Consider the following 121,896-nt stretch of genomic DNA (forward strand, 5'->3'; position numbering starts at 1 on the left):
GTAAACTGTTTAATTATTATTTGCTGGTATATAATTTTACCGTTTAACATTATATTCTAATGGGTTATTGAATATTGCTCTATTTGATATAAGTTGTTAACTTTAAAATTATTGTGACTTTTTTGTATTGGATAAGATGGTTGCGAGTGTGATCTTCTTGTTTCTTCAGCTTGCAGACCGCCTTGTGCATAGTGATATAGAAAGGCGTATACAGATTAAAAGTGAAATGAAATGAAATCTTTCACCAAAAAAGAAAAGGGGGGGGGAAGGGCACTGATTAGGTCCCTGTAAAATGGAGAATATAAGAAATTATTTTTCCCCATACTGGCTTTTTGTTGCTTCTATCTTTGAAAGCAGTATTCCTCATGCCTATCCTGTTTCTGGGTAACAATCAAGTAGACAGCAAGATTGTCCACTGAATACACTAGAAGAAGAAGAAGAAGAGTTTGGATTTGATATCCCGCCTTTCACTCCCCTTCAGGAGTCTCAAAGCGGCTAACATTCTCCTTTCCCTTCCTCCCCCACAACAAACACTCTGTGAGGTGAGTGAGGCTGAGAGACTTCAAAGAAGTGTGACTGGCCCAAGGTCACCCAGCAGTTGCATGTGGAGGAGTGGGAAGCGAACCCGGTTCACCAGATTAAGAGACTACCGCTCTTAACCACTACATCACACTGGCTAGAGGGTTGATGGTGCAAGGATTACTCAACCTTGCAACTGACACTGCATAAAACATGTAGTTGACATGTGCAGAGGACCTTGGGACGCAACTCGGAAAGAAGCTTATCCCAATCCCAAACACTGGAAATAATAAAAGCCCATTCCCACAATAAAATAAAAAGAGTATATAGAACTTGCAAAACTAAGAAGCTCATGACAACACATAAGAGCAAGGCAGAACTATATCTATCACTGCTGAATAAATGGTTTCAGTGATAGGAGATTCTATGAATTTCAAGCAGGCTAACCAGTTCTGGAAGACGAGCTGAGAAGAACACGCTCCATCCATCAAAACCTCAATTACATCCAGACATCCAACAAGGGCTGCATTTTTTATGTACTGGCTGGAGTTTGCCGCTTGTCAGTTTTATGCCTCATGTGTCAGAGGGTTTGTTTGTTTGTTTGTTTTCCAGTAGGCTTGTCAGATTTTATAACAGCTGGATAGTGAAAACATATATATTTTCAAAGCTGTCACAGAGAGCCACATTCTGCGGCTAGAGGCCATGCTCATTATCCACACAGTATTCCTTGAGAGAATGAAAAGGAGACATGGATGACTGAAGTAGAGAGCATCAGGTCCAAGATGGGATTTTGGTGTTCAGGAAAGCTGCTCATTTAAGTACAATATTTGCCAGCCACTGAAGCAAATGCTTAGCCAGTTTTTTTTATTTGAAAAAAATCAGAAATGTTCAGAAGGTGAAACAGTTGAGCTGGTAGTTGTGGCAAATGTGCCTTACGCCAAGTCCAACCATTTATCCAGTTAACTGAGTATTATCTACTCTGAATGGTGGAAGCAGTTCTCTGGGGTCTCAGGCAAAGAAAGGTTTTCCCTATCATTTCAACAAGAGATGCCAGAAATTGAACTAGGAAACTTCTGCAAGTTAAACATGAGCTAAACCGCCAAGCTAGAGTGGTTTCTATTGGGAAATTGCCTGCAAGATAGGCCTGAGCATTGTGTACTGGCTTCCGTTAGTGGTTTATTCAACTGTGCTGTCCAGAAACAGATGTTCTAGGAAATCCTTGGTCACATTCACAGTGCACATTTAAATAACTCTTACAGCCCTTTAATAGTCATGACTTCCCTCAAATAATCTTGGAAACTATAATTTGTAACAGAGCTACAATTTCCAGTTCCCTTAGCAAACTACTGTTCCCTGGTTTTTCTGTGACTGCTAAAGTAGGATAAAAAAGGTAAAGGACCTCTGGACGGTTAAGTCTAGCCAAAGGCGACTCTGGGGTGCAGTGCTCATCTCACTTTCAGGCCGAGGGAGCCGGTGTTTGTCCACAGACAGCTTTCTGGGTCATGTGGCCAGCATGACTAAACTGCTTCTGGTGCAATGGGACACCGTGACAGAGGCCAGAGTGCACGAAAACGCCATTTACCTTCCCAACTCAGTGGTACCTATTTATCTACTTGCACTGGCATGCTTTCAAACTGCTGGGTTGGCAGGAGCCGGGACAGAGCAATGGGAGCTCACTCCATCGTGGGGATTTGAACCGCCAAGCTTCCAATTGGCAAGCCCAAGAGGCTCAGTGGTTTAGACCACTCCATATGTGTGTGTGTGTGTGTGTGTGTGTGTGTGTGTAGGATAAGGGATAAGGGTGCCTTAAATGCAGGGTGGGTGGGTGTGACCTTTGTATAATGCAAAATTGCACATTTGGAGAAGTGTGAATTTTGAATGATGGGCTACATTTCAGTTTTTGTACTGTTTCAGAAAGTGTGAATCCGAGGGGAGTTGCATTAAAACCGCAACCAAATGAAATTTCTCCTGTGTTCGTACTTGCTGGATGCTACTTAGCACACTCTGCATTTGAGTCAGTGGGGTATGGAAGCTGGAGCATTGGACTATGATTGAAAGACCTGAGCAGTGTGACTGCCCTCACACCTCCTTTCCAAGGCCCGACATTGCACGAGCACTGGGTGTGTATGTGCGCCAAATTTTGGCCTAGCTCAGGGCGCCATAGTACCAATGTCGGCCCCTGCCACTGGGTAACCTCAAGCCCATTGCCAAGTCTCATCCTAACCAACTTCATGTGATGATGAAAAGGTGATCCATGTGCACCAGCCTCAGGTCCTTGGAGGAAGTGTGGATAAAACTGTAATACACACAGTTGCTGTTGTCAACACCCATAGCAACTCCCAGTGGGTCAAAGACAGCGAGGGGAGTGTTTCTGAAACCGTATTTCCAGGCTTTGCAATCTCACAGGTTCATGCATTTATCATTATAAAAGTTAACTTTTTTGTACAGCCACTTTCCCATTTGACAACTGATAAATAAGAGTTATAAATCAAATTTTATGCAGCTGTGCTGTCGCCGAGTTTTGAATCATGAGACACTGCCATATATTTTGATGAACCGCAGGCAGTGCCATGATCCATGGAGTTTTAAAACCTAATTAAAGACTGGGGTGAGAGATGGCATTTGTTTAGCATGCTGCTCATTCAGTTTGAAAGCGGCAGAGTGATTAAGACTCTCCCTGGGGTCCTCAGGTGGAACACCACCAAAGGTCAGTGTTTATTTAAAACCAGCTGATGGGGCAAATGTTTAGGAGTTATATCCTGTAGTCGTCATTAAAACCTTTTTGCCAAATGCATCATATAGTTTAAACATGAAAAATGTGCATATTTATTAGCCTGCCGCGCAAAACTCAAGGTCACTTTGCGAAGTGTCATCAAAATCATAAGATACAGGTCCTCAAAGATCTGCATTGGCTCCCAGTAAGTTTCTGAGCACGATTCAAATTGTTTGCATTGACTTTTAAAGTCCTAAACAGCTTTGGCCCTGTATAACTGAAGGAGCATCCCCAGCTCCGTCATTCAGTCTGGACACTGAGGTCCAGCTCCAAGGGCCTTCTGGTAGTTTCCTCCCTGAGAGAAGTGAAACTATATTTCTGTTCTCATCCTGAAGCAAAGTTCTTAACCCGAGGTACTATTTCTGGGTTAGCAGGGTCTGTAACCTGAAGCGTATGTAACCTGAAGCGTATGTAACCTGAGGTGCCACTGTACTCTGACTGCTCATTGTCATCTCAGCACCAGTCTCCTGGCTCTGAGACTTCTTCCCTTGGGGACTCCCTAACTTGTTCCTCCCACCATTCCTCTGCATCTAAACCAATCTGTGACATTTACTACCCTGGAATGTTGCAGCTTCCTAAAAAAGCATAGTCCCAGATACAGGGGACGCGGGTGGCACTGTGGGTTAAACCACAGAGCCTAGGACTTGCCAATCAGAAGGTCGACGGTTCGAATCCCCGCAACGGGGTGAGCTCCCGTTGCTTGGTCCCTGCTCCTGCCAACCTAGCAGTTTGAAAGCATGTCAAAGTGCATGTAGATAAAGAGGTACCACTCTGGCGGGAAGGTAAATGGCGTTTCCGTGTGCTGCTGTGGTTCGCTGCTCATGCTGGCCACATGACCTGGAAGCTGTACGCTGGCTCCCTCAGCCAATAAAGCGAGATGAGCACTGCAACCCCAGAGTCGGCCATGACTGGACCTATGGGCAGGGGTCCCTTTACCTTTACCCAGATACAGTGGTACCTCGGGTTACAAATGCTTTGGGTTACAAACGCTTTGGATTACAAACTCCACTAACCTGGAAGTAGTTACCTCGGGTTGCGAACTTTGCCCCAGGATGAGAATGGAAATTGCATGGCGGTGGCAGAGCGGCAGTGGGAGGCCCCATTAGCGGAAAGTGCACCTCAGGTCAAGAACGGTTTCGGGTTAAGAACAGACTTCTGGAACAAATTAAGTTTGTAACACGAGGTACCATTGTATTTGATATCCAAGTCCCAGATCTCATTAATTCTATTCAAAATGTACTCCCACGGGACTTATTTCCACTCTTACTTACTTCTAGGTAAATAGGTTTAAAATTGTGGCCTTCCGTCTATGAATAAAACCAGACTTCCCAGAAATGCTAATGTAAGTTACATTGTATAATGTAACTTATATTATATTATTGTATAATAACTTAGGGTCATTGTCTTTTTATAACTTTTGAACCTGCTGCTAAGACATAATCACATTTTCTTTATCTAAAAATAATAAAAATGCACAATTAACCATTCTATCTGGAAAGTGTTATAATCTAGGTGAAATCATGTGGCCCCGAAATTTCAAAAATGTATTATTTATTGCTCTCCTATACAGCACTTTCTTTTCCTCTTGAACCTATATTTAAAATAGGAGGCATCTCACTAGATTAAAACTCAAAAACCTAAAACAGCTTTTAGCAGGTTTTAGGCAATTATTGATTTTGCTATTGAAGTAGAAAGGATTGTTACCATAGCAACTAGCTCAGGACTCGGTATGTACAGCACTGCTTGCTCTAAAAGGCTTAGTCCTCATTTTTGAAGAAATATGCAGTCACTCTCAAAGCAAGTCCATGAAGAAATGAAAGGATGTGAGTTCCTTTCACTGCCCACTGACTGCAGCCCAGTTCAGAGATGTACACGGCACACACATCTAATACAAAGTTGTGCCCTTATTAAAAAGCATTTCAAGTTCACTCTGTGCATATAGAACCTATCCATAAGGGAAATGGCTACACAGCATCAGATTCCTGGTTCGGATTATATGTTATTTCTAATTTTTCAGCTTTTCATATAGCAAATGCTGTCACTATCAGAGAACAAAAGGTTAAGTCACTAGCAAGCTGCCAAGATGGGACGAGGAAGACATCTGAGAACTCCTTTCACAATTCAAGGAGGCTCCCGGCTCACCCATAGAGGTTTTCTATTCTGGTTCAGTAATTCTTATATAACCCTGCCACGAAAAGATTAATCTCAGCTGGTGCAGCAGAACTCTTCTGAGAGTCAAACCCAGATCAGATCTGGCCGCCAGAGCTACAGTACTAAATGTAATTGGTTTTAAATGCATCACAGATACTCCCGTGGAAGCTGGAATACATTTTTTAAATTGCAAAACACATGGAAATATTAAAGGGGACAACAAAATACAGTTTTCTACCATCTCTCTTGTACACAAATGTTTATACCGTATCCACATTTCCACCAGTTACTCAGTAAATAATGTTCTAAGCTACAGCATCACATATTCCATCCCAAACCTGATGTGGTATATTAGTAGGCTCCAACTATTTCAAATTTCTCTAGATTTACTTTGATTGTTTAACATCACAATTAATTTAATGAATCCTAAATATTCCTATATTTTCCTAACACTAACCCCACTTACTAACCCTATTTACCTCGGAATAAGTCCTGCTGAATTCAATAGGACTTAATTGGGCAGGATCACAGAGTAATTCTATTTTACTAGGCTTTTCATCATATTACATCTGTTTCTGGGCAAACACTGAAATATAATATAGTTAGTAAACCTAAATCTGTCGAAACCCTACCTCTTTGCTCAGTCATTTCTACCTTTTTGCTAAATCATTGTTAATATTGGGTTCCATAGCCTATTTTTTCTAATATTTTGATACCTGTTTTCTTTTGATGTATGCCTGATTATCATCTTCCAAAGCAACTACTCTATTCCAAACTTAAAAATGGAAAGCGTAATGCTGGTGGTCAACAAAAGAAGTTTAAAGACTCTCTCAAGGAAAATCTTTAAAAATGTAGTATAAACACCAACAACTGGGAAACACCGGCCTGCGAGTGCTCCAACTGGAGAACAGCCTTTACCAAAGGTGTCATGGAATTTGAAGACGCTCAAACTCAGGACGAAAGGAAGAAACGTGCTAAGAGGAAGGCATGCTTGGCAAACCCTCACCGTGATCAACTCCCACCCAGAAACCAATGTGCTCACTGTGGAAGGACGTGTGGATCCAGAATTGGCCTCCACAGTCACTTACGGACTCACTGTTAAAACCATGTTTATGGAAGACAATCTTACTCAGCTACGAGTGATCGCTGAAGAAGAATTTTGAATACTATACTTTTTTTCCTATAAACCACTACTTCCAGGGTTCCTTGGTGGCAAAAACATTAGAAACATGTGTCTCTTTTCTACACCTTTTCGACACCTTGCTGCAATACAATTGCAGTCATGTTGAAAAGTGGCAGTTTCTCTTACACCAAGTACAGAAGATATCTTTACCACGCCCTTGATTCCCTAGATTCCACTGGTCAGCCAATACTGTTATTGAAGGATTTGCTGTTCTTGGATTGTGGAAAACACCTTTGGAGAGGTGACAGAGAGAAAGTATTTTGAGACAGTTGTAGTTCTTGTTGTTCTCTTTCTTTCCCCATTCTTACTCTATAGATACATATTTGGGGAGTCAATGTTTTTCAGCTCCATGTTCTTTTCACTATTCTGATGCCACATTTTTAAGGAACTCCCAGGGCGGAGATTAAAACAAATGCTTATTAGCATGGAGAATACCAGATGCACCTAGGGTACGTATGTTCAACTCTCAAAGGCACAACACATTTGGTTTGCCGGCGTTTGTGAAGGAATGCCACAACCCACATCACAGCTGACACACTACATTTGAGATACAGCTTTATCTCCACCCAGAGGCCTGTGACGTTCCAAAAATGATATGCTACAGGCCACACAGAACAGTGTGGTGATATGTGCACATGCTGATAAGCAGCATCAGCAGCCTTCTGATAATGCCGTAGGAGGATCAAAGATCCAGCAGAACAAATGACAAGTGAACATATTTTCATAGTCAAATAAGAAGGATAAAAACCAGTCTTGCCAAAATGAGCTTAACTTTGGCCCCGAAACAAACACAGATATTTTCAACATAAGATGTATTTGTGAGAGAATTTAATATAGCAACAATTCTTGGCAGTTAAACATGAGAAGGAAAGCTAAGAGTTGGTGAGCTTATTCAATGCTTTTAGGGAAAAGAGCTTCAAAGCATTTGATTCCAGTTACTATTATGCAGTTCCCTAAAATCTATCAATACTAATGAACTGATGGATACTTACAAAATTTTCTGTTTATTTTGGTCCCTTAATAAGAACTAGATGTCTTTGGAAAACCCTCACCAAATTCTAAATAAAGGCAAGTTACCAGAATCTCACCAATTTTCAGATAAAGAGAAGTTACAAATAATGTCATCATAGTGATAGTTTCTAGAGCAGGGATGACCAGCAGGTCTATGAAGCAATTTTATCTTGCTATCTTGTGGCTCTGTCTAATTTTATCTAAACTATGGCTAAAAAGTGTCACCCATCAGTTCACTTATGATGAAAATAATATTGCTTTCACAAGTTGCACATCTGAAAAAGAATCCAAACATTAATGTTTGTTCTCTGCTTGGGTTTTTGATATAATGCCCTGGCTATATGTATACTTTAAAACTTAATGCAATGAAGTACCACCTTTCTTATAAATCCTGATCACATATGAACAGTGATGTGGTATGCAATAAAACACACTTCTGGCTTCTGGAATGTTGTCTGTTCAAGAAAGTTTTCCCCTCCCAAACTGCTGAAGTGGACCCTCTCTCTGCTACATGGGCAGAAGGTTTCTAAGTGCACAATATACAGGTATATAGAAGACAAAGCAATTTATAGACAAACCCAGATCAGAAACTGAGAAGTCAGTGGAGGTAACAGAGTCATAAATTCAATAATGAGAGCCAAGGCAAATGTTCTAACAGATGAAATCTGAGCTAACAGCAAATAGCAAAGCTATTGCTGGGTAGAAGCCAAAACAAGAAACCTAAAAGGCGAAAGAAAAGATTGATACTAAGAAAGGTGGAACAGCAGACAAACCAAGATCCAAAAACCCCAATTGTATATCCTTACTATTGCTTGTTCACCCCATGGAACTTTTTGTAGAGGCAGCTCTGGTTAAATCAAGAATTGTGTTGGGTGGGGTGCTATAGTTTTCGCTTACTTTTTCAGCACTGTGGACAGCTCCCTGGTTACATAATAGTCATTAGCTCTTGGTACTTCTAAAAGTGTTTTAAAAAGTAGCGTGGGCTTGGCTTGTTTACCATCCATAGAACAGGTTTGGGAGTGATCCTCAAGTTTGCCTGCCCTGCTTCACTGTTCTTAAAGCCTTTGCTATGAACTAAACCCTATGAATTATGCCTCACTCATCTTTGTTCACTCAATTTTTTAAAAAATGCAGTGCACAGGTTGTTCCAGCAGGGCTGACTCGCGCAGCATTTACATGTGAGCTCTTGTTCATTTTAAAGGTTTCCTCTACATTGGGCAGAATGCATGAATCCAGGGCTTATTCTTGGGTGTACACATGCCACACACCAGGGCTGTGTGTGAGCCAGCTGTCATTTCAGTAATTTTGAAGCCCTGCAAAACCCACAGGCATGCAATTCCACCCCATGTAAAAGCAGTCTATGAGCTGTAATCTGGCGTGTTTTACATGGAATATATCCATCAGGTTCCAGAGAGTCGCGTGTGGTTTTCACATGTGCACATGGACTTTTCCAGTTTCCTTATTCCCATGGCAACCCTGCCTCCCAAAGCTGTTCCGAAAGGCTGGAGGGGTGACATTCAACACAGCTGGAGGCGGGGGAATAGAAGCTCCTCCTTACAGACTTTTTTGCTTTTGCAAGGAATTCCTTGGGTCCTGTCTTCTGAGAATAAATTCTGCATTTCCCTAAGACAATATTTAGTGGCAGGAGAGCCTACCTGATTATAAAGGAGAAGAAGTCATATTCCTGGTTTCTCTGAACCCCCTGCTAAGTCTTCAAGCACCGCCTATTTCATTGAAATTGGGATGGATGTACAATTAATATAGTTCTCTAGGAATGCATTCGTAGAGTAAGAATGCTTGAGTCAATGGGGATGGGGAACCTGTTTAGGATCTTAATCAGAACACAGCCTTCTGCTGGCTAGTGTCATGGAAACAAAGCTGTGCAAGACATCCACTTGCTAGAATGTTGTCATAATTTTGATACAGGAACTTTCATGTGGCTAATACAAATTCTCTGCCTTGGAATATGATTGCTGTATTGTTTACAGAAGAACAGCTTCAGAGGAGAGCTTTATTTTTAACTTCATCAATGAATAAAAGTCAAATGCAATAAAAGCAATGGCCCGATGGGCAAGCACGTACAAGGCAATATCATCTATGGCAACTCTCTTGCTTGGAGAGCCCATCAGTTTGCTCCTTCTTCCTCAGTGGAGGAGCAAGAAACATTTTTAACTTATTCATCCATCTTGCGCTACTGTAAAACCCCCACAATGATGGGTGGGAGAAATTAACTAGAAGTTGCTGGAGGTTGTTATAAAAAAATAAATAAAGGCAGAGGGAGACAAAATGCCCATTTAGCTAACATGTTATTTATTTGTGGGCTTATTTAATTGATGACCCTGGGGTCATAGCACATAGCTCGACAAAGATGTCAACCTGGTGTGCAGCAGCTGTGAAAAAGGTGAATTCCATGCTAGGGACAATTAGGAAAAGAAGTGAAAATAAAACTGCTGGTATCCTAATGCTATTACAATGGTACCTCGGGTTAAGAACATAATTTGTTCTGGAGGTCTGTTCTTAACCTGAAACTGTTCTTAACCTGAAGCACCACTTTAGCTAATGGGGCCTCCCGCTGCTGCTGTACAGCCAGCGCACAATTTCTGTTCTCATCCTGAATCAAAGTTCTTAACCTGAAGCACTATTTCTGGGTTAGCGGAGTCTGAAACCTGAAGCAGAAGAGTTTGGATTTGATATCCCGTTTTATCACTCCCTTTAAGGAGTCTCAAAGCGGCTAACATTCTCCTTTCCCTTCCTCCCCCACAACAAACACTCTGTGAGATGAGTGGGGCTGAGAGACTTCAGAGAAGTGTGACTAGCCCAAGGTCACCTAGCAGCTGCATGTGGAGGAACGGAGATGTGAACCCGGTTCCCCAGATTACGAGTCCACCACTCTTAACCACTACACCACGCTGGCTCTCCAGCGTGTTGAAAACCAGCTCTCCAGCGTGTTTGAAACCGCAGGAAGGGACTGTGCTGTTGTGCTCAGGTCCCGCTTACGAGTTTCCCGCAGGTGTCTGGGTGTGAAAACAGGGTGCTGAATAAATTTACAGCCTGTAATGCTTTGAAAGATAATATGACGAAAATAATGTATAGATGGTATATTACACCAGTGAAATTAGCTAAAATGTATAAGACAAATAATAAATGTTGGAAATGTAAAGAAAAAGAAGGAACATTTTATCATATGTGGTGGGAATGTAAGAAAGTAAAGAACTTCTGGGAAATGATATATAATGAGATGAAAAAGGTATTGAAATATATATATATTCTTTAAATATATATATATTCTTTAAAAAAAACAGAAGCATTTTTACTTGGTATTATAGGCCAAGACATTAATTGGCAATATGTTAAATGGTTCTTATATGCAACAACAGCGGCAAGAGTACTGTTAGCCCAGAAATGGAAGCAAGAAGAAATTCCGACGAAAGAAGAATGGCAGACAAAATTAATGGACTATGCAGAATTGGACAAAATGACAGGAAGGATTCAAAACCTGCGGAACCAGAGATTTACAGAAGATTGGAAGAAGTATATGAATTATTTGAAGAGCAACTGTAATCAACAAATTACGCTAGTAGGACTACAAGAAGTTTTGTAAGGAGAAATATACGAAGTGTTAGAAAGTAGCAAAAGATAGAGATATTGGTTATGAGTTTGAAATGTAATAGGGAAGAGAAGAAATGCAGACTGAGAGATTAGATTGGAAAATTTTCAGACAGGATTGATGGAAGTCAAAAAAATTGAATAAGATGTAAAAGTATGTTTAATTACTGTTGAAAATGGTATGTTAAAAAACTAATACATTATATATATATATATATATATATATATATATATATATATATATATATATATATGAAAGAAAACAGGGTGCTGATCCAGCAGGCTCTTCTTATGTTCTTACTTTCCTAATAACTTTAGACATTTCTATACCACGGCTGATTTCTATACCACTCTTCAGCCAATGGATGAAGTTAAAAACAATGTTGTTGCTTGTTAATATGCTCTTATGTCACCCACATAATTGCAGACAAGTCCTTAAAAATGGATTCGATTCCAGCACTTCTACTATGGCCGTTTGAGGCCCTGGAAGGCCAAGACTGTCACTCGCATCTTTGGATTGGGATGGGAGAAGTGGAGACGGGTTGCTTTGGGCATTGTATTCCAATAGGAATTCTCCCTCTGCTTCCCAATGCCTCCCATTGAGCTGCCCATTTCTTTCGCCAGTCCATCTATTTAAATACACAGCCTACCCTTTCCCTATCGCTAACACACATAATTCACTCTCTATGGCAGCCAGCTGCCCTCCCTTCTTGTGGTATGGACCTGTCTGGGGTCTGCTTTCCTGAAGAACATCAATGCACAATCTCAAAGAGTATGTGCATTTCCTTTCTAGTGTATCTCCTTTGCTTCCTGCGTCTGAAAGCTGTTGATTTTTTAAATCAAAATTGGCAACAGTACAACTGGAAGGTGGGGGAGGAGAAAAAGTTAAAAACTGGAATGGTTATCTGCTCTCGGAATATGAAGTATGTTATGTGAAAAAGTAATTGGACTTGCTGCCACCTAATGGCCTTGACTCAGCAGTGCTGATGCATGCAGGGACTTGCCAGTCGATGCTCTAAACTCATAGCGGAGAATCCCTTTGCGCCCTCAAGACCTCTCCTTTCCAAGAATGTCTTTCCACAAGGGCCAACATTGATGCTGAAATTCAGCATCGCCTGAGCTCTGCAAGTGCTGCTTTCTCCCAATTGAAGTGCAGAGGGTTTGAGGACCAGGAATTCGCAGGGAAACCAAAATGCTTGTTTACAAAGCTCTTGTACGACCAACCTTACTGTATACTTCTGAAACATGGACCACTTATAAATGCCATCTCCAACTCCTCAAAAGATTCCATCAATGGTGTCTCCGAAAAATTTTACACATCACTTGGGAAGACAGGCGAACTAATACCAGTGTACTGGAAGAAGCAAAGATCGCCAATGTTGAATCAACTTCATTGGACTGGTCATGTTGTGCGGATGCCTGATGATCGTCTTCCAAAGCAACTCTATTCCAAACTTAAAAAGGGAAAGTATAATGCTGGTGGTCAACAAAAGAGGTTTAAAGACTCTCTCTAGGCAAATCTTTAAAAATGTAGTATAAACGCCAACAATTGGGAAACACTTGCCTGCAAGCACTCCAATTGGAGAACAGCCTTTACCAAAGGTGTCATGGGCTTTGAAGACACTCGAACTCAGGACGCAAGGGAGAAACGTGCTAAGAGGAAGGCATGCTTGGCAAATCCACACCGTGATCAACTCCCACCCGGAAACCAATGTGGAAGGATCCAGAAATGGCCTCCACAGTCACTTACGGACTCATTGTTAAAACCATGTTTATGGAAGACAATCTTACTCAGCTACAAGTGATCGACAAAGAAGAGAAAGCAGAAGAAGAAGCTCTTTGGATAAGGCAACTGTTAGAATCACAGCTGTTGTAAATGCATGAATTGGCCACTTTGCTTCTGTGTAAGGCCTCTGCATAATTTTCAGGATAAGCAGTTTTTATATATTTACCCTGGCTTGATGAATGAAAATACTTCAATTTTGGACTACAGTGCTTGCAGTTATAACCTTCTTGGTTGCTTTTACGTGCACAGGGGCATGCAATAGGACAGAACAGGGCTCACAGCAATGATGTTAACTTGGGGGGGGGGGAATCAAAATCCAGAAAGAAAGAAAAATTGAGTCATTAAGGGATTAATAGCTGCCACCCATGCATATTCTCTTTTTGCTGAAGAAGTACAAAATGAGTTCCAGTCCTGGAGATCTCATCCTGTATTTTTTGGAGGTTTCTAAAAAAATTAATTTTATTTTGTATAAATGTGCTATATTGGTTGTGAAGTTGCAGTTTTGTTCATACAGTGAGTGAGCATAACCAAGTTGCCAGTCCCTGTGTGCAGGTCAAGTACAAATCAGAGTTTGTGAATTTGGACTAAACAACAAACTTTTGTGTGCCACAAATCAGGAAATGATGAGGAATTGTGGTGCACAAGAGAAGAAGTCTGTGCCTGAGAGTCTTTCAAGGTTTATTTAAAAGGTAAAGGTACCCCTGCCCGTACGGGCCAGTCTTGACAGACTCTGGGGTTGTGCGCCCATCTCACTTAAGAGGTCGAGGGCCAGCGCTGTCCGGAGACACTTCCGGGTCACGTGGCCAGCGTGACATCACTGCTCTGGCGAGCCAGAGCCGCACACGGAAATGCCGTTTACCTTCCCGCTAGTAAGCGGTCCCTATTTATCTACTTGCACCCGGGGGTGCTTTCGAACTGCTAGGTTGGCAGGCGCTGGGACCGAACAACGGGAGCGCACCCCGCCGCAGGGATTCGAACCGCCGACCTTTCGATCGGCAAGCCCTAGGCGCTGAGGCTTTTACCCACAGTGCCACCCGCGTCCCTAAGGTTTATTTGCAAACCTTGCCAATACATCTAAACCACCACACACATTTATCAAGATGATGGGGTAACATAAAAGCAAATTTCTTTGGTAACAGAGAGAGATGAAATATATGTCAATAGAATAAAAGAACTATCCTTATTTTTTTTAATTATTCCCCCCGCCCCAGTGCTGTTATTGGGCCTCTGAATGGGCAACAGATAAATTCACTTGCATAGACCTGGTGCTCTTATGCAAGAGTCCAAATTTGAAGTGGAGGGGCAATCCATATGCATAAAAATCAATGAAAGGTTTTATTTACCATTTGACTTCAACAGGATGTAGCTCATTCATCAGAATGACTATGAATGGGAAATGATTACACGGAATAATTCTAAGTATTCTCTAAAGTTTCCTTAGCACAGCTGCTTGCTGCTGCTGCTGTTTCTCAGATGATTGCAGGAACTCTAAATTATATCCTTACAATTGTCCGTAATGAGCCTGTTGCCCTGGTTCATGATAAATACAGAACAGGTTTTTGGGCTGCCTCTTAATGTAAAACTATGAATCAGTAGATAGTCGTTGCCATATCAGTTTCAAAGCGTAGGAGATGCAAAGCAGTTGGAAATGTATATCACATTCATTAACCCAAGGATATGCCAGCTTTCAAGTGTGGTGCTATTTCCTGATGTCTGGAAGATGCTTTATTCCTTATTTACTCCCTTGCTACACTGAGCTAAGCCAAGGTCTCCTTTACCTGACTCAGAGCTTGTAATATCCTGAAAGAGGACTTGGCTGGCTGGAATCCTGAACAGGAGCATTCCTTTTGGAGAATGAGGGTGCACTGCAACACTGGTTTTCCTCCCCAAGTTCTACATTTCAAAATACTATTTTTTGTTGGGTAGAAATGCAAAATTTCCCTGGTGCTGTTTGTTCAGATACGTCGTTTAATACGTTTTTAAGAAGGCAGTTTCTAATGTCAGGGTAAAGATAAAAATAGGCCAAAGCTGCGGTCTACAAAAGGGATAAACGGGGACTGTGAAGCCGATAAGCAATTCCTTTCGGCATTCCATTGTGTATAAGCAGACGCTGAAATGCCTATTTTTGCACATGAAATACTGAAAGTCCCCTCCTAGTACAGCTTGGCAGAGTATCAAATTTGATTTCTTTGTCTGATGATTGACTGGAATCTGATTGCTAACATGTCATTTTGTTTTTTGTCTGCGGAAAAAAGCCTTTTCCTCTTGGTTTCCTTTTTCAGTCTGCATCTTTTAATTCAGTGTCACCCCCATTTCCACAAGTTCTGAATGGGTGCAAGGAAGGCTGTGATTACTGGGGGTAGGGTTCACTTTTATTTATGCATTGGAGTCTGTACTCCTCCAAACACAAAATCTGGTCAGACTGGTGACGCAAAGATGCCCTTTGGTTAACCCAAGTCTTCTCCTGTCTCTCTAATAACCTGATATCAGATGGTGACAAAGCAGTCCTTATTGATGGGCACAGGTATCTGCTCCAAGCTTTGGGGATTTATATTACTCCTCATCCGCCTAAGTGGAGGCTGGATCATGGCCATGGATTTTAAATGTAATGCAGATTTTGATATGCAAAACACATGTCTCCTGATATAGATACAAAAATGGGCTATAGTTAGAAGGTTCATGGGTAGCCTGATTACGAAATCTTCCTTGTGATGAGAATGTTCTATGGCGTCTTTTATCTTTTTGATATTTTTCCAACATATCATTTTCAACATTGTAAAACATACTTTTATATCTTATACCATTTTTTTTTTACTTCCATCAGTCACATCTGAAAATTTTCTTATTTTTCCACTTAATTTACATTTCTTACTTCACTATTACTTTTAAATATCATAACTAATGTCTCTCTTCTTTATCTCCTTTGCAATATTTCATATATTCCTCCTTACAAAACTTCTTGTTGTCCTACTAGCGTAATTTGTTGATTACAATTGTTCTTCAAATAGTTCGCATATTTATTCCAATCTTCTGTGAATCTCTGGTACCGCAGGTTTCGAATCCTTCCTATCATCTTATCCAATTCTGCATCTTTATCTTTTTGTTCACACACACACACACACACACAATGTATGATTTTGGAAGCAAGCAGACTCCTAAAGAAAACAGCATAACCACTAATCATCATTAGATTGCTGGGGCAACTGTGTCAGGTGGATGGGGTACAAATTATTATTATTATTATTATTATTATTATTATTATTATTATTATTATTTCCCCCTAATGCTTCATTCAATTAAGCCAAGCCCAACCAGACTTCCCTATCTGGAGAATAGAGAGCCAGTGTGGTGTAGTGGTTAAGAGCGGTGGACTCGTAATCTGGGGAACCGGGTTCGCGTCTCCGCTCCTCCACAAGCAGCTGCTGGGTGACCTTGGGCTAGTCACACTTCTCTGAAGTCTCTCAGCCCCACTCACCTCACAGAGTGTTTGTTGTGGGGGAGGAAGGGAAAGGAGAATGTTAGCCGCTTTGAGACTCCTTCGGGTAGTGAGAAAGCGGGATATCAAATCCAAACTCCTCCTCCTCCTCCTCTTTCTTCTAGACTCCGTCTGCAGTCAAATTTCAAGTGCCATTTTCCTGCCCCGCCCAGTAGCTGAAGACTGAGAAAAGATTTCCAGTCAATAAAAAAATAAAGCCCCTTTGTTAAGCCCCTGATCACCCATCCGTTGCCAGATGGTACGCAATTATAACAGTTAGTCAAAATTAAATACATATATATGCCTCCTAAATACATATATATGCCTCCTACTGAATGCATTTAGAAAACAGAGAATGTTTCCTTATTCAGGGACAATAATCTATCTTTATATTTGTTTGTTTCTCCGTATACAATACATAGTGATCTAATAACTTTTTTTTTTACTAGATCATTGACAGTTGAATCCTTGATTATTCCATCAGTTCTTTTGTCACTCTCCACAGGAACCTGTGGGTAATTTGCTTAGTAAATTCTTCTCTACCCAGGAGGCCTAGTAAATCTTCCTCTGTATATGATTTTGAAGTTTCTACACAAAAAGTGTTAATCCCAAGGTATTATTAATAACATTGTAGTGTTCTGATTATATATATATGAAGAAGGAGTGAAGGGCAATGAGCACATTTTAAGATAATTCTGGGTTTTGTATGTGGAGAACAGGGGAGGATTTTGATAATCCAGTCACATCGGCGATACTCTGCAGGCCATGCAAAAACGCATACTGCTTATATCACAACATCTCCACAGGCATTTCTGGCTCATATATTCACAGAATGAAAAGTCTTCTTTAAAAAAAAAAAAAACCCAAACGGGAGTATGCTTTACTTGGTAAGAAACGCTTTCTCATCCTGTCATTTCATACATATTTGATTGGCTGGTAAAAAGAATGCAACATTTCCCTCAGTGAATTGGATTAACTACAGAGGGGAAGAGATTCTGATGCTTCACTCAATGAGATTAGCAATAAGAGCACTCAGTTGGGCTGGTCAGTTTGAGAACTGCGTAACTCAATAAAGCAATACATAAATGGCAGAGGGAGAATGAAATGCAAGAACAGAAACATTCCCAGGCATAAGTGCTTTGGAGGAAATGAACCCTGGGTAGAACTCCATGACAAAACATTTCAACCAGTCTCATTGCAACTTTTCATAATATCAGAGTTATTTTTGTTTATCGAGATTCAACTTAATTACAGATTTAGGGTTTAATTTGTGTCTACCTCTTGAGTCATATGGGACAAAGGTGGCGCTGTGGGTTAAACCACAGAACCTAGGGCTTGCTGATCAGAAGGTCGGCAGTTCGAATCCCCATGACGGGGTGAGTTCCCGTTGCTCGGTCCCAGCTCCTGCCAACCTAGCAGTTCGAAAGCACGTCAAAGTGCAAGTAGATAAATAGGTACCGCTCCGGCGGAAAGGTAAACGGTGTTTCTGTGCGCTGCTCTGGTTTGCCAGAAGCGGCTTAGTCATGCTGGCCACATGACCCAGAAGCTGTACACCGGCTCCCTCAGCCAGTAAAGAGAGATGAGCGCCGCAACCCCAGAGTCGGCCATGACTGGACCTAATGGTCAGGGGTCCCTTTACCTTTACCTTTACCTTGAGTCACATATCCAAGAATTGACTTCTATATACAATAGGCAATTTCCCCTTCTAATGAAGGGATGTGGTTCAGTAATACACCACATGCTTTGCCACAAAGTGGTCCCCAGTAAGCATCTCCAGCATTCCCAGTTGGAAAGACCAGGTGGTAAGTGATGTGAGAGCTCTTTACTTGAGATTTTGGTGGACGTGCCCCAGGATTAAGGCTTTCTGGGAAATGATATATAACAAATTGAAAAAGGTATTTAAATATACCTTCTTGAAGAAGCCAGAGGCCTTTCTCTTGGGCATGGCCGGCCAAGTGGTGCCAAAGAAGGACAGAACTTTTTTCATGTATGCTACAACAGCAGCAAGAATACCCATCGCAAAGTATTGGAAGACGCAAGATCTACCCACTCTGGAAGAATGGCAGATGAAACTGATTGACTGTATGGGATTGGCAGAAATGATGAGCAGAATCCGTGACCAGGGAGAAGAGTCGGCAGAAGAAGATTGGAAAAAATTTAAGGACTATTTACAGAAATATTGTAAAATTAAGGAATGTTGAATGGTGTTGGATCGAAATTGAGTGGTTTCTAGCTGTAAGGATATAAAGGAATATAGATGGGGGAAAAGGGTTTGAAAAATAAGGTAATAATATAAGCTGTAATGCTTTAAATGAAGGATTTGCTGAACAAATAATCTAAATTGGAATACGAGGAGGAGAAGTATGGGGAGGTCTGAGAAATTTGTTATGGAAAAGTACGTTTTATGAACTATATGTCTTTTTTAATGTTTTTGTTTGTTCTGTTTTTGTTTGTTTGTTTAAAAAATTGGAAAATTTAATAAATATTTAAATTTAAAAAAGAGAGATTTTGGGGAGCCATTGCAAGTCAAAGCAGGCAATACTGGGCTTCTACAAGACTCCGTCCTGGAGGCTCTGCACGTTGGCCACCCGGGAATTGTCAAAATGAAGGCGTTGGCTCGGTGTTACATCTGGTGGCCTAACATGGATGATGCCATCACTGCCTGGGTGTCCGCCTGCCAAGAATCGAGGCCTGCACCACCGGCAGCTAAGGGACACACCTGGGAGACACCAAAGACACCCTGGTTGAGGGTGCACATCGATCTGGCTGGCCCCTTTCACGGCCAGACCTTTATATATTTGTGTCTGAGCAAAGATGCTAACTCTGGAGTGGCTAAGAGAAATTGACTAGTGCAGCTTACCTGTGATTAATGTGTAGAGTGGATAGTAAAACTACTGGGTAAAATTACATGACCTTGGACTTAAGCATCACAAAAACATGATCCATGCACAGAATTCAGAATCTAGCTAAGCATCGTATTATGGTCAGGACGACAATATTTTTAGACCTCATAGTATTTGTAGCAGTTATTGGAAGAAAAAACTCTTGTGGGACCCTAAGTTGTGAGGTTTTCTTTATTTGTTATTTGAGATATATAATTTAAAACCTCCAAGTGAGGTTATATTACACACACACACACACACACACACACACACACAAGAATGGGCATTACTACAGATCCATACTTGTGCTTGGAGAAATGAGAGTTTCCGTGTAAAAAAATAAAATTCTCTCTCTCCTTAAGATAGGGAATGGATGCTTGAAGGCACATACTGAATATATGCCCAGGAAGTGACATCTGTCTCAGTCTGTGATCAAAATTCCCAGCTCTTGAAGTTTCTATTTATATTGGGAGAAAAATAAGACAGCTTGCCTAACTCTTCCCTTCAAACACATAATCCAGAATTTTTAAACCCGTTAACTGTAAATTCTGAGACTATAAACAACTGAAAAGTCCCCATCTATTTTCTTCTTTCTCCTCCCCTCCCCCCAGATTCTAACTTCACTTCCATTATGGATTCCCACATCACATATGCTAATTCATAAAATGGGTCCACACTGTGAAAAGGGCAGTGGAGTCAAAGAGTTGGCCATACCTTTAAGGTTACATGGGTCTGGTGTGGATGGTTGAACGGGGGGGACGGGACTGTCTGCACACGGGCTTCCAGTGAGCTGAACCCCTGACTGTACAGGGCCCCAATTCATGGAGACGTCTATGTATGCAGACTTTTCTAGCTCAGACATCAACGCTCGACATGTGGATGTTCGAAACTGAGGCAGGTGAGCTCTGCTTGCAGCTTTCAATGCATGAATAGGGCTTAACTGATTCTCCCAGCGGCTCAAAACACTTTCCCCCCTAGGCTGTCCCGCTGTCAATCACCTAAAGAGCCCCACCAACTTTCTAACACGCCCAGTAGGTGTCCTGATAGGAGAATAACACATTGCTCTGCAAGAAGAGGAACAAATCCAGGATTATCATCGCAGAACACAGGGCTCTTTGCAAGCAGGTCTTTGCTATGTAAATTTGCCATCACAAGAGGGAGCTCTTAATTGCTTTCTTAGTGAAGTCATTCTATTCAGTGCCTGAATCACAGAATCATAGAAGTGTAGAGCTGGAATGGACCACAAGGACCATCTTCCAGTGTTTCTCAACCTTGGGTCCCCAGATGTTGTTGGACTACAACTCCCATCACCCCTGAGCTCTGGCCTTGCTAGCTAGGGATGATGGGAGTTGTAGTTCAACAACATCTGGGGACCCAAGGTTCAGAAAGGCTGATCTAGTCCAATCCCCTGCAATGCAGGGGTTTTTTTGCCCAGTGTGGGTGGTTTAGATCATATGGAAAGTTTTCTAAGGGCCCCAAAAATTCTGGGAACTGTAGTTTAAAGCTGTTGAGTGTTGTTAGGGGACACCCCCTAAAATTCACTTTACAGAAGTGGGCATATTTCAGGGTGTGCCTTCAAGCTTTCCTTCCCTATGTTAAGGAGGGGAAATGTTTTGTTTTTTACATCGAAACTGATACTCTAATGTTCTCTCATTTTTCCAGCTGAACATAAGTATGGATCTATAACAATGTTATAGCCATATTCTGTCTTTCTAGAAAAAAGACACACACCCAAATGCCTTTGTATTTAAGTCAGAAAAAGCTACCTATGAAAATACATGCTATATATCTTTTCTCCAACCTTTCTCCGATGAAAATAGGGACATCCTATTCCATCATCATAGGGACGCGGGTGGCGCTGTGGGTAAAACCTCAGTGCCTAGGACTTGCCGATCGTATGGTCGGCGGTTCGAATCCCCATGGCGGGGTGAGCTCCTGTCATTCGGTCCCAGCTCCTGCCCACCTAGCAGTTCGAAAGCACCCCTAAGTGCAAGTAGATAAATAGGTACCGCTTTATAGCGGGAAGGTAAACGGCGTTTCCATGTGCTGCTCTGGTGCAGGCTCACCAGAGCAGCTTCGTCACGCTGGCCACGTGACCCGGAAGTGTCTCCGGACAGCGCTGGCCCCCGGCCTGTTAAGCGAGATGAGCGCGCAACCCTAGAGTCGGACACGACTGGCCTGTATGGGCAGGGGTACCTTTACCTTATTCCATCATCGTAATATTTTTATTATTTATACACTGGTTATCTGACTGGGTTGCCCCAGCCACTCAGTGGCTACCAACATATATAAAAACATAATAAAACATTAAACATTTTTTTTTAAAAAAAAGCTTCCCTACACAGGGCTGCTTTCAGCTGTCTTCTAAAGGTTGTATAGCTATTTATTTCCTTGACTCAGGGGTGGCAAAACTCCATACCCTCTGATGAAAATAGGGATGTCCTTAGGGAAAGCGGGACATTCAGGGATCAACTCAGAAACCGGGACGGCTTCTTTAAATCCAGGACTGTCCCTGGAAAATAGGGGCGCTTGGAGGGACTGCTAGTAAACATGTGGTTTGGACCTTGATGACATTTTTTTCCCCAATCAAGAGAAAATTCAATTTAACACATTTATATGGGAGTTCCAAGCACTTATATTAAAGCCGTTAGGTAGCTTATAAAAATGATTAGGTAAATTAATGGTCTCTAGGTCTGTCGCTGGCTATAGTCCATGATAGTATCTCCAGATGCCTGTGAGCTCCCAAATGCATCTGGTTGGCCATAACTGTAAAAAGAATATTGAACCAGATGGATCAAGTCTGATCAGATGGAGCAGCACTTTTCATCTTAAGTTCTCAAAACAAGTCTCAGAATGGAGACACCACTGACAGCAGCATCACACTTGTTTATAGGCCTCACTCTGTGTGCATGAACATAGCCAGAATCTAATAAATTTGTCCCATGGTTTTCATGAGACAAATTTAGGAATTGTTCTCTATGTGCGAGGCTTCGTGGGAGCTATACAGAAGGTGGCTGAGGCAAGGCTGAAAGAGGAGAAATAATATGGAGGAACTTTGAGAACAGGAAAAGTGCCTTTACCAGAACTAGCCCTTTGTCCACGAACATACGTATGACAGCAGGGCTTCCAAGATAGGGAACGAGTTTGTGGGGCCTCCTTGATCTACGGCACTTTGGTTTTAAAACCAATTAAGCACATACAGATGGCGCTGCACTGGAAAATTTGACTGGTTCCAAACTAGTCTTCGTTTTCTTCCTAGCAAAGTATTTAATTGATCACTCAATTTAAAAATTTATGTACAGTCAGGCAACGCTTCCAGGATGATCAATCAAAGCAAGGGGTGTGTGTATACATGTGTGTGTGTGTGTGTGTGTGTGTGTAATATTTATTGAAAAGGTAGCAATGGTGGTGCCACAAAGGTGCCTCTAGGGAGGAAATTCAAAAATGAGGTGCCACCACTGAGAAGGCTCTCTGTCTCAATTTACCTCAGGGACCTAGAGGACAACCTCCCACTCTAACCTCTGGTACATAGCTCTTAAGCCTTGTAGGGCTTTCAAGGCAAATGCCTGCACTTCAGACTGCGTACTTGGAACATATAACTACCATCAGCCACTGAAAGTCTAATGAGCAAAAGGGGAAAAAAGGAGCTGCATATTTCTTTGAATATGCAGGAATCAAGTATTAGCACTGGGAAACCTGCTCAGCTAGGGATTATTTATAGACAAGCTGAATGTTGAATAAACGTAACCCAAGGATTAATTAGCTAAAGCCTTATGTTAACCAAAAACGAAGAAAGAAAGGCAACACTATCTGGTTAAATATTAAGGAGTCTGTTGTGTGTGCTTTCAGGATCCAGTTGCAGTTTCTCTGCTAACACAACGTAAAGGGGAGGGGGTACAAAGTTGTCAGAAAACCCTTATGTCTGAAGTTTATTAAAAATCATAAGGTAACTTGGAAAGTGCTGGTGTCCACTAAAAAAGAGAGGTGGTTTCTTGCCACCCTCCAATCCACCCACTGTGTAATCCAGTCCAGTCTTCCCCAATGCCTTGCTACAGCCCTGCAAATTGTTCATGCTCTGCGCACTAGTCTGACATTTACATAAGTAATTGTTTAGGTTCGCAGTTGCACATTACTAATTTATATCTTGCACAGAGCAAGCTCTGGAGGCAAAAAAAGCAATCTGTTAAGTTATCAGCCCATAACTCTGAGGAAGAAAGAAAGGCAGCAAGACATTTTATCCTCTTAGGAAAACTAATCCCATATGCTGAGTGGAAAAAACAGAAGATGTAAATGCTCGCCGCTTAACAAACGGGTGAGTAAAATTATGAGCCGCACTGAAGGCATAAATCTGTACCAACTATCTGTGGAAGGTTTCAGGGCAGGGTCTCTTTTTGAGCAGGGGAATAAAAGGGGAACCATTTCACAAAGCCACATTCAGCTTTGGACCGTGTGTGAGGCAATAAAAACGAAGGTGAGGGACCATATGGACACCTGTGGTTTAGGAGATCAATCCTCTAGATCTCCTTTGACAAACAACCACTAGCCCTTACTACTGCAGACATGGCCTCTTCTCTGTCATGTGGGTCTACAAAGACCCCAAGGTCTGTACTTGATGAGAGGGAGAAAAAATAGGAAAGAAATTATCTTATTTTGAATTGTTCATTGAATTCTAATTAAGCAATCCCTAGCGTGTATGTCTTCTAATGCAGATTCTCTGTCTTGCCTGTGGTTATTTTTTGCTTCAGTGGCCCCTGGCTAAATCATGCCGCTTTCTTTCTCCTGCTCTCACGCAGCATCATGTCTTCTATCTTGCCTGGACAGATTCTACAGAATATTTACATTTCCATCTATCTGTGCCTTGGAGGAAGGACTACCATACAAAGGCTGCATCATTTAAAGCATGCGTAGGCAACCCAAGGCCCGGGGGCGCGATCCGGCCCAATCGCCTTCTCAATCCGGCCCGCGGATGCTCCGGGAATCAGCATGTTTTTTACATGAGTAGAATGTGTGCTTTTATTTAAAATGCATCTCTGGGTTATGTGTGGGGCGTAGGAATTCATTCATTATTTTTCTTCAAAATATAGTCCGGCTCCCCACAAGGTCTGAGGGACAGTGGACCGGCCCCCTGCTGAAAAAGTTTGCTGACCCCTGATTTAGAATCACAGAATCATAGAGTTGGAATAGACCACAAGGGCCATCGAGTCCAACCCCCTGCCAAGCAGGAAACACCATCAGAGCACTCCTGACATATGGTTGTCAAGCTTCTGCTTAAAGACCTCCAAAGAAGGAGACTCCAACACACTCCTTGGCAGCAAATTCCACTGTCGAACAGCTTTTACTGTCAGGAAGTTCTTCCTAATGTTTAGGTGGAATCTTCTTTCTTGTAGTTTGGAACCATTGCTCCGTGTCCGCTTCTCTGGAGCAGCAGAAAACAACCTTTCTCCCTCCTCTATATGACATCCTTTTATATATTTGAACATGGCTATCATATCACCCCTTAACCTCCTCTTCTCCAGGCTAAACATGCCCAGCTCCCTTAGCCGTTCCTCATAAGGCATCGTTTCCAGGCCTTTGACCATTTTGGTTGCCCTCCTCTGGACACGTTCCAGTTTGTCAGTGTCCTTCTTGAACTGTGGTGCCCAGAACTGGACACAGTACTCCAGGTGAGGTCTGACCAGAGCAGAATACAGTGGCACTATTACTTCCCTTGATCTAGATGCTATACTCCTATTGATGCAGCCCAGAATTGCATTGGCTTTTTTAGCTGCCGCGTCACACTGTTGGCTCATGTCAAGTTTGTGATCAACCAAGACTCCTAGATCCTTTTCACATGTACTGCTCTCAAGCCAGGTGTCCCCCATCTTGTATTTGTGCCTCTCATATATTTTTTTGCCCAAGTGCAATACTTTACATTTCTCCCTGTTAAAGTTCATCTTGTTTGTTTTGGCCCAGTTCTCTAATCGGTCAAGGTCATTTTGAAGTGTGATCCTGTCCTCTGTGGTGTTAGCCACCCCTCCCAGTTTGGTGTCATCTGCAAATTTGATCAGGATGCCCTTGAGTCCATCATCCAAGTCGTTGATAAAGATGATATAAAGGATATAAGAAGATTCCTGCCTGCTCCATCAGTTCAAAAATCCATCTACCACAGAGCAATATGTTTCCAATAGAGGCCAGCCAGTTGCTTCCAGGAGGCTGCACAAGGATGGTGTAACACAGGGTCGTCTAACCCACAGCCTTTGGGCCGCACGAGGCCTCTTTTTCAGCAGTCCTCAGCAACAACGTAAACTATTAGAAAAAATGTAAGTATGATCATCTTTGGGTACCTTGAGTACGGTATCAGAAGCAATAGCTTTCAGTGCCAACAGATGGCACTGAAACGTGGCATGACTACCAGGGATGCCAACTTCAATAAAATATGGGGAGGAGCAGGTAAGCCCCACCCCACATAATTGATCCCAAGATGTGGTGCACACACACCATTTGAATGGCAATGCCCATCAACTTGGGGGGCAGCCCCCTCAAATATTTTATTGGGGGAACCAAAGGGACCTCAGCAACTAGGAGTTGGCTCCTAAGATGGCTACATATACGTATGACATCACTTGAGTCTTCACCTGCTTTCATATTTTGTAATTAATTATATATATTCAATTAAATATATTGTGTATATTCAATATTAACTATATTGCAAAAACTTTAATTTGTGATACAGAAATTTAATTCAGTGTGTGGGCCAAGGGTTCTGGGCTGAAGTACTCTTGTGGCCCACTAAATTCTTCTTTTAATTTGAATGCCACCCAGATCACCCCAAATCTGTTCATTTGCTCCCAATTCTGCTCCGGAACAATTCCATTACGCTCATCTAATACCCTCCATATGCTCCATTTCTTCATAATTCACCCAGAAATATTGGAGACCCTTAGATAAAAAGATCTGGGGCCTGTGAGTCATGGGCCCGGCCCCTCCAGGAACACCTCAAGTTTCGCAAAGGGTTTGGCAAACATTTCTGCCATGAATGAGAACCTCAAGCCATCGCAGTGCTGTGTACACTAGAATTTGCATTGCTCTCCAAAGACATCGCAGAGCATTCTCCAAAGGGCTTTCCTTCATGTTTAAGTAATGTTGTGCAATGTAATGCCAACAGGTGCTTTCCGTGTCGAAAAAAGATCAGAGCTGAAAGTGGCTGGATAGGATTGGTACCGCGAATCTCCTCTCAGCCGGCAGTCTGTAAGCTGAAGCGGCTGTGTAACAGAAGAACAATGTCTGGGAGAACTAGTAGTGGCAAGTTGACTTGACGGCAGTGCTTTGTGAACAGCAGTAGGTAGCCGAAGAAGGCAGCCTAGCACGCAACTGCATATATATATAACTGGTGGCCACAATATCCTCGAGCAAGAGAGAAAAAGATGCCGAAGAAGAAGAAGAAGGAGAAATGTGAATTAGAGGTCATTATGGAAGACGGTTTGTATAGAATCACCTGTATTTGGTCACCATTTCTTGGACCTTGTGGGAAATAACATGGCTTTAAATTCATACCCAATGCTCAATGAATATGTATTTGAGATTCCTTTGCAAGAAAAAGGAAAATCAGTAATTTGCACACTGTTAAGAATAGCAAAGCAGGAAAAAATAGAATTGTACATGGTTTTAAACTTGATTTGATTTGAACTGATTTTATAATGAAATGATTTTAGAATGTTATATTATTTTACTGTTGTTAGCCGCTCTGAGCCTGGCTTCAGCTGGGGAGGGCGGGGTATAAATAAATTGTTGTTGTTGTTGTTGATGATGTTGTTGTTGTTGTTTTCTCTAGCCCAAAGTTAGGAGATGTTTTCCCCACCCCCTTTTATCTACTGTTCTGCTAAAGTACTAACAATAAACGTGATCATTGCTGTTTTGTAGTCGGGATGGAGATAGATGGCCAACTGGAGAGCGACTCAGAAAGTGAAGGTAAATGATAGATTAATAGCAGCTGCCTTTAATGGTGTTAAAGAATTTATTTACATGAAGAATTACATGCAGTGTGTATAAACTGATGCATACAGGCAGTGACATAAGCAACTGTTCAGTGATTGCCAGCCGTCGGGTGTATGTGTGTGTGCGCTTGCCTTAAAATGGATGGCTAATCCTTTTCAGGCTGACGGTTTGGGCCAAAAGAGAGACCAAAAGGAACTGGGGGTTGCAGTAGGGTGCGTCCAAAAATGCTCTGGTTTCTCTTCAGATCGTATAAATCTTTCGCCTTCCATGAAAATGTTTTGGTGTCACACAATTGCAGCTGGGAACTCGTGGCGTGGTCAGTATAAACATATATATATTATTAGGGGGGAAATAAGAATTGTAAAATACGGACAAATTTGGGAGTTCCTTGGGAGCCCACAAAACAATTTTTTGACATCATGGCATGATAATGGAAGACCCATAAAGTTTTTTTGTTTTTTGTCTAAATGGAAATGGTTTTTAAACTAAAAACTGGGGTGGAAGGCTCTTGGAAGGCTATAAAAACACACACCCTTTTGACATTATGGCATAACAATGCAGGACCATAGGCGTAATCAAAATGACAAACTGGAGGAGCAGAAAAATAAAATTGCAGGTCCAGATGCAGCCCATGGGCTACCTCTGCCTTAATACACAATTTCTGGTTCTTATCGAGAAGTACTTTTGCCTATTAGATCAGTGGGATTCTATTCTATGGGCTGAGTCAAACGTTCTTAGTGTAAATGACAATGTCAGTGGTTTGGAAGGGGTACAGCAGATCATCTACAGTGGAACCTCTACTTATGGACGTAATCAGTTCTGGAGGTCCGTCCGTAAGTTAATCCGGATCGCTAGTAGAAGCACCGTTGTGTGCAGGCACATTCGGTGGCAGCATGCTTCTGCGCATGTGCAGACAACGGCAGCCGCTTCTGCGTGTGCACAAACAGCAGAAGCCGCTTATGCATCTGCACGAATCGCAGCAAACCCAGTATTTACTTTCGGGTTTGCCGCGGTCACAACTTGGATCGGGCCCAAGTAGAGGCGGCCATAAGTAGAGGGTCTACTGTACTTCATTCCAAAAGAAGGATCAAAGTGTGCTGGACCTGAAGCATCCTAACAGACGCATCCCCACCCGTTCACCTGAGAGCAAGGAGATTCCATCACCACTCAAAGGCAACTGATTCCAATGAACTCCACTTACAGTTAGGAAGTTCTTCGTAATGCTGCATCGAAACTTTTGTGCTGTGGCACTGGTGAAATACTAAATCAATACTCGAGGGCTAAGCATGGGAGTGGAGCTGCAATGGAGTATTAAATTCACAAATTTATAGTTTTGGCAAGACTTACGGCAGTGATAAGAGGAGAAACAGACCAAAAACTGATAGAGTGGGATTGTGTAAAGGAGTATATGAAAAAATATGGATGTGAGGGCAATCTGGCTGTGACATCTGTCACCCCATTGATCACCAGGGTTGATTCAGCTGATCTGGCTGGCTAGATCCCCTTCCTCCCTCACCGCTCCATGTGCGTCCCTCCCGAAGCTCCATGCACGGTGGAAGAGGACGACCATCCCAGATAGAAGGAGTGTACCGTTCTTCTGTCAAGGGTATACGATAGGAATATTGTTCTGGTATAAATATATCGATATGCAATGAATGAAGTTTGCAGGGTAAAGATAAGGAGGAATTGGTTATAAGAGGTATAAAGGTAAAATAATATTAATAACACAACAATCAAACGTAAAACGAGAGAAGGAAGTCATATACGGGTGGAGGGAAGTCAAGATTACATGTAATTTTGTTTGGAATTTTATATTATGGATTGATATTTTTCCTTTTTCATTTGTGGCTGTTTTTTTGTTTGTTTGTTTTGTTTTGTTGATGTTGTCTATTCTATTTGTTTTCAGTTATTGTAATTAGCAATTTAAAAAAATAACCCACAAATTTCCTATAAGGGACTCACCCATAGTATTGCCTACCATGTGAATGTCTTAAAAGTCTCTCCTAACATACTTGAAATAATAGTATTATTAACCATTAGGGCACTTGACTGACTGTTACGATAGATGCACAAGTCTGTTATAGTGGTGTGATACAAAAACAAGGCTGATCCAGGGACCACGACAGTCATTGAGGATGTATATTCATGCATCTGGTTACTTGTCTGTACTAGTAGGCTATTCCTTATTAACTGATGGGAGTTTTATTGAAAACAAGCATTTCTCCCTTAGATACAGATGAGGAAGAGGATGAAACGATAGTCAGAAGGCGGAATACAAAGGAAACTGCTAAGGCAACAACAAAAGAAAATGAGAGGGATGCTGATGATGAAAGTGATGAGGATGATGGAGAGAGTTCCAGGAGGAAGAAAACAAATGAAAAGAAAAATCAGAAAGCGGGGGATGATGTTGATGGAGATGAAGAAAGTGAAATGGAGCAAACAGCAAAAGGCAAGAATAAGGGAGGAAAAACTGTTTCCAGCAAAGAGCAAAAAGATGCTGCAAACAAGAAAACAAAAGGGAAGAAGAAGAAAAAGAAAAATGCAGATGAGAGGTAAAGACCACAAAATATGCTTAAGGACTTTGATATTTGGGCATTGGGTACAGATAACTATTTACATAACGTCTATGCTTTTCTATCAGTTCTGAGTGGCACACAAACATTTAAATCACTGCTTTTCTTAGCAAAATAAACATCTGTGGAGTCCATTGCTTTCCCAGCACCACTTCTGTGTATTTCACGAAGATAAATTGAGATTTAATGATGTGTGCCTTTCAGGAGTAATGCAAATACAGTGGTACATTGGTTCTCAAACTTAATCTGTTTTGGAATTCCATTCCAAAACCAAAGCATTTCAAAACGAAGGCGCGCTTTTCCATAGAAAGTAATGCAAAACGGATTAATCTGTTCCAGACTTTTAAAAACAACCCTTAAAACAGCAATTTAACATGAATTTTACTATCTAATGAGACCATTGATCCATAAAATGAAAGCCATAGACAATGTACTGTACTATACAATAAATAAGACAGTATTGTAGATGATTTTAAAAAAAATTAAAAAATTCTTACCTGCACTGATGATAGTCATTGTTTGGATAGGGGCTTTTATCCATTTCCGCAGTCACCCAATCAATCAATCACAAAAACAAATTAATCGGAAAAGCCTCAAAAACTAAAACACAAAATAAATAGCAAAAACAAAAGTCCCAACCTTAATCCGTTCCGGAAGTCTGTTTGACTTCTGAAATGTTCGAAAACCAAGGCGCGGCTTCTGATTGGTGCTGGGGCCCCTGAAACAATAGCAGACAACTGCATTGAACGGTGCCCTTCAGCTCTCTATATTGGACAAACAGGCTAAACCCTACATCAAAGGATAAATGGACATAAATCTGACATCAGGAATCACAAGACAGAGAAACCAGTAGGAGAACACTTCAGTCTCCCAGGACATTCTATACAAGATCTCAAAGTAGCTGTCTTATTACAAAAGAATTTCAGAAATAGACTGGAAAGAGAAGTTGCTGCATTGCAACTTATTATCAAACTTAAATAGAGACATTGGATTCTTATCTCAGTATTGAAACTGAAATACTTTATTGTCACTTGTACAACTTGTATACAGTGAGATTACAGGAGCACCCCCCACTCAGCTCTCTTAGTCTTAATTCCCTTCGTTTACTGATGCACACCCACCAAACCCGAAAGTCAGTTGCCCTGTTGTTATCTTTTCATTCAGCAGTCTAACAGCCCACAGATAGAAGCTGTTCTTTACCCTGTTGGTGCGACTAATCATGCTTCTATATCTTCTGCCTGAGGGCGGGAGATCAAGAAAGTGCTGGCCAGGGTGTGAATCATCTCTGAGAATTTTCCTTACTCTCCTGAGGCAACGTTCTTCCGCTATTTCATCCAGCAGATTCACGGGACAGCCCATAATATCTTGTGCTGTATTCACCACCCTCTGTAGGCACTTCCTATCAGTTGATGTCAAACCAGCATACCACACCGTGATGCAATATGAAAGGACACTTTCTATTGTGGACCGGTAGAAGGAGATCATCAAATATTGATTGACATCTTTCTTTCGCAATACTCTGAGGAGATGGAGTCTCTGTTGGGCTTTCTTAACCACTAAAAAGCTATTTTTAGCCATCTCACCCCTTGCTTTTTCCTGTAAGACCATCTGCAGTCATTAACAGTCGTCAACAGGTTTACCACACCTATCAGCCAATCACCCATTCCCACCACCCTTCTGAGTAATATACCTCACTACCCTCTCACTATATATAAGGGTCTGGTGACTTCTGTTTCAGTGTATCTGAAGAAATGTGCATGCACACAAAAGCTCATACCAATGACAAACTTAGTTGGTCTCTAAGGTGCTACTGGAAGGAATTTTTTTATTTTGTTTCAACTACAGCAGACCAACATGGCTACCTACCTGTAACCGCATTGAACGTTCAGCTTCCGAAAAACATTCAAAAACTGGAACACTTACTTCTGGGTTTTTAGTGTTTGGGAACCAAGGCATTCGAGAACCAAGGCACCACTGTAGTGATTATTGCTATCTAATGAGACCATTGATCCATAAAATAAAAGCAATAATCAATGTAATGTACTATAAAATAAAAAAGACAGTATTGTAGATGATTAAAAAAATTTTTTAAAAATCTTACCTTCACTGATGATAGTCATTGTTTGGATGGGGAGCTTTTATGCATTTCCGCAGACACACAATCAATCAATCAATCAATCAATCAGTAGCTGAACTGGGTTCCACACAGTCACAAAAACAAACCAACCGAAAAAGCCTCAAAAACAAAAACACAAAATAAATAGCAAAAACAAAAGCGCCAAACTTAATCCGTTCCGGAAGTCCGTTTGACTTCCAAAATGTTCGAAAACCAAGGTGCACCTTCTGATTGGTGCAGGCGCCCCGGAAACAATAGCTGAGAGCTGCACTGGATGTTCAGCTTCCGAAAAACGTTCAAAAACCGGAACACTTACTTGTGGATTTTTGGCGTTTTGGAACTAAGGTGTTTGAGAACCAAGGTACCACTGTAGTCTGTTGTGTATTCAGGCATCAGTGTCCACATTTCATCCTTCTTTCCATCCTTTATCAGTAATGGATAATATTGACCAAATCACCCAGTATCTTACATCTACCATCACATCACATGTTTACTGAACACACAATAGCCACAAAGTATGTGACACATGCCAAGCTATCCATGGTCAACACCTGTCATCAAATGCAGAGTGTTTTTGCACGTGTTACTCCTGTTTTTGCAATGGAACACAAAACACTGGACCCTGTGTATAGCAGTGACTGCACATGGTGAGCTGAACGCATTTGATGAGCTGATACATGCAAGGTTTCAAAGCACTCACCACATCAACAAAGGAATGAACTGTCCCTGGTCCTGGTCTTGTCTTTTTGCTCCTAGTTCTTCCTCATCTCCCAACTCCTCAGACGATGAGTCTCTATGCGAAGAGGAACTGGCCAAGCTAAAGGAGCAAGTGGAGGAGAAGAAGAAACTCATTTCGATCATGAGAAACAAACCCTGGCGGATGGCAAAGAAATTAGCTGTGCTGAGGTAACCTGCAACACTCCCCCCAGTGATGTCCATTTTCACAAGGGATAGGTATGTGTTTAGGCTTCTCTTTCAAAACTGCAGAAACTGCCCTGCAGCCACTATATCACTTTGGGAAAGCAACCAATGTTTGCCATATCGGTTGCCTTAACAAGAAGAACACTGAAAGCAGGAATCTGTTATCGGTCTTTGTAACTGAAGGCCAGATGATGAGTAGAAATCTCTTCAACTGATACACAGCTTTGGCTCATTTTATTGCATCAATTAAAACACACAGGCCTAAATGCCTGGCTTTCAGAAACCTTGTTGAAGTAAGCTCTCTGCTCTTCTTTGATTATTTATGCTATTTGCTATATATACGAATCACAGTGATCCTTTCCCAAGAGCTTTCAGGTGTTAGACATTTGGAAGCAGTTAGGAGAAACATAATGCACCAATTACTGATTTGTGGAGTACAGCTGCCAGGCTCTTCCAGCGAATGACGCAATGTGCCCTCAGCTAATAATGTTTGCTGGCCAGCATCAGGGAGTGGCTAAAGCTCAATGGTACAGCATACAGCTTGCTTGCTGAAGGTCTCAAGTTCAGCCCTTGGCATCTCAGCAGGTGAGAGGAGAGCATTCTGCCTGGGACAGCTGTTGCCACTCAGACCAGACAACTGAGCCAATTGTCTGGTTCATGTGTACATTAACTGTTTTAAAACCTAACGGTTCATTATGGCTGTTTAAGAAGGCCCTTGGCTGAATATTTTCTCTTTTTGGCATATTTATGTTTAGTCATTTTGTTTTATTATAGTCTTGATTTTTCTGCTGATATTTTGATTTATGATTCAGTTGAACTGTGAGTTATTTTATATTCACCATCAATTTCAACTGAAAAATGGGCAGCATGTTTTTAATAATAATAATAATAATATACCACAAAATGATGTCCAAATTATTTCATACAAAGACCCACATGTAGAGCTAGAAGAGAAAGCAGGGCAAGTTACTAGCTGCTTAAGTATCAAGGAAACACAACATAAGGAATTAGGGTTGTGGTTAATTATGCCCTACTCAGAGTAAACCAACTGAAATTAGTGAACTCAAGTGAGTCATGTCCAGTAACTTCAATGCCCCCACCAATTCAAGGCACCACAGAGAACCATGTATATTTTTTAAAAGATATTTATTAAAGTTTCAACGTTTTACAAAAATAAGAAAAAAAAGGAAAAAAAGAAAATACAAAGTAAAAACAGTTAAAAACAGATCAGTTTTTCCAAATCTTATCTTTCATTTGCTTGTTTCCCTGACCTCCTCACACCTCCCTTTTTTGTATTCCAGTTCTATTAGTTAATTCAGCAAATCCTTTCCCTCTTTGATTTTATCTTAATCTTTTATCTTAGCATATTATAGTTTTAGATTATCACCTGTTAACAAACCAATTTTACATATTCCTTTATAACATTGCTACTAAAAACCACTTAACTTCAATCCAACATCATTCTAACATTCATTAATTTTGCAGCGTTTCTGTAAATAGTCTTTAAATTTCTTCCAATCTTCTTCCACCGACTCTTCTCCCTGGTCTCAGATTCTGCCGGTCATTTCCACCAGTTCCATATAGTCCATCACCTTCATCTGCCATTCTTCCAGAGTGGGTAAATCTTGTGTCTTCCAATACTTTGCAATAAGTATTCTTGCTGCTGTAGTAGCATACATAAAGAAAATTCTGTCCTTCTTTAGCACCAATTGGCCGACCATACCCAGGAGAAAGGCCTCTGGTTTCTTCAGAAAGATATATTTAAATACCTTTTTCATTTCGTTATAGATCATCTCCCAGAAAGCCTTAATCTTTGGGCATGTCCAACAAAGGTGAAAGAATGTACCGTATTTTCCCCTCTATAACACGCAGATTTTTTCTCCTAAAAAGGAAGGGGAAATGTCTGTGCGTGTTATTGAGCGAATATGTGGTCCCTGGAGCCAAAAAATCAAACCGCACTTCATGGAGAAGGGAAACCTGAAAAGAGGAAGCGGCTGCTTTCCTGCATTCTGCCTCAGGGTCTTACTGCCCACCCTCCTCTGTTTCGTTGCTGTGTTTGATGAAACGGAACAAAGAGCAGGGAAAGCCCCTCCCCTCCAGGCAAGCAGAGGGGAAAGCAGAGTGTCTTCCTTCTAATTCCTCTCTGTGCTCCGGTGCTGCTGGGGGAGAGGGAGAGAGGGGGGGGAGGGAGAGAGAGGGGGGAGGGAGAGAGAGGGGGGAGGGAGGGAGGGAGAGGAGAGAGAGAGAGAGAGAGAGAGAGAGAGAGAGAGAGATGGCTGGCTTGGGTGGGGGGAAACTTTTGCCTTTCTTTCCTCCCTCCCGTTAAATCCCTATCCTGCATTCTTAGCCAGCTGCTTCTCTGCACACCCCTCTCATGTCCCTTCTTTGTTTTTCCTTCGCTCCCCACTTAAAATGTGGTTACAAAGCATAGATCCACAGGGATTCTCAGGATCTTTGCATTGGGTCACCCCAAATTCACCATCAGATCACATAGCATGTCCATGGCTACAGCCTGCACCAAAAAAATCACACACCCACTGTTGCCTGGGGCTGCAATGGTGCAAAAATGTGGTTACAAAGCATGGATCTACAGGGATTCTCAGGATCTTTGCATTGGGTCACCCCAAATTCACCATCAGATCACATAGCATGTCCATGGCTACAGCCTGCACCAGAAAAATCACGCACCCATTGTTGCCTGGGGCTGCAATGGTGCAAAAACGTGGTTACAAAGCATGGATCCACAGGAATTCTCAGGATTTTTGCTTTGGGTCACCCCAAATTCACCATCAGATCACATGTCTGTGGCCACAGCATGAAGCACAAAAATGATACATCCACTGTTTCATTCAGAATGTTTTTTCCCTTGTTTTCCTCCTCTAAAAACGATGTGCGTGTTATGGTCAGGTGCGTGTTATAGAGCGAAAAATAGGTACCTTCAGTCTCTTTAGATTTCCAACATTTATTATCAGGCAAATGATAGATTTTTGCAAGCTTGACTGGTGTCATGTACCACCTGTATATCATTTTCATAATATTCTCTCTCACAGAGAACCATGTAGATCAGTAACCCCTCTCATGAAAAAAAATGTAGCTTTTGTGATGAAGATACATCCTTTAGTCCTAACTGAAAGCTCCAAATCTGAGTAAACTGGTCAGCTGACATTTGGAGTTTGTCATTTGAAGTAAGTAGGGAGACACAGAAAGGACTATCTCAACATTATGTGGCTTGCCATCTTACTAAGAAAGTTGTTCATGGACAATGATGCAACAATGACCAAGTCACTGTGCTGAGAGAGGAGAAACCATGGCAATTAAACCAGTTTACATTTATAGTGTAAATATCATCACGGAGAAGAAATGTTGGATAAGAACCCTTTTGTATAACATGATAGCAGACATAACTTCAGATTCCTTCATGATGAAATTCAGGCCTTGGCACTGCTTTAGAACTCAAGCACTGTGACTTCAATGGTTGTACTGCATTTGTGATCAACACAACGGTAAGTGTTAAAGATTCTGCCAACTTTCCAAGATGCACTATTATTGCTGTTGTTGTTAATATAACCACTTTTTCAAACTTTAAATTAGGGAGGCTCAAGCTTTTGTTGAAAAGTTTGAAGGTGCCTTGGGGAAAGGCAAAGGAAAAAAGTTGTATGCCTACAAAATGATGATGGCAAAGGTAAGCGACATGAGGAACTCTGATGAATGTAAGGTTTTCCCGTAATTTGTATGGTGCATTTTTGCTGCTGCATTTCATGAAAATGTTTTTAGATGGTACTTGACACCATCGAAATTAGCTAAAATTTACAAACTAAAATCCAACCTATGTTGGAAGTGTCAAGAATTGGAAGGGACAATGTACTATGTCTGGCGGGGCTGCAAAAAGGTAAAACGTTGCTGGAATATTATACATGAATAAATTTAAAAAGATGCTTAGGAGCCCCATAGAAAAGAAACCTGAGGCTTACCTACTGGGCCTTTTGGGGAAAGATATTCCACAAGAAAAGAAAGTATTTTTCCTGAATGCTACAGCAGCTGCCGTATTAGCCAGTAAATGGAAAAGTGAAATAATTCCCTCCAAAGAGTATGGAATATGAGTCATTATATACAACTGGCAAAATTTACAGCAGCCATAAAGTTACTGTAATCAAAAGTTAAGATTACAATGGAAATGCTTTGAAGATTATATAGATAAACACTGTTCACAAAACAATATGTTGAAATGTACAGATTAAGACTGTAGAGTTTACAAGAAGAATGATGTTTGAAACGAGATATGAAAGATAATTCAGATAAGGAATGTAATGTAAAGATTCAATATATTTTTTTAAAAGATATTTATTGAGATTTTCCACCTTAATACATTAAAAAATCAAAAAAGAAAAAACAAAAAAATTAAAAACACATAAAGTTTACAATCCGTATTTTCAATAACATATTTCCCTGACTTCCCCACACCTCCCCTTCTTATATTCCAATTCAAATTGTTAGTTCAACAAGTTCTTGTCCCCAATTTTTGACCTTTTTATATTTAATTCATTTTAGAAAAACCAATTTTAACTTATAAACATCAATATTTGTACATCAGTGCTCATTCTTAAAACCTTTTTCTAAAGTCGACCCAAATTCCCTTCCACGAATTCCCCAATTTTCATACTAATAACAAAACAAAATAAAAAAACAGATTATAATTGTGCACCCTTTGGATTCCCAAACCCCACCCCACCCTTTCCCGGTTTCGATCCCCAACAAATGTCCATCAGTCTTAGTCTACTATCAGCCTGGAGACCTCACGTCCGAGGCTCTTAATTCTCTCTCAATTCCTCTCTGCCGGTTTTTTTGGTAGTCCTTAGTATTAAACACCAGATCTCGGAGAAGCTCTGTCCCAATAGGGTCCATGTTTCTTCCAGCCAGACCTCCATACTTAAAAGTGGAGCCCGAATCTTGTTTCTTACTCCTTTTAAGTCCAAATGTCCTGAAAGCTCCAACTTCCACCTTAATCAAATTTGTAATCCATAGGTCTTCAGATCTCCACATAAGGAGATCTCTCCATTCTTCAGTCTCCAATTCAGACCAGATTTTCATCATCCAGTACTTATTTTCCTTTGTAACCATCATGTCAGGCCTCTGGCTCTCCTTTGTCATCTGCAACATTACATCTCCTCCTTCCTTTTCCTCAGAAACAACATATATCTCTTTCTCCACACTCTCAAATCTCTCAAGTTTCTCTTCTTGTCCAGCTGCATGAACTTCCTGAGTCAAATCCTTATCAAATTCAATGAATTTGTTTACTGTTAAGTCCAGAGTTGCAACATTTGTAGCCAAAACATCAATTTGGCCTTGTAACTTTCCCAAGAGAAGAAAAACTCTGTCCAATTTAGCTTGAATTTTTCCTCCTTCAGCCATTCTTGTAATGTCCCAAAACCCCCTCTAGAGGGATTTTGGTTACTTAATCTTCCTTCCAGTTCAAATCCAAAAATCAAGTTAGTTTGTATCAGTTCTTCCTTGTTTTCAACAAAATATAACCAAATTGTAACAAATATATCCAGCAGAGACAGCAGAAACAAAGTTCTCTTTTTCCTTCTTGACAGCTCATAAGACAGCTGTCAAACTCTTCTATATCTCCTCAACAGTCTCTCTAGCGGATCACTCCCGAGTCCGGGGGGGTGGCACTTCAGCTCTCAAAATTAGCTCTTATCCTCCAGTAAAATTACTTATACTGCCAAATCGTGAAATTAATGTCTTTTACCCAATAAAGAAGAAGAAGTTCTCTCGACCTTAGTTAACTAGTCCTTGCTTTAAATTATTTACAAGACGGGGAGACGGACTTCCTGTTTGCGCCTTCCCCGATCGTGCCTAATTCAAAAAAAAATTTTCTTTGCAAATCCAATTTCCGTACTACTCACGGGTTGTTGCTTTTAAAGTCCAATTGTTCACAAGAAGAAGTCAGCGCTCTCCGACCATGGCATGCGGCTTCACTCCGCAGGAGAAGCAGTCGACTCTCAGCACCGCGCCGCTCGCCCCGTCCCCCGTTCCGAAGCCTTTAAAAAGGCTCCTTCGCGGGTCGGGGGGGCGCAAATGGTGCCTGCCGAGTCACCAGGTTCACAGGCTTCAGCGCCTGTGATTTCTGAGGGTCCCTGCGTCGCCGCAGCGGCAAGACCCAAATCCTGCGGAGCCGATTCCCTCCGGAGCTCGGAGGGAATCCGCCATTAGTCGATGGCGCTAACCCGGAAGTCGTAAAGATTCAATAAAATAGATAACAGAAATCGGGATGTGGTGAAGGGGAGTCAAGGGTGGGTGGTGGGTTATATATGTGATTTTATTTATATTATCTTTTTGGTTTTGGTTTTGTTTTGTGCCCCCTTTGTATTATTGTGTATTTTTGTATTGTTTGTATTGTTTTACAAAAAGAAAGAAAGAAAGAAAGAAAGAAAGAGAATGCAAACGCAAGAATTCAAAATGTTGAAGTTGAGTTTTTAAAGCCATACAGTGGTACCTCGGGTTACAGACGCTTCAGGTTACAGACGCTTCAGGTTACAGACTCCGCTAACCCAGAAATAGTACCTCAGGTTAAGAACTTTGCTTCAGGATGAGAACAGAAATCGTGCTCCGGCGGCGCGGTGGCAGCACGAGGCCACATTAGCTAAAGTGGTGCTTCAGGTTAAGAACAGTTTCAGGTTAAGAACAGACCTCTGGAACAAATTAAGTTCTTAACCCGAGGTACCACTGTACTTGAAATACATATTTTAAGCACAGTCAATGTTGAAATAAATGGAAGAACCAAACCGCTGCTAAATAGGGAAGGCAGTATGAACAAGGGTACCTTACAGTATTTAGGTGTCTCCTCACTTTAAACTGGACTTCCCAGCATATTTTGTTGCCAAAGGCAAAGAAGCAAATGGCCTCTTTCAGGTCAAGGTGCAGAGTATCCAAGGCCAGTTAAGTTATTCTGGCACTTTTGACAAAAAAACAACAACCCACATACACCTCTCCTTGGGAGTAATAGTAATAATAATCAATCAATTTGCTGCCCTTTCATGGCACTCAGAAATCAGCTGCCTCACTCTGTCTAATGGTAAAGTATACTGCTGGAAAGAAGAGTCAAAGTAAAGTCCACTTGTTCTCCCTGTCATTGATCAAAAGAGCTCAATGTCACTGTCTAGTTGAAATCCAGCAGTTTTAGATGAGGGGCTCATCTTTAGTTTTTCAGGGCAGCAATAAATAATTTTAACAATTCCACAATTCTGCCTGCAGCGCCAGAGCAACGTTACCTTCTACTGTGTTTATTTCCAGAAATGGGTCAAGTTCAAGAGAGATTTTGACAATTTTAAGACACAATGTATACCATGGGAAATGAAGATAAAAGAAGTGGAAAGTAAGTTAACATTTCTACTTATTTAATAGAATGTTTGTCAATACTGTTCTGGAATCCCTAAAAAGAATCTTCATAGACCAACCTTAACATCACAACCCAAAAATAATGACCTTTCCCTCATTTGAAACATCCCATGCTCGCTGTTTCACAAAACACTTCTTTTGTTTACTAAGTTTAAGCACTGCTTTTCAACTTCTGTTTCCAAAGCAGTGTACAGATAAAAAAGATTTCATTAAAAGAGCAAGCATCAAAGCTACATTGCATGCTTTATTTTGGAGAACTTCAAGATAACAGACGTAATAATTTCGCTCTCAGTGTGGAAGGAGAATGCTACTTATTGACCACTTAAAAACTTGTTGTCTACATCCAATCACTATGCACCAAGGATCTCAACATATGCTGATTTCTTTGCTTGTCCAGTACAAACAGGGGTAATTGAAGATGTGCAGGAAATAACATTTTAATATTAGTCCTAAGGTTTCAATTTTAGTTTTTCATTGTTCTATGGGAATAACTACAGCCCTCTTCAGGTTGATTCCCTGATATTTCTTCAGTTTTTCACATGCTGGCTGCTTATTCCTCATCAATGGTTTCCATTTATTCACTGAAGCCAGCAAGGGCAGTTGTCCCATGTCCTCAAAAACATGAGTATGGTGTGTGCTTGCCTGAGGAGATGCCAAACTTGTGTTTTGAGAAGTTTTGTGGTGCTGATAACACCAAGGTTGCAGGTTTGATTCCTGTATGGGTCAGTTGCAAGTTCCTGCATTTCAGGGGGTTGGCCTAGATCAGGCTTCCTCAACCTCAACCCTCCATATGTTTTGAGACTACAATTCCCATCATCCCTGACCACTGGTCCTGCTAGCTAGGGATCATGGGAGTTGTAGGCCAAAAACATCTGGAGGGCCGAGGTTGAGGAAGCCTGGACTAGATGACCCTCGGGGTCCCTTCCAACTCTACAATTCTATGATTCATTTCTTGCATTATTGTCACCATTGTCTCTTCTCCATCTGAACCATAGGTGCCAACTCCCTGCCTGAGCACCCACAAAATTCCCCATGAAGGGGCTGGGCACCCACAAATTATGGTGCCAGGGCATGACCCCCATGGCCTCTGCCACCCTCAGTCACAGGGCCACGTTGGAACTCCTGATCTGGACTGCATCTGAATGCAGTCACAATGGCCAGTCAGTTTCCCTTGAGGCATCAGTCAGTTTCTCTCATTGATACAGGCAGCAGAAGCAGAAAGTGTGTGGGCACAACCTTTCCCTCTGAAGCAGGTAGAACCATGTGGGCACAGTTTCTTTCTCTCTTTTAGGCACAGCTCTAGGCAGAGAAGCATCAGGCAAGGAGAACGTTAAGTGGCAGGTGCCTCCGTTGTTCTAGGGCTTTACTTACAGAGAAGAGAGCTACCCGGCACCAAAGGCATTTGACAGAATGAAGGTTGACACGGGAGTGTCGATAGTTCACCAGCGATAAGAGGATGGCCACCTGCTCAGTGTGTCAGAGCCAGGCATGGTTTGTGAGATAAACTGGTAAGCTGTTGGCAGGCTGAAGAAAAGGCAGCAAGGAGCAGGACATGGCAGAGGGACACAGTTATGGTGGGGAGCAGAGGCGAGGTTTTGCCTCCAGTGGAAAAGCATCCTGGGCCAGCCCTGTGTGTTCCTGTAGCACAGAAAATTCTGTTTGCACTCAGCACTTTTCTAATGACACCTTCTCATTATTAAAGGTCATTTTGGGTCTTCAGTGGCCTCCTATTTCATATTTCTACGTTGGATGTATGGAGTGAACTTGGTGCTGTTTGGCTTGATATTTGGATTAGTTATAATTCCAGAGGTAAGTATGGAAATAATAATCCTCAGTAAAAAAAAATTGGGTTTGGACCCAGAAGACATTGAGTTGTATCAGCTCATGTTGCAATAAGCCATACCATCTACACAGGCTTTTTTAATACATTGCATATAGACCGCCGGGGCAGACATCTAGAGAAAGGCTGTTGCTCAGGGGCAGAAAGCATCTGCTTTGCATTCAGAGGGTTCTAGGTTCATTCTCCATGTACGTTGAGAGACCCCAGTCTGAAAGCTGGGGCAGCTGCTGCCACACCGTGTAGACAATATTGAAAAAGACTGCCCAGTGGCCTAGAGCCAGCAAGGGGACCCTCAAAAGCAGGTTTTTGGAGTGCCCAGGAAGAGGAGAGGAAAGCAGAAATCTGCTCTCACAGCACTGGATACAAACAGGGGTGGCGCTGTGGTCTAAACCACTGAGCCTCTTGGGCTTGCCAATCAGAAGGTCGTGGTTCAAATACCCATGACAGGGTGAGCTCCCGTTGTTCTGTCCCAGCTGCTGCCAACCTAGCAGTATGAAAGCACACCAGTGCAAGTAGATAAATAGGTACCACAATGATGGGAAGGTAAACAGCGTTTACGTGCACTCTGGTTTCCGGCACGGTTTTCCATTGCGCCAGAAGTGGTTTAGTCATGCTGGCCACATGACCTGGGAAAATGTCTATGGACAAACGCCAGCTCCTTCGTCCTGAAAGCGAAATGAGTGCCGCAACTCCATAGTCGCCTTTGACTGGACTTAACCATCCAGGATTCCCTTACCTTTACCTACAAACCTTAGTCTGGACCCTGGACCCCACCTTACATTGCTTCCTAATTTTAATATGTGCAGGCAGCAACGGCACATTTCTCTGCATGGAGCTATCAAATTCACCCTAGCATCTTGCTGCTATCATCTATCAGCCCCATCATCCTGAATTCTTGCATGCGCGCGCGCGCGCACACACACACAGCACAGCACAAACAAAGATTACTTCACAATCTTTGGGATGTTGTACTACAAAGCCTCTCTCCAGGCATGAACAATGCCCCCAACTTGATCCAGCTTTTTGTAGAGGAATGTGTGCTGCATAGAGAGATAAACATAATCCTTTTACGGCATTCAGGGGAAATATAACCCATGACATCCCCCAAGAATTCTGCCATCAGCCGAAAATGAGCAGAATTCAGATTACTGCTATGTAAAATATGATCTTCACACATTAATTGTGAAAGGAGAATGTTTAAGTGTATGGGTGACTGGGGTTTTATTCTGAATTATCTTAGTTTCACTATTTTATTTTATTTCCAAGCAGGAAGGACAGTACAGATACAAGCCATGCAAAGCAACAGATCAGTGTTAACTATATGAAATGGGAGACCACTGTAAAATCACAATATTTCTTAACTAATAGGAGACATCATTCTCATTCTCTGGTTCCTAGTCTAATATACTGCAAAGAACTCCATGTAAAAATTAGCCTTCAGATTTTTACCCACCCTTATTCTAATAGATTTTGTTAATTTGAACATGGCATCCATATACAACATCAACAATGCCATTCTGGTGTGGATTTGGTTTTAAACGGTGTTGTACAATGTTTTGTTGCTAAAAAATCAGAAGAAATCTGTTCATAAAATAATGGTTACCAGTTCCCTTAATGTATTCAAGTAAAATTCCATATTTATATAGATTGCAGTGCCCAGATATAATTTTGGCACTGTGAATATTTCACCACTAAGCCTGCTTAAAACAGGGGAAGGGTAAGAAGCATAATTTAATTCAGAGAGGCAGCTGTGTTAGTCAGTTGCAGCAGAAACAACAGTCTTGTGACACCAAAGCAGTGGTTCTCAAAGGAGGATGTGGCATGCCATACTGGTGTGGCAAGAGAGGTTGGCAAATGTGGCAGGAAGATTCAAGGACTATCAAAGAAACATTTGAACATTTCTGTGGAGAATGGATATACAACCAGAAACAGTATCCATGCCTCACTCCCAGAGCTTTGTGTATTCTTTGACAGTTCTCCATGAAAAATTGTTGTGAACAGGGATTTTCAACTCTTACAAAAATGAAAGGTCAGAAAAGAGAAAGGCTTCTTTGTGTTGATGAGGAGATGAGAGTTTGTTTGTCTCAAATTAGACTTGATATAAATGAGATTAGCCAACGAAAGCAAGCTCACACCTCTCATTGAGTTATATATATATATATATATATATATATATATATATATATACACACACACACATACACACACACACACACACACACACTCTTGAGGTACATATGCAAGAGGCTCATTATAATTATATTTTGGGAACGGATCGTGTTCTTATGTATTTGCATTGTTTTTTATTTTATGGAGGTCCCACGATCATATTACAAAGTAGTTGAGCTCTGTGTTATAAAGCAAGCACTGCTAGTTGTTTCCTCTTTGTTTTCCAATGTATTTCTTACCAATAGAAAAGTTGGTGTGGCGCAAGCAAATGTTTATTCTGAAAGTGTGGCCCAGAGGGTAAAAAGTTTGAGGACCACTGGACTAACACAATTACTTTGGCATAGGTAGGTCTGGAGAAAAACTGTAAAAAGTGGGGTCTGATGACAACGAAATGCAAAAAAAAGCACAGTCCCTGACAATTCAGTAAAGAGACTATTCACACCAGCAGTAATTGGTGATATCATTGAGGATAACACTGGCTTAGAATGAATCTCTACATTTTGCCTCAAAACTTTCTTTCTAGGAGGGCTAGAGACTTTCTTTTTAAAATATGACTAGGGGCTGCCATCCCAAGTTCACATTGCTTGCCAGCTCCACCTTTAGACCTTCTCAATCTCCCACCTCTTATCACTAGCCCCAAACCCACCTTCCTCATCCACCAGGAGTGCAGACTATTTTCTGGATAGAGGGACAGATATTTCTTTTCATATAAATCAGCCCATTTGTCTCACATTTTAAAAACAACACACCTTCACAACAGGAAAGGCAAGTTTGCTGTGTTGTTATTGATGGGTCAGGAAATGAAAGGACATTTTCAATGCTTCAGAAATTATCTTTTTAAAAAATTATGATTAACTTGTTCCAGATATTAATGGGAGCACCATATGGAAGCATACCAAGAAAAATTGTACCCAGGGCTGAGCAAAAAACTGCCATGGATTTCTCTGTTCTTTGGGATTTTGAGGTAGGTGTCTTCAGATTTGTCTCAATTATTTACCGGTACTTCATTTGTATACCACCCATAGAACTGATTTTCTGGGTGATTCGCAAGCCATTAAATATACAAAATACAATGCAACACTTAAATGATACAAAAACAAACTAAAACCAGCATATAAAACCAGAAAGGTTTTATATAACGTAGTGCAAAAGATCTGAAAGCACTAAAATAAATATGCCTACTATAATTGAAAGTCCAAGGGCAAAAATGTCTTCGCCAAGGTCCAAGAAGACCAAAGTGTTGGGCATCAGCCAAACCTCTCTAGGAGGGCATTTCTCTAGATACTAGGGAGGGTCTAGAGGATCATGGAAGATCTTAAGGTTGGGGCAAGGACTTAAGGGAGAAGGCAGTCCTTCAAGTCTCATGGCCTCAAGCTGTTTAGGCATCACTCCCAAGAAGACCCCTCTGCCTGGTGCCCTGAAACTTCACTCTTCTCAGTGAGGGAACCACCAGAAGACCATTGGAGCTGCATCTCAGTGTCTGGGCTGAACTCAAATCAAGCAATGTAGATGTATGTGTGAACCAGTCCCATGAATCCTCCCTATGTGTATGGGTGGAAAAACATTAGCCTTCCCCTTAACAGGGATCCATACACCATATTGCTGCCTCAAAGGTCCACAGAGCCAATCTGTCTGCAAAGGCACTGAAGCTCAGCACGAGCTGCACCATAAGCATAATATCTGGGAAATGCTGAGATGAGATTTAAGCATGGAAGTAGATGAACAGTCAGCAGCGCTGATCCCAGCAGACCCTGCTTTTGAAAGTGCGTATTGGAGAGAGACTGTAAGACTTTCTCAACAAATGGGTTACATAAAAGAGGACAGAGGAGGAAAAAGAATAGGCTTCATTTGAGCTCAAGACAGCATTTCTGACAGAGTGTTCTGGAGGCTATAATCTTCATTTTATTCTTGCAGTGGGGAAAACCAGCAAAATAAAATGTAAGCACAGAGCGAGACCCCAAGCTGAAAATAAACTTTCTAATGAACACCGAAACAGAACTCGTTTGTGTTTGACTTTCCATTGTGCTTTTTGCCTTTAGCTGTCCCAACAATGTACACAATAGATTTTGACCGTGTATCCGCAGGGCTGCATGGTGCCCCTTATTTGCCTTCTTCCCACGGCCTCAGTCTCAGCAGCGACTCTGCTGAGGCAGAGAAGAACAAAAAGAGCCTTTTGTACACAGCAAGAGTACATTCAGACATCATGCTAGGTCAACAAACTATGGTCCACACAGCTCCTGCTCTGCTCCTCCCTTAGCTGGGGGGGCGGAACAAACCATAGACCAGCTGACTTTCGTATTATGTGAGGTTATCATGGTTCGTTTCCTCTCCAAACAAAGCACAAACTGAAGCCAATGTTTATTTTTTGCTTCCCAGTGATGGTTTGCTTGATTGGGAGAAACCGACCACAAGTGCTGGTTCAGATGTAACACTAAGCCAGCCATTCCATCGTAAAGTGCGAAAGCTCAAGCACACACCAGCAAGCAGCTTATGGTTCAACAAGCAATGCTTTGTAAATCAGTGTTAGGTCTGAATGCAGCCACTGGTAGATATCATACTGAAATGGTTGTATATTCCAAACAATTTACGCAAAAACAAAAGAGGCTTTGGCTGATATATCCTATGCCCTTTTAAAATGTGGCTCTTTTGGGGGGGTATTGGGTTGTTGTTTTTATTTTGACTATATATATATTGTGGTTTTTTATATATAGTCATTATATATTGTGGTTTTATATTTTGATTTTGTTCTGTGAACCGCCCTCAGACCTCTGGGTATAGGGTTGTATACAAATTCAATACATAAATAAAATATATTAAGTTAGGGCTTATCCACACTTTTGCCCCACTTTTTCCAGGCACAGGTCTGTGCTTGGGGGGGTCTTTTATTTGGGTGGGGGAGGGTTTGCCCCTGACCTTTCCCTGTGAAAAACTGCTCTTTAGCAATTGCCAAGATGTGTCCTGAATCCCTGGCCTACCTGGCAGCAAGTCCGGGGGTCAAGTCACATAAGCAAAGTCAGGAAATGCAATCCAGGGTCAATCCAGGTAGCCAAGTTTGAAGTCCAGCAGTCAGGACACAGTCCAGAGTCAAACCCAAAACATAGTCTTGGAGCATCCAAGCCAAGGTTCATCAACATGGGCAGTTGAGCAGACACAAGACCTCAGCTCTACTTCCAGTTTGTTCTTTGCTTGCTGATTGCCTGGGCTTGATGAGGCCTGTGACCTGGGCTTGATGAGGCCTTTGACCCTCACCTGTTGTGAGCCTACTCCAGCTGAGGAATCACACCCATCTTCCCAGAGCTAGCAAGCCCTACCTGGCCAGCTAGGGAGATGGTCTGTGGGCCCTTGTCTGTTCAGCCTCCTAGAGCACCCCTTCCGCTGCTCCCTATTCTTCAGAGCCCATCACATGCATGGTGACATGGGGCCCTCTATTCCATGATGGGTCCTGCTGCTCTGGTTCCTGTGCACTGACCCCCATCCCCTCATCATCCTCTGTCACCCCATGAGTACTTCCTTCCCTGTCCCCTGCTTGCCCCTGTGTGTCCAAGTACGGCAACATCCCTTGCCAGGATCCTCTTCCTCCTCACCGTCATCCTGGCAGTTCATGGGAATTTGGGTTTTCCATGAATTGATGTTTGTTCCAATTGAGCTTTAAAGAGCGGGCTTTGTGGGGAAAGCTCTGTGGCAAAAAAAAAAAAAGGACACCAGGGCCCAGAATTTTTAAAGTGCAGACCATGCCTGGAAAGAACGAAGGAAAGGTAAATGTGGATAAGCCCTTGGACTCAGAGCAGACCCATTGAAATCAGTGAACTTAAGCCCAGTGATTTTAGTGAGTCTACTCTGTGTATCACCCTTTGACTGAGGGTGGAGGGGGGAGATTAGAGTCTCTTCCAATATTGTTTCAGAAGACAGACATGTCACACTCATAGAGATATGAAGGCATAACTTGGGAAAGGAAATCCATCTCGCTGTCTCAGGGACAATGGAGCTGATCTGGTGATTGTACGAGAATTCTGTCTGACATAGTAACGTCTATGAAATAGCAATCTGTGACCTCTCTGCTCGACTTCTATTTTTGCTTCTTTTCTCGCACACAGAGGAGAGGTAGCAGCACACAGATAACTTGCAAAGGGATAATGAAAATTAATTTTAGCAGCCTTTCCTGGATGCTGCTTCACTGGGGCTGTACGCAGGAGTGAAAAATTGATCCCTGCAAGAGGGAGATGCAATGCAATACATTTCATCTCCTAATGCCGAGGAGTTGCTCATCAGACTAGGACTGTTGCCTCCCTAAGCACAACTGAACTCAGTGGGAAGTTTGAATAAGCAATGGGCTGAAAAATTGCTTAGCACAGCCCAAAAGGAAATGCAACTAAAGCTTCTGCTTATATGATCTCTTGTGCCCAATCAAAAGCGCCAGGTAGGCGTCAATCAGCACACCAGCAAGTCAGAAATGGGCATCTCATTCCGCAATGAGGAGTAAACTGAATTCAGGTTGTCGCCCTCACTAGCCTTGCATCCAATACTGATTACGAAGTTATGTTTCGATCTGATATGCATACAAACGAACATCTAATATGCTCAAACTGATTTAGGCTGTTTTGTTCCCCTTCTAGGGCTACATTAAGTATTCTGCTGTTTTCTATGGCTACTACAACAACCAAAGGACAATTGGCTGGCTAAAGTACAGGCTACCAATGGCATATTTCATGGTTGGTGTTGTCGGTGTATATGGATACAGTATAATGGTTGTCATAAGATCGTAAGTCCGGCTCTTTCTTTAGCATGGCTTTTTCTGACAAACTGGTAGTGTTAGCGTATGGTGCATTCTTGCCTTGTGTGCTGAACAGGTTATGCTCAGAAGAGCCTGTCACCCACCTTCCTTGCCCTAGTTGAGTTTTCAAACTCCTCAAGCTCCCAGTTGAGTTTTCTCTGGTAGCTGCTGCCACCGCCCCCCTAATCTTGCAGCCCTGGAGGGAGGGGACCTGGGATGCACCAAAGCAATTATTTTTTACTAATAAAGGCTTTGAGCCAGTGTTCTTTGCACTCCTTAGCCCACAACTCACTAGGGAACACAGGTAGAACTTCCAGCTGCCGTATCGTACACCTAGAGGCGGTTTTAGGGCAGTGCCAGCGGTTCGCCCACATTGGGTACGGAGTCAGAGAGGGCACCTTCTTAAAGCCTATTAAGTGCTTGCCCAGATTCAGGAAGGAGGCATGAGGGCTCTGACAGGGTCCTAGAGCCCTCCTTCCTCCTTCCCAAAGCCTGGCACCTCTTACCTGACTTTGGGAAGGCAGGGCGAGGGATGCAGAGGGTGTCAAATGTTGGCCTCACGCTAGGCTGAATGAATATTATTATTTTGGTCACAGACCAGTTCCAGCCCACATACAATATCAAGGAAGTCATAAAACACGATAGGGATACATTTGAATTTGCAATTGGGTATAACAGGGACACTACAGATATAGGTAAAGGGTAAAGGGACCCCTGACCATTAGGTCCAGTCATGGCTGACTCTGGGGTTGCAGCGCTCACCTCGCTTTATTGGCCGAGGGAGCCTGCGTACAGCTTCTGGGTCATGTGGCCAGCATGACTAAGCCGCTTCTGGCGAAACAGAGCAGCGCACCGTTTACCTTCCCGCCGGAGCAGTACCTATTTATCTACTTGCGCTTTGACGTGCTTTCAAACTGCTAGGTTGGCAGGAGCAGGGACCAAGCAACGGGAGCTCACCCCTTCATGGGGATTCGAACCGCCGACCTTCTGATCAACAAGTCCTAGGTTCTGTGGTTTAACCCACAGGGCCACCCGCGTCCCCAGTACAGATATAGCAACAGTTTAAAAATATATAAGTTAAAACTTAGTCACTAACATATAACCTAAAATTATCATTTAAAACCTTAATCATTATGATAGCACAGCTTGTTCCCTAAGTTTTATGGCAATTGCACAGAATTTGGCTACACTTAACATGATCTCAGGATCCTTGTCCTCTACCAGGGATTTTAGACATTGAAGTTCAGATTCATTTGGAGATTTTTGCATGGCAGGGGTAATAAATACTGAGCGTATATCCCCGTAGAAATGGCAGCATAACAAGGCATGAGAGACAGTTTCTACCTCCATCAAGCTGCAGGGACAGACTCGTTCTGCGTATGATTTACCCTTAAATCTGCCCTGCAATAAGGCAGATGGCAGCACATTGAATCTAGCGAGGGTAAATGACCGTCTGTATTTCGGTATTTGTAATTTTGACAAATAATTTGCTGGGGTACATCCTCTCCCATTATCTTTTATTGCTGGGTGTTTATTCATCTCGCTCATGTGGCATTGCAGTTCCACATCCCAAATTCGTTGGTGGATTATTGCTCTAGCTTTCTCATAACCTACAGCTATCAGGGCCTGTGGGGAAAAACCCAAGTTCTTAACTTTTCATGCAGTGTAGCTTTCCATTGTCTTAGGAAAGCAAACAACATCCTGCAGGATTCATCTCACCCGGGATACAGTCTGTTTGCACTACTGCCTTCTGGCAGGAGATATAGAAACATCAAGTCAAGGACAAATAGACTGAAAAACAGTTTTTACCCGAGAGCTGTGGCCCTTTTGAATGCTGTAACTCGATAGTGTGACCTGGGAGATTGATGGGTGTGGGTGTGGCTGGAATGTGGTTTGTTGGTTGTTGTTGTTTTGCTTTTGTTGTTTTTAAGGGATGGCATCCAATTTCGTTGCACTTGTGCAATGTTGCACGTGTGTAATGACAATAAAGAATCTATCTATCTATCTATCTATCTATCTATCTGGTAGGAATCCAGTAGGGTTAAGGGTGCCAACCCAACAAGGATAAAGATAAGTTTTAACCAATAATGGATCTTCAGAATCCGTATCCAAACGCTAACAGGTGACATAGCAACAAAGTCTGCACCTGCTACTCTGAGATCAAAGCAGTTTCCATGGCAGACCCCCTTCCCTAAACTTCGTAAAACCCAGGAACTCTTAAGGCCAACACACACTGTGTTTCCCAGACAGTCCCCTATAAATTACTCAGAGCAGGGGCAGAACTAGGCTTTATTTCACCCGGTTCAAAGACCAACTTGGCACCCACCCCACCCCATGAATTGTTCATTACACACAAATGCCACGCTTCATTGCACCACTGGGTAACCCATGTTATGAAAATATGCGGTTGCACCTTAGTTAAAAGCAACATCTTCAAATGCATTCAAGGACAGGCCCACATTAAAGCCCCCTAATTACAATTCCCACAAAAGAATCATTCTTTCCAAGCAGTGCTTTCTGTCCTGGCACAAATTGCTTATTGTTATCCGTAATTCTCTCCAATTCTGTCCCCAAGAAGCTTCTTGAAACAGGGCAAGTCGCTGCTCTCATCCATTCAGTTCTTTTCTTGGAGTGCTAACAAAGCAGTTCCATTGTCACTCGATGTAATTATTTTTTTAACGGCATCATTTTAGCAAGCAGGAAAGTGCACTGAAACCCCTGGCAGTTTATAAAGCTGATTTACTTCTATTTTAACTGCACCAGGTACACGGCGTGAAGAAAAGCTCCTAAGAACAAGCTGTTTTAAAAAGTGGATGTAGGGAGGAAAACACAAGCCTGAAGTCTCCCCTCCAGATTTTCCATTTGATTGGGACCTCCTGATAAATCCTACATTAAGGTTGTGAAGGAAGGCCCTGATCACCCCCCCTACTATTTTGATAACCCTGCACAAATGCTGCAAAAAGGGTACTTAAGATGCCTACCTGAAAGAAGACCTGGCCCACTGGCTTTGGTGCACCACTGGTCAGAGGTCACTCTCTCAAAAGGCAGGGGAGAGAGCCTTTCAAACGCTGAGCTGTCTTGCCTCCAGGTCCCTCCTATCACCAGGGTCCAGACTGCAATTGCCGTATCACCAGGAAGCTGATTATCCTTGCTGCCTAACATCTAGAATTATCATATTGTAGCAGCTAGGGTTAGGGCTAGTCCAGTGTTAGAGCCAAAATGCTCTGCTTTATTTTGTATTCTGTTCTGACTTCCTACCTTTCCCCATGATGTTTCATTTCAAATACAGCTTCACAGTTTGACTGCTGAACTGTGTGCAACTGCCAACATCAGGATTCTAGAATCCCCCTGTGTCTAGCTAGGCACTTGGAATTAATACGACTTAAAGTTTAGAATTAGAGTCATAAGAGACCAGCACGTTCTTTGAGTTCCCGTCCAACTCTTCAATTGGATTTTGAGCTCTGAGAGAGATTTGGGGAGTGTGGAGTGCCTTTGCACTCTGAGACAGCACTACCACATATTTTCATAATATGGCTTTGCCTGTGGTGCATTGAAGTGCGGCATTTGCATGTAATGAACGATTCAGACATGTGGGTACATCTCTGGCAAAGCAGTTCAGTTTTTTCTTGCAGTTTTCCCCTCGGCCAGGTACAGGACTGGAATTAAGCAGCAGGGAGGGAAAATGCATTTTAGGAGGGATTATAGGAAAGGGTTAAGCATCTCCTGCCCCGTCCCCCCACGGCCCTCCACAACTGCCTCCTCATCCTTTATAGTTAAACTGCAAACACAAGTTTGAAAACTCCAAGTTTGTCAAGGAAACAGAAAGCGTCACTATGGCGCTCCAAAACATGGTGCATAGATAGTCCCCTCTATGTGCAAATAGCAGCTCCAGAGGGAAAGTTTTTGTGGAAGCCCCAGCAGGAAATCTTTAAAGTTCCCGCTCCCTGACCATTGTGGTCCTGTTAGGGGCTCCAGCAGCTGCTATTAGGCGGGATGAAATGGTAGCCTCAGACAGCAGGTGCTTAGGGATGGGAGCAACAGGAAAGCGTTGGAGGACAGGCCTGGTCGTGTCACACACCCTGCCCTATACCCCCTAAGCTGCCTTCAGGTGTGCTAGCCTAGTACTGGCATTGACATAAAATTCATCGGCCAGTCTGGTTCAAATGGGGAGGTGCCCTCTTGTCATTGCCTCAGGCAGCAAAACATCTTGGACTGACCCTCTTTGAACTTTTGAAAAGATGTGTGCGGAATGAAACCACATGCTTAATGTCCTGTGGGAGTTTAGCCTTGAGTGACTTACGCCCACCCCCTGTGGATTCTTTGTGCAAAGAGGGAACTTAGTCCCAACAAAGTGGAAAATCAAGATGCACATTCATGCTTATCACTGTGGCGAAGGGGCACACATTTTCTCTTTGGCCATCACACTGGAATTCTGAACAAAGCATGCCTGGGTCACCTTACACATCCTTTTTCTTTTTTTAATGCTTCTACATAACATGTGAAGATGCCCTCAGCACACTATGGGAACATTTTTCCTGGCTTGCAAGTACATTGAAGGCTATCAGAAAGCTAAAAATAGGAACATCAAACATTTAAAGTGAGCTTCATGCGCCATAAACAAAGCCAGGAATAGATTCTTTATCTTACAACTCTCATTCCAACCCTTAATCCCACAAACCTAGCATTCGAAACTCCCATTGTTCTAGGCGCGTTTTGTGACAGGGGATTTCATTAGCGTGAGCAGTTTCTGAGTTTAGTGCTGCACCTAAGATTTCAGATTAAAACTGCAGAGTGGAAGGAAAGGAGGGCCTTTTTCTGCCTCCCCACTTCCAGCCACTCTCTGAAGACTGGAGAAGAGACCCTCTTAAGAATATGAAACATAAAATTGTGATTAAAAAGTTTAACCAAAGTTGTTTTACTGGTAGCAGCCTAAATTGGAATCTTCACATTCAGAGGCAAAATTAAATGACAGTTTTGTGGCATTATAAATGCACGCATGTAGGACTCCTGAATCAGCTCAACCTGATGTGTATTCACAATTATATATATTTGCTGCCTGAAATGCCCACCTAGAAGTCTCAAAGAGCTGTGCTGCCCTGGAAAACACAGACCTCTCTGCTCACAGGAGAGAGGCATCTAGTGGCTGAATAGCAGATTGTAAGCAACCGTATATGACTTTGTTGATCTGCAGAATGGCCCGGAATGCCCATGAAGACACGGGCGATGGGGATGATGCGAGCTTCATTTTTAGCTGGAAAATGTTCACTAGTTGGGACTACCTCATAGGCAACCCAGAGACAGCCGACAACAAGTTTGCATCCATTACAACTAGTTTCAAGGTAATCACCACCTTAACTTTCCCCTCTGCAGCAAGATCCCTGTCTCTCAAGATGCTACTGCATTGCACCTTTGGCAGAATTTCAATGAGGGAAGAATACTCATTTTATATAGCTAGGGAGTCACGTTTAGACACACTTTTGTGATTGTATCAAAAGCTTAATGGTGTTTTTTCTTTTCACATCCCAGCTACTGGCATCATCCATCAGTCTCCTCTTTTGCACTTTCTAGTTATCCAATTTCACAAAGGAAAGCTTGACAGTATTGTTGCATTGTACAGTGGAGGCTGATAACCCAAAAGACGCATTAGAAGCATCCTAAATTCTTTGTGGGTTTAAAAAAAAAATCAGTTTATGATTCTTGAACTGAACACAACCCATATAATAATGCAGTTGATTCAGATATTTCCTGCTTTCTCAGGGACAATGCCTAATACTACTAAACTTTAGCTTCTCCTTAACAAGCTTCAGTCTTTCTAAAGCTTAACTTTATTTTAAAATATTTATAGGGCTGCTTTTCAGAGTAAAACTCTCTCAAGGTGGCTTACATACCGTATTTTTCGCTCTATAACACGCACCAGACCATAACACGCACGTAGTTTTTAGAGGAGGAAAACAAGAAAAAAAATATTCTAAACGAAATAGTGGATATATGATTTTTGTGGTTCATGCTGTGGCCACAGACATGTGATCTGACAGTGAGTTTGGAGTAGCCCAATGCAAAAATCCTGAGGATCCATGTGGATCCATGCTTTGTAACCACGGAGGAGGGAAGGAAGGGGAACCATGGATCCTCTGCTCACGACTGCAGCAGATCTCCCCCGCCACCCGCAGGCATTCGCTCCATAACACGCACAGACATTTCCCCTTACTTTCTAGGAGGAAAAAAGTGAGTGTTATGGTGCAAAAAATACGGTAATAAACCGGCAATACTAAAGAAACCCACACAACCTGCCCAGAATATATAATATGATGTTAGCTAAAAGGAACGCCATAACAGGCAGAAAATATCGCTCATGCATGCATTGGTTACCTAAAACAAATAGATCGTCAAAGCCTTCCTGAAAGACCAGAGTGAGGAAGCTTTTTTAAAAAAAGTGATGGAAAATGCACTAAAAAGTGTGGGATTAAAAAAATGTGTTGATGGGACAGCGTATAACCACAGTGCAAGCAAATCGGGATGAGAACGCAAGCTTCACATAGCCTCCTCACAAACAAAGCAGAACAAATCCTCATTAAGGGCCAGTTATTGTCCAGCGTCCACATCAGATTTGTGCAAAAAGATGAATGCTCAATAAAGAGGTTGTCTTGAGGAGCCTCCAAAGCCATTGGGCCACCATGAAACAGCCCCTTTCTCCATTGTGCCCACCAATTTTACCAGTCACTGCAGCGGGCAACCAAGGAGGGCCTCCCCATTGATCTCAAAGTGTGGGTTGGTTGATTTGGATGTAGACAGTCCTTTAAATAACAAAGACTCAAACCATTCCAGACTTTAAAGGTTAAATCCAACACTTCAGTGCATCTTTGGGGCATATGGAATGCTTTGTTTAGAAACCACCAATGCATTTGTTCCACAAGCGGCTCCACAATCCAAAACACACTAATGGGTGGGGATTTATGTCCAAGCAAGCACATATATATGATCGGGCTGCAAAGCATCTCTCCCTGTGGCTTATTGCATTTCTTAAGGAGTCAATTGTGGATGAGCAAGAAAGCAACAAAGATGAGAACATCCATCTGAGAAGATTCCTGAGGGTTCTGGCCAACGTACTTATTATATGTTGCTTATGTGGAAGTGGCTATCTTATTTACTTTGTCGTTAAGCGCTCCCAGGCCTTTTCAAAAATGGAAAACATTGGCTGGTATGAAAGAAATGAGGTAAGAAGAGTGCAAGCATTTTAAAACTGCCTCAGTTGAGTCAAAGTCAATGTTCCGCTGCATTTCCCTGTTGTTGATTCCCACCTCTGGCATTTAGCAATATACTGCCTCTGAATGTGGAGGTTCTATTTAGCTATCATGGCTCACAGACATTGGTAGAATCTGGATCAGGCCAAAGGCCTATCTGGTCCAGCATTCTGTTCTCCCAGTGGCCAACCACAAATGAATTTGCTCAGCCTTTTTTTTTTTTTTTACATTTATAGCAATACACGCAAAGATAAAAACATGCCTCTTGTGTGCCCTTTGTTGCCACGATGGACAACACATGGGCCAACTCACAGCTGATTGCGGTCTATAGGCTTACCTTCTTTCTCCCAGAATTGTTCTTGGATCTGGCAAATCAGTTAGTGAAACCCTCAGATGGACAACCTGCAATGATGCAAAATAATTATGAGGGGTGGGGATTCAAAAGTTGTAGAACCACGTATTTTTCTTTGCTCCTAAAACCTTTCTGCTATAAAGCCCATGGCATCATTCTGAAAGCAAGGTTATCAAACTAAATATGAAGCCTCCTTGATCCCATTCTTCAGAAACACATATTCAGCAGCAGTGCATGGTCACCACAAAGAGAATGGTGGGAGCTTTGACCAATTTGCTCTGTATGCTCGCTATGCCATTAAAAAGCACATTTGAAATACATTTTCCCCCTTCAAATAATTCTGGGCATTGTAGTTTACCCCTCACACAGTTGCAATTCCCAGCAAACCTTAACAAACTACAGTGCCAAGAATTATTTGAGGGTAAAGAATGTGCTTTGAATGTACTTTATAGTGGGCACACAGCCTATGATAAGCAGCCTTCTTCCAACACTGGGCCCATATGTTTGTTGAAGTACAACTCCCATCATTCCCAGCCAACTAAGCCAATCACCAGGGATGATGGGAGCTGTAGTCCCACATCGCCTGAAGACCCAGGGTTGAAGAACTCTGGCCTGTAGTAACCTGACAAATGGAAAAATTCTTCCCTGCTATCATTTATATCCTCTGTCACCTCATGTAATGGGTCAAGTCAATATGAGGCAAACAGTACTGTAATTATTCAGCAACACCCTTTATCCGTTTGAAATCTCCCAGACCCTCACTACAGACACATTCCTCTCATGATTCCCAAGTTTCTGGGAAGCCATTGCCACAATTCAGACATGACACCACACCATGGTCAAGGCACATGATGACTTAAGGTGCCCATTTCAAGAGGAAAAACTAATTTTCTTTAACACAGCTTATGGCTAGGCTTTTGTACTGCAAAACTTATTAGCCTATTGAAAATAAGATCGGCACATCACAAGCCAGACCCAAGATTTAGAGTTCTCTGAATAGAAACCTAGTTTAGCATCTGTTCTTCCTGGTTCTCTGGTCTGTCCTCCAGCTGTATTCTTTTGATAATGATCAGCCTATATCCTGATCTGACCTAGAAGGAAATAAGCACGTTGTGGTTTAGGGTTGCTAGGCAACCCTGGGAAAGCTCTCATCTCACACACACACACACCCTCCTAGTCAAACAATCAAAAATTACTGGGAATTGTCCTGTGTGTATTTAAGCAAAGCCGAAGTACTTTTTTTCCCTTTTCCTGCCGCCACCCGCCAAACTGACCAAGCCACGATAGGAGTTCAGTACACAGGTAGAATTACAGAATTGTAGAGCTGGAAAAGACCACGAGGGTCATCTAGTCCAACCCCCTACAAAGCAGGAATCCTTTTGCTCAACATGGGGCTCGAACCGGTAACCCTGAGATTAAGAGTCTCATGCTCTGCCAACTGAGCTATGCCTTATAAAAGGTATAAAACTTTATTCCCCAAGTCAATAATTTCATTTGAAGATATAGATATTTGTGACGTTTGTGTTCTTACGCTCTCACACAGAAATCCTTACATTCATTTTAAGGAGCGTACATGCTCCTGCGCAATTCAAACATGTGGATTGTCTCCAACTTAGTCCTACTCAGAGTAGACCCACTGAATTTAATAGGACAAGGTTAGTCAGGCCCATTAATTTCGGTGGGTCTGCTTTGAGTAGGACTCACATAGGATAATACTCTGTATTTTTATTTAAGTCATACTACTTGTACTGGTATCCTTTGAGGGCACCAGACCCTCAAACCTGATAATATTCTACTTTGTTGGTTCACTTTTTTGTTGTTACTATTAAATTTACACCTTGCCTTTCTGCAAAAGGATACAGATGCTTTCAGAGCAGCATTGCTACTATTAATATCTCCCACATTCTATTCACGAAAAGCTTAGCCCAAGCACTGAGGCACATTTTGTTTGTTTAGAAAATATATAAACCGCTTGATAAAAAAAGCTCTCCAAGCAGATTACAAATAAAGTAACACAGCAAAATCCACAAACACTGGTGGTTTTCTCCAAGTTAAAAACTCAACACAACTTTAAATGTAGACAAGTAAATCAGGTGCCTGGGCATATGGGAACTGAAACGTTTTCAGCAAGCATCCAAAACAATATAGATATTGGATACTATTCCTAAGATACCATTTTTAAATATATTCAAAAAGTTCTGGTGCAATTTCCCTTTTCCCTATATTCACCTGAGGGAGAGAAAACTGAAGCAGAACAATGCATCCTGTCAATGCCCGGCAGTATGGGAGTGAAACTGCTCCCCTCCTGAATCTCTTGAGAGAAAATATTGGGCCTGGAGACAAGGCCCAAGACATTTTGCTGACTGAGGTGAAGCAGGTTATAGCGCTTCACCAGCACACAAGGCAAGCTGCATACTAGTCACCTCAAGGCCGGCTAAGTTATTTTCTGTACCTGAGGCAGAAAATCTAGCAAGGGTTACTCCTCCTCTCTGGCAGCAAAAATGTAACAATAACAAATTTGCTCTAACTAGTAATTTCTACCCTTCCATAACACTCAAAAACACCAGCCTAAAGTGGCCATCTCGCTATAGCTTTGTTACTGGAATTTTTATAATGGTTTGTTTCCAGTTAAATGGGACACCGCACCCCCCAGACTATCCCCCAAACCAACACCATTCAATTTTGTAAATACAGTGGTACCTCGGTTTAAGAACAGCCCTGTTTATGAACTATTCGGTTCACGAACGCCGCAAAATCGGAAGTAGTGTCCTGGTTTGCGAACTTTACCTCAGTCTGAGAAAGGAAGCCGAACGGTGGAAGGGCACTGGCGGAGGGAGGCCTCATTAGGGAAAGCGCGTTTCGGTTTAAGAACGGTTTCGGTTTAAGAACGGACTAATTAAGTTCGTAAACCGAGGTACCACTGTACCCCCATAAAAAATCACCACAGTTTTGCTGCATTGTATCTTGTTCAAGGTCGCATAGCCTTCACCTGCCCTTGCGCAGCAAAACCTTCAAATATTCATATAAAATCAGTCCTATGTCCGGATCGACACCGTTCCAACTTCATTTTTCTCAGGGAACAAAGGACTACCGAAGCGGGGGGGCTTGGGACATGAGTGAGGGCAGCCATAATCCCTGAAACGTGCGATAACTACACAGCAGCCTCTTGCACAAGAGATAATCACTGGCACCCTGGCAAATGCGTGCCAGACAGGTAGTTATCACATGGACAATAGCAAACCATCCAGGAATGGATTGGGTTCTCAGTCAGGACAAAGAAGTGTGAAACCCAGGAGCTTGTAAATATTTCCTTTGTATCACTTGATGGGTGTGAGGTGGAAGGCAAGGGAGAGATGGGGGCAAACCTGATGAACCAGTTCTTTGTGACATATGTATGATGTATCTATGATGTATGCATGATGCTTCAACAAAGGTCTTTATGGGAAAAGGGAAAACTTATAAAAAAGGAAGCATCCCTTTATTCAGGGCTTCTTCCTGCTTCTTCCATGTGGTGGGTGGAAGTCCTGTTGCAACAGTCTTTGAATAAAGATCAGGCCTACAGGCTGCTGTTTTGCTCCTTATACTCCTGGCTGGTATCTTTGTTTGGCAAACCAAGTGAGCCCAAGGATTTTCCTATAACAGCTTGGTGGTGTGAGAGATCTATCCTGCTTTGCCCACAGGACAAAGGCAGCCTTCGCCCTGCCTCCATCCCCGCAAATCGGAACGACCAAAGGAGATGCACAGGGCCAGCCCTACCATTTGGCAAAGGGAGGCAGCCACCTCAGGCAGGAGATGCTGGAGGCTGGGGACGGGTGTTGAGGGGCAGAACTGGTGCCGAGGATGGGTGTCAGCTCATTAATAACATTGAAAAATAACAAAGCTCTTTTTTTCGGTGTGACAGGTTGAAATTGTTATGTCCTTGCTAGGAATGTTTTGCCCTCCGCTGTTTGAAACCATTGCAAACTTAGAGGAGTATCATCCTCGGATTGGACTGAAATGGCAACTTGGACGCATTTTTGCACTCTTCCTTGGGAACCTTTATACTTTCTTGCTGGCCTTAATGGATGATGTCAAAGAAAAGGTGGGAATCTAAAAAGAATATCCGTACATTAATTCCCAGAGGGGTAGCTGCATTAGTTTGCTGTGGCAAAAACAGAAGAGTCTTGTGGCACCTAAGTAAAGCCAATATTGCCCCTGCTAGTGAGTTTATTACGGTTGTGGTGAGATTCAAACCAGTCTCTTCCCACTATATTATATCGACTCTTACTCTGTGGTTTGGATTCCCTGAGGAGAAAAGATCCAGACAGATCTATCTGCTCTGGAGCAGAAAGTGCAGCCAGGCTCACCGGAGATGAAATCAGTCAGTTAGAAATAAAGAGTCTTTGCTGAATCAGCAATTACAAAAAAATGTAGGCTGGTGTGGAGGTCTAGCTGCAGAGGAGTCAGTGACATCTGTAAGTGGTTGACAGGGCTGAGCCACAGAAAAGACTGAGCGTATTGGAAAATCAGATCTATTCATGAGTCAGAGTCCATCAAGCAAGGCAGGGGGGTATACGAGAGGCAAATAAACCCTCGAGCAAAACCAAGGCCTTGTCAAGACGACTCCTCTGTAGAAATATTAGCCAGTGTGCCCATCAGGCCCAAATGGAAGTGTACTGCATTTGACTAAAAGAATCCCTGGAAGGTCTGTCTGTCCCCGTTCAACATGACATGTCAAAGAAATGGTTGGAGAGAAGGAAGGAGACTTCTTGACAGCTATTCTACATGGCTTAGCTCTTAGGCTTCTTACACAATCTACCCCAAAGAGGGTGAATTATTCAGACCCCCGTGGCTGTGAGTCAGGTTTAGCACCGTTCAAAACTGGTTAATTCTCCATACACCCTTACCAAGATTCAAAATGATGTATGACTTCAGTCACACTTGCTATAGGAGATGAAACAAGGGATTTAAAACAAAACAGACCAGGGCTTTGGAGGGAAGAAGCCCTACAGAGCTGCAATATGTCTGGAATATGAATACTTGTTTGCACATCTTGACCCCCACATTTGACCCCTTTTCTCAGCCACCCTCACAGTCCCAGTGTGCACTGTAATGTAGCTAGCTGATTTTCATTCTCAACCAGTGCCTTTGGACTGCCTTGTCCATTCTGGCATATCTTCAATAGATAAAGTAAATGTTAAGGTACCCTTGCCCGAACAGGCCAGTCTTGCCAGACTCTAGGGTTGTGCGCTCATCTCACTCTATAGGCCGGGAGCCAGCGCTGTCCGCAGACACTTCCGGGTCACATGGCCAGCGTGACAAGCTGCATCTGGCAAGCCAGCGCAGCACATGGAACGCCGTTTACCTTCCCGCTAGTAAGCGGTCCCTATTTATCTACTTGCACCCGGGGGTGCTTTCGAACTGCTAGGTTGGCAGGCACTGGGACCGAGCGACGGGAGCGCACCCCGCCGCGGGGATTCGAACCGCCGACCTTTCGATCGGCAAGTCCTAGGCGCTGAGGCTTTTACCCACAGCGCCACCCGCGTCCCTTACATCTTCAATAGATAGCCCTTGGAAAATGCTTTCCAGGTGCTTATCCTGGATGGTACAGCTTCTCTGTTGTTGTTAACAACTTTTAACTGCTTCCATTTAAAGTTTAAATCATTTATGTCGCCATTATGAGGATGCACGTTTACCCAGCATACATTTAATGAGAATTAAATATGATTATTTTAATATAAATATGTCTTCTGTTGTAGCTGGTTGAAGAAGTCAGCATCAGGAACATAACACATTGGACCCTCCTAAATTATCATAATTCATCTGTGGCGAATGGAAGTGCTGTTTCTCTACCTTCCATGGATCCAGCCGATGTCCCTCGAGGACCTTGCTGGGAAACCACTGTGGGAATAGTAAGTCCTTCCACGAGACTCTTATCTTAGCATGCCTACAGGGCCTGGTAGCGTGAGCCCTGTTTAACTGAGATCAGAGCTACACAATCCGTCAAACTGAATCGTGTTGTACACCCATTTTGTACCATTTTGTAGCCTGAACTCATAGTGCAGGTGTTGGGAGTTGTAGTTCAGCAGCCACTGCAGGGCCAAACGGTTCCCATCATCCCTGGTCACTGGCCATGCTTGTTGGGACTGATGAGAGTTGTAGTTCAGCAACATCTTGAGGACCAAATGTTCTGCCATAGAGCCCTGTGCACTTCCTCAAAAGACGGAGGTTTCCAAATACAGTCAAACCTCGGCTCCCAAATGCCTCCGTTCTGGAACGTTTTGTCTCCCAAACACCAAAACCCCAGAAGTAAATGCTCCAGTTTTCAAACATTTCTCAGAAGCCAAACGCCTGACATGACTTTAGCTAGAGTGCAGGAAACTCCTGCAACCAATAAAAAGCCTCGCCTTGGTTGTCAAACATTTTGGAATTGATTACATTCGACAACCAAGGTTTGACGGTACATAAAAAAAGTGTCAGCAGTAGTATTTTTTCTGCTTTATTTATACGATTCCAAAACAGTAATGCACAAGGAAACATAAGGTTTGTACAACACGGTAAGCCAAACTGTGACTCACTGGAACCACCCAAGAGATCTCCCAGAGGAGATCTCACAGTCGCTTTGCTCCTCTTACTTAATCTTATTTAATCCCATGCCACACAGAGCTAAACCAAGGTTAGCATACCATTTGGACCCAGGCTCATGGTTCAGCTCTCTCCTCACTAACCACAGGATGCAGTTAAGAGCAATAACCAGGCCGCTGTCACCAGCTTCTTAAGTTAGAATACTGTCCGAGCTAAACTGTTCCTTCTCCTGTTCAGAGCTATCTCTTTCAAGGACCTCGTAGTCTCAGCAGTTGCACAAAGGTTCTTTATTTACCGGGTCAAGTGTTCAGTGCGCAAAGGTTATCCTAACCTAAGTCCAACACAATCAATAATTCAAATAGTCTAAGAATCAAAAATCAAACTTCATGACTCACCTTTCACAACAGATGAAATCTATATCACGGTCTTCTGCAGGCGCAAAACAGTAACTTCCTTATTGGTACTCTTTCCTCAGGGTACCTAACATCCAGCCCTTCTTTAATAGGACATTTAGGGCCCATGGTTTTCTAGATAGCAACCCTATGACTACTCTAAAGTAAGAACTCTCCTCCCACAGGACTGGCTCAAGTTGTTTTGGTGCCTGAGGTGAAGTAACAAAACCTTCTCACCCTTCTCAAAGTGCACAGACTAAGGCTGGCCAATTTATTTTGGAAAATACCACAGACAAGGCCTCTCCATAGGAATAAAACACAATAATAACAAATAACCCCTCAAGACAGCCTAAAGTAGCAGCAGCCTCACTTTGTAGACCTATGACTTAGCTATACAGTTGCAAATAAAACATTTTAAATATGTTGTAAAGTGCAATATACAAATGTGGCACTAGACGGCGACAGTGAGCTATGCCAAATTCAATGTCTTTTTAAAAATGTTTTTGAAAAAAGCATTTTCATCCCAACCACAGCTTTTATCCTGTGCAAAGAGCACTAGGAAGCACACAAAAATGGAGATTCTCTTCTTGAACCAACTGACCACTTCGGAACTTTATATCAACAGCAGATCTGGAATGTTCTGGAATCCCATCTCCAATGGTGGAGCTTTTCTTTCAGCGGCCAACCAAATACCTAGGGGAAGCCAGAAAGGAGGACACACACAAAAACTTATAAGGCTGATACCTTTGCATTCTCCTGGTCACATGACTAAAGACATTGGATATAGATGTGCTTTTCCACAGGAATTAACACCACAGAGATGTAGCGGTTTGGGTATGTGTAAGAAAATAACAACATAGCACCCCAGCTATTACCTTTGTGTGTGTGTGTTTTGTTTTCAGCTTGCACCATCTCCCACTGTATTTCAACCACCAATAGGCAGAGTCTGTAGGCTCCATTAGGAACTCCTCCTTTAAATTAAAAGCTTCCCCCCTGTAGCTTCAACCCATTTTATTGCTTCCTTGGAATAGTGCAGGTGGAAGATTAGTGCCAAAGTGCCCCTGATTGGGTCAGTTTTTCTTCCTCATTTGGGGGCCGGAGGGAGGAAGATGTATATAAAATTACTTCCCTTCAATTACATATATTTTTTCTCCATAAGAACAAAGGAGCGGCAGGAGATACAATGCAGCTTTGTGAATCTAAAGTGCAGGAGACATCTAGTGGTCACAGCAGAAATGAGAAGTAGGTTCCTGCAATGGACTCTTTCTTTTCCTGACCAGTAAGAGGGAGCGGTTTGAAGCAGAAGAAGTTAAGAACTTTGGGGATTTGAAAAAGAAAAGAGCACTTGAAAAGACAGTTGGAGAAGCAAGAAGGAGCAGGGCGAAGAAGGCTCCTGTTTGCCTCATGGTGGTCAGAGGAGTCAACTCCTAGGGGCCGAGGTCCCTTTGGCTCTGCCCAGTAAAATATTTGAGGGCCTTCCCCCAAAACAGTTGACGGACATTCAAATGATCAATTATGAGGGGTGGGGCTTACCGACCCCCCAATATTTTATTCAAGTGGTGCCCCCTGCTCATGGGGCTCGTATTTCAGAGAGACGCCAAAAAGACACACACACCACTGTCCTGCTACTTTATAGTCCTGTCACCAGCAGACAGATTCTTTGCTTGAGAAACACAAAATGTGTCCTGACCTAAAGGAAAGACATGGGAGTCTATGAGAGAAGAGGAAGAGATGGAAGCAGTAGACTCAAGGCTCCTTCTGAGGTGACAAGCCTGCATCTGGGCTGCGCCAGTTCAGGCAGCAAGAGGGAGCTTGTCATGGAGAAGTCTCTCATGGCATCGAAAGAAAAACTCTGCACTTGCAGCAGTCAATCAAATGAATCCTCACCTACAGACTGAAGTGCTACAGCATGCACATGGGTTTACTGCCTCAGTTAGAACTAGGCAGATGTTTTGAACAACACAAAAGCTGGCCAGCTCCCTTGGCCAGAAAAACAGGAGGAACATTGGAAAGCCAGCACAGTCTTGGTCCAGCTCTATTTCTTTATGTATTTATATTTATTTATTAGATTTATATAGTGCCCTTCGTCATAAGATCTCAAGGCAAGAGTGGTTCTAATTCCAAATTTTGCTTCTGCTGTAAAACCCTCCAGTGCCATAGTCCTAAAATATCTTTTCAACCCTACCCGAGGAGTGTTGCTAGGCCTTTGGGGACTGAATAACCAGTTGGCTGGGCTGCAACTTGGACAAATGCAATTGAGGCAAAGGAGTTCTGAGGAAGAAGAAGAAGAAGAAGAAGAAGAAGAAGAAGAAGAAGAAGAAGAAGAAGAAGAAGAAGAAGAAGAAGAGTAGTAGTAGTAGTAGTAGTAGTAGTAGTTTGGATTTGATATCCCGCTTTATCACTACCCGGAGGAGTCTCAAAGCGGCTAGCAATCTCCTTTCCCTTCCTCCCCCACAACAAACACTCTGTGAGGTGAGTGGGGCTGAGAGACTTCAGAGAAGTGTGACTAGCCCAAGGTCACCCAGCAGCTGCATGTGGAAGAGTGGGGAAGCGAACCCGGTCCACCAGATTACAAGTCCACCACTCTTAACCACTACACCACACTGGCTCTGGGGATTTTTCTCTTTTTGAAATGAGATATCGGCGATCTCTAAGCCCCTTTTGTATTTATTCAAATAATCCAAAGGTAAAAGTGAGCTTGGTTCAGCACCAGGTATAACCAGACACTTAGACTGGCCTACAAGTCTCAACACAGTCTTTCTAAGGAACATTATACAGGAAATTTGGTGGCTACTGAATTAGTGACTTTTGAAAGACAATTTTCTGTTTTTAATGTTTATTTCTTCTTAATATATATGGCGGGTGGGGGAGTCTTAGAATACAAACTAGAGAACATGCTAGCTAAATACTTATCACTTTTTGTCGCCCCCCCCCCAGGAATTTGTGAGGCTCACTGTGTCTGATATACTTGTGACATTTGTAACCATACTTGTGGGAGATTTCCTCCGAGCTTGCTTTGTCAGATTTGTCAACTATTGCTGGTGCTGGGACCTGGAGGCTGGATTCGTAAGTAAATGAACTGTAGATGAAGCAAAGTTCTTGTCTTATAATAGAGTTTAACCAATGCTTTGAGCCACATTTTAATTCTGGTTTTCCCCCCACTGAAATGTAGATTTAGAATCCCCGCACTGCAGATAAGGCTAGTGTAACTGCTCAGGCAGGCTGGGGCATGTTATGACTTATAAATGTGTCATGACACTCCATTTTGCAACAACTGCAGCATCTGAACTAGCCTTAAGGGCAGTGGCATACAGAACAAATGACGGTAACCTAGCCTTGAGATTGCCAATGCATTGATCGCTATAGCCAGGCTCTTGTCTGTCCAGCAGCAGTTGAAGTTGACAAAAGGCTTTGTCTAGTCTGCAGCAATCTACCCTGCATGGATTTAAAAGCCAGCAAGGTAAAGATATGCTAGAAAAACAAAAATCCCAAAATCTCAGATTATCAATAGTCCAGGACTCACCAGAACATCAGGCTGTGCAGTGCATGGTACCGTCATGTGGAACCATTAATGCACATATATAAGAAAGACAAGATTATTCTCAGTGCTCTACCCCAATTCCGTTCAGAGATGGAACTTGCAGGGATACGGAGGAAGCTGAACTCTACCAACTGCCCGAGTTGATTTGATGTCAAATGCATCACGATAAACCATGCCAACAGTTTTTAAATTTTAATGGCAGAAGTGTGGGGAGGCAATTTTAACTGGGGGTCCAGCCCATGGAGAAGTTTAACCGTTCCCTCCACAATCATGATCTAAAGAGGGGGGGACGACCCTTTTCCTGCTATAAGTCTTATGGGGGACGACTCCCAGTGCTGTCAATGGGAACATTTCCCCTAAGGCTCATAACCACAGCAGGGTAGGGGATTTTCGTTGGGATCACAGTGATTTTGGGCCAGTCATGGAGGCTGACCTACCCTCCCTGGGTTATTATGAAAATAAGTGTGTGTGTGCCACCAAGCTCCCAGATGAAAAAGTGGGATGTAAATGTGACAATAATAATAATATTAAATAATAAAATTTGGCCTTCCAATGTCTGCTGTTTAAAAAACAAAACACTGATGTGGCTTCGAATTACATCTTTCGCATCCCACTAACAACATTTGGGCATTCCCACCCCCAAGGCAAAAACTGGGACAACAACAAATAGAAGCAGCACATATTTACCAGCAACAGCTTTCAAAGAATGAAAGTTGTCCCCTGTAAATAAGTACACAGATGGAAGATATGAGAGCTGATGCTAGTCACATTAGGCTGGAGAGAGAAAACTGAGTCATTATTAGACAGCTCATTATATCTCCCAATTTTTACACAGCATCTGTAATTCTTCTTTCCTGACAACCCCAACATTATGTAATTCTCCATCCATGGGGTCACATTGTTCCTGCTTGTCATTCCAGCGGAAGACAGGCAGTCCTGAGTCACACATTATTGTTTCAGCAATCCTATTATTGTACTCCCAATTTGCTGCTTTCCACCCACCCCCCAGTTTTGGCGCTGCCATCAGTTTCTCTAACAAGGTGGAGGCTTGGTTCAGCAGGAGGATGCATAAAACCCTACCAACAGATGGGAATGGAGGGTTGTGTGTCTTTATGTACTTATTTGCAGAAATACACATAGAATTCATTTTACCTGAGATGCAGAAATAAGGGATCCGACAAACGTAGCATATGCTGCATCCAACCAGCATTTCGCTAGGTCACTATTTGAAGGAATTGTTTTTTTTAATCCACTTTAAAAAACAAATGATCAAAAATGCAGAATCTGGGAGACAAGGGAATGGTCTGGTGCATATCTATACAGACCATAATGTTGGCGATAGAAAATGACTACTGTGTGTTCGTTACCACCCTACAGGTATTACCGTATTTTTCGCCCTATAGGGCACACTTTTTCCCCTCCAAAAATGAAGGGGAAATCTGTGTGCGTCCTATGGGGCGAATACAGGCTTTCGCTGAAGCTTGGAGAGCGAGAGGGGTCAGTGCGCACCGACCCCTCTCGCTCTCCAGGCTTCAGGAAGCTATCAGCAAGCCTGGGGAGCCCATGGGAGTTCCCGCAGGGCTCCCCACGCTGCGGATAGCAGCCTGCCGCCCGGCGCACAAACCGCCCTTAAGCAGAGCGCCCCTTGCGCCGGGCAGACATCCGCAGTGTGGGGAGCCTGCGGGAGTTCCCGCGGGGCTCCCCACGCTGCGGATAGCAGCCTGCCGCCCAGCGTGTGGGCCGCCCTGAGGCAGAGCGCCCCGCACGCCGGGCAGACATCGGCCAGCCCTACAAGCTCGGGGGACAGCTGGGAGGCGCAGCGCCGCCATACCGCTGTTCCCCCACCTGGTTTTGGGGGGGAAATAAAGGGGGGGAATTTCTTTATTTCCCCCCAAAAAAAACTAGGTGTGTCCTATGGGACGGAGCGTCCTATGGGACGAAAAATACAGTAGTTTCAAAAAGGATAAATGTACAGGAAGCTTTTTACAGCCATTCAGTGATAATTTTATATCTAATGCAACAAATAATTTTATATCTAATGCAACAAATTCCCTCTGGGAATTAATAATCAAATAATCCAAAGGGTAAAAGGGAATGGAAACCCAATGTTTTATTTCAGGTGAGAATCCTTTATTTTCCCCTTGATATTTCTGTAGTCCCCCAATACCAAAATTTAGCATCCAGTCATTATTTCCTCTTTTTCATTACAGCCTTCATATGCTGAGTTCGATATTAGTGGCAATGTGCTCGGTTTGATCTTCAACCAAGGAATGATCTGGTGAGATATTCTTGTCTACTGTAGCCCTTTGCTAGAGAAAATGCTAAATTAAAACTTAAGAACTGCATCACACTGAGGTCTGCTGTGCATTTTTGAAGGCCCAAAAGAGACTCCATTTCCTTAGGGTCTTGCGTAAGAGCAATGTCAAAGAAAAACTGATGATCTCCTTCTATCGGGCCACAATAGAAAGTGTCCTTTCATACTGTATAACAATGTGGTAAGCTGGTTTGACAGCCACGGACAGGAAGTCCCTACAGAGGGTGGCAAATACAGCACATGACATCATGGGTTGTCCTCAGAGTTCGCTAGATGACATCGCGAGAGACTGCTACCTCAGGAGAGCGAGGAAAATTCTTAGGGACGACTCACATCCTGGCTAGCACTTCTTTAATCTCCTACCTTTGGGCAGGAGATACAGAAGTATAGTCAGCCACACCAACAGGTTAAAGAACAGTTTTTATCCGTGGGCTGTTGGACTGTTGAATGGAAAAAAAATAGTGATGTAATTGACAAGCACACAGAGCGTAAACAAGACTGAGTATATGGGGGGGGGCTCGTTTAATTTCACTGCACACAGGTGGTGTAGGGACAATAAAGGTTTATTATTATTATTATTATTATTATTATTATTATTATTATTATTATGGCTCTTCTAAGTGCATGCTAGACACATTTTGGTAACTTTTTACTCGGAGCGGTGGTTTTAGAACAAACACCTACCTATTTAAAAGGGTTCTAGGATAATCACACAGGTCCATAGGATGTAGTGTCAACTTATGCAAGCTGAGAATCCGTCAAAGGACAGGGGTGAGGAAGAACAGCCTGTTCAGCTTGTCACTAAAACAGAAATGTGGAGCCCATTATCATGGGGTTCATTTTATATATGAATGATGAACAAGATCCTACATTTTTCCATATTCTGCAGTCCAGGGAAGGTCCATAGCTCATTGATGGAGCATCTGCTTTGCATGCAGAACACCCCAGATTCATTATCCATAACAGGCAGGGCTGGAAGAGACCCCCATCTAAAGCCCACAAGAGCTGCTGCCATTGACTATAGGGCCAAACTGATCAGTGGTCTACAAGGCAGCTTCCCATCATCCCATGTTCCTTGATACTCACTATATACGCCTTCCCTCTTTTCCCCATTCACGTATGCTCCTAACATTTTTTAGCCTGTGCACCTGAAATTGAGCAAGTGATATAGATGCTTCTTTCTCAGTCCAGTGGGAGGAAGAGATCAGGCTGGATCACGTGACACGGCTTGGGTGACTTGAGGAGGCTCTGAGCTGTTTTTTCTCCTGCCTCACCCAAGTGATAGCTCCACTCTCTGTCCTACTTTCTGTTATTTCAAAAATGAAAAAAGAGTTCTCATACCTTGAATTTAGCTCTTCAATCTCCCTCTCTCCCCCTGCTCAGTCATGGGACTGGGGGGGGGGGAGAAGAAGTCAAAAGTCAGGCCTGGCACAAAGGACAAGAAGGCAATGTTTTCTTCTCAAATAAGGAAGAGAGGAGCCTCATAAAGGGCCCCCTATTTTTCTTCATATAGGCCCTTTTTTAGAGACACCGGGGCTTTAGTTTCACAGACCCCCATGTGCCTGCCCCAGATATACCAGTGAAAGTCTGTGGAATCCTACAAGTCCACTAAGCCACATTGCCTCTTGTAAGAGGCCCTATCTTTTCCTTCCAGTGGGCAAGATTTGTGCAGGATCTTTGGGTTTTGAGGACTATTCCATCAAGTTCTTCTTAAAGCCCAGACAAATTCCACAGCTGAAGGACCTCCTGAACCAGTCTGTTTATTCTCAAAACCAAGGGTGGATGCCAGGCAACCCAGTCAGATGGGAGGGGTACAAATAATAAATTATGGTTATTATTAGGCCAGAGGTCCTTCCAGCTCACAGTTATGCCATAAATTGATCCAAAGGCCACTTGCAGCCCACTTTGTCGCTCCAACACCTGGGAGTTAATTTAAAAAACAGACAGGGGTGTGGAGACCTTATCAGGCTTGGTTCCATGCCCACACTTTCTATAAGCTCCTGTTGGTCTTCCAACATGTCCTCCATCCATCCAAAACAAACAGCTACCTTCCTTCATTTCACCCACCAAGGCAATTTTATTGGTGCACATCCCACCTAGATGTTTCTCTCATCCTGGGACATTGAATGGGACATTGGCTACTTACTGTGAAAGTCAGTTCTGGTCCAGCATGAAGGAGACACCCAGTCCCACTGCAGTAGGTGGCTGCTGATGTGATAGAGCTCAAGATGTCTGGTTCTGCCATCTATCTCAGAGGAGGCTATCCGTATGCTGACCTTATTTTCCCTTTGGCATCCAACCTTTCTACAGTCTTATGCACTACAAAGGAACTAAGCTGGAGCCTCTCCTGCCTGCTCAACTCACCCAAGCCATCTCACATTATTATCCTGTCTGATCTGGGTAGTGGGTGGAGACCGCTCATCTGGATGTATCCCTAATGCTGAAACTGTCATAATAAGTAGCTATGGTTCCATTTTGCAAGCCAGGCAGGCAAAAGCTCTATTTTTAAAGAGTTTGCTTTATAGTATGATCCCACTGTAGTCGCTAACTACTTCCTTCCTGGCAGAACTTGCTCTGAGTCCATCCTTAACAGCAGGCTCCCATGCTCTTCTATAGTTTGCTGTTTCTGAAGTGGATGCAGCTAAAGCCTTCCTGAAAAGCTTTCTATATTTCTCTCTTTTCTTCCTTCCTTACAGGATGGGATCCTTTTATGCACCAGGACTAGTCGGCATAAATGTGCTACGTCTATTAACCTCCATGTATTACCAGAGCTGGGCTGTTATGAGTAGCAATGTTCCCCATGAGCGAGTGTTCAAGGCCTCCAAATCCAATAATTTTTACATGGGGCTCTTGCTGTTGATCCTGTTCCTAAGCCTGTTGCCGGTTGCCTACACCATAATGTCCCTGCCTCCCTCCTTCGACTGCGGACCATTCAGGTATTGGGGGATCCTGGTGGAGAACAACTCCTTAGCCTGAGGCCAGACTCCTGCTCATTTGTCCTACCATGCACGCTAGACCCGATCCTATGCACGTTTACTGCTGTGTTTAGTGGGCCTTATTCCCATGGAAAAAACATACATAATAAAGAATTTCTCTTAATCTTCAGGGTGGTGGCCAACAATGCCATGCTGCTTCCACAATGGGGCTTTCCTTGTCCTCCTCTCCCCTGCAGCATGCCTGCCTCCTAAATCTTCTCCAGACCTTTGCAGACCCTCTGGAGCAGACCTTGGGTGTGTGCAGTGGACTACAGGGGGGAGTCCTATCAAATGTGCTGGCACAATGTTAGCTATTGCCCTAGATTTTCTTATCAGCCCCATAATTACATATTTAATAGGTAGAGGAGCGTCAGTTGTTGTGTAACTTTAAACTACCGCTAGCACATTGGACACTTGCTGTCTCCCCTGACTTTCCTCACCAGTGTTTTCTTTCTTTCCTTTCCCTGACTTACCTCTATGAAAAGAGATGAGCTGTTGAAGAGTAGGACAGCATCCATATTAAAGGATAAGCCATGGACAGTGAGCAGTCTGGTGTGCCCTAGGTGCCTTGATATTCCCTTGTTGCAGAGGGAACCGCCCTATGGGGAACTATATAACATATGCTCCAACATTTCTCCGATGAAAATAGGGGCATCCCATTCCATAAGGATAATTTTACTATTATTCTGGCGGTTCCCTCACTGCGAGAAGCAAAGCTACAGGGAACCAGGCAAAGGGCCTTCTTGGTGGTGGCGCCCAACCTGTTGAAAGCCCTCCCATCAGATGTCAAAGAGATAAACTACTACCTGACATTTAGAATACATCTGAAGGCAGCCCTGTTCAGGGAAGTTTTTAATATGTGGCATTTTAATGTATTTTTTATCTTTGTGGGAAGCCATCTAGAGTGGCCGGGAAAACCCAGCCAGATGGGCGGGGTACAAATAATAAATTATTATTATTATTATTATTATTATTATTATTATTATTATTAATAATAATAATAATACCCCACAGATCTGACTGGGTTGCCCCAGCCACTCTGGGCAGCTTCCAACATATATGAAAACATAATAAAACATTAAACGTTAGGAAAACTTCCCTATACAGGATAGCCTTCAGATGGTTCGGTGGTCGGATATCTCCAAACCCTCCAACTTTTCTCCAATGAAAATAGGGACATCCTATGGGAAAGTAGGATATTCCGGGATGAAATCAGAAACTGGGACCAGAGTCTCTAAATCAGGGATGTCCCTGGAAAATAGGGACACTTGGAGGGTCTGTATATAAGACTGTGCACTTAACCTGGAAGATGGCAATGTAATGGATCAATACATAGACTAAAACTCAAAGTATCAGAGAAGTCAGACAAGCTTCAGAAATAAAGCCCTGCTTTCCAAAGCAACTTTTTCCATCGCCTCCCCATCCAAAATCTGCAATGTAATATGACCGTAGATGGTAAAAGAAAAACAGAAACTGACTTCTTCAGAATATGCTCCACTATCACTGTATTAATAAGCATTTCTTACTGCCATTCTGCATCAGCTTTACACAAATTGCTCCTCAGACTGGATTAACATGTCAATGAGCCCTAATTTGATTTAGTAACTGTTTCTCACTGCACTGCTGGCTCTGACTCAGCGTGGAGCCAGTTCAGAACAAATTGTTCCTTTTGCTCCACTGTCCGGACCATTCTTTTGTTAATAAGCGGTGTCAGTAGCAATCTCTTTTCAGACTTTTGAGGAAAGAAGGAACGTACAAAGTTTATTTAGATTATTTTAGACAAGTCTCTTTGCATGTAGCTGTTCTATCCTTTAAGGCTGCATCACGGCACACTGGTCTGTGGGCTACTTGACCTTGCACATATGAAGAATATAGTACTGTATAATGTCTGCTATCCTGAAGTAACAAGATGCCTGCGTTAAATCCCAGCTGGTAAATAACCTACCACACTCTTGATAGTTGTGAAATGGTTTAGGTGGATAAAAAGACATTCTTGATCCAGCTCCTGCTGAACATAACGCGGTGTACAAAAGTTTCCAAAGATGAGGATTGCTTGTCATGGTCCCTATAGAAAAGAAAATCGAATGCTGCCCCCCCCCCCCAGTCTATGTAAGTGGACTTTCCACTACCTTTTATGTAACTTGTTACGTACTGAAGTTCTCACCCTGGGCCAGCAGGGGGATACTGTAGATAGTTTTCACTCATGTCCACATATGCAAATAAGGGATTGAAAGTGACATTCAGTGATTGGATAGTTACAGAAAATGGTTACTGTTGCGTTGTAGTGGAACTCTACATAAGCAGGCTGCCTGAACCCTTCAGTTCAATTCTGTTCTGGCCTGTGAATAAACAAGAGCTGTTTGAAGAATCGCTGTGTCATCTGATATGTTCACCCACAACTTAACATAACTGAAAACAAATTTAAATTAAATATTATGTTTGGGGGGAAAAACAAAATGTATGCATGCACCTGCGTCTTGACATACTCAAAAAGAACTACACAATCTTGGAATTCCTCTGAATGGTGCATTTCTGAAAGAAGTTGACAATGGCCTGTAATGAGTACAGCATGCTGTCATTTATATGTACCTGTTTACCATTCCAGTGGGAAAAAGAAAATGTACGATGTAATCCAAGAGACCATCCAAAACGATTTCCCACCCTTTGTGGCCAAGATTTTCGGTTATGTGGCAAATCCAGGACTAATTATACCCGCCATTCTACTTATGATGTAAGTTGTTCCAATAGCCTGGGGACCTGAGAGCGAAGAAGAGTTTTATTTTAGCAAGAGGTATCCTTAGGTTATTGGTTTAAAATTTGCTAGGATTTAAAATGTCGTGCTGTGCGTGTAGCCTGAAATCAAACCAACCATTAATGGATTATGCAGAACCTGTCAAAAATGTCTTTCCCACCCTAAATAATCTCCACTCCTTATATCCATAATACAAATTATTTTTCCACTGCAGCAAAAACAACAATACTTTTTTGTAAGCCACTTTGATATTTTTAATGATGTGCTTATATATATTTTATAAATATTCTGTTTTAACCTTTAAACGCCTGCTGAAAACTTTTCTATGCTGCCAAACCTATCCAGGCAATTAAGACAATGTATTTCTTTAATAGTTGATGGCCTCTGATTTTAAATTTTTCTGTGGTTTTTATTATATATAGATTCTCGTAAACTGCTTTGATATTTTTTGCTAGAGTTGTAAAAGAGATTTTTGTGTTCGTTTTTTGTTAATAACTGATGGAAAATGTGGATATTAACCAAAACACTCATGAAAGTGTTTGGGTATAGCGATGATATTGTATTTCTTAGATCAGTATTGAGAGAATGCATGAATTAGGCAATGTATTTTGGTCTCCCAAATAATTATACCTGCCTCTTTTGTCTACTTTTAAGCCATCATAAGGCGTCACAGAAATTTAACTGATATTTGATTTTGTAGCCTTGCTATATATTACCTGAATGCTGTGGCTGAAGCTTATCAACATGCCAATGCGGAACTGAAGAAGAAAATGCAAATGGTATGTTTGTATTTTATGACACTGTTTTAAATTTGTGGCTTAGGACTCTCTTATCTACGGGACCGTCTCTCCTGGTATGCCCTGCAGAGGACCTTAAGGTCCATGAATAATCATAGTTTAGAGGTCCCAGGCCCTTCAGGATTTAACCTCCTTCCATCGGGCCTGTAAGACAGAGCTATTCCGCCTGGCCTTTAATTTGAATTCAGCCTGATATTCTATTTCTCTTCTCTTCCTTCCCCCTCCCCTTTTATGAAGATTACCCACACTGAGACCCCACAGCTAATTCCCCCCTGGCCTCTCGCTGGCCCAAGTAGGACCAATTCAGCCAACTAGCCCTGGGGATTATCTAATTGATTTTTGATTTTTGAATTTTATTGTTATTCATGTCTTTATACCATATTTTATGCTGCTTTTATAATTAAGCGTTTTAAAAGTGTTTTAAATTTGTTGTTAGCCGCCCTGAGGCCGGTTTTTGAACCGGGAAGGATGGGGTATAAATAAAAAATTATTATTAAAATTGCCACCTTTCTCTCTCTCCACTATCATCCCTGCTTAATTCAAACCTCTGCTGCTGTTTAAACCACAATTTCCCTCTCAGTAGCTCTTTTACCACAGCAGAAGTTTGAGTAAAGCGGGGAGAAAGAAACTCTGAGAGGAAAATGGCAGTTTTAAACACTGGCAGAGATTTGAAAAGCAGGGATGGCAGGACACTGAGAGGTCGTTTTTTTAAAAAAACGAACAAATAGGTTTTTTAAAGGAGAAATAGCAGCAATGAGCACTACACAGATGCCGACACCAAAAAGCTAACACGAGCTTTTTCAAACACCCTTCTCGCTATACCCAAACCTTGTTTTAAACTGCCAGTGTCCCATCCTGCTTATTTTATTTACCCTGGTATTGTTTTAAATTCCCACTTCCCGCCCCTCAATGTTTATCCATCCCTGCTTTACTCAAACCTGTGCTGTTGTTTTAAACAATTTATCCTGTCCTGTTTCTCCATTCTCATATATATGTATGTATGTATGTGTGTTTGTTTGTTTGTTTGTTTGTTTGTTTGTTTGTTTATAAACAGATAATTGCTGCATTTCAGGTAATTTTCCAGTTTTCAAAATATCAGGATTATGTTGAGTACATTCAAGTCTCGTCCTCTGTTTTAGTTCTGCCTTAATTTGTAGCTTTTACCATAATTATTTTTTTAAAAATAATGATGATGATGATGATGCCTGAGAGCTGTGTCCAACGCTAGTCCTACTCGGCGTAGGCCAACTGAAATTAATCAGCAGGACGAGCTTAGGTCCATTAACTGCAAAGGATATGACCCTAACGTTTTTATGTGCCATGCTCTGTAGCAACGTGAAGATGAGAAAAACAAGAAGAATAACAAAGCTTCCACTAATCCCGCAATGCAAGATTTGGAAGACTTGCTTGTTCCACGTGCAAAGGCCATGGATGGACCCAAACCAACAGAAGGTAAAAACAGCCCAACCCACTGGCCTTCCATCAATGCTTGTCAATGTAATTCTTTTGGTAAATCTCTGGGCTCAGTTCAAGATTTCAATATTGCTATACAAAAGTTTAAACAACTTGGGAATCAAAGAACTGAAAAAATAACTAAGATTTACTGAGGCTACCCTGGTTGTTATTCCAGTTTTAGTTTCAGTTGGAAAGGTGACTGCATGAGACAGGGTGTTCTCAGTGCCCCCCACATTATGGAACCCTCTCCCTAAATGACATGAGGTTGCCCCATGTTGGCCTCATTTAGGCACTAGGTGAAAATTAGGTTTACTCAGGCCTTTCAAATATAATCAGCATACTTGGTGACACTATTTATCTATCTCTCAAAGGTGAGAAACCTTTTTTTGTCCAATGACTGGATTATAGTCTGGCTCACTTTACATAGACCATTTTAAACATCATTATGCGATCAGGTGACAACTTCAATGCTATAATTTCTGGGCTTAAACAGAGACAAAGGATTTTAGCATTGTTTTAATTAGCTGACCAGTGCCAGGATGTCCGTTACACCTACTGACTATGTAAAATACCACTGTTAATTATGTAATTCTCAGGGTTTACACTCTGCCAAATCCTGTGTATTCATGAGGCTACACCTGCATGGGACATGGGTGGCGCTGTGGTGTAAACCATTGAGCCTCTTGGGCTTGCTGATCAGTAGGTCGGCGGTTCGAATCCCCGCAACGGAGTGAGCTCCCGTTGCTCTGTCCCAGCTCCTGCCAACCTAGCAGTTCGAAAGCACGTCAAAGTGCAAGTAGATAAATAGGCACCACTGAGGCGGGAACATAAACAGTGCTTCCATGCGCTCTGGCTTCCTCCGTGCGCCAGCAGCGGTTTATTCCTGCTGGCCATATGATCCAGAAAGCTGCCTGCGGACAAACACTGGCCCCCTCGGCATGAAAAGCAAGAATAGCACTGCAACCTGTCGACTTTGACTGGACTTAACCCTCCAGGTGTCCTTTACCCTTTTTACCTTATAGTCTGGCTCACTTTACATAGATCATTTTAAACATCATTATGACATCAGGTGAAAACTTCAATGCTATCATTTCTGGACTAAACAAAGGATTTTTAGCATTGTATTAACTACCAGTGCCAGGCTGTCTGTTACACCCACCAATTATGTAAAATACCACTGTTAATTATGTAATTCTCAGGTGTTACTTGTTAGCATTTCATTGCCCTCTGACCTCACTGATACTTAGCCAAATCCTGTGTATTCATGAGGATGAATGCATGCATCTGGTACGGTGGACTGCAGTCCCTCTGGAGGTTGATGTCGAACTATTATAAAAGTTTAGCTAATGCAACAACTAATAAGAGATATCAAGGGGAATTTAGCTGCTTGCCTCAGTGGCTTTGCTGTGCACAAAAATAACAGCTAAATGAGATCTGAAGGATGCATGGATGGGTTAGTTAATATGCGAAAAAGCACTGAATGTTCCTTTCCTTTTACAAGATAACAAGCCTGAGTCTGCCAACATTAAAAACACTCCTGCAATGAAGGAAGAGGCAAGCACCACCAGAAACAGTAATCCTGAGAACCCTGTAAGAGGAGCCACACTCCAGCCTCCTGTTGTAGTGACTCGGCCACCAAGCCCAAGAGGTGGGCTGCCTAACCAACCAAGACCAAATCCAAAGGTGCCACAACCAAGGGGACCACCCCCTGGAATGGGGAGGGGCAAGACTCATTAACTACCATTAAAAAACAATTCATCTACGTGCACTGGAAATGTATGCTGCACATCAACTCCTGCAAGTAGAAATTTTACACATCCACATTTGAGGTCTAAAGTACGTCACCGTCAAAGTCCATCATATAAAAACAGCCTTCTGTGGTCACTTCTCCAAACCCCCTTTTCCTTTTGGGCATATGCAGTGCTTAAACCATCAGGAACATGTCTTTTTTGAGGTGGGTTCAGAATGAGCAATGCTAAGACAACAGGTGCCCCATTTATTCTTTTATTCCCCTTCCTTCCCTCCCCCTCCACCTTTTTATGAAGATTACCCGCTCTGGGATCCCACAGCTAATTCTCCCCTGGTCTCCTCGCTGGCCCAAATAGGACTAATTTAGCCAGCTAGCCCTGGTGATTATCTAGTGTTTATTGGATGGATTTTCCCCCTAAATTGATTTTTGAATTCTGAATTTATTGTTATTCACGTTTTATACTGTATTTTATGCTGTTTTAGCTGCCCTGAGCCCGGTTTTCTGAACCGGGAAGGGCGGGGTATAAATAAAAAAATATTATTATTATTTGAAAATATAGACCTAGGAATGAGGGCAAGAAGCATTCAAAATAAGGTTGCAAATGATTACGTTTGCTTTCACTTCCTGGCTTTTAAGAGGTTATCTTTAGATGCATTTACAGGAGAGAAAAACCCTGAATGTCTCTTTAAAGGTTATAAAAGTTTTCCAATAAAAAGCAGCTACATTTTAAGAACTGTTAAGAGCAAAAGAAGTGATGTAAAAGCCACTGCTTCAAAACTTCTTACTCAAAGGATCCCACTCTCTGCATTCTTACCATGATCAATCTGCAATGTGAGAACATTACCTCTAACCTACCCTTCATGGTGCGTTCAAATGCTAGCAAAATATGTGAACTGATGCAACTCTCCCCTCCCTGTGCACTTGGAAGCCCTCTCCAGCAAAAATGCCCCCACATATTTTGGCTTGAAAAAAGCATCCTGCTGGCTCCCATAGGCATCTTTTTTCCAAACCTCACTGTGGGGGTTTAAGAACAGGTGTGTTTTGTGGCCCTTTGACTTTTATTGCTTATGACTTTTGTTATATTTTGTAAATCTTTTCACGTTGTAAGCCGCCTTCAGCATGGCTTAACTATGGCATACAATTAAACAATGATGTTGTAGTAACAGATCCTTGGAATTTGTATATTATAGCAAGTCCTTGCGTTTCATTTTCCAAACCACGGCTGACATTTAGCTATTGCTTGGACTCAGATTATCCCATTAGTGAAAGTATGTGTGAATTATATGCATGTTTGTGTAAAAGAACTGGCATAGAGCTATAATTAACTTTTAAAAAACTCTAAAGTTTTGCCAGTTATTGATGAAAGACATCCCTAGTAAAGGGATGCTTCTTACTGGAGAGCTTGGGTCGGGTCCTCAAGTCTTTTGCCTCCATACCAGGGGGCAGAATCATTCGTCTAGCCAGACCAACCCTGCCTGAACCTCTAGATACCATTACTTGTTGAAAAGTCAACAGAAAGCCTAGTAAAGGTCTTATCTAGTATGGATCAGGCAAGGTCCCAGCTTCTTGCCTCCTCTCCACTGGCAGGAGCCATCCCACTTTCCAGACTGACCCTGCTTAAGGTCCGACTGATCTCTGAGCAGCTTTGTCTTTAAAGGTAAAGGTACCCCTGCCCATACGGGCCAGTCTTGACAGACTCTAGGGTTGTGCGCCCATCTCACTCAAGAGGCCGGGGGCCAGCGCTGTCCGGAGACACTTCCGGGTCACGTGGCCAGCGTGACATCGCTGCTCTGGCGAGCCAGTCGCACACGGAAACGCCGTTTACCTTCCCGCTAGTAAGCGGTCCCTATTTATCTACTTGCACCCGGGAGTGCTTTCGAACTGCTAGGTTGGCAGGCGCTGGGACCGAACAACGGGAGCGCACCCCGCCGCGGAGATTCGAACAGCCGACCTTTCGATCGGCAAGCCCTAGGCGCTGAGGCTTTTACCCACAGCGCCACCCACTTTGTCTTTATTGGTCTCTAGAGTGCTCCTTCCCATAAGACCAGGGTGCTATTTGAAACCTACAGTATCTGAAAAGGTTTCCTTTGCTTATCTGCTAACTGCTCCTACACAAATTCTTAAGACTTTCAGCAAAGGCACACCAGCTGCCTCTTTCTCCCCATCTTTAACATGCAGGTGGGTGAAGATTTCTGAAGTACAGGAAAGCTTACACGCTATTTTGTAACATTTTGGTTGACCTAATAAAGGTACTGTATTGTCCTTTTTCTTCTGAGTGACTATGACCTTAAACTTTTGTGAAACATGTTACAGGTAGGTAGCCATGTTGGTCTGCCGTACTCAAAACAAAAGGAATTTTTAAATTTCGTTTTGTGGAATAAACCAGCTTCAGCTCTAAAAAAGCCCCCAATGCACACAGAGGAGAAAGGGGTTAAAAAGCACTTTGCTGTGGCTCTTCGGAAATTACATACTGCTCAAAGTTAATGTGCTGGCCTTATAGTCTACTTAATTCAAAAACATGACCAATAGCTGATAAAATTTATCAGCTACCAGTGGGCCCTGCCCTGTGTAAAACACTGTAAGACATCATAGCATGGATGTGAGCAAAATTATTCAAACATGCATCGTAGAATACACAATCACTATAAAACATCCTTCTAAACTTCTAAAATTTATCAAATGTCAGATTGTAAGATTCTGTAACATTGTGGGTGACTTGATTGTGGCACGATGCCTATTTTTTATATCTATGAGCTCATGGATCTAAGAGCGCACCAGGACACTACTACATATCAGAAAAGCAAGCCAAGCCTTGTATTAAGAAAGATCTTTATTTTTCACTGTACTCATGAATTCCTGTAGATGTACTAAGACCATTCCGTGGCAGTCCCTACCCACTCAGTGGCCTGAGCAGTGGGCGCTGCAGACCAGTCTTCAGTGGCAGGCTGTGCACTCCAGTCCTCTGGAAAAAAACATATGTAAAACCACCATCAGAAATGTTAAACTCAGGCAAACACCCCCAACCCTCCCTGTCACGTCTGAGAACTAATAAATCTCAAGATTTTATCACAGAAACCTCTGCTGGAGAAGATGGAAACACCATCGACGCAAGTGCCCAAATAACTTTACAGTTCACTGTCATCAAGAGATGTAGTTTCATCTTTCAAGTTACGTACCAGCTGGGAATGTTGTCTGTATTGGCACAGACGGCACTTGCACTCCTTCAGACCAATCAGCCACCTCAGGCTGCGGCGGAGCAGTGAATTCGGGTGCAGGCGCAGTCCATTCGCCTTGGAATTCCTCCTTTGTAACCGCCTTCTCAGCTGCAGCCTGCTCCTCCTTTTCAATCTGAGAGAGAGATTAACACAAGCTAATGTTACAGATATCTTCTGCGACGGACAAGCTATGGGCCTGCCTCCTGGTGACCCGGCAACCAATGAGAGCTGGAGAGACCCAGAGCCAATCAGGAGAAAGCAGTATTTAAGTTAGATGCAGAGCTTTAAGAGTCACAATAGAATCACAGAGTTGGAAGGGACCCTGAGGCTTATCTAGTCCAACTTCCTGCAATGCAGGAATACGCAGCTCTCCCGTACAGGGATCAAACCTGCAACCTTGGCATTATCAAGCACCACGCCCTAATCTACCAGGCCATGCACCTGTCAGAGGGTAGACATGGATTGTCTGCAGGTTAGACAGATAGCAATTTGGCTCTCCCTGTAGGAGTCGGGCTGTCAGTGTGAGCAATTGGGGCTTGAAGCATCTGAGTGGGGATGGCTAGGCAGGGCAACCCAGCTTTGATCCCATCAGAGGAAATTAAATCCCAGAAGGGGCTGAGTGGGTGCTGCTGGTTAGAACACTGATAGCCATTCTAGCTGGAAAAGGTCTACCAAAGTCTTGGTTCAGTAGAGCTGTTGAAAGGTTCCTCTAAAGAGAGTTTATGTATGTGACTAACTTTGGTGCCCCACTAGTGAAATAAGTGTCAATCACACATAGTGTAAACGTTAAAGAAACATTTTGCTCCAGAAGTGCCTCCTCACACTGTGAACCTCTGGGTAGTGACTGAGCGGACAGGGTACGGGTCATGCTGCTTTGCCAAGATTATGCTCTCCTTTTCCTTCCTCGTCCTAAAATCCCAACACAATACTGTGTGCCTGTCCGAGCTTACCTCTTCAGGATCCCGGTAGAAGTAGAGATCAGGCATAACCTCCCATGGGTGCTCACGGGAAATAGTACCACGCATACGCAAGACCTCACGAGCCAACATCCACCACATCAGGCCAACTGAATGAGCCCCCTGGAGCACAGATTAGATATTTATCCATTAGGACCAAGATTCTCAACAACAACAATAAAAAGAATCAGGAAATAATAGGGTAAATTGGCAAAAAAAACCCGTATTTTATTAAAAGACACAGGCAATCAAGTTTTGGTAAGACTGCTCAGCAAATTCAAAAGCAGAACAAAGGGGTAAAATATATTAAAAATGAGGTAGGTACGTCCCTCAACTACCTCTATCATTTCTCATAAAGGTGTGGCAAGAATCACTATCAAACTCCACTCATTGGACTGTGAAAGTCCTTGTGGCGTTAGCGAAAAATCCTGCCAAGATTGATGTAGCACAGTTCCTACACTCAGGAGTTCATTGGCCAGAAACTGACCTCAGCTCTGAGCTCTAACTATGTGCACACAACCAGTTTCCCTCCTTCAAAACTTATTGCTGCCTTCTATCAAAACACAGCAGTAAGCTTTGACTGCAAACTCTGAAAATCACACCCAGAAAATGCCTTTAAAAGAAAACCACGGATAGACATAAAGAGTATACACTACCTTGTTGTTGCATGGAATTGCAATATCCACATAGCGCAGGGGAGAATCGGTATTGCACAAGGCAATGGTAGGGATGTTTACATATGACGCTTCAGTCAGTGGCTGATGGTCAGCTCTTGGATCAGTGACTACCAAGAGGCGGGGCTCACGGAAGGCAGCCTGGATCTGATTGGTGAAAGTGCCAGGAGTGAAACGGCCAGCAATTGGTGTAGCTCCAGTTGCAGCAGCAAATTTCAGAACGGCACGCTACAGTGGGGAGATAATAAACAAGGCTGAAATGGTTGAATTTCTTCTATAATTTATGTTGCATTTTCAACAGAGACCTGGCTTGCATGGTTATTTTGAGACAAGTGCTGACACATTTGGTTCCTCTTTTATTCAATTTACAGATCTGCAAAAATACTAGAGCCAACCCTATCGTGATACTATGTATTTTCCCGAGAAGCCACACAATTCACATTCCTAGACATACTCCCATACCTGTCCAGTATTCCTGGAGGAGATAACGCTCACATCAGCCGGGTTCTCGATGGCAACAATGGCACGAGCAGCCAAAAGCAGCTTTTCCCACGTTCTCTTCAGATTGATAATGTAAATACCTACATAAAACGTAACAGTGTTTTAAATAATAGAAACTGGCAACTGGACGCACTTGTATTGAATCTTGCTTCCAGACTGCAGTTGTTTGCACTCGTTCTTTCCCTCTTGTTAAAAAGATACAAGTGCATGAGAATGGAAAATGGCTCCAAAAAGACATGGGGAAGTACTGATTTCATCCTCTGGTTTGCCTTCATCTGGGAAGTGATGATTCAAAGGGATGTGCAAGTGGCATGAAGGTTCCTACACTTACTGCTTTGCCGTGTTTACACTTCAGAGGACAATTTTGCAGGAGGGGGTGCTTCCCTTCACACTCATAGTGCCGCAACAGTAAATGCAGAGGTGCATGTTTACAAAGTATTATTAAACATGTCCCTTCACTTTATCAAGCTTGGCATGGATGTGGCAGTGACTACTATCAAACTCCAGTCATAGAGCATAGCTCTCCTGGCGTTAGCGAAAATCCTGCCAGCGTTTACTGTAGCACACTTCCGACACTCAAGAGTTCATAGGCCAGAAACTGACCTCACCTCTGAGCTTTAATAGCGTGCAATTAAAACCAAACATGTACATCAAGCTGCCTGAAAGATAGCAAATCTTACTCAAGCCACCAAAGCTATTCTTTGTGACACGTCTCCATGATAACAAGCAAAGTAGAAAAAAAAACCCTGTCCTGAAATGTAAAGAACCCCTAGATGTCAGTTTACTCCTACAGTACTGCAAGATAAGCCTGGACAAGGAACAGGGAACCTGTGACCCTTTCCACATGTTGTTAAAAGAGTCCTCCCATCAGCCCTAGCCCAAATGGCTAATAGACACGGATGCTGGTAGTTGTAGCCTAATAACATTTGGCGGGCCAGAAGTTTCCAGCCCTGGCCTAGACATGAAGAACAATTAACAAAAGCAAATTACTTATTTGAATAGGCAAGTTCAGCATGTGCATTCTTGGCAAAGAATAGGACTAAAGGAAGTGAAAAGCACTAAGTAGTAGTATATAGACTGAACATATAAATAACTTGACAGAAAAATGTAAAATCCAATGCTGCTTTGCACTCATAAGCCACTACTGAGTCTAGCATCGCCACAAACAACAGACTATTAAAAAAATCACCCTGACATTCTACAAGGTTCTTACCATCACTTTTTCTTTTATAAATGTACTGTTCCATCTGAAAGTCAAGATTGGTGCCTCCCAAGTGGGTTCCTGCAGCAAGGAATTTGAGGACATCTTCCTCCTTCATCTGCAGAACATCAAGACCTCCGGACATTGTGAAGTTTCCTTTTAAAGCAACGACAGGAAACCTAAAACAGAATCAAGTTATGTTAGTATGGGATAGGAACATCACTGTCAGGTTTCCATGCCAATCTATAAAATGGGAGCAATAGTGAACTACTGTCACTGCATGCGATTTACAGTAACTTTGTGATTTAAGAAAGATCTTAAAGGTAATCATACCCCTGACCATTAGGTCCAGTCGTGAATGACTGGGGTTGCGGTGCTCATCTCGCTCTATAGGCCGAGGGAGCCAGCATTTGTCCACAGACAGCTTCCAGGTCATGTGGCCAAGCCGCTTTTGGCAAACCAGAGCAGCACACAGAAACACAGTTTACCTTCCCGCCGGAGCGATACCGCATTTTTTTTGCATCAAAAAAATTTTTTTTTGTTTATATGATTTTAAAGAGTCTCAACCTTCCCGGGAGGCTATTAAGCAACAAAAGCCCATGATTCTGCTGTGAAGCTTAAAATATACACAACCATCATATAAAAGCGACTATGGTCTCCAAATCAGGGGAAACCATTCAATGCCTGCAATGGAGTACTATTTCTTAGAAAGGCCAAAGACTACTCATCTGGGAGCTCTTTTTTAAAAAAATGGAAGCAGATATTTTGAGGCAAATTAACATTTTCGCTGTGTTTTATTTACATTGTACAGTAGATGTAATTCCCAGACTCTGGAACTCCCTTCCTAGAGAACTTAAAACTGGCTCTCCTTGCAGTCTTTAGAGAGACCTTACTGCAAGAGGCTTTATGTAATGAATGAGACTGTAATGAAAAGGCTGGTGCAGCGCCATTTTCACCGTCCTTTTCAATATCGTGTATATACACGTAATGTGTGGTTGTCCTTTCTAACAATCGCCCCCCACACCTGCGTCCCTATTTTATCTGTAATCTGCCTAGAGTCCTTGTCAAGGGGGGTTAACGACGTCAGGATTCAGAATTGCTTCAGCTAGAGGTGAAGCAAGGAGAGATCGCCGGCATCAATTACCTTTAGGCACCAAGGAAAAATTATTCCTATACTCCATGACTTTTGGCTAACTGAACCGTCCAGGGCCATTTAATCAGTGTTCGGGTGTGTTATTGCTTTTGCTTGCAACGAATTTGTGTGTGTGTGTGTGTGTGTGTGTGTGTGTATATATATATATATATATATAGTACATTTTAATTTATTATATTATATATATATGTGTGTGTGTGTGTGTGTTTATATATATATATATATATATATGTTTATATATATAGTACATTTTAATTTATTATATTATATATATAATTGCAAAGCGCTCTGCGATCCTCGGATGAAGGGCGGTACGGAAATCCAGTAATAGCAATATATATATTCCTAATCTGGATTAAAACCTCAGCACGGGTTGCGCTCGGGGCCTCTCAGGGCTCCCCCAAGGCCGGGTTATTTCGCTGCAGCTGCGAGGCCTCGAGCGAAGGGCCCACCAGCGGAAGGGGGACCAGCCCCGTCCTCTCTCCCCAAGGGCCCCCCACGCTGCCGCCCCGGCCGCCTCTTCCTCCTCCGAAGACGCCTTTTCGCTCCCCCCCCCTTCCCCGCCCGCTTCCCCGCGCCAACTCACGCGGCTACAACGCCGTATGGAGGCCTCCCTGGGGTCGGAGAGAAAGAAGGCCGCGGCGCCTCGTGACGCCTATATATAGTCGGCCGGCCCGCCAATCGCGAGGCGCTTCCGCCGGGAAAGGTGTGGTGACGTCATGGACTCGGCGCCGGGGCAGGGGGAAGCGGGTCGTGCCGGGAGGGAAGAGTTCGGCGACGCACGCGGCGCCGCCTCTCACTTCCGGGGCTCTGTTGCAGCGCCGCCATGTGCGGGGAAAGCGGAAGAGGGCGCGAGGCGTCGCTGAGCCACGCAGCTATTCACCCTCCGAAGCTTTTGCGCTCGTCGGTACTCTTTGCTTGTTCGTAGGCAGCAGTCAAATCCACGCCCCACTTGCGCGCTGGAGGAAGAGGAGGCGGGGGGTTATAATTTAATGAAATTTGAATTTAATTTTAATTTTAAATTATATTACATTAAATTAAATTTTAAATTAATTTAATTTTAAGTTAAAATTGTATTACATTAAATTTAATTTTAAATTAAGTCAAATTTTAAATTTTATTTTATTAAAACTCGAGAGCATATAGACTCACCAGGCCCAAGAGGATCCCAAAGTTTGCAGAAGGACAAAAAAGAAAAATTGCATGGGAGTCTAAGCAATCCATGGAGGACTGAGCATGCTCAGTGGCCACAGAATGCTGACTTGGGCGGGGAGCGGAATGGAGTATCCTGGAAGAGGGCATGGGCAGCTGCTCAAGCCCTGAGCAGCATCCATGAGAAACGTTTTGTTGCAAGTCCCCCTTGCATATTTTGTATCTCTGGTTTAGCAAAAGCACTGAGGCGCGTGGAGTACCAGTACCAGGCTGTGAGTGGCAGCAGAGGCCACTTGTTCGCCTTCCCAATATTTACCATTTCTTCTTCTCCCTTCTTCCACATCATTTAAGGAACAGCCTTGAATAAAAGGAGCTGGCGTTTTTTGGTAGGCAGATAAGACTGCAATCCTACAGGAAGCAAGTCGTATTGAAGTAATAGATTGTGTGTGGGCAAATATAATGACATTTGGAAAGCATTTATAAAAATAAATAAATGTATATCCGTTAGAATAATAATTTCACTTACATATGTTTGTATTTGAGAGGTATGTGAGGAATTTTAGTGGAAGGTTTTTGTCTCTGTCTGTACAAAAGAAGAAGCAGACCAGCAGAAACGGTCTAAATTTTGCATTGTTGTTGTGCATACATCAGTAAGGGACAAACATTTCCAGCCTTTTCCGTGTCTGTGATGAGCAAAAAGGCCTTAAACAGCCTTGCTCAGAAAAATGACGACTCTCCAAAACAGGGGTGGGCAACTTAAGGCCCGGGGGCCGGATGCGGCCCACTTGCCTTCTAAATCCAGCCCGCGGACAGTCCGGGAATCAGCGTGTTTTTACATGAGTAGAATGTGCCCTCTTATTTGAAATGCATCTCTGGGTTATTTGTGGGGCCTGCCTGGTGTTTTTACATGAGTAGAATGTGTGCTTTTATTATATTTGTGGGGCATAGGAATTCATTCATTTCCCCCCCCCAAAAAAAAATACAGTCCGGCCCACCACATGGTCTGAGGGATGCTGGACCGGCCCACGGCTGAAAAAGGTTGCTGACCCCTGCTCCAAAAGAAGCTTACGCAAATCATCATATAAAGGTATGTGAAAATAAATGCTGAGGCAGTCAGCTAACTGCAACAGTTCTGCTGTGTAAGGAACGAGGATGTGTACTGCAGTTTGCCACTCAAAAAGGACACACAATACAGGCTACATCTTTAAAGCACATTCAAAACACACACACACCCCAAAAAAATCTGGGTACTGTGGTTTCTTAAGGGTTGCTGGGAAATTTAACTCTGTGAGGGGTAAACTAAAGTGTCCACCATTCTTTGGGGTGGGGCAAATGGCTTTCAAGATATAGCCACAGATATACTCCACTTGCCTCAATCTTCCCCTCAAAAACACAGGATATTCCATTAGGTGCAAGGTGCTGTTTTGACTGTTTATTGCTATAGCCTCTCCTGCGGTTTGCGGCTGTTTGGGGCTGATAAGAAAAAAGCATCTCCACCCAACTTCCTTCTGATAAGACAGATAAGGCAGCCTGTTCAGCAGCTGCCCCTAGGCAGAGCAAAGCTGGATTAAGACCTTTAGAGGCCCTAAGGACTTAAAAATATTTTGTTGCCCCCATATATATCAACTTCAAAATATAAAAAATAATAAACTTTTTTTTAAATGAAACAAAACCTAGTAAGATGGAAAATAATGATTATTTTTGTATACTTCCACTTTATTTACATTTGAAAAACTTCCTCCTACTTTTTCCTAATTGCAAACTGTTTGATCAGATCCTCAAAAATAATATTATGTACCGCCTCTGCTTCTATACTTAAGTCGAGATAAGGCGTCCAGCCTGCCTTGTTGCTGTTCTGTTGGGATTTTTAATTTGATCCCAGAATGTCCCACTTTTCCTTAGGAGGCCCCTATATTCATTGGAGAAATGTCGGAGGATATGGCATGAAGCTCTTAATCCCAGGGATGAAAAGAGCTGAATGTATCATTACCAACGCGTAAGCACTGTTTCCTCAACAGTATGCTAGCAACCATCAGCTGCAGTGCAGATTGTGTTTGAAGCTTTCCTTACCAATTTCAGCTCCATGATCACCCAGTTCTACAACAATCTATTAAACCCTTCCCATTTCAAATGTGTGGTTGGCATTTAAGCAATTTATGAACACATGAAGCACAAGTAGAATCTGCAAAGTCAACCACCACAGGCCTCTTGATTACACTAGGGCTGTTTCGATGTAAAACCGCTATAGGAGTCATAGAATTGCAGAATTGTAGAGTTGGAGGGGACACTGAGGATCATCTAGTCCAACCCCCTTGCAATGCAGGAATATGCAGCTGTCCCATACGGAGATCAAACCTGCAACCTTGGCATTATCAGCACCACACTCTTAACCAACTGAGCTATCCATTGTTTCATCTATGAGACAACCACAGGCAGATTTTCTCACCACTTAAAATAAGATTGAACCACATGAACCGGGTGGTGCACATGAACTGGCAAAATCAATGACTCATTTCAGCAACGTAGAGAGCAGTTACAGCAATATAGCCTCATTCATGTTTTGCATGGATAGCCAAAAACAGACACAGCAGAAGCCCTCCAGCACCTAGTTCCCTAACCACATACACCCAGCAGAGACTGGTATCAGACACATCACGGGGCATTTGTTTCCCCCAACCCCAGAGAACGACTCCATGCTGTACATGCAGCAAGCCCCAAGTTCAAATCCACAGCGCAACCCCACTCTATACAATGTATAGAAGAGGGAAGGCTGCGAAGAGATAATCTTTATCTATTACAGTATTGCAACTTTTGTTTTTTTTTTTGAAGTTCGGCTGTGAATTTTTCTCAATTGTATTGTTTTATCTTTTCGTAAACTGCATCGAGGTATGTTTTTTTAACAAGCAAGCGGTGTATGAATTTCATGAAAACAAATAAATATGCTGATATGTGGGCTTTGTTGCTATTTCTATGGATGTGGCTTCCATTTTAAGATCTTCCAAGTTTTGCATTTTCCACTCCCTTCTTTAGACTGAGCACGTATAGAACACAAGAGCGCATCTTTCCCTGCAACCAATATAATAAACTCCAGATTGATTAGATCTTGTCATCAGAGGCATGGCTCATATTCTAGGAAGCCGTGCATTTAGTATTGTAGGCCCAACCTTCTAGAACTCCCTTCCAGTTGAGGTCAGACAGGCACCCTGGGCCCAGCTGAATCTCCATTGCCTATTGAAGACATTTTTTTAAAACTTCAGAAGGAATTTTAACATAAGTTTGATTTTTATAGTTTGATTTTATACTGTAGTTTTATTTTTATAGTTTTAATGGATTTATACCTTTTCTGTACTGTTGTATACCACATGCAGATTATTGTATTTAGACAATTTATATATTGTTGAAATGAATAAAATAAATAATTTTGTTCTGGAACTCAAGTCCATGAGACCTTGATGAGATATTTAGTTGTGAAGACTCACTTGATTTTTCACATCTGGTACATACATTTTCTGACTGCTAGAGCTTTGACTTATCCATGCACATTGCTGAAGGCCAGATGAATCTTTGAAAGTCAGCCTTAAGCCCAATTAAAATTACTCAGCTTCGCAGGTGATTCACATGTTTACTACTAATCTGTTTAGGGCATTATAACTGTCAAACTTTTAACTGTTGAAGTATTGGAACCACCAAAACTAAACTAGAAGAATCTAAGTTGGAAAGAAAATTATGCTTGCAAGCTTTCTTCTTTTTCTTTTTAATCAGCAATTTAAAAATTCAGTGCTTCCAATAATAAAATAAATGGCCAAAACAAGTTTCTCCAAGCACGCCAAAGTCAAACACAGTCCTTTCAGAGGCCAAAGAGATCACCAAGTCCTTTCAACATGCTTCCAAGGCCACAGATCTTTCTTATGAACATGGAAAGTACAGACATATGACAACACAAATATATTTTAAATGCCATTCTGTCCCCAGTTTGCTTTTCACCCACTCTAACTTATTCACACAAAAGACAACTGCAGCATGGCCTCCGATGCTGATCGCTGGAGCAAGGAGTGCAAAGAAGGGGAAAAGTCAGGCAATACTCAGCTAGGAGAAAGCTAAATAACAGCAAGATAGGACAGTCCCCCTTGCTGAAGGCAGCTGGACTAACAGCAACATTTAAACAGATAGCTTAAGAGGGATTTGTCCCAGCATCTGACTCCTGAGTTGTGCCTTAAGTAGATTTGTTCTTCCACTGTTTCGTGCACACAGAGGAAGACTGAAGACACAGGAGTGCTTAATGGCAACCATTTAAACTCACTGACTACAGGGTTTGGCACACTAAAGCAATCCCACAAGGCAAGGATGGGGAACCTGTATCCTTCCATTAGTACTATCAACTCCCATCAGCCTCAGCCCACACTGGTAATAAATAGTCAGGTTTGTTTTTTCTGGTAATAGGGATGGTGGGATTTGTAGTCTAACAAACAGCTAGAAGGCTACAGACTCCCTGCCCTTATTATAAGGAATGCAAAAATTCTGCGTCCCACTGTTGCTTTCCAGCAATGGCACTGTTTGTTCTTTCTTACCAACTGCACCAGACAAGCTCTGAAACAGACACGCTTCCTGTCGCCTCTCCTCTTTACCCTGTTTTTGCTGGGTGTACAAGCAGAACACATTACTCAAGAGGAGAGCAGGCAGGAGAGTCAGCACACAATTTAGGAGTCACCGGTTCGGGGTGCTAGGTTCAGCCACCCCAACACCGCTTTCTTGAGAGTCTTTCCTGTGTTCTCTTCGGAAGCGGCTCAGGCTGAAGAGGACTTCTGGAAAAGGGTTCTTGTGAAGAAGGTGGGCTTTAGCAGCACGTCTGACACATGCACCCGACACCAAGATGTGCACTTGTATGGCAGGTATGGCAAAGTCTCCCTGGAATGCTCTTCCCGTCGTGACCAGAGCAGTATTTTGCTCCCCTCAGTCTCACTTATAAAAGCCTGGTCCACAGGCTTGGACGGCATTTCCCCACAAACGGGTGCAAGTCACCTCCCATATGGCTCAGACCACCAGTTTCACAAAGCAACTGCAGCGAGTGGAAGAACTGGATTAGGCCGCTTTGTTCTCCGGCAGAACTCACTCAGGATTTTAAGCCCATTTTAGACATCATCTGTTCATAGACAGTCCACGCCATGGCCGCCATCAGTGTTCGTCGCAAAGCTCTTGGGACGGCACCTCGGAAAAAGCCTATTAATCCGTAATCCTGTAGGAGGAGAAAGAAGCAAGTGTCGTCGTTACTCTTAAGCATGCAAACCCTTCAGCAAGGCACATTGATGCTGCAGCAAATGTTCACCAAGTTTGATTTTCTGTTAGAAATTAAAGGTTAGAGTGGTTAAAGGGTTTTCTAAGAAAAAATCCCCAAACCTGAATGAATGGTCAATGTTTTCCAAAGCTGTCACAGTTGCTATTATTTCTCCTATCTGCTTCTGCATTGGGTTTTCTAGAGACTCTCCCTCTTTGTAAAAAAAACAAAACCCAGAAGCTTTCCTTTTGGGAATTATAGGGACAGAACTACCCAAACTGTATAGAAATTTATTAATGTATGTGACTACAGCGGCAAGAATGTTACTTGCCCAAAAATGGAAAGAAGAAGTGGTCCCAGCAAAAGGAGAATGGATACAAAAACTTATGGAATACACAGAAATGGGAAAACTTACCAAAAAAAATAAGAAATCCAGATAACAAATTTTTTATAAAAGAATGGAAATGGTTTAGTGAGTATTTACAAATAAATTGTAAAGAGATAAGAACATTGGCAGGATTACTGTAATAACCTGCAGTTTTATAAGAGTATATATTTAAAGTACGTAGATGAATAAATGAGTAAATTAAATTAATTTGGATATGCAGAAAATATTAAAAATAAGTTTAAGGAACCGCAGAAAGAGGAGGAAGTCAAGTTTTGAAATGTCAAAATGATTATAAAATTATTGAAATATATAAAATTGAAAATCATAAAATCATAAAAATAATACTAATGAGACACTCCCTATGTTACCTATGGGTTTAGCATTAGCTAGGCAAGGATCATGGAATGAAAATTATCACATGGTACTAGGGGTTAACAATGCTCCACATGCCTTTCCCTGGGTTTCTTACTAAAGCTGGATGAAAGGAATCTGGGGGTGCTCAAACTGTTTCAGAAGCGTGTTTAAAGGAAATCCAGGTTTCTGAAACGGAGTTGTGTATATTTTCGTCAGGGTTAAGAATGGTCAATATTATTATTATTATTATTATTATTAGGAGCAAAACAGCAGCCAGTAGGCCTGGTCTTTATTCAAACGACTGTTGCAACAGGACTTCCACCCACCCCACAGAAACAGCAGGAAGAAGCCAGAATGGTCAATATAATTATGACCCTAGCCAGGCAGGTGAGAAGGAAGGAAGGAAATTCATGTGTGCATTCATTAAGCAGGTAGTCCTTTGAGCCAACCCTATGTCTTGCTCTTGTTCCCTTAACCTAGATAGCAGTGTGTCTGCACCATAGCATCAGAGTCCCAAGTAAGGTATTCTCATGTTGCAGGATGATAAGCAAAACATATACCAAATGCTTACACAAAAAAGGGGCAAGCATTTGCCTTATGGACACAGCAGTGCTTAGGCACAAATGCTGATGAAGGAACTTGACAGATTCTCTCACTTGTGAAGACAAAAACATTTTGGATGGGTCCAGCTGATCAGCATAGAAACCTAACAAAAGAAACTGTTCAATAGCTACTTTTTGAACGATGCTAGGAATTATTCAACAGGATATACTTGTGCATCTAGACCCAAGTGCATCATTCGGTGATACCTTAGCTTAATGAAATATTTCTAAACTAAATAAATTTCTTGGGAAGGGTTGTGTTATCTTTCTCCTTTTTAATTGTGTGTCCAAAGGACAAAGATATGGTTTACAACCATTTGTTCCCAGAGCAGAGCTAGCCCAGAATTGCTTCGGTTTGAAAGCAAGCCAAGAGTGATAAAAAACCCTGAAAGTAGCACATCCAGATCCTATAATTTAGCTAGTTCATGAAATCATATCTGTCATCAAAGTACGCTCTGCCAGTTTAAGAGCCAAAGTACTCTTTCAGACCTGGAACAGTCTTACTTCGGAAGTCAAACGGAATCCATTCCGGAAGTTCATTTGACTTCCAAAACATTCAGAAACCAAGGTGCGGCTTCCGATTGGCTGTAGGAAGCTCCTGCAGCCAATCAGAAGCCGTGCCAGATGTTCGGGTTCCAAAGAACATTCGCAAACCGCAACACCAATTTCTGGGTTTGTGGCATTCGGGAGCCAAAACATATGAGTGCCAAGACATTCAACTTCCAAGGTACAACTGTAATAGGCTATCTCTCTACAGGTAGGAAGATGTCGGGGAAGGTCTAGGCATACACAAAACAATGCTCTCACAATTTTGCAACACCAAAACAAAGTTGTAAAGTCAGAACAACATATGCTAAGTCCAAAAGGTTGATGTGCAGTGATTCTATATATCTGTAAAATTCAGTATAGTTTTGGAGGGGAGAGCGAGGAGATAGCAAGCCTAGAGAATGGGTCACAATGTGTTAACAGGGTTTGTATGTAGAAGTTCCCAATTTCAGTACATAAACAATACTGAGCTCTAGGTCCAGTGGTCAGATATAGTGGTATAATGCACCTTTCTGGGAAGAGACCTGCTCACATCGCTGAACACTCACTAGCAGTTTTTGGGGGCTACAGATATGAACAAGCCGTGAGGCCAAAGTCTTATCCAAGCTCAAACTGTGTTTCTGAGCATCTGTTATTATTCTGCCTTTCCCCCCTAACATGGACTCAAGGAGGCTTACAGATAAAAATAAGAACAGCCGATGACACCAGTCTACTCCTGCCTCAAACGTAGCTGGAAAGCCTTCAATGCCTTAGAAAAAAAATAACATTATAAAAGTGTGATTAGTTAATGGGCAAACTCAACCTTACCCTGAAGATTAAGGCAATGGCTTGGCGCATCCGGAGGTGTTTGTCGGATGACACCTGCACGTGGGTTTTGATGACGTCAGCAGGCTGAGTTGCCAGCGATGCCAGAATCCCTGCAACAGTCCCACAGCCAAAGTTCACTAAAGGTGAGAGTGCTGGGTCCACTTGGTCTGGAAAAGAACGAGCGAAAAACCATTTCACAATTAGCTTTCGGCAGGAGAAAAGAAGGATCACAAAGTCTTACGCCAAATCTTTCTTAATCATCTTAAAAACTCAGTAACAGCCACTTATTCCACCTAAAAAGTACTTGGATAAAAGATTTCAGCTTCCTTAAGCAACTTGTCACATTTGCCTACCTGTTCCCCCACTTAAATCGAGCCTCATTTTACATACAGAGCTGCTTGCTCCATCTTCCTTGTCCTATCTTTAAAATTATCCCAAAACTAGCCAGTCCCCTTACCCAAATTTGCCTATTCCTCCCAAACTTTGCCACGTGCCTCGCTCTATTCTGAGCAAGTTTTTACTCAAAGCAAACCCACTGAAATAAATGAACCTAACATAGTCCTGTTCATTAAATGCAGCTGACTACCGTCCTTATGACTTTCTAGTTTGATTTCCCTGCAGCATGCTTTCAAACTGGCTCTGACATTTCGAACAAGTACTAACCGGCGTTGAGCGTTTGTCACAGTCCTATTAAAACATACAAATAAATAAAGTAAGAAGTGTCTGACAAGCCAGCTTCAATGGCATTCAACTTCATTGTGGCATCATCCCATTGCTGACTCAGAAATGTGCTCTGCTGTAACTTCCTGGACCTTACAGTGTTCAGTGCTAATCTGGCACCGCTAGGTAGCTGACTAAACAGATTACTCAGCAGATTACATCATGGTGTTTTCCCCCTGCAGAGTAAGGCCGCAATTCTATTATGCAACAGACTTTTTTTTCTTTTAAGTAAGCATGCTTAAGACAGGATTGCAAAGAGACCAGGCATAGAATAGACTATAGGCAAAGGAGTGTTTCAGAAGCAGCATCCACCACAACTAAATTTCAATCACAGAAACAATCATGCATAGAAATATTCTTCACTAATTATCAGGTGACAAAATGACACGTCTCCAAAACTCTGCCAACTCTCTCTCGAGTAGCAATTTGCAGTTATGTACACCAACAATGACTGGTGCATAGCAAATATTCTCCAAGCAAAATTACATTGCTACAAATATTGAAATGTGGCCTGTCAACCCACCATTCAGTCATGCAGCTCATGCTCTGGTCAACCAGGTGAATAAATACTTCAGTGGCTCATCCTGATCCTGTTGGAAAAGCCTGATGTACCGTATCTAAACCCTGCAAATTAAATTCCAGGAACAGGAAGCTGTGAGGACATTACAACCACCCTTACCATACGGTGCTATCTTTTTGGTTTGTGTGTAGAACATCAAGTAAATGCCAGAAAAGGGTGCATCACGCAGGAGTGTTGCAGTCAGACCGCTAAACAAGCCCTGGACACTTTCTGACCGATAGATGCTCCTCAGGGCTCCATAAATGCTTTCATAGCCGTACCTTCCACACTGCAAACCAAACACAAAAGTGAAATTGAACACCTAGCAATGAAAGTGTCCTCGGGCTGTATAGTTGAAGGGCAGCATTTGACCTATATGAACCGGTTGAGGGACTAGTACAGCCATTTTTTAAAAAAAAGTTACAAAACTCACCTCGTACCGTGTTTTCACTACAGTGATAGGCAACATGCAAACCACAGCTACAGTACGCGAGGTTCCACCCAGCAAAACAGACTCCAGGGCTGTAGGAGAACGATCCAGCAGAAAATGCTGCTTTATCATATATAAGGTGCTGAAGTAAATCCCTACTCCTGGGATGCATCTTGCAAAGGACTGTGAAGAGATGAAAGGGCAACAGTGGGGAGAGAGAAAATATTTAGTGGTAAGACCACAACAGAAATTCTATTGCATATTTACCATATTTTTCACTGCATAAGATGCACTTTTTCCTCCTAAAAAGTAAGGGGGAATGTCTGTGCGTCTTATGGAGCGAATGAGTGGTCGATCGCTGGCTCCCTTTCCGGCCCCACCTCCTTGCCCAGGCCTCCATTGTTGAATGTTCTGCAGACGGAAGCTGTTTCCACAGTGACATGTGACTGGCTGATTAGTTTATCTGCCTGGAAACTGTAGAAACGGCTCCCTTTCCTTTCCTAAAGAAGCGGCAGAACTGTGAGTTGAACCCCATAAAAACAGGATTTTTTTCCTTTGCAAAGTAAGCTCAACAACTTTGAGCTGATCCTCAAAAAAAGGGGCTTTTCCCCTTTGCAAAAGAAGCTGCGCAACTTTGTGCTGATCCTCAAAAAAACCGGGGCTTTCCCCCTTTCCTCCTCTAAAAACTAGGTGCGTCTTATGGGGCGAAAAATACGGCATTTCTTTTCAAGCTACGTGGCCGGCTCACAATTCAAGACACCATAAACATGAGGCTACATTTTCTACAATCTTAGACCTACTCAGAGCAGAGCCATGGAGATTAATGGAACTAAGTTAGTCATGTTCATTTATTTGTTAATAGGGTGTTCGTCTCACAAGGAGACAAATGAGGTTAACTCCAACGAATCCAAAAGAAAAGAAAAACACTGTTTTATTTAGGCAACTTACCGGAGAAACACCCTTCCACAGTCCCAGTATACTTTCTGTGCGAACCACCTTAAAGAACAGAGTTACCATGCCAACACGGCCTGATCTGCAAGGAAAACCAAATTGGAGGTGAAAAACAGGCACACATAATCACAACAGTCTGTTGATAGAAACACATTGCAAAATAATCCTTTCCTCCTTCCGTTGGCCAAAGCCCTCCAGAGATGAGCAGGTATACCAAGCCATTCCTGCTTCTCTGAACAAGTTATTCAATGTCCATTTAATACACAAAGAGGTTGGAATCCTGCCATTCTTCTCTATTGACCACTAACATATTAGTTTACGGTAAAACTACATGAAAAGGCCAATACACTACTTTGGCATTTCAGTTCATGGTATCTAGAGTACTTGCTGTTTCAGTGGGAATGGCTTTTCGGGGCTTCCAGTAAAAATTATCCATGCTTTTTAAGACAGTTCTAGCTAGATCAGTCACTCAAAACAGGACTGGCTCAGACATACAATCAGGATGATTTTTTAAGTGTGGAAACCTCATTGTAAGCCAAGGTGATTGCACACAGTCACAGCCCATAATCATAATTACTAATTATTAATCATCCTGCCTATCTACTGACTGAGACCACCATATAAATGCATTTATTGGATTAAAAACTGAGGCTGAAATATGCTCTTTCCCCTCATGGTCTTGCAACACCTTTTGGAAGACCTTTCCTACTTCATTTGCCAAGCACTTTTCGCCCTCTTCTGTTCTCATTCTGTCTCTATTCCAAACCTTTAACACCAAGAGCGTAAGCGTCTCTTCTTGAAATATCAAATGCTTACCCATTGACAGATGGCTGTAGGGTCTGCAGGCGGGTTTTAAGCAGGTCTAGAGGCTGGAATAGGAGGGTAGAGCAGGTCCCACTGATGGAGCCACAAACAAAGGCTTTCAGCACAGGGTGCATCTTCAAAGGAAAACAGTGCAATGTTAAAAGAAAAAGCCTTTAAATGAGACACATTATCGGCAGCAAAGACATAATATATATTTTTAATGCTCAATTCAGGATTTGCTTTCATAAATGGTATCGGTCAAAATGCTCAACAAGTTGCAATTTAACGCCAATGTCCTGCAATGCCTCTCACATGTTTAAGCCCGTTGCAAGTCTTGTGACAACTGTGCATGATTTCAACTAGTTATAGAAATGTAAGGGACCTCAATGCAGGTCAATTGACCTCAAAGGGGCTCAATGGGGATGGGGGTGGCGCTGTGGGTTAAACCACAGAGCCTAGGGCTTGCCAATCAGAAGGTCGGTGGTTCGAATCCCCGCAACGGGGTGAGCTCCCGTTGCTCAGTCCCTGCTCCTGCCAACCTAGCAGTTCGAAAGCACGTCAAAGTGCAAATAGATAAATAGGTACCGCTCCGGCAGGAAGGTAAACGGTGTTTCCGTGTGCTGCTCTGGTTCGCCAGAAGCGGCTTAGTCATGCTGGCCACTTGACCCAGAAGCTGTACGCCGGCTCCCTCGGCCAATAAAGCGAGATGAGCACCACAACCCCAGAGTCGGTCACGACTGGACCTAATGGTCAGGGGTCCCATTACCTTTACCTTTAAGGGACCTCAAAGGCAACCTAGCCCAACCCCGTCAGTGCAGAAAATCCACAGCTACAGCATCCCTCATGCCAATACTTATCAATCTCACAACATTCTACAACATTCCAAAGCTATCTTTTCCACTGTCAAACTGCTAATAATACTACCATGAAGTTGTTCCTCGTGTCTTGAGGAATGTGTTACTTTGCAGTAAATCTCTCAAGAGAATACTTATATGGGTGTCTTCAGTTATACATCACCATCCTTAAATGAGCATCTCGGGAATCTCATGTAAAACCTCACAAAATATCATACACATAATGTACCTTCCGAATACATTAGTCTGTTACATTACGTCTTCGGTACACGGACACTGCAATCCTATGCTGCATGTAATGAGGCTTACTCCTAGATAAGCACAGCTTAAAATCCCAATGAAGAACATAATTATTAAATTACAATATTATGAATTAATGTTGTCATCACAAACTAGCCACTCAAATACTTAAGAACGCAAACCCATGGGATTTTCGATCTATAAATTAACCTGCGCTAGGATAATGGCAGTGACTTATCCAGGTATTATTCTGGCTTCAAATACCCTTACTAGGGAATCATCCCACTGAAGAGAGTGAATTCACTTCCAAAAAGGATGTAGAATTGTGCTGTTAGTTACCGGTACATGTGAAACGCTGCTTTTGACAGGCTCGTGCCTTAAATCCCATTAATTTCCATTTCAGATATTTAAGGGGGTCCTTTGGGACTTCAGAAGTGCTTGTCATTGGCAGGAACATGGCTAGGAAATCAAGATTTCTGCTGCAGTTTCATGTCTGGAAACAATCAGATCTTCAGCCGCACTTCTCACAAAATGCTGACCATTCTCAGTATTGAGAAATCAGTCAATGGAAGATCACGGAACGTTCCAGACCCAACCCATCCAACAGCAGTGGCAACATTCCCACTGTAGCATCTCTGAGAATAAAGTGGCATTGGCTTTGAAATAAGGCCACTTGTCCGTAAGTAAGCAGCAGCTGAACAACTGAAGGCCAGCAACTGACTATTAGTTGACTCTCCAGCTGACTTAAAAGCATAAGAACATAAGAAGTGTTCTGCTGGATCAGATTAAAGCCTGCCCTTCAAACTTCCTGGCCAGCTACATGCCTACAAGAAGTCCGCAAGCAAGGCCTTCTCGGTGGTTGCTCCCAGACTTTGGCGCTCCCTCCCTAGCAAGGTTAGGCAGGATCCTTCATTGTTGTCCTTCTGCTGTCCTTCATATTCCAGCAGGCTTTGAGGAACTGACTGCTTTTAATGAGAGGGCTGGTGCTATGCTGTTTTTATTATTATCTGTTTTTAATACACACACAGTTTTAATTCTATTAATGTTTAATTGTTTGTTAATGATTTCTTCTCCCCCCCCCATGTTTTTTGCTGTTCTTATTTTATTCATAAGCTGCTTTGTGTCCCTGTCAAGGCAAAAGGCAGGGTATAAATCAACAGAATAATAATAATAGAAATAATAATATGAACATAACAACACTCCCCAGCAACCATTATTCAGAGGCTGATCCTAAAAGTAGTACATAACCCCTCCATAAAGCAGTCAGTAGAGCACGGGGCTCTTAATCTCAGGGTGGCAGATTCATTGGGCAAAAGATCCCCGCCTTACAAGGGGGTTGGGATGGATGACCCTTGGAGGTCCCTTCCAACTCTACCATTATACGCTACCCTAAGGAGGAGCCACGGAAAGCCTGTGTCGTCCATGCGCTTGCCTAGTGCCTCCTTTTCCATGCCCTTTCCTCAACGCACAACACAAGGCTGCAAATTACCTACTTGGTGGTTCCCATCTGTATTTTAATTTTAATGTTTTAATGTAGCATTTTAATTTTGTTTTTTAAGCTGTATTTCAATCAATTGTTTTTATATTTGGTGTTAGCCGCCCTGAGCCCATTCTTGCCTGGGGAGGGTGGGGTATAAATTATTATTATTATTATTATTATTATTATTATTATTATGGGTTTCGTTCTCTACTTCGTGGACTGCCTCAAGATCTTTGAACCGAGGGGCAGTATACAAATAAAATAAAATAAATGAAGAAAGGCTTCACTCCATAGTCCCAGCCAGCCAGCTAGAGACCAGAAGCGGTCCACCACCGCCCCATACACCCAACCCCCTCCAACCCCTACCCCACGCCCCTATACCCCCATTCCCTATACCTCCTACCCTCCTACACCCCAGGTATACAAGTTTAATTATTATTATTATTATTTATCATTTATACCCTGCCCATCTGGCTGGGTTTCCCCAGCCACTCTGGGCAGCTTCCAACAGAATATTAAAATACAATAGTCTATTAAACATTAAAAGTTTCCCTAAACAGGGCTGCCTTCAGATGTCTTCTAAAAGTCTGGTAGTTGTTGTTCTCTTTGACATCTGGTGGGAGGGTGTTCCACAGGGCGGGCGCCACTACCGAGAAGGCCCTCCGCCTGGTTGCCTGTAACTTGGCTTCTCACGGCGAGGAAACCGCCAGAAGGCTCTTGGTGCTAGACCTCAGTGTCCGGGGAGAACGATGGGGGTGGAGACGCTCCTTCAGATACACTGGACCGAGGCTGTTTAGGGCTTTAAAGGGCAGCACCAACACTTTGAATTGTGCTCGGAAACGTACTGGGAGCCAGTGTAGGTCTTTCAAAGCTGGTGTTATGTGGTTTAATAAATAACAGTGGAGAAAGGCTCCTGTCCCAAATCCCACCTCCCCTCAGCCAGAGACCAGAAGCGGGCCCCCACCATCCCTAACCCCTTCCAACCCCTACCCCACCCCCTATAGACGCTACCCTCCTATACCTCCACGTTTACAGGTTTAATAAATAACAGTGAAAAAAGGCTCCTGTCCCGAGTCCCACCTCCCCCCAGCCAGAGACCAGAAGGGTCCCGCACCCCCATACACCCCTCCAACCCCCATACACCCCCCTCCAACCGCTAAAGCGTCGCCTGGCACACGGGCGCCTAACCTCGAAGCAGAGGAAGGAGGGTTTGCGGCCGCCAGCCTTTTTGTGGGAGCCCAATTTTGGCGCTGGAAACAAATCCCCAGGCTGATGAGTGCATACATAACCCCATACATACATAACCACACTTTCTCTTAATTCTAAATGTATATCTGAACCCTATTAAAAATAATAATAATTGCACAGATTATACAGGTATACAAGTTTAATAAATAACAATGAAGAAGGGCTCTTGTCCCGAGTCCCACTCACCCAGCCAGAGACCAGAAGCAGTCCCCCCCCACCCCATACACCCCACCCCCCTCCAACCCCTATCCCACGCCCCTATACCCCCACCCCCTTTACCCCCTACCCTCCTACACCCCCAGGTATACAAGTTTAATAAATAAGCGAAGAAAGGCTCCTGTCCCAAGTCCCACCTCCCCTCAGCCAGAGACCAGCAGGGGTTCCCCACCCCCATACACCCCTCCAACCCCCATACACCCCCCTCCCCAGGTATACAAGTTTAATAAATAACGATGAAGAAGGGCTCTTGTCCCGAGTCCCACCCCCCCAGCCCGAGACCAGAAGCGGGCCCCCTCCCACCCAAGCTGTGAGGGGCTCCCGCTCTGCCCGTGCTTCCTCGGGAGCAAGCCAAACCACCACCCGGCATTGCGGGGGGCGGGACGCCGGCCAGCCCAAGCCAGGCCCCCCCTTTCCCCACATCCAGCCCCTCACCCCGTCTGAGTAAGGGGTGCCCCCCCCCACTGACCGCCATGACCTCTCGGCCCCCCGGCCAACTTCTCCTCAGCTCCGCCTCGGGTCCCGCAGCCGAGGGCATCCCACGCAGCTCGCCGCCGGGGCCCAGCCGCGCCGACGCCTCCGACGCCCGACCAATCCGAGGCGAGGGGAGGAGCCTGGCCACGTGAAGGGTAGGCGGGGCTTCGCCCGACGCCCCGCCCCCAAGGCCAAAGGACCGCGCGCCAAAGAGCGGGGATCGCGGAGGCTTGGAAGGGGGAACTCCCGGGGTCATCTAGTCCAACCCCGCGCGCAGGACGCGCGGCTAAAGCGTCGCCTGGCACACGGGCGCCTAACCTCGAAGCAAAGGAAGGAGGGTTTGCGGCCGCCAGCCTTTTTGTGGGAGCCCAATTTTGGCACTGGAAACAAATCCCCAGGCTGATGAGTGCATACATAACCCCATACATACATAACCACACTTTCTCTTAATTCTAAATGTATATCTGAACCCTATTAAAAATAATAATAATTGCACAGATTATACAGTGGTACCTCGGGTTAAGAACTTAATTCGTTCCGGAGGTCCGTTCTTAACCTGAAACTGTTCTTAACCTGAAGCACCGCTTTAGCTAATGGGGCCTCCCGCTGCCACCGCGCCGCCGGAGCACGATTTCTGTTCTCATCCTGAAGCAAAGTTCTTAACCTGAAGCACTGTTTCTGGGTTAGCGGAGTCTGTAACCTGAAGCTGTACTTATTTTTTCTATGTAACCTCTCCAATAAACGTATTTGGTGGTGTTTTATTTTCTTGACACGTGCTTTATATAAATAAATTCTATTTCTAGGTACCAAGCTGGTTTCCATGAACATCGCAACTCCGCAGACAAAAGGTATTTGGGGTTTTAATCCCTTTCCAGCACAGCCGAGGCTCGGTGGAGAATTTGTAACAGTGTTTAAATACCTGTGATGAGCAGCCCGATCTTAGGAACCTGCCCAGTTTTCTTACCACTGAAGAGTTCCACCTTGTTTCCACCTTGTTTGCCTGGAACAGAGCAGGTGGTTCATTTAAGACTCTAACGGCAGATGCTGGTGGAATTGAACCTAAAGATTACTAAGGATCTAGGAATTGAACCTAAACATTATTAAGGATCCTAAAATTAAACCTAAAAATGATTGTGGATCCATGAATTAAACTTAAAAATTACTAAGATCTGGAATTAAACCTAACAATTGCTAAGGATGCTGAACTCAAACAAAAAAAATATTAAGATCCTAGATTTAAACCTAAAAATTGCTAAGGGTCTTGGCCGTTTTCAGCTCTGTAGTCTGCTTCGATATATGCTATTACGGTTTGGGTCGCCTGATCTTGTCAGACTGCAACTCCCAGCATCCCAAGCACGTCGCTTGGAGATGACGAAAGAGCCCGGTTACAGAAAGGAAGCCGGGTGGTTAGCTCATCACCGCGGAGCTAGGAAAAAGTGTAGAGTCACGCATCTCCATAGGTTGAATATGAGCTAGTTTTCATAGATGAAAGCACATTATAAAAGCTTAGGAAAAACAATGGCTTTGGGAAAGGACTTGGAGCCTAATTCTGGTACTGAAAAGAAATCCCCAGGCTACACACGAGTTTAGCCTCTTTCCCAGGCTAAACATACCCCACTCCTTCAACCATTCCTCATAAGGCTTGGTTTCCAGACCTTGACCCTTGATCATCTTGGTTCCCCTCTTCCCAGTGGCGTAGCGTGGGGGGTGCAGGGGGGGCCGGCCACACCGGGCGCAACATCTGGGGGTTAGGGTTAGGGGGCGCAAATCCACGGGTTAGGGGGCACAAATTACTTGCCTTGCCCCGGGTGCTGACAACCCACGCTACGCCACTGCCTCTTCCATAACGTTGCTGTGTGTTTTTTAATCTGTTTTTGGTTGATCCTTAATTCTTATTTCTTTTAATTAAATAGTTGTTTTAAACTGCTTTTACTGATAATTTTATTCTTTTCTTTTTGCAAAGCACAAAGATGTGGATTTAAAAATTAAGCAGCGCAGGCAACCCGCCATTAACGTTATGTTTCGAGGCACCACGTGCATCAATGAAATTGCGTGTATTTGAAACACCGTTGGGAAAGCCTGCCAACCCTCTGTTCTGCCCCCACCCCGCTCTGCCCCTCTGGGTGACATTTTTGACATTTATCAGTCACTTCTGAGTTATGTGTGTGTCCACAGTTGCACACATATTGAACACGTGTTCATGGGTGGTTGCCTAAATATAAATGTTATGAAATAAAAGAATAAATAAACTGCAAGCTGTAGCCTGCTGTCTGCCTTCTAAATCTGGCCCACGGACGGTCTGGGAATCAGCATGTTTTTACATGAGTAGAATGTGTCCTTTTATTTAAAATGCATCTCTGGGTTATTTGTGGGGCCTGCCTGCTGTTTTTACATAAGTAGAACATGTGCTTTTATTTAAAATGCATCTCTGGGTTATGTGGGGGGCATAGGAATTCATTCATTTTTTCTTTTTCAAAATATAGTCCAGCCCCCCACAACGTCTGAGGGACAGTGGACCAGCCCCCTGCTGAAAAAGTTTGCTGACCCCTGTTGTAAGATCTTGAGTGGTGCTAATGGAGATGCCGTTTGTTTGAGATTGGGAGCAAAAGGTGTTGAGCTGTTTTTCCTTTTCAGCAGATCTTGACTAATAGTTCTGTTTTTCCTTTATTTACAGGAAAGAACACCAAAGGTTCTGGGGTGATTGGCATGCAGATTACATGATTGACTGGATTTTTGGGAAATGGTTATCAGTGCTGGTGTGAAGTTCTGTTCTGCATTCTTTTATTAATTAAACTTGGTTTATGTTTGTATTTTATGTGTATTCGTGGATTCATTTGTAGACTCAGTAGGTGGCGCTGTGGTGTTACAAGGTTTGACAGTTTGTGAGTTTGACAGTTTGTGAGTAGCAGAGGATAATAATATTCACAGATTGGTTATACACTAATGTAGTAATACAAAGTCATAAAACAGGAAATACAGGTTATGAGGGCATTAAACTATACAGCAATACAAAGTCAACAGTTACGTTCTTTGGTTACATTTTAAGGAGCAATACAAGGTAAAGAAATACGAGTAAAAACAGGAGTCAGCAAACTTTTTCAGCAAGGGGCCAGTCCACTGTCCCTCAGACCTTGTGGGGGGCCGGATTATATTTTGAAGAGAGAGAAAAATGAACAAATTCCTATGCCCCACAAATAACGCAGAAATGCATTTTAAATAAAAGCCCACATTCTACTCCTGTAAAAACATGCTGATTCCCGGACCGTCTGCGGGCTGGATTTAGAAGGTGATTGGGCCGGATCAGGCCCCGGGCTACAGTTTGCCTACCCATGTTCTAAAAGATACATTCTTTAAAATACAAGTAAAAAAATACATTCTTAAAGATACGTTCTTGAAGTCATTCTTAAAGATACAGTACATTCTTTAAAAAGATAGAAATGAAGTAAAAAGATTCATTCTTGAAGTCAAAGGTACATTATTTCTCAGAAAACGACATTCTCTGATAGCATACATATACTTACTCAATACAGAATATAAAGCAAATACGAATATAGACAGTGTCATTCTTTAATTCCCCTTTCTGATCATGGTTTCTCTTATGACATCTGCACTAGGGGGCTGGCAGCAGACACCAAAAGCAAGCCATTATCGGGAAGACGTTAGTGCACACAACCTCATGCCAATGTGGAAGTTACTGTCAGCTGTCAGCTGTGTAATATGAGGCAATGCATGTTCTTTGTACTTTTGTCCGTTTACTGTATTTATTTCCCTCGATTTGAACTATAAAATGGTAATTTTCTTGAGTCAAAATGAGAGTAGCCCTGAACATTTTTTAGGGGGAAAAACCCACTGTATCTATCTATCTAAAACGACATTTATTTATTTAAAAGTTTTTATACCCTGTCCTTCCTTTCAGAGTGGAGCAGAGGCATGCTTGCAACATAACATATGACATAAACGTTACAAAACAAAACAAATGAGAAATTATTGTTGGGAGTCAAGTCCATGGCACGCTGGGGAAATTAATTTTCCAGGGGACACTCTTTATGTCACATGATTCATTCATCTCAGAATCTGGTGGGTGTTCATGTCATAATCCCACCCCATATTTTTTTCCCAGCCCAGCAAGAGCCCAGTTAAAGATGCATGCAGTCCTGGTCAGCCTATGCAAGATCTTCTCGGAAGAAGCAGTTCATTTCCCTTGCAGAGCTGGGTTGCAATTGAGGAAACAGTTGCAGCATCTGCAGTCTATGCTCTGACTGCATCAGTCTAAGGCAGAAGAGGGAGTAATCACCCTGATCAGATTTGAGCACATTTTCATTCAAAGCAAGACAGAGCCTATTAAGGTAAGAACAAGAAGCACCATACAATATCTGAAGGGCCATAGCACCCCTGCACCTTTAATGTATTGTTGTTGTTGTTGTTTAGTGGTTTAGTCGTGTCCAACTCTTTGTGACCTCATGGACCAGAGTACACCAGGCACTCCTGTCTTCCACTGCCTCCCGCAGTTTGGTCAAACTCATGCTGGTAGCTTCGAGAACACTGTCCAACCATCTCGTCCTCTGTCGTCCCCTTCTCCTTGTGCCCTCCATCTTTCCCAGCATCAGGGTCTTTTCCAGGGAGTCTTCTCTTCTCATGAGGTGGCCAAAGTATTGGAGCCTCAGCTTCAGGATCTGTCCTTCCAGTGAGCACTCAGGGCTGATTTCCTTCAGAATGGATAGGTTTGATCTTCTTGCAGTCCATGGGACTCTCAAGAGTCTCCTCCAGCACCATAATTCAAAAGCATCAATTCTTTGGCAATCAGCCTTCTTTATGGTCCAGCTCTCACTTCTATACATCACTACCTTTAATGTATAGGAGAGGGCATTTCAACAGGCTACTTTGCATGACAAACTACTATTAAAGGTGCAAGAGCCCAATGTCCTTTTTACCTGGCCATTCTAGTTCACAATATTAGCTCGTGTAATTTTGATCTCCTTCTCAACCAACAGCTACGAAAGTAAATATGAAGGCCGACAACTGATTAAGGATGTGTTAGATTCATCATATGCGAGATTTGGCTGCAGCGTGAAACATATTTTCTTTGTTTTGTTTATTAAAAAATAAACTATATATATATATATATATATATTCCATTTTAATCTTCGAAGCGGAGGGGGTTGTCTCATTGTACAAGCAATCAGAAAATCAAATTGTTTGCCACAGAGATTTCAACAGTGCCAAAATAGTGGAGTTGAAACATCACTTCCAGTCTGCGGCATGGAAATATCCACTGCTGTTAGTGGGGAAGGAGCTGCAGTAGAAGTCCTTCCAAGGCTAAACCTTGAAATCATGTTTTTTTTAATAAAAATATATATTAACAGCCGAATCCTGTGTATGCCTGCTCAAAAGTTAGCCCCAAGAGCTCAACTGGACTTACTCTCAGCTTAGGTAAGCAAGTATCAGATTTTGGAATCGGGAGAAATTTGATTCAGTTCACACAAATGTGAACCAACCTAAGACACCATTTCAAAAACAATCAAACCTTTGTTTAAAACTGCTGCTTTCCTCTCTCTCAATTTCTATCCATTCCTGCTTTACTAACACCTCTTCCTATGTTTTTAGCTATTCTTATTTTATCTGTAAGGCATCTTGAGTCTCTGATACGGAAAAGGTTGGGTATAAATAACTAAATATATAATAATAATAATAATAATAATAATAATAATAATAATAATGTTATTATTGTTTATTGCTACAATTTTCCTGTCCGTGTCTTTCCCTACTCACTGAATTCTGCCCCCTCCATTCTTCAGTTGCCCCATGTGAGATAGTACCTCCACACAATGTATTTCACTTCTGACACCATGTGTTGTCTTCAGCATGATTGAATGTAGCAATTTAAAACAGATATTTCATTAACAAGCCAATGCCGTGTACAAAATCCATTAGCTTCTTTAACTGACAAGAAGAAGAAGAGAAAAAAACACCTCAAAGTTTGCAGAAAGATAATAAAATCGAGACAAATCTACAGCCATACTTTAAAGCATGCAAAAGTTAAAATACTGAAACAGATGAAAATGACCTCAACTTTATATTATTTTATTTACTTACGATTAGGCATGTGAAAGGTTGCACAATTAAGATTATGCTTACCTTTCCAATGTCGCCAGTGGAATCCTCTTTCCTGAGGCTAATAGCCTCTCCAGGGAGAGATTTTCGTTGGGACTGTGGGATGGTGGTGGTTCTAATCCTGCCCAACCCACCCTGTGGTGGTTGTAGACATTTTTAAAAACTGCACACAGTAATTGCTTTTAGCAATTAGCACAATGTGTCATTTGACACTTAAACATGCTTTGGCACGGTTGTGACCTAAAAGTATTTGAATACCCTGAAAGCATCGGAAAGAATGCTTTTCAAACCTCCCTTATCTTGCTCAAAGTCTCTAGAATCAAGAATGATTTGCACTGAAAAATCCAAGCAGGATGGAATCCCAGCTGATGTGAAGGGAGTTGTATTCTGATTTTTGCAGATAATCTGTTTTACGACCTGTGGTTGTACGCTAAACTATATTATTACAGCTACAACTCTGGGGTGATAAGCCACCATTAGTCATGCTAAGAGTAGACCAATTCAAATCAATGGACTTAACTAGTCTACTGATTTTAGTGGTTCTATGTGGGTTTGACTGACATTGGTCATTGGATATCTCCTTTTCTAAAGCATCTCTAATACAGTGGTACCTCAGGTTACATACGCTTCAGGTTACAGACTCTGCTAACCCAGAAATAGTACCTCAGGTTAAGAACTTTGCTTCAGGATGAGAACAGAAATCGTGCTCCGGTGGCGCGGCAGCAGCTGGAGGCCCCATTAGCTAAAGTGGTGCTTCAGGTTAAGAACAGTTTCAGGTTAAGAACAGACCTCCGGAACGTATTTAAGTACTTAACCCGAGGTACCACTGTATAGGGCAGTGTTCCTATTTCTGTAGTTTGCTAGGCTTCTTCCAAGAACTTTTTCTGTATTGAAACAGTGTTTAACAATCACTTCCTGGGACGCAAATTTTTGCAGCCATTAGGAGATTCTTCATCGTCCTAATCGGAAATCATATGAATCAAATTCAGCAAAATCTCTTCTAGCAATGTGATCCTGTGCATGTCTGCTCGGAAGTAATTCCAACTGAGTTCAGTGGGACTCCTCCCAGGCAAATGGGCAGCAGATGGCAGCCCTACAAACTGGAATTCCATGCATTACCTTGATTACAAAATCTCAATTGTTCGAAAATTTGGGGCAATGTAAAAGTCCATGTTGATCACAGCACACCTTTGCCCACCAAAATTATCAGCCCTATAAACACTGTCCTTTTTCCGTGGTCTCAGATACCACCTATGGATCAGAACCATCTACAGATCATCTTTAACATGACAATTTATCTTAGTACAGTGGTGCCTCGGGTTACATACGCTTCAGGTTACATACGCTTCAGGTTACAGACTCCGCTAACCCAGAAATAGTACCTCGGGTTAAGAACTTTGCTTCAGGATGAGAACAGAAATCGCACGATGGCGGCGCAGCAGCAGCGGGAGGCCCCATTAGCTAAAATGGTGCTTCAGGTTAAGAACAGTTTCAGGTTAAGAACAGACCTGTGGAACGAATGAAGTACGCAACCAGAGGTACCACAGTATTACATTCTCTTGGTGTTAAGGTATAACCAGGTAATCATAGTTCCTTAGCTGTGGCTGAAAATTGTTTAGTGTTACGGCCTCCTATAAACACCACTTGGGACAGGTTTTCTCTTGTCTTTTCTTGCGCATTACCCATTTGCGAAATCCCAGCAATCTGTCTTCAGCGTTAAGTCCCATCTGGAAGCATCCTTAGATGCAGGCCAATGAAATAATCATAGAATTGCAGACTTGGAAGGAATGCCAAAGGTCATCTGGTCCAACCAACTGCAGTGCAGGAATAGCAGATGGCTCATACATGATAATGACTGGCTCCGAATAACTATTTAACAGTAGATGCTTGTGACAGGCTGGAGATGGGGGTGTACCTTTTTGAGAACCGAAGGTAGCTTGAAAGAGACAGGATATTGTATTGTGGTTTGTGGCGTTTGTATGCTCTTCCACTTTTTGTATCACTTATTTTAATAAAAACCAATAAATGAGCCCACCACGGGAAGTGAAGCTTTCAATATCTCGTAACAATCAACTCTTCCAAACAGCAGCCATGATTAAGCTATTGCTGGCAATCTATCAGTTCCATCAAAGGGCCCCCAGCCCCTTTCTTTTATTGTCAAGAAAGATCCAGCAGCCATCGTAGTCAGAGAGATGGTCTTTAGCTTAGCTGTGCATTTAGTAGGTGAAGTGGGGAAAGCATGATTGCTGAGACACGGTTCCCTGTCCTCAAAAGGCTGATAAAAGGACTGACTTGGAGGTGAAGAAGGAAGTCTTTCTCTGAATCTAGAGAAGGTGCAGCCTTGTTGTTGTTAGACCAGAGCTCCCATCACCCCCGAACCTGATGGTTGGATCTGATGGGAGCCCAACAACATCTGCAGGTTCCCATGTTGGCCTGACCTATAGGATCTCTACCCATAGTAAGCTGCCTTACAGGCCCAAGCTCACTCTTATCTATACTGGTTGGCAGTAGGCTTGCCCTATGTCTCAAAAATTCCTGACATATCCTGGTTTTCGGGTGTAAAAATGGCATCGGGAAGGAATTTTGCCGAACCAGCAAAATGTCAGGGAAAACCCAAAAGCTCCAAAAACCTTAAAATCACCCAACAATTTGGGTTTGTTCCCCAATTAAGCTCAACAGTTTGGGTGGGTTTATTAAAAAAATACCTTCAACAATTTTGGTGGTTGGGTGGTGTTAGGAATTTTACTTTTTGAAATATGGCAACCCTGGTTGGAAGTCTTTCTCCAGGGTTTTCCCTGAGCCCTATCTGGAGACGCCGGGGCTCAAACCTGTGTTCTGTGACTTAGCTGCGTATCCCAAAGGCCTTACCCCAACATATGCTATACACATTGAGGGCAGAGCCGGGCAATGCCCATTCTCCCCTGCCCTCAAAATGCTCGTACCCCACGCACATTGAGAAGAGCATGTGGGAGAGGAGTTGATGTGCATAGTCTCTCCTTCCAGATGGTCCTCTCTCTGAACAGACATCGTGGGGTCAAGGCGAGACTCAAAAGTGTGCATACCTTTGGTGTGGGATCAGCAGCAGGGCCCAGCTATGCCCTTCATGCATCAGCTACACATGTGAAGAGGGCTTTTGCAAAGAGCTTTTGCAAAGACCATACATTTAAAGTGCATTCAAAGCACATGACTTCCCCCAAGGAGTCCTGGAACTGTCATTTGTTATGGCGGGTACTGGGAGGAGTAGCTCTGTGCTTTTCCAAGTTCCCAGGATTCTTTGGGGTGGGGTGGGGCATTGAGAGAGAGTCATGTGTTTTCAATGTACTGTATTTTTCGCTCCATAAGATGCACTTTTTTCTTCCTAAAAAGCAAGGGAAATGTGTGTGCGCTTATGACGCGAATGCGTGGTCCCTGGAGCCGAATTGTCCAGGGGCAAAAAGCAGATCATGCTTAAAAAAAAAATAGGGCGCAAAAACGTGGTTACAAAGCACGGATCCACATGGATTCTCAGGATTTTTGCATTGGGCTACCCCAAACTCACCGTCAAATCACATGTCTGTGGCCACAGCATGAACCACAAAAATCATAAATCATACATCCACTGTTTTGTTCAGAATATATATATATATATATATATATATATTCTTGTTTTCCTCCTCTAAAAATTAGGTGCGTCTTATGGTCTCATGGAGCAAAAAATATGGTGCTTCAAATGTATGGTGAAACATTTAATTCCCATTAAATGTTTTTCAAAGTCTTGGGTGTTTCAACATGGTGTGGTTTTCCTGTGCATCCAACCCTCCAATACTCCGTGTTCCTTTTTCCTCCTCACCCCAATTTATACTGAGAGAAGACGGGGACACACAAAAGAGGACAAGGACTGTCCCCTGTGGGCAAGAGGGGACGAGAGGGGCAGAGGTGGCATTTGCTGTGTGGGAAGAGAGAGGGACGGAAGCACCACGAAAGCGAGCTCAGCGCAATATGCATCTTCTTCCCGCAAAGGTCAGCAGACGCAGGCCTTTTGCAGCATTACCACTTCCACCTGTATTCTTGCGTGAGAAGCCTCATCCTGTTGTCTCTGGGCTTCTGCAACCATCCTTGCCTGGGCCAGCAAGATAAGATAGCAGCAGGCTGCTTCTGTGCAAAAGGAGTAGCCGAGGAGGGGAACTAAGGATTAACCAGCAGCGGTTCTCAACCTGTGGGTCCCCAGATGTTGTTGGACTACAACTCCCATCATCCCTGAGCTCTGGCCTTGCTAGCTAGGGGTGATGGGAGTTGTAGTTCAACAACATCTGGGGACCCACAGGTTGAGAAAGGCTGGATTAACATGTTACAGCAGTGCTTCTCAAACAAAACAAAACAAAAAATTCCCCGGGTCACCCTTTCAAAATAAAAATTTGCTCACGCCACACCAAGTTTTCTATTGAGAAAAGATCCATTGGAAAATGATAAGAAACTATTTCTTGCAGTGCTTGATTTAAAACACGGAACATAACTGCTTTATAATATGATCATGGGATATCCAGGTAGTATAAAACAATGCAGCTACATAAGAACAGGAATCGTTCCCAAAATATAATGATAAACAATCCTCTTACATATGTACCTTAAGTCCAGACCCTCCAAGTGCCCCTGTTTTCCAGGGACAGTCCCAGATTTACAGAAGCCATTCCGATTTCTGATTTGACCCCGGAATGTCCCGCTTTTCCTTAGGACGTCCCTATTTTCATCAGAGAAATGTTGGAGGGTATGGAGTTATGCGACTCCTGAGACAAAGAGATACAAGCTTTGGAAGACATCTGAAGGCAGCCCTGTATAGGGAAGCTTTTTAAATGTTTAATGTTTTATTGTGTTTTTATACATGTTGGAAGCCGCCCAGAGTGGCTGGGGCAACCCAGTCTGATGGATGGGGTACAAATAATAAAATTATAATAATAAATGGCTATATACAAACTCAATGAGAGGTGTGGATGATCTCATTTATATTTGGTTTCATTTGAGACAAACAAACTCTCATCTCCTCAAACAACACAAATAAGCCTTTCCCAATCTTTCCTATTTGTCAAAAAAGCTACAGTGGTACCTCGGGTTAAGAACTTAATTCGTTCCGGAGGTCCGTTCTTAAGCTGAAACTGTTCTTAACCTGAAGCACCACTTTAGCTAATGGGGCCTCCCGCTGCCACTGCCATGCAATTTCTGTTCTCATCCTGAAGCAAAGTTCTTAACCCGAGGTACTATTTCTGGGTTAGTGGAGTCTGTAAACTGAAGCATCTGTAACCTGAAGTGTCTGTAACCCGAGGTACCACTGTATTTTGAAAAGCTATCAACCCATATTCTCTCTCTGTGTGTGTGTGTGTCTCTGTCTCTCTGTGTGTGTTTGTGTGTGTGTGCAAAACACTGAAATGTTTGCCTGTTTCTTGTTCTTGAATCTTCCTGCCACCCTTGCCATCAACCCTCACCTGCCACACCCTTTGAGAACCACTACCTTAGAGAGACCTAATGTCTGGTTATCAGGTCTGGCTTGAAACTAACACCATGAGTGGGACTATCAAAATGTGACTGCTGAGGTTTCCATATTGTGGCAGAGGAGCTGCTTTTCAGTGAATATGAGTGAACCTCAGAGAAGAGGGCACCAAAAGGTTTCCCAGGCTTCTGATAGCTGAGGCTGCAACTGCGCATCATATGAAACGCAAGACAGGCTTTTCTCTCTTCTTGTAACATCTAAGGATGCCTCCAGACTTAACAGCTTCTAGCTTTATCCAAAACAAAAAATTTTTTTCCTTCCAGTAGCACCTTAAAGACCAACTAAGTTAGTTCTTGGTATGAGCTTTCGTGTGCATGCACACTTCTTCAGATACACAGATACACAGAAGTGTGCATGCACACGAAAGCTCATACCAAGAACTAACTTAGTTGGTCTTTAAGGTGCTACTGGAAGGAAAAAAAAATTTTGTTTTGACTATGGCAGACCAACACGGCTACCTATCTGTAACTAGCTTTATCCAAAAACTGTTTCTCCACTAAACCTTGTTCCACTTGCACATTGTTTTTCCAATCGTTTTACAGATTTAAACGGCCTTATTTCAAATTCAGTGTGTGTAGGACTGCAGCCCCATATCACCCTGGGATTGCAAAAGGAACACACACACCCCACCAAGTCTTGGTCATGCTGCACAAATTTAAAATACCACTTTAGGCTGATGAAATGGTTCTGCTGTCAACTGGAAAGTTGGCTTGAATCACCTTTTGACAGATTCCATCCAGGGTGACTTATCGTAAAAGAATCAAATGTTACCTCTTCAGAGAAAATGGTAGTTACCTTTGGAGTCCACTTAAATGGCACAAATGTACATATGGTAGTCAGGAGATTGAACAAACTCAAACATTTTAATACCTGTGAATATGTCAGATGACAAGAAATCCATGATTTGATCTGCCATGTCTTTTTCTTTCTTGGTAAAAAGCTGCCACCACGAGGCCCAATTTGGATTGGTACCACAACACGTGGGCTGTGATGTAGAAAAAGGAACGAGATTAATTTATGTTCCAGTAATCTGGGTCTATCTAGAAATAGCACAAAATTTTAAGGAAGTTAACTGTAAACAATAATGCAGATGTTAAAAAACAAAAACCCTCAAAATGGTGGCATGCGGCAACGTTTAATGCACAGGGTTTTCCCCAAAGAATTAAGGGTACTGCAGTTTGTGCTGGCAATTGTAACTCTGTAAAGGATAAACTACAGTTCCCATGATATATTTGTTTTTTTTGGGGGGGAGACATGTGCTTTAAATGTATGTTGCTGAGGTGATTGCAGTTACAGTATAAATGACTGCATTTGTGTAAATAGGTATCTACTACTAATTTTAAATTTTGCTGGTATTTTCCAGCCAAACCATTCTGGTCATAATAGCACAGAGCGCCAACTGCCTTAGCTGCCAGAAAACTGAGCTACAACCTTGTTCTAGTGCAAAAATTAGTTGCAGCAGAGTCACGCTAAAACCAGCAGGGCTTGCACGCTTTTAAATGTCTACTGAAAAGTAAGTCCCACTGAGTTAATGGAACTTACTCCCAAGTAAAGGAGCATGGGGTGCAGTCAGAAGCAAATGTAAAACGTGCAATTTATGATCCACTCACAAACTTTTGCTGAAAAGCTATAGCAACCAATTACATACATTGGTAGGATTGACAGAAAAATTGTAGTAAAAAATTGAACTTTGGATCGACAAAGGATTTATAAAAAAATAGAGTTATGAAAGATATGCAGAGGGGGAAATCCACAATGGGAGGGGAAAGTCCAAAGGGATTATGTGTTTATGAATTTAATTCATTTGTTTATGTAAAATAGAAAATGCAAAAATAAAATTGATTAAAAAAAGGAAAAGGCGGGTGATATTCAAATGTTCTTCAAGAAACAAAAATGTTACTTAAAATGTGAAGAGGTGACTTAACATATGATAATAATAATTTAATAATAATTTATTATTGATACCTCGCCCTTCTGATGATTAACTGCCTGATGATAAGATCATTTTGGTGCGAGGTGAGGATATTTATAGCAAGAGTAATAAAAAGAAATTGATATTTAGGGGAATTGAATTTAATTCCAAATTATATTCCGGAAACGTGGGAGATTACAAGGGGTAAAAAAAAATATGGATGTACCGTGCTATATTAGAAGCAAAAAAAACTTGTTTTGGTTAATTGGAAGAGTCACAAAAAGATTCCATTAGAACATGGATTGATAATATGGACGAGATTAGCTACATGTGAACGAATTGCATGTCGACGCAAAATAAGAATGGATAAATATGAAGAAATCTGGAAGGAATATTTAAGCGATAAGGCGGATAGTGGTGGGAAGTGGGGGGAGGAGAGAGGTGGGAAAATATTGTTAAAATGGTGTAGTCACAGGTATATCAGCGTATTCAAATCTGAATTGTCAAATTGTGTTATTAGCATTATTATGGTTTTTGTGTATGTGTCTTTTGTGGTTGTTGTTTGTATTGATAAAATGATTAAATAAATTTATATTAAAAAAAGAGGTGACTTAACACAACTGTAGGACTTTAATGTTGGGTTCACAGCTGCTTTGCATTTGAAATAAGCACCAGAGGCTGATCCACCAAGACTTGCCTGCCTTCTCCAGTTAGCTTAGTTGGTTAGGTACTGGTAATACCACAGTCGCAGTTTCAATCCCCATACAGACCACCTGCATATTCCTGCATGGCAGGGGGTTGGACTAGATGACTCTCGGGGGCCCCTCCAACTCTATGATTATATGAACTCTAGAATTAGTTAGCTCTGCCTGCCATTGGCTCTAGCGCCACCTACTGTTGGCCTCCCTGCCAATTCCAATGCACAGCAGCCACCATGGGAGAGAAGTCCATGTCTCTCTTCCACGGCTAACTGTGCTTCTCCTTTTCCTTTTTTAGGCAAGTATTCATCATGGCTGAGGACCATCTGGAAGTGGTCACTGAGTATCTCTATGAAGAGCAGGCCATAATGTGCGAGAAAACAGACATCCAGGCATTTGGCAAAGTCTTTCTGCCAATACTGTATGCCCTTGTGTTCACCGTAGGGCTAGTTGGAAACGGCCTGGTGGTTTTGACCATCGTGCAAGGTGGGCGTCAAAAGAGTGTCACTGACATATTTCTCCTGAACTTGGCCATTTGTGATCTCCTTTTTGTCATTTCTCTTCCCTTTTGGGCTTCTTACATCGTAAAAGGTTGGACACTCGGGAACATTCCGTGTCGGATCGTTTCCTCTTTCTATTCCGTGGGCTTGTACGGTGGGATGTTTTTCATCACTGTCATAAGCATCGATCGATACTTTGCTATTGTCCGGGCAACTTGCATCATGAAAGCCAGAACAATCCGACATGGATCTCTCACTAGCCTTGCAGTCTGGACCCTGGCCATTTTGTTTGCAGCTCCCCATTTCGTGTTCATCCGAAATATAGGTAGAGAATGCACTTCTCTGTATCCAGAACACCTTGAGGAAATCTGGCCCATTTTCACTTACATAGAATATAACGTCATTGGTTTCCTTGTCCCACTGTGCATCATGAGTTTCTGCTACCTGATGATCGTCAAAACATTGATGTCCTGCAAAAATCACCGGAAAAGAAGAGCCATGAAGCTGATTTTATTAGTGGTTGTTGTGTTCTTCCTGTTCTGGACTCCATACCACATATCACTTTTTCTGCAGATATTGAAGCTCTCCGATTTCTTTCAGAGCTGCACCTCAAGGAGGCTTTTAGATTACACCATGCAAATCACCGAATCGCTGGCTTTCAGCCACTGCTGCCTTAATCCCATCATCTATGCTTTTGCCGGTGAAAAATTCAGAAAGAAGCTTTCTCGCTTGGCTCTCAAATGTGTCTCGTTCTTTTTTTTCTGTGTGCCTTGCGATAGAGCTCCCGTTCCTGTTCCAGAGGTCACCATAACCAGCAACCATACACAGAACACCAGTGACCAAGATGGCTCCATCCTTCTGTGATTGCTCCCTAGAGGACAGCCCTGAAGAATATTTTGTATACTGAATGCTAGCCTACAATTTGACCTAGATGTGAGTGAGCGAATAGGGTTGGGTCCAAAGATCCATCCATGGGTAAAACATCATGGGCTTCCCCTGCGAAGGAAGCAAAAAGTACCTCTGTCCAATTTTCTGCTCTCTCCCCCTACTGCTCCTTGCCAGAGGCTCTAGATCTCTGGGAACCATTCATTGCAAGTTGAGGGGGGCCTGAGAGGGGGGGAAAGGGAGCAGGAAATGTCACTTCTAGCTGCCCCCTTTTAGGGACAGATCTCTGGATTCATTTGTATACATCCCATAGGTTTCAATATTCATGTTCTGCCACTAAGAATCAGAAATGTATATATATATATTTGAGGACTGGATAGGATTGTGGAAAGTGAATTTGAAATTTACCAATTGTATATTGTTGAAGGAGAATTACATGAAAATGATGTACAGATGGTATATCACGCCAGTAAAATTGGCAAAAATGTATAAAACAGAACAAAAGAACTGTTGGAGATGTAAAGTAGGGGAAGGTACATTTTATCATATGTGGTGGGAGTGCAAGATTATCAAAATATTTTAGGAAATGATATACAACAAACTGAAAAGAATGTTTAAAATAACATATGTTAAAAAACCAGAAGCCTTTTTGTTAGGTATTTTAGGACAAGAGCTGCCGAAAGAAAAACGGACATTATTTATGCATGCTACAACAGCAGCAAGAACTCTAATAGCACAAAATTGGAAGACTGGAGAAGTACCATCTAAAGAACAATGGCAAGAAAAATTGATGAACTATGCAGAGTTAGCAAAGTTAACGGACAAGCTGCGAGAAAAGGACAGCAGGGACTTTGAAAAAGAATGGGAACCTATTACAATATATTTGCAGAAACACCAAAAAAAAAACATGGATTTAAAAAGCAGGATTTAAATAAACATTTACAATTATATTTACATAAAACAAGGAATATAACACTGTGATAACATAGTATTGTATATAAACAGCAGAACGTATCATTTGATGTAATAAACCAGAAATGGAAGCTGAGGGAAGTCAGGGGGGGGGGATGAAAAGCTAATGTTTAGTATTGATAGTGGATATTTGTTTTGAAAATGGAAAATCAATAAAATCTTTAACAACAACAAAAAGAAATATATATATATACACACAAAGCATGCCCCCCAAACTGGTATCTGATTGTGCATTAACATTAATGCTTAGAAAGTTGAGGTAATTTTAATTTATTTCAGTATTTTAACTTTTGTAGGTTTTGAAGTATGGTTGTAATTCTTCCTCATTTTTATTGTTTTATCTTTTAGTAAACTGCTTTGAAGGTTGTTGTTGTTTTTATAATCAAGAGGTGTATACATTTTATGAAATAAATAAAGGATTCTTATTAAGTCATACGAATTATTCAACTATCCAGCATAAGAAAAGAGACATTGCAAGTTCTTTTGTCATTCAAGAAAATCTTTAATAAAAAATATTTCAAAACAAACAAACAAACAAAGAACTATGCAGCATATAGTGTCCTGTAAAATTTGTTTTAGCCATCATACCAGGAAAGAAGATAGTGAAAGCCGTACTGTTCAAGATAGCCATATCTGCAGATAGTTTCATATTGTATATTGGATAAATGGCACACATCTCTGTTGTCTCCCAAGACAGGCAGATGCTAACCAACCAATTGGCCAGCATACTGCATAAAATTTGTCCATGGATAATCCTTGTAAAGCCTTCAAGGTTTGAGCTACTGATAGCTGAGCAGCCACTAAAAGAATAGTCAATAAATCCTTCGTCTTTATAGTATCATGTAAATATATTCAACACTTTTGTAACACCTGCTTTACTTATTAGTGCGGGACTATGCGTTTACAATGAATAACAAATAGCAAATATGCAGGGCCAGATTTAGGTTTGATGAGGCCCTAAGCTACTGAAGGTAATGGGGCCCTTTATATGTCCAGAAATGAGCAAACCAGTGATATTTTAGGGAGCAGGCTAGCAGGCGGGGCCCATTAGTACATCATAGGAGCCTGCACAACACAAAACACTGTTGCTGTATGTAGGTTTTATTTTATTTGTTTTTTATCTTATATTTTGGAAATGTACATCCCTTTTTTTCCCTTTAATTTTTTGGGGGGCCTCCAAAAGAGTGTGGCCCTAAGCTATAGCTTGTTTAGCTTA

General features: G+C 42.6%; 4 protein-coding genes, 1 long non-coding RNA gene and 2 other non-coding genes across 7 annotated transcripts; 2 read left to right on the forward strand and 5 right to left on the reverse strand.

Moving 5' to 3' along the window:
* The first annotated feature begins 29,605 nt into the window (after positions 1-29,605).
* TMC2 (transmembrane channel like 2) lies at positions 29,606-79,748 on the forward strand. Its single transcript, XM_053410393.1, has 18 exons — positions 29,606-29,912; positions 32,806-32,955; positions 36,562-36,652; positions 40,267-40,348; positions 42,074-42,180; positions 45,246-45,344; positions 48,994-49,139; positions 54,343-54,490; positions 56,177-56,365; positions 60,646-60,825; positions 62,483-62,635; positions 66,638-66,766; positions 69,452-69,519; positions 72,252-72,491; positions 75,136-75,261; positions 75,983-76,061; positions 77,411-77,531; positions 79,036-79,748. The coding sequence occupies exons 1-18, from the start codon at positions 29,791-29,793 to the stop codon at positions 79,269-79,271; spliced, it is 2,466 nt and encodes an 821-aa protein (XP_053266368.1). The 5' UTR covers positions 29,606-29,790; the 3' UTR covers positions 79,272-79,748.
* Positions 53,636-59,733, reverse strand: LOC128424339 (uncharacterized). Its single transcript, XR_008332987.1, has 3 exons — positions 59,687-59,733; positions 56,730-56,794; positions 53,636-53,720 (listed from the first exon to the last, which is right to left on the reverse strand). It is a non-coding gene; the product is annotated as an uncharacterized LOC128424339 (long non-coding RNA).
* Positions 79,749-82,096: 2,348 nt separating the features above from the next.
* Positions 82,097-87,696, reverse strand: RPSA (ribosomal protein SA). Its single transcript, XM_053410403.1, has 7 exons — positions 87,571-87,696; positions 85,844-86,010; positions 84,592-84,710; positions 84,112-84,357; positions 83,450-83,578; positions 82,461-82,632; positions 82,097-82,246 (listed from the first exon to the last, which is right to left on the reverse strand). Exons 2-7 carry the CDS (start codon positions 85,974-85,976, stop codon positions 82,152-82,154), a joined length of 894 nt encoding a protein of 297 aa, XP_053266378.1. The 5' UTR covers positions 85,977-86,010; positions 87,571-87,696; the 3' UTR covers positions 82,097-82,151.
* Positions 83,812-83,971, reverse strand: LOC128398591 (small nucleolar RNA SNORA62/SNORA6 family). Its single transcript, XR_008327172.1, has one exon. It is a non-coding gene; the product is annotated as a small nucleolar RNA SNORA62/SNORA6 family (small nucleolar RNA).
* Positions 85,107-85,262, reverse strand: LOC128398590 (small nucleolar RNA SNORA62/SNORA6 family). Its single transcript, XR_008327171.1, has one exon. It is a non-coding gene; the product is annotated as a small nucleolar RNA SNORA62/SNORA6 family (small nucleolar RNA).
* Positions 87,697-92,103: 4,407 nt separating the features above from the next.
* Positions 92,104-104,204, reverse strand: SLC25A38 (solute carrier family 25 member 38). Its single transcript, XM_053410401.1, has 7 exons — positions 104,077-104,204; positions 99,582-99,703; positions 98,763-98,847; positions 97,818-97,997; positions 97,505-97,673; positions 96,106-96,272; positions 92,104-93,369 (listed from the first exon to the last, which is right to left on the reverse strand). Exons 1-7 carry the CDS (start codon positions 104,143-104,145, stop codon positions 93,247-93,249), a joined length of 915 nt encoding a protein of 304 aa, XP_053266376.1. The 5' UTR covers positions 104,146-104,204; the 3' UTR covers positions 92,104-93,246.
* A 3,881-nt stretch (positions 104,205-108,085) lies between these two features.
* Positions 108,086-120,607, forward strand: LOC128424336 (CX3C chemokine receptor 1-like). Its single transcript, XM_053410400.1, has 2 exons — positions 108,086-108,427; positions 118,622-120,607. Exon 2 carries the CDS (start codon positions 118,635-118,637, stop codon positions 119,685-119,687), a length of 1,053 nt encoding a protein of 350 aa, XP_053266375.1. The 5' UTR covers positions 108,086-108,427; positions 118,622-118,634; the 3' UTR covers positions 119,688-120,607.
* Positions 120,608-121,896: the final 1,289 nt, after the last annotated feature.

The sequence above is a fragment of the Podarcis raffonei genome, chromosome 12, assembly GCF_027172205.1.
Source record: "Podarcis raffonei isolate rPodRaf1 chromosome 12, rPodRaf1.pri, whole genome shotgun sequence".
In the NCBI taxonomy this organism is placed as follows: Eukaryota; Metazoa; Chordata; class Lepidosauria; order Squamata; family Lacertidae; genus Podarcis; species Podarcis raffonei.

Excerpts from the sequence above, each read along its gene's own strand:
- SLC25A38 (XM_053410401.1), bottom strand. The coding sequence starts at position 104,145 with ATGCCCTCGGCTGCGGGACCCGAGGCGGAGCTGAGGAGAAGTTGGCCG. Across the intron at positions 97,998-98,762 it reads TGTGGAAGGGTGTTTCTCCG|TCCTTTGCAAGATGCATCCC; the intron begins GTAAGTTGCCTA and ends ATCTCTTCACAG. Across the intron at positions 96,273-97,504 it reads CAAAAAGATAGCACCGTATG|ACCAAGTGGACCCAGCACTC; the intron begins GTAAGGGTGGTT and ends GTTCTTTTCCAG.
- RPSA (XM_053410403.1), bottom strand. The coding sequence starts at position 85,976 with ATGTCCGGAGGTCTTGATGTTCTGCAGATGAAGGAGGAAGATGTCCTC. Across the intron at positions 84,711-85,843 it reads TTATAAAAGAAAAAGTGATG|GTATTTACATTATCAATCTG; the intron begins GTAAGAACCTTG and ends CGTTTTATGTAG. Across the intron at positions 84,358-84,591 it reads CCTCCAGGAATACTGGACAG|CGTGCCGTTCTGAAATTTGC; the intron begins GTATGGGAGTAT and ends TCCCCACTGTAG.
- TMC2 (XM_053410393.1), top strand. The coding sequence starts at position 29,791 with ATGGAGCAAACAGCAAAAGGCAAGAATAAGGGAGGAAAAACTGTTTCC. Across the intron at positions 40,349-42,073 it reads GAAGATAAAAGAAGTGGAAA|GTCATTTTGGGTCTTCAGTG; the intron begins GTAAGTTAACAT and ends TCATTATTAAAG. Across the intron at positions 56,366-60,645 it reads GCTGGTATGAAAGAAATGAG|GTTGAAATTGTTATGTCCTT; the intron begins GTAAGAAGAGTG and ends TCGGTGTGACAG.
- LOC128424336 (XM_053410400.1), top strand. The coding sequence starts at position 118,635 with ATGGCTGAGGACCATCTGGAAGTGGTCACTGAGTATCTCTATGAAGAG.